General features: G+C 38.3%; 4 protein-coding genes across 6 annotated transcripts in view; 2 read left to right on the forward strand and 2 right to left on the reverse strand.

Moving 5' to 3' along the window:
* Nucleotides 1–20,438: 20,438 nt before the first annotated feature.
* Nucleotides 20,439–39,081, forward strand: slc39a13 (solute carrier family 39 member 13). Of its 2 annotated transcripts, none has more exons than XM_036584199.1 (10): nucleotides 20,439–20,580; nucleotides 21,950–22,337; nucleotides 24,968–25,075; nucleotides 26,189–26,322; nucleotides 31,427–31,555; nucleotides 32,378–32,467; nucleotides 35,141–35,191; nucleotides 35,568–35,700; nucleotides 35,986–36,085; nucleotides 37,076–39,081. In XM_036584199.1, exons 1-10 carry the CDS (start codon nucleotides 20,548–20,550, stop codon nucleotides 37,149–37,151), a joined length of 1,242 nt encoding a protein of 413 aa, XP_036440092.1. In that variant the 5' UTR covers nucleotides 20,439–20,547; the 3' UTR covers nucleotides 37,152–39,081. The 2 variants fall into 2 exon arrangements, with proteins under 2 accessions (XP_036440092.1, XP_036440093.1); XM_036584200.1 differs by having other exon boundaries at nucleotides 21,969–22,337.
* Nucleotides 39,082–50,087: 11,006 nt separating this feature from the next.
* si:ch211-150g13.3 (transmembrane protein 178B) lies at nucleotides 50,088–67,749 on the forward strand. Of its 2 annotated transcripts, none has more exons than XM_036584470.1 (4): nucleotides 50,088–50,501; nucleotides 62,686–62,788; nucleotides 64,135–64,272; nucleotides 66,386–67,749. In XM_036584470.1, exons 1-4 carry the CDS (start codon nucleotides 50,088–50,090, stop codon nucleotides 66,634–66,636), a joined length of 906 nt encoding a protein of 301 aa, XP_036440363.1. In that variant the 3' UTR covers nucleotides 66,637–67,749. The 2 variants fall into 2 exon arrangements, with proteins under 2 accessions (XP_036440363.1, XP_036440362.1); XM_036584469.1 differs by having other exon boundaries at nucleotides 50,088–50,490; nucleotides 62,675–62,788.
* A 5,720-nt stretch (nucleotides 67,750–73,469) lies between these two features.
* Nucleotides 73,470–114,463, reverse strand: gas2b (growth arrest-specific 2b). Its single transcript, XM_036583951.1, has 8 exons — nucleotides 114,287–114,463; nucleotides 103,426–103,597; nucleotides 99,477–99,586; nucleotides 97,581–97,722; nucleotides 89,835–89,898; nucleotides 89,344–89,752; nucleotides 87,872–87,979; nucleotides 73,470–73,811 (listed from the first exon to the last, which is right to left on the reverse strand). Exons 2-8 carry the CDS (start codon nucleotides 103,568–103,570, stop codon nucleotides 73,602–73,604), a joined length of 1,188 nt encoding a protein of 395 aa, XP_036439844.1. The 5' UTR covers nucleotides 103,571–103,597; nucleotides 114,287–114,463; the 3' UTR covers nucleotides 73,470–73,601.
* Nucleotides 114,464–138,162: 23,699 nt separating this feature from the next.
* slc17a6b (solute carrier family 17 member 6b) overlaps nucleotides 138,163–144,179 on the reverse strand; it is a 22,095-nt gene continuing 16,078 nt past the window's right edge. Inside the window, exons 10-12 of the mRNA XM_036584206.1 lie at nucleotides 143,354–143,464; nucleotides 141,080–141,207; nucleotides 138,163–139,730 (exon numbers count right to left, since the gene is read on the reverse strand). Coding sequence (XP_036440099.1) covers nucleotides 139,389–139,730; nucleotides 141,080–141,207; nucleotides 143,354–143,464 — 581 coding nt within the window. The 3' untranslated portion in view covers nucleotides 138,163–139,388. The remainder of the gene's footprint in view (nucleotides 139,731–141,079; nucleotides 141,208–143,353; nucleotides 143,465–144,179) is intronic.

Below are 144,179 nucleotides of genomic sequence, written 5' to 3' on the forward strand. Positions count from 1 at the left end.
ACAGGCAGTGCTCTGCAAAGGTTATCATTTGAAGCTTCAGTTGCATTTAAAAGATATAACTGGGGACATTTAAAAACATATCAGTCCCTTAAAGCATATCATTCTCCACCCACCCAAAGCCAAAAACAAAAGTAAAACAAGTCAGTTTTCTGTGAATTTGGTACTTACAATGCACTTTTACTACAAAAGCTGACACACCCTCCTCCCTACACCCCCTCACCATCAATGGCTCTGTGGTTTTCACTGTCACTTAAGTTCCTGGACAGCACCATATCCAGAGATCCGAAGTGGGTGATGATCACAGTCTTTATCATCAAGAAAACCCAGCAAAGAATGTTCTTGCTGAGACAGCTCAAAAAAACGTAAACTGCCGCAGAGTCTGATGATTCAGTTCTACACAGCGATCATCGAGTCCATCTTAACATCATCCATAACCATCTGGTTTGGTTCCTCCACCTCACAAAAACGAACCAAACTCCAGCATATAATCAGGACAGCAAAGAGGATCATTGGCTGTAGACTGCCAATGCTTCAGGTCATCTCAGCAGAGTGGTGAAGCACGCTGGCAAAATAACAGCTGACCCTTCTTATCCTGGACATCAACATATCCAGCTACTTCTATCTGCTAGAAGATTCAGGGCCATCAAAAATAACAGCTGACCCATCTTATCCTGGACATCAACTCTTCCAGCTACTTCTCTCTGCTAGAAGATTCAGGGCCATCAAAAATAACAGCTGACCCCTCTTATCCTGGACATGTCACTCTGTAATATTCTGTACAAAATAGTTTTCATGGAATATTTTATAGCATATGTCAACCTGACCTGCATTCGTACAGACATTCATATATGCATGTGTACAGATATCCACATATCTTATATGTACATCTCCTGAGCTCCTTTCACATTGGCTGTTTTTAATTATTACTCTTTGTTCTATAATCTGATTATTTTTTTGTTGTAATTTTCCCTTAGCTAAGTACTTGTTAATAGTCTGTGTGCTGTCTGGGCTGTTTACATGTCATACGTATGCACTCACCAAGATAAATTCCTTGTATGTGTAACATAAAGCAATTCTGATTCTTCTGACTCTGATAGGCTTTGTGTAAATGTCAAAGCAAATGTCTCGTGGTACAGATAGGACATAATTGGGCCATAAACATGTTTCATGCCTGCCATGCCAATGTTTTACCTATAATAAATAGGTTTCAGTTTACTGTCTTGTTCTTCCTTGTCTTTGTACATCCCACCTGATTTTAGCTTAGTTTTATCGTCTTCTATGAAGCAGATGTTGTGTGCAGTGTGATACAGCATGATTTGTAGGGAAGGTGCTACAGTGTTGGTTTCTGTTCATGTGAATCCAGCTTTTTGGTTGATTTCTACTCTTGTGTATTACCATGAAAGTGTAGCCTGATGTAGTGACATCATAGTCTGATGTAGTGACATTAACATGAATGTAACTGTCTCAGTGAAGTTCGCCTACCCACTTTTGTGTGAGTGTGGAGTTTGGGGTGGGGGCTGGTGTGCATCATGTAACTCTCGGTCTGAAAACAAGTTCCACTCTGGCCCTGCATCAAATTTAAGAATGTTTTTTCCTTGAACTGTAAAGGTTCCATTTTGGAGATTATATGTTTCCCAGCAAGGCTGACATTTTTCACCCTCAACATTTTACCTTTAAGATTATGGCTTTAGCATGAAAAGTTGTTCAGTCCCTTTTGAAGTGCCTCTTTTCAGTGCCACTTTTGTCTGAGCAATACCACAAACGCTTTTAAAGCATGAGTAGATGGACAAAAGGCTCGTTGATTATGGCCGGAAAGCCCTACACTTTAAATATGCCGTGCACCACCAAAAGAAGCTTGAGGTTTGAGTAGGAAGGCCTACAGTAGCGACACTGTGCTGTTTTGTTTGTGTATGCACTGCCCTGTGGTCTGGGCTCTACCACGAGGTGTCAATGCGCTTTTCACACATCTGCCTGCAACCTGGCAGTATGTACAGCAAGCTGAGAGCATTTGCAGCGCCCCGATGGTGGAGTTAGCACCTCTGACTTCGACATGCTCGGCAGACCCCTTCAAACACTGCTTGTGTCTTGCTTGGTTAAACTAAGTAAGGTATAATTAATTAAGCAAAACACGACTAGAATCGTTTTTAGCAATAGTAGAAAAAAATGACTTTCTACCCATTGTTACCCACCATATTGTTTTTAGATTGACTGCTGCTACATTTCCTTTGACAAGATTAGCTGAATCATGCTTTCTCAGAGCAGAGAGAAAAGAACTAGCATGCTAATTTTATGACTATTATCATTGATAAGTGTTATCCGGTTTAATATCGTTAGCTGTTACTGTTATTTACTGTTAACACAGTTACTGTTTAATAGTTGACTGTTACTTATTACTTGGAAGAGTGAGAATTTCAAAGGCTTTAAAACATTCACTCAGTGCAGTCCACCAGCGGGGTAAAGATCATGACCACACAGTTTAAGTAGAAAACAGGAAACACTGTGGTGCGTTGCAAAAGGAAATATTGCGATCCTCATGCTCAAAGATGAGGTATTCGGAATGAAGTTGCACCAGATTGATGTCCACACGCTTGTGTTGACATCAGTGACTGTCATAACTCTATCTTACCAACCCAAAAACCATTAAACAGCAAAAACAGCATGGCATAGAAACTAATTGTTCAACAATGTTGAGGACTCATAGTTTGATGGTGAATTCTATGTGGAAACTGATATCTGTGATCTCATTTAACCTCATTACTACATTACATAGTTGAAACTAGTTTTTTATTTCTTTATACCACTCAGTATTCCCAGCATGGACATCATGAATTATAGACAATTATCTTTATTGTTGCAATGACTGCAGTATGTTAGAATCACATTTCAAGTAGCAGTACTAAGCACTCCGGTATAAAATCAAATTTACTTAGTTACATTGTGTTAACAATTTTTTCTTAAATTAACAGAATCAAAATTATTTTGATGACACACTGCCTTATAATAGGGAGAATAGTGTCTCTGTCATTTGCCTCTCCAGGCCTGAAATGCCTGCTATAGCGCTATATAACTTTGGAGGAACGGGCACGAAACCTCAGGCAAGAACTGCGTAAAGCTTTACAGCACCATTTTACACACCATCAACTATGGCTCTTCAGATGGACATCATGGCAGGGGCTGCGAAGAGACAGAAGAAGGCGTACTCGGAGGAAGTGAGGAAGAGAAAAAGAGAGAGAGACTAAGCAAGAGACCGAACAAGAGTAAATCTCGGACTGGCTTTAACTTGTTGAGAACTAAAAGAGATAATAGGATGCAAGACATTCTCATAGCTAAGAGGAAAACAACAAAAATCCCACCTGTACATTCCTGCTAGGGTTATTTATGAAAGATTGCAATGTAAGCTGTAACCTTATCTGTGTCATTCCTGTCTCCTAGAGTTCTGTAGCTAGTTTGTCCAGATGCCAAAAGCCATGTAATTTCAATACCATTTCAGGCTAGCATGCAAAGAAATAAATTAATCTCCCGCCAAATAAGCCTTAAAAGTTTGCAACCTCCTGTTATAAAATCCCATAGAATTAATTTTGCAAGTCGACATGGTTCAATGTCTTCTGATGTTCTTTGCAGGTGTTGTGCTGAATTCCGACTCCAGTTCCCTTTCTAGTGCACGTGCATCACACAGGCATATGGACACTTCACAATTTCAGTTTTTTATCCATAGAAACAACCGAAATCATGAATGTAATCCAAAGCATCCATACATCTGTGTGACGCACGTGCACGTGAAAAGGAGTCAGATCCTGTATCCTTCAGCTCGTCAACAAATGCGCGTGTACAGCTGTCCATGAGATGGGCTCAAGGTGAAATTTGTATTTGCGACAGTGGTGTAAAAGTAAAATACACTCCACAATTGTAGAGGGACCCCAAGAGCAAAAAAATAATATTTCTCTCGTGATGCTACTTTAATGAAATGCATCAACCAAAAAAATCATATTTAAACAAATTTCCTTTTATGCCAAATGTAACCAATGAACCAACACATGTTTGTTATGTGACATTAGCTTCCAATTTTGTGCTGGAGCTACGTGGTTAATACAGCTAAAAAGTGATGTCTGTGTCACCCAAAACGTTTTTTCAGTGACATACAATACTGTGCAAAAGTCAAAGACCACCCTCCATCTGTTTATCCCCTTAAAAAGCTTATTACATGCTAAGGCTTATTATTCAGTAACTACAGGGACCTCAGCTGAGCTATTCTTAGGTTATAGAAGTGTGTAATAAAACTTTGGGGTTGCCATGCTCCCCGGCCATGTAAGGGGTTAATTTCCTGTCAAAATGGCTATAAAGTTCAAATTCACATATTTTTTCAGCATCAGGAAAAAAAAAACAGAAACTTTAAAGAAGCCTCAACAACTAAATAAATCATTTTTTTAGCTTTTAGTCTGTTCGTCCTTTGCCTTTATTACAGCTTCCTTTCTTGCTTTCAGTTTTTCAAAGAAATCTGCAAAGGCTTTCTTCCACACCTCCAAAGTTCAGTGTGAGATGTTGGCTGCATTTTCTACTTCTTACAATCCAAGTAATCCCAAACACATTCAATGATTTTTAGGTTTGGACTGTGGAGTGGCCAGTCCATTGTTCTGAGAACACCAGCAGTCTGTTTGCTTTTCTCAGTAATGGCTTCTTGACAGCTACACATCCTTTCAGACCCATAGTGTTGAGGTGTCTTCTCACAGTGGAAGGATGGACAGAAACACCTGTGGATTTTTTCTCATTTTTTTCAAGCAAGAGTGGCGCTTGATTTTCTCCTCTCTATCAAAGATGAAAGCTTTAAGTACTGTTTATCTGATAGTGACAGGTCTGGTGGTCTACTATGTCTTGCGTGGATAGGAGGTCAATTTTCTCTATACCTTTTAATAATTTTTTTAACTCCAGTTTTGGAAACTCTTTTTCACGTATTTTCGCCCTCCTTGTCCTCGTGCAAGTAGATTATCTTTTATCAAATTTCCTCAGAAATGTCTCTTGTAAAATGAATATCTTGCGCAGTACTGTAGATGTCTGTTATATTAGTCTCATAGCTCCAGTGAAAAAGTAAAGAAGCAAAATTCAGACAAAAACACGTCTTAGCTGGTTGACCACATTTTGTGTAAGAGGAAAATTGCGTAAATTAGATTTTTCTGTGAACCATTTTTTTTGTGCAATCTAACGTGTAATCTAGTAATCTACTAAAGTTATGTCTAGTAATTTTTTAAGTAAAGTCTTAGAAAAAGTTGTTTTCAAACAATCAAATGCATATCTAATATCAAACAACTTATATGAGAAGTTTTAATCAGGTTTTTGTTGTAGCCATAGTACTGAGACATCAATGCTTCGTGTTCTGAATGACCTCAGGCCAAGAGCACAAAATCCTGGTCTTACTGGTCTTACTGTGTAGACTTCTCAGGCACAGTTTTAGAATGGTTTAAATCATATTTAGGTAATAGACAGTTCCTGGTTTCACTGAGAAATCATTCATCAAAAAAAAATCCCTCAAGGTTCAGTTTTATGGCCTCCGCTTTTCTCTTTGTACATGGTACCTCTAGGTGATGTCATTAGAAAACATAATATCAATTTTCATAGCCATGCTGCTGTCACACATTTCCATTCTTTCTGATAATCAAGACTCTGTAGATAGGCTTACCAGCTGTGTGTCAGATATTTGTCAGTGGATGTCCCAGAATTGTCTTCAAGTACATCATGAAAAAAACTGAAATACAGATTGTTGGTACTAAAACTCAGAGAAAGCTGCTTTATGAGAAGCCCAGTTCTTTAGCTTCATATACCAAACTTGAAGTATGAAACCTGTGGGTAATCTTAGATTCTGAGCACTGTTTTATCCCACATCTAAACATAGTCACTAAAGTAGCTTTTAATAATTTGAGGAATATTGCTAAGTTGAGCATTTTCTATTTCAGAATGATGCAGAGAAACGTATTCATGCATTTGTTACAAGCAGAGTTGATCACTGTAATGCTCTTCTTACTGGATGTCCTAAGAAAACAACACATCCTCTACAGCTTGTTCAAAATGCAGCAGCATGGATCCCAACAAATGTGAAAAAGAGAGATCACACCAGACCTATTTTGAAAGAACTGCACTGGCTATCTGTATCTTTCAGGATAGATTTTAAAGTTCTGCCACAATTTTTTAAGATTCCAAATGACCTAGCACCCACTTACATCACACAATGTCTGTCTGTTTATGCTCCAACGTGTGATCTTCGATCTGCAGACACTGGCCTTCTGCAGTACCTTCCGTAAAATACAGAAAATGTGCAGAGACTCTTTCAGTTATTATGTTTCTAAACTGTGGAACTCAATTCCACCTTTTATTAGAAAGGCAAGCTGACAGTGCACATTTAAAAACGTGTCTCTTCAACTTAGCTTATAATTAAAACTCTATGTCTTTTGGTATTTGTCTTTATAATTTGATCTGTGTCATTGTCTTATATGATTTTAAATTAGTACTCATATTTTCTTGTAGTGCTGTGTAGCTTTAGCACCTGTCTTGTAAAGCACTTTGAGCTGCCCCCGGCATGAAAAGTGCTATATAAATAAATATGATGATGATGATGATGATTATATTAATCTCTTTAGTGTACATGGATTTGAGAACATGCCTTCCACAGTGTAACTATCATCCTTAAGTCATAATGAATGGCTTTTTTATAGTGGATACATAGTGGGTTTTAAGGACAGTACCATTTCGTAAGTATAAAATGTTTAAACTACGCAAACCACACTACACAGAGTGGGTATGCTCATGGCTTTATATATATTACAGCAAGACCAAATCTGCTTCCTTTAAGGGTCACATCTAAGGTCAGGCTGAACTAGATGAAACTAGATGATTACCCGCAAGATTTAGTCATAGTTTCATGTCACTTCTTTATTAATCTCTTGCTTTTTTAAAATGTCTGCCAGCAGTTGGTGTAAAGATGGGCTTTGAATCATTATAAATCTTTGATAGCTAGGACTAGAACCCAAGCCAGTCAAATTTGTTAATTCCCAAGGAAACAACTTTAACTGCGTTATTGCCCAAAATTGTTTCATTTTTGATTGTACTTATTTTTTCCTGCCTTTCAATTTCCTTAACCGTTAAAATGAAATATCGTTTCTCATTTGCATAGGAAATATTAGGTTAAGTTGGGATTGATGTCATTACACTTACATTACACAAAATAAAGGTGCCAAAATAGGTTCTTTGAAGAGATGCCACAGATAGAAACCACCTTTGGTTCCATACAACATCTTTCAAATAATATTTCTTAAAAGAACCACTTTTGTAAATGAGATATGAAAGTGTGAAGAGCTTTCACATAATGTAAATGTTCTACACCAGTTAAGGTTCTCCTAAAACTGTAGATTCAAAATAGTAACCTATTAGAAAACCTTATTTTAAGATTACGTCCACTCTTTAGATGAAGTTACCTTAAAATTCAACTTATGACTTTAAGTCGCTATATTTTATGTATAACGAGCTTTTAAAGCCTGTGAACACACAATCTCTTCTCAGATTTCTCAAAAATTTGTTCATGCATTTGTTACAAGCAGAGTTGATTACTGTAATATTCTTCTCCTAGAACTGTACATCCAAAACAGTAACCTTTTAGAAAACCTAATTTTTAAGATTGCAGGCCTGCTTTGAACTCAAATACATAAAATGTGAAAAAAAGTAAAACGTCCACTCTTTAGGTGAAATTACTTTAAAATTCAACTTATGACTTCAATTCGCTACATTTTATGTACAAGAAGTTTTTAAAGCCTGTGAACACCCAATTTCTCAGATCCCAAAAAGTGTTCTCGGGAAAAAAAAACAACAGCACCTGTTGGGAATGTGATGGTGTTTTGATTGGAGGGAGTGAGTGGACTGGCCACAGTGGGCTCAGTTTCCTGTCTGCTGGTGTGTGGAGGTTTTAGTGGCCGCCTCCTCTTTCATAATGACATGGAGCTGGCCTCACCAAGAGCGTACGAGGGGACATCCAGCTCTTTTCACTTCTTATTCCCAATTCCTCATTCTCCCCAACTGTGACTGCACTGCGAGAGATCCTTAGCAGCTTAGGGTGGAGACGCTATTTTGGGCAGGTTAAGCCTACTTTCAGTGGGGATATGGATGCAGATACATCCACACCCACCCACACACATACACACACATACGCGCACACACACACGCACACACACACACACACACACACACACACACACACACACACATAAATGACTGCATGTAGTATTGTGCAAAAATGATTAAACGATATAGAGAAAATGGGACTCTTTACAGTACGAGACCTGGTAGACCACCAAAACTGTCACCATCAGATATACAGTACTTAAATCTTTCATCTTTGAGAGAGAGAAAAAAAATCAAGCTCCACTCTTGCTTCAGATCTAAAAAAAAACCACAGTTGTTTCTGTCCATCCTTCCACTGTGAGAAGAAAACTCAACACTATGAGTCTGAAAGGATGTGTAGCAGCACTGCTGTGTCTGATTCACTCGTACCAGCGCCACACACAAACACACACACAAACGTGCCACCACCACATCAGTATCACTGCAGTGCTGAGAATGATCCACCACCCAAATAATACCAGCTCTGTGGTGGTACAGTGGGGGTCCTGACCTTTGAAGAACAGGGTGAAAGGGGGATAACAAATTCTGCAGAGAAACAGATGGACTACGGTCTTTAATTGTAGAACCACAGAGTGCTCCTATATGGTAAGTGGAGCTGATGCTTTTTGGTGTATAGGATGTATAGGATGGTAGTTCTAACTCTTGCACAGTAGTGTAGCATACCAAATTTAAAGGCTTTCTGGATCTAAGAGCATTCCTTTTGCTGACCAGCTATCTGAGTACAGCTCAAAATGAGAATTTCAAGGATGTGTTGTTTCAAGTGAATCAGTGCTTAGAAAAGAGGAACCTGACTGCTATGCAGCCATGATTCCATGATGCTTTTGTGTAATAGTACAGATTATGTTCCATAATAGATGAGGGATTACCCACAGCTAGTCATGGGAATCTCCAGTATATTCCTACAAAAACACAACCCTGAGTCATGTGTTTGTTGTTCTAGTCTAAGTGCATTTTCAATTCCCTTAATGTACCTTTATTTATATATTCTATATGATTTGGATGTCAATAACAACAAAAATTAGCAAATGCACTTGTCAAATAAACATTAATAGACCGTGCATTTCCAAAATGGTAACTTTACAGGAGGCAATATGTCCTTATGCTTCATGTAAGAAGAATTTATTCCAAATAATTTTCTATAGACCTCTATAGACCTCTAAAATTGTTTGTCATTCTGTAGTTGACATCATGTCCGTATTAGGAACTTTAAGTCTAAACTGGTTTTCCCTATAAAAAAAGTGGATGGTGTTTTTAAATCACTGCTATCGTGCTCTGTGATGAACAAAATTGTTCCAAATCTGGTACATTTTGCCATATGTCTGTTTTTTTCTAAATGTCAAATCCTCTCAATTTCAAAGTTATCAGGTAGCTGAAATGCAAATATTGCTAGATACAAGCTAACGGTGCTGCATGCTGAATTGACATCATAAGACTGGCAACCTCACCAAAGGACCTTATGAAAATCTGTAAGCTTCTTCAAATGTGATAGGTAAGTTGCTTTGGCAGTAATAAAGCACAGTTTGAGTAGCTGGTGTTGTTATATAATAGTGATAAGTTTAATAGTAGACTTACTTTCATGCTACGTCATGTCAGTGTGCAGGAGTGTCAGCCTGCTTGTAGTGTATATGTGGCTTCATTTATATTTCGACTGTTAAACAACCTCGTATCTCAGAGGATCCATTAACACTTAAGGGGAAAATGTGAACAAAACAAAACATATCGGGTTCGGGACATATTTGTTTACCATAAGGCTCAATAGCAGTTTTCAAAAACGCCATTCATTTTCTCATAGAGAAAATCGTACCGACTCAGAGTTCCTAATATAGTCATGAAACGGACTACAGAATGACGCATGTCTTCAGAGGTCTATTGCTCCGTCCGTCAACAACTTTTCACGCGATGTAAAGGGCAGCTGCCATTTTCAAATCATGCCCCCCCCCCCACCAAAAAAAGCAGAATAAAAAAACGTGCAAGGTTTTAATACGACAGCGTCTGAATTTTGCTTTATCGTTTGGCTTCTGGTAGATAATATCTAAACGCACGAATCAGAAACTACAGTTTCTGTTAAATGTAAAAACAAAGAGGCATGGCACTTACATGGCCCATGAGAATCTCCAAAAATGCACCAAAACTCTCCATGATACCTGGAAAGGCTGGATGGGATGATAACTCACAGTGCAGATTTGACCTAGCAATCGCTGTGCGCACATGGAGAGTTTTTTAATCTCTTGTGGTGTTCTTTCAGGGCCTTATCTCTGTGGCTTGTTCATGCAGAATCAGCCACATCAAAAGTTTGTCATCGCCCATGCGAGCCTGCATGTGTGTTTGTTTGTGGTGAAAATATCAGTACTTGTTGTGGAGGGGTGGCTGACCTAAGCCTGGCTACATGTTTTTTTTATCTTAACAAAGCACACTTCCTGTTAGGCCCATTACTTCCTGCCAAAGTCCAGCACAAGTGGTCACATCTGCTCCAACAGACACCTCGACCAGCTTGCCAGAAAATGTCTACAAGAAAAGAATGGGAGGGGGGTGTTTGGGGGATCTGAATGCTCTCTCACACTTTCATCTCATTTTAATGGAGTGTTAATTTGACGCCTTTTAGACTGGTCTAAAATTCTGTATGCTGCAGTTACTGACAAATGCATCTGTGGTGCAAGAATCAAGTGAGAATCAGAATGCAAATAGTAGGAAGTAGCAGCAATGTGAGACGGTACACTAAAAAAAAATGATATTTTGGCCAGTGAAATCATCTTCAATCTAAACAATATACCTTATTCCACAGGCAATAATATGACTTATTTCAAGAAATTATGCTTTCTTGCATTATCTGCCAATAGAATCAGCTTTACTATACATCATGTAAACAAGTAAAAATGTCTAAAAATAGGTTGAACAATCTTATAGTACTATTGTAACAATCTTGAAATATTAGATGCGATGACTGGATTTAAGATTATTTCACTTCGCAAAATAGGATTTTTTGCAATATTACCACACTGGTGTTGCCATACGGCAACAATGACTTCCTTTTCATTTTTGCCTGACTGCAATATTAAAGTCAGATTTTTCAATTCTTCTGGGAAACTGAAGACTTTATGTACAAAATGGAATTTTTTCTGATCAAACGCTTTCCTCTTGCAGTCTGCTCCTCTTTTTTGCGGCAATTTAAATTTGTTCTTCATACATAAAACTAGTTTACATGCAGTGGGCTTTACATCAAATGAGCAAATATAATTGTTGCCATATGGCAACAGCATGTGACAATGGAAGTGCACTGCATACTATGAGGGGTAAACTCATACACTGCTATTTTCACAACATTTCACTTTATCAATTTTTTCACACATTTTTTTGTATTCTAACATACATGCAGAAATGGCTGCTATGCATGTGTTGTTTTCAAGTGTGGGTGACAAAAGTGGCCAGTGTTCAATGGCAGTATATTGAATTACTTATGTTGTGTACAGGGCCCACAAGCAGGTTAAAGCACACCTGAGTGAATGTCTGATGTGTGGACAGAGGCACTTTAACCTGCTCATGGGCCTGGGGGCTACAGCTGGTCTTAGTCCATATGGGTCTAGTTAAAATCCATGAAATCAATATAACTCAGCATGACACAACTGAGTTCCCGCTTAACTGATGTGTACAAATTACACCAGATATAGTAAACATGGAAAGAGGTAGTCACTTGGCTAACAATCACCAGAACCAATGCATAACATATGAATCACATGTATAATTATTGGCAAATGTGTGTTGGTGAGTAGAGGGGAAATAATCACATCATGAAAAAAAAGTCCAGGTAGGTTTGTGCATTTAACCGGCTCTGTGTCCAGTGCAACAGAAGCTCAGACCACCTGCAGAAGTCATCTAATGAGTTCTCCACTTCAGGATGTATTCACAATGGAGATGAATCAGAGTACAGGTGCCTGGTGGAGGGACTTTGTCTTCTGCAGGGAAAACCACCTGCAGCTCAACATCAGCAAAACAAAGAAGCTGATTATGGATTTCCAGTATTTTAGGGGGCCTATGAAACCAGTCATCATCCAGGGGAGGGTGTGGAAATGGTTCAGTCCTACAAGTACCTCATGACCATCTGGACTGGACTGACAACAGGGATGCTCTCTACAGGAGAGGCCAGAGCAATCTCTTCTTTCTATGAAAAGCGAGGTCTTTCAGTGTGTGCAGCAGGCTGCTGGGTTAATTCTATCAGTCTGTTATGACCAGCATACTTTCCTCTGCAGCAGGCTCTGCAGCACACATCATGTGCCTCAATTAAATGATCAGATAAGCAAGTGCTTATCTACAGTTGTCGGCTAAAGTTTGGACACTCCTGGCCAGATTACTTGTTTTCTTCATTTGTGAAGTGAAAGAAGATAAACACAACCTCTCCAGCAAACTATGTTAAAAATATTATTTTCTGTACTTGGTAATGCAGTTACTTTGTTGATAAAAAAATACCAAAAAAACACAAAAAATTGTGGTATGTGCAAAACTTATTTAGCTCGTTAGGCCCTAATTGACTTGTTAAGACTAGTTTGGCAGGTCAAGAATTTTCACTGGGATTGGTAAGCAGATGAGCGCAATAAATTCTCTTCAAATCCCTTCAAACCTTGTGCTATTACTCAATAACCATGAGCTTCTCTGAAGAGCTGGCTGAGGACCTGAAAATGAAGCTAACTCATACCTATAAAGCAGGAGAAGGCCACGTCCACTGTCTGCAATGTTATTAAGAAATGACAGATAAGAGGAAATTTGGACGTTAAAGCAAGATCTGGAAGACCAAAGAATCCCTCACACAGAACTGCTCATTTCCTGGTCAGAAAGGCAAAGCAAAACCCCCATATGACAGCAAAAGACCTGCAGGAAGGTTGACACAGGAGCAGTGGTGCACTGTTCTACTGTAAAGTGTTGCTTGCAGAAGAGTCGTCAGAGGGAAACCTTATCTGCAGCCTCATCACCTCATCACAAAAGTCAACATCCGAAGTAGGCAAAACAACATCAAGATAAGCCAGAGACATTTTAGAAACAAATGTTGTTGACTGATGTAGTAAAAAAAAACATTGCCAACTCTTTTGCAAATGCTGAGTTGCCCCCCTCAAATTATTTTTTTTACTTAAATATGGCACTTTTCTGCATATTTTAGTGTGCATATGAGTTTGACACATTGTAAAAAAAAATAAAACATAAAATACACTATATAAATATATAAACAACTGAACAACACACTTATATGAGTTTGTTGGACATTACATCCCAAAACCATGGGTGATTATTAATATAGAGTTGCATCCCCTATGAAAGCCTCTATTCTTCCAAGAAGGCTTTCCACGTGATTTTGGAGTGGGTCTGTGGGAATTTGTGCCCATTCAGTCAAAAGTGAGGTCAAAAATTGTTGTTAGATGAGAAGGCATGGCTTACAATCAATGTTCCAATCCATCACAAAGGTGTTCAGTGGCTCTGTGCAGCCCACTGGAGTTCCACCACAGCAAATTTGTCAAACCATGTCTTTATGAACCTCGCTTTGTGCACAGGGGCACAGTCTCGCTGGAATAGGAAAGGGCCTTCCCCAAACTGTTGCCACAAAGTTGGAAGCACATAATTGCCTAAAATATCTTTGTATGCTGTAGCATTATATGCTTCGCTAGAATTAATGGGCCTATCCCAGGCCCTGAAAAACACCCCTAGGCCATTTTGTCTCCTCCATCAAAATTTACTGTTGGTATGTTACATTCCTATAGGTAGCATTCTCCTGGCATCCTCTGAACCCAGATTTGTCCAGCAGACTGCCAGAGAGTAAAGCGTAATTCATCACTCCAGACAACATGTTTCCGCTGCTCCAGAGTCCAGTGGTGGTGTATTTTACACCACTCCAGTTGTCGCTTGGCATTGTGCATAGTGATCTAAGGCATATGCAGCTGTTCGACAACTGGAAACCCATTTGAGTAAGCTCCTGAGACACAGTTCTTGTGTTAGTGTTGCGTCCAGAGGCATTTTGGAACTCTGTAGTGAATGATGCAGCAAAGTATAGGTGATTTTTACAGGCTATGTGCTTTGGCACTCAGCAGCCCTGCTATGTGAGTTTGCCTGGTCTACCACTTCATCGCTGACATGATGCTCCTGCACGCTTCCATTTCACAATGAAAGCACTAAGAGTTGACCAGGCTGATCTAGAAAATCAAAAATTTCATGAACTGGGTTCCCAAATGATTCTTTGCTTGGATGGATTGCTCTAGGAAAGGCCTTCAGTTGCTAGGGAACCAAAAAGGTTCTATGGATTGCATCCCATTTACTCTTTTATATTCAACTGAAGGCATCTTATGGGAACCAAATATGGTTTTTCTATGGCATCGTTTTAGTGTTCAGTGCATGCTCTAGCTCAATGCACATTCTAACTTTTGTGCTAAATATTATATACACCCTTACATGGTTCTGAGAGTTGACTGTGTGCACATTTTGGTATGCAGGGCGAAGAGGAGTTGATAAAAATCTGTTCAATAATAAAAGCTAAGGTTTAATGTAACTTTAGAACCAGCTGAGATGTGGTGTATCTAATAAACACTTCTGAGAGTGACTAAGTGCCGCATGCTCTGCACTTTGCTCATTTTATATGGTAGAGATATGTAGCAGAGAGCTAGCATGACTGAAAACCGCAGTGCACAAACACACACACACGCGCACAGACACACAATATAATGTGCACGTCCCAAACTCTCTGGCTCTGGTCCTGTGGCCCCACAGCTCCAGAGTTGTTCCTCTTTCTATATGCATTGCTTAAGTCAGGTCAGGATGAGTCACAGAGACTGTGTTTTGTTCATCTGGAGTATGGAGCTTCTTAACCCCCTCTTGGCTGCTAGCCGGACATGGTGCCTTGTCACCAGTGGACAAATGAGGACAAATGTATTGAGTCAGGCTTAGACTCAACACTAAACCAGAGTGAGTTAGTGTGTGAGTCAGCACATAGAACACCAACATTTCCAACAAATTTTCCATATTTTTTACAGAACAGAGATACCCAAAATTTTCATTTCATTAAGATATAAAGTTTATGATGGGCCTTTTTTGTTTTAGATATAGCATATTATTTATTCGACCAAGTTCTTTATATGGCTAGGTCTCTGTGTTTTTTCATGGAAAAAAGTCATAGCCTAGCAACAGAGAGTGGCGATGGGGATTGAGGAGGTTTTGGAGCTACAGCCCTGTCTAAACACGAGAGGGACCATCCTAGAAGTGGCTCGACAGGTACCCCACTCAGCTGGTGCAGCCTGTCCTCCTTGGCCTGGTGACAATCTCAGAGGACACACTGGAAGACATGTTGATAAGTACAAGGTAATAAAACTGAACACATGATCTAACTTTTGCAGTCTCTTGACAAGAATCTTACAAATGATGAGGTTAATTGGGCCTAAGAGCAGGTGTGGCCTTCTCTAGGCTAAAGGGCCACAATGTAACACGGTTTGGCATACACAACCTAGGAGCAGGTTTATTACAGTGTTTGAGGAGGAAAATCTCCAAGTTAGTCTAGATTCTTCAAAAGCATAGATGGCCCAAGGCTTTAGGTCAGGGGTTCTACATTTTTTTCAGGCTGTGACCCTTTTTTAGGGTTAAAAATATTTCAGGAGAAAAAGAAGAATAGACATTGATTCTGATTGTGGATAAAAGTAAGGTCTTATTTCAACTTTAATGTGATAAATAAGTTAATAAATAAATTAACCGTACAATGATTAGATGCACATACAGTGTTGGCTCATCAGAACAACCTAAGAAAATTACTTCATATGGTAACAAGCAGTTGAACTAGTTTTATTCAACTCAAAAAACTACATTCAATGGAAGAATCATTCATTCAAAGTAATTTTTTAGGTTGAATAAAACTAGTTAATTTACTTGGGTTTCCTCCCACGGTCCAAAGACATGCAGTCAGGCTGATTGGACATGCTAAATTGCCCCTAGGTGTGAATGTGTGTGTCTGTCTGTCTGCCCTGCGATGGGCTGGCGACCCGTCCAGGGTGTATCCTGCCTTCCGCCCAATGACAGCTGGGATAGGCTCCAGCAATCCACCGCAACCGAGAAGGATAAGTGGTTTAGATGATGTATGTATGTACGTACAAGTGATTTCCAACATCGTGGAGTGGCTGGATCTGGTCCAACTTCACCTTTCCTGCAGCCTTAATAGGTATTTTGTACATGTAACATTTCACGTACCCAACCTTTGTAGGATGGAAAATCAACTATCCAATCAGATTGCAGGACTGATCATTCAACTAGCTTATCAGAGAACAGAAGGAAAAGGTTTAAAAAGCTAATCGCATTGCAGGATTGAATATTTTGGAAGGGAATTTCAACTAGCCAATCAGAGAACAGGAGGGAAAATTCAGCCAGCCAATCAGAGTACAGGAGAAAAAATTCAATAGCCAATCAGATCATTGAAGGAAAAATCAGCTAGCCAATCAGAGTACAAGAGGGAACTTTTTACTAGAATATTTCTCATCACTTCGTCCTAATTTCTAGCTTTGTTCTGTCATATAGGTAGTGGTAATTTCTTTCGTTCGGACATTCGCTAAGTACAGGATTGAACGGGTTACTTTAAAAATGCATTCTGGTATAGATTACTAATTACCTGTCTAAAAATGTCATTTGTAACCTAATCCAAAGGTTTTTTCATATTAAAAGTAACATAATCTCAGTACTTTCTGATATTTTTAGATTATTTAAGAAACACAATTCCAGTAAAGATGACCTCCTAGCACAAGATACTCAGAAATGCACAGAAATAATACAGGTGATGTATAACATTCTGTGCTTTATGTGTGCTCTGCATATGTACGATTGAAAAGGTCATAAATGTTTTTGTAACCTTAGTTAATCAGGAATTCAGGAAAGCCATGGTTTGGAATATAAAAATGAAATAATGAAATATTGGGTCCTCTTAGCCTAATATTCCTGGGTAACCTAGACATCAAACTGCATTCACCTGAATGACTGTAACTGAATACAGTTACCTTTTTTGTATCCTGATGATGTAACATTTCATGCATCCAGCCTTGGCTAACAAATTACTTCTACCTTCATACAAGCTAACAGTGTTTGATGGATGCAGAACATTTCAAATGTTTGACCAACATTGTGTGATAGGGAAGTAATAAAGTTTGCACTATGATATTATTACTACTATAGCTTCTTGGAAAAAAAAAGAGAACATTAAACATTGTTTACTTTCAAAGGCTGTTAAAATGCATCATTCAGTGATTAAGCATCCGCAAATGAACTTTGGACATTATAAGCTTGACACTTAGGACTGTGTTTGCCCTCTAGCTTTGCCTCCGCTGGCAGCTGAAAGCCTCAGATGTTTTAGTACCTATATTGAGCTTGGCCTGTAAAATAATTCTACGGAATAACTGAGCATGAAAGGCCCGAATGTGAATCCACACTTCCTCACTCTCCGCTACGTAACTTACATATTAGTTTCATAGCAGCTACCAAATAATTCACAGTAGTTACTGAATAACAAGGTTTAAGACTTTATAGTAGGTTAATAAAGATGGGTTAATTGGTTAATAAAGATGTAAAAGAAACTGTTCCTGTGAGGATTCCTTAATAAAAATAACAGCACAGGCCAGAAATCATTTCACAGTCTAAGGTGGTCTATGCTGGTCTAGTGCATGTCTGGTTCTGATTTAGCTGTTCACCCTGGCATGGTCATGCTGGTTGACCAGCATACCAGCATCAAAACACAACATATGCTGGTTTGGTGGTGATCAGCATATCGACTTCCATTGCTGTTGACCAGCAGACCAGCATACAAAACACAACATATGCTGGTTTGGTGGTGATCAGCATATCGACTTCCATTGCTGTTGACCAGCAGACCAGCATACAAAACACAACATATGCTGGATTTGCCAGTGACCAGCTATGCTTGTCCATGCTGTTTTTTCTTGCAGGTTTGTGATACAGGCTGCACTAAACCTGTGAGACAAACTACAGAGCTTCAACAAGTTTACCCTGGATTCAACTAAGGTATTGTTGGGTTGTTTTGTCGAAGCTACTTTGGATCTAACTTAAGACTATGCTCAGCCAAAACAGGTGACTAGCCAGTCTGGGAATTCAGCTTCCCAGCACAGCCACCAAGTGCTTACCACGTGCTCATCTGTCACGTTTCTCAGGCAAGTGAGCCATCTAGTGGCCAAGCATAAGATTATAAAGGCAAAGCAGATTAACCCCTTACAAGATTCAAGATGTTGTGAGGCGTTCACAGAACAGGATTACTGTTCCATAATCTGGTGGCCCTTAATTTCACACTCCTGTATCATCTGCCAGATGGGAAAAGTGTGAAGAGATTGTATTAAGGGTGGGTTTTGTCCTTGATTATCTTGTGGGCCCTCATGAGGACACTGGAGTGGTAAATGTCCTCTAGTTGTCAGATGGCCATTATTAATATTATCTGGGCTGTCCTGACCACCCGCTGCAGACACTTGCAGTCCTGGGTGGAGCAGTTGCAGACTGTGATGGAGCTAGTGAGAATACTTTTAATTATGCACCTATAAAAGTTTCTTAGAATTCTTGCTGACATGCCAGTTTTCTTTAGCCTTTGCACGAAATGCAGTCGTTGCAGATCCATAGGCATCATGTAAAGAGATGTTAAGGTATTTTAGTCTTTATTTCTATCATTAAGGAACATTGAGCTTCATTCACCAACCGTTCTTAAGAAGAAATTTCTTCTTAAAACCCACTTATGCAGTTTTCACAAAGATACACAGATTTTGATATTCACCAGTGTTTTTTATTTGGGATTTGTTGTTAGGTAAGAACATAATCTACACACACAAGAGCACAAAGGTGTGAACAGTTCTGCACTTTAAGAACACGTCATGAATCTGACATAGACTTTTTCTTAGGACGTTTCTTAAGAACAAATTTGGAGAAAAACTAAGGCAGATATTGGTGAATGAGGCCAATGTTTCTTTAAATGTAAGAATTGTTGAATGTTTATATGGTTCCTATATCTCCATATATAAAGTTGTTATTTTCATAATGATAATCATTGTAACAATAATAACATTTATTGGTGTTAGCAAGTAACTTCTGCAAACATTTGTTATGTTACTTATTATACTATAATATATATTTATTGGCAGCGTATTTTCTTTGAATGTCCAGATGCAGAGATGCCCCATGTGGTACACCCCTTTGCAACATCGTGACTACTCCTCCTTTGATTTAATTTGCGATGACCATTTTTGTAATAAACAAGTGTTCATAAAATGTTTTGTGTTTTCCTTTTTTTAGTTTATTTTTTTTTTGGTTTTGGTTTTTATAGTTCCATATTCTACAAATCTTTCACCCTGTTCTTCAATGGTCAGGACCCCCACAGGATCCCCACAGAGCAGGTATTATTTGGGTGGTAGATCATTTTCAGCACTGCACTGCAGTGACACTGATATGGTGGTGGTGTGTCCGTGTGTGTTGCGCTGGTACAAGTAGATCAGACACAGCAGTGCTGTTTTAAAACAGTTTCCACTCACTGCCCACTCTATTAGACACCTTGTTGGCCTACCTTGTGGATGTCAATAGACAATAGCTCACAGTTTGTGTTGGTCATCCTCTAGTCCTTCATCAGTGGTCACAGGACGCTGTTGGATGAATATTTTTGGTTGATGGACTATTCTCAGTCCAGCAGTGACACTGGGGTGTTTAAAAGCAGCACCGATCCACTTGTACCAGCACAACACAAACTTCCACGCCGCCACCATGTCAGTGTCAATGCAGTACTGAGAATGATCCACCACCCAAATAATACCTGCTCTGTGGTGGTCCTAACTACTGAAGAACAGAGTAAAATGAGCTAAGAAAGAATGCAAAAAACAGATGGACTACAGTCTGTAACTGTAGAACAACAAAGTGCACCTATAAAGTAAGCGGAGGTTATAAAATAGACAATGAGGGAACAAGTTGTTTATAAGTTTTGTGGTTGATCTATGTAGATATCTTATACAATACATTTCAAAGAGTTTAGTTTTTTGTATTACTTTCACTTCTGTTCAGCATAGATAAATCGTTTTAATGTTGATTTCCCTTCATTGGTATGAAATGAAATTATAATTATAATGTTATGGTTTTCCTTCGTAATTGTTGTTCTTTAGTCTTTATAATAGTAATAAAAAAATTAAATACATTTTACATCCACAAGCACTGGTTCCCGTTTATCCAATGGGCGCCGGAAACAGATCCAGCAGGCTGCTCCTCCCCCTACTCCGCGTGAAAAGCTCTTCCGCTGGGTGAGACGTGGCGGCTTCGGCAGACTGAGCGCTGCAGAGCGGACAAACCCTCCCTCTCCCCCCGCGGCAGACCGAGTCCAGCTCAGCAGCGCCCATCACGTACAGCTGGATGGCAGGGACAAGCCGGAGCGAACATTTTAAGGTAAGAGAGATAAAAAGCAAACTATAATATTGTATTTCTGTAGCATTTTCAGTGAGCATCCACTTGCTGTGACTATTCCAAAAGTTTGTTTACGTCGTGGTTGGTTTGCTCACCTAACCGTTAGCTTTAAAACGGAGTTAAGTTACCGAGCAGCGTTGCAGCGTCAAGGGACTGAAGGAACTGGCGAATGAACTGTTTCTACCGTACAGAAAGAAATGCGGCTTGTTTAGACGGGCTTTCTTGCTAACTATTTTTATGGCGCTCTGCATGCCAAAGCTACTAACGTGACAAAGTATTTAAAGCCCCTTGAAGTCACGTATTGCGCTAGTTTAGTTCCACACTGGCATTTGTACCCTGCAGCAGGGAGTTTGGCTTCCATCTATACATTCCTGAAACACAGCCTTGCGAGAGGCCTGGACGTTTGACAGTGACTTCGAAATATGTTCTTGAGACCAATATTCACTTATTTTTCTACATTTGAATGTCCAACAGTCGCCTTAAGTCAGCTGTACAGCTGCATAGTACGTGTGATCTCTGCATGTGTAGTCGAGGAACGTTGCATGGAGGGTTGTCTGCTCTAGCTGGTCAGTCGAATCTGTTAGCAGAGCCTTGGAAACACATTAAGTTTTATTAAAATTAATTTATTTTTACCAAGACTGTTGTTACACATTCCAGAAATGTTCCTAATCTCGCGTTTTAAAGTTGAACCTATTGTTTGAAAGGGCTAACAACTTTGCTGTTCTCCAGAGAACAGACATTACTAGCCTAAAACATGGGTAATAGCCAAATAAAATAACTTGATAAAATAAGCCATCTAAAACAAAAATGTGATGATTATGAATAAAATGATAATTCTAATTAGTTACACCTTCAGTGTCTATGTGACTCATAAAAGATGTATTTGTATGACAGGGCAACAGTCTTAGCTTCCATAGCAATTTAGGTGGGGTTTAGCATGACTGTAGTCTGCACTTGCAGACTACTGGATCGTGTTTGCGCTACAGTTACTTAGGAAATGTAAATGTTGTTTTTAGGGGTGAATTTTGAAAATTAGTTTTTGAGTACTGGTTCAGAAATACCAAGAAGTATTCAGAGCCTGTAAAATGTTGTTTTGGTGAGACTTATTTTCCTTCCCATCATTCCTTTAATCGTACAGTTGTTTTTTTTTTTGTTTTTTTTTTTTTTTTTTTTTTTTTTTTTTGAGTTTATTGGTAGAAAGCACTCTAGGTTTATGTACTGTTATGCCAACTAGCTAGGTTCTGCAAGTGGTTTAATCTTTCATCAGGATGGATCTTGTTTAAAGTTGCCCAGTCTTTCACCTGTCAATCTAACTGACCTTTTTTCTTTCATATCATTTTTGTGTGTGAAGACTCCTTTCTGCCTTGCAGCACCCTACATGTTGCTCACGAGTGCTGTGCAGAGGTCTGGCCTTATGAGCACCGGACCTGGGAGGCCCGTATGGGCGTTGGCTGCGCTCCTTGTTGGTGCTGCTTTGCTTGCTCTCACCTCCACCTCGTCTTCCAGCGGTAAGAAGACAGCTCAGACAGCGGTGGCACATGCTACAGCTGCTGCTGCTGGACCAGGAGCCTGGTGCGCCGAAGAGGTCCTGGGCCTCCACACCCTGACCAAGATGTTATCTAGAGAGGATGTAGATGTTTGGTTCTGCTCCCTTTTGGGCTCCATCGCTGTGGGTCTCAGTGGGATCTTCCCCCTCTTAGTGATCCCCATTGAGGCTGGAGCAGCCCTGAAAACTGAGGGTAAGACTCACCTTGCTCTCTACGCCAGTGGTTGTTACTAATTGACTAGTAAATGGTTCTTAAACCCAGTTGTGTGACAGGACTGCACCACAGAGTTTAGTGGTTTGCTTGCTCTTGCTCAAATTAGTTGCATCAGATGTGTTGCACAAAACGTACAGTGTAGACTGTGCCCTATAACTGTAATGAATTGGACTTGTGGACATCTCATTTGGAGTCATTAGTATAAAAATAAGTACTTCACAACATTCAGATCTTCCATTCAGTTTAAGATTTATTCACAGGTTTCTCTGAAGTTCTTCTAATATACTATTTGTTGCAATTCTTAAGGAATCTTCTGCGAGATGTTTGAAGATTCACCAGACTACGGATGGTAATGGACAGTATGATCAGTGATTTTTTATAAAAACAATAAAAAAATGGTTCAGAAGAACCTTTTACATGATTAGGTTGGCATGTGATCTGAAAGAACCCCTTTCCACTGTAGTGAGTAACAGAAGTGATATGACTAACTGACTTGTTCTTTAAATGGCCGATGGAAACCATCTCACTGTAATACAGGATAAGTCTTATGCATGCTCTAGTAAGTGGTCCCGAATCTACTTTTATGCAGAGTCTAGTTCCAGCCACAATCGGTTGTGCCTGCTACATCTTATTAACTGCTGCAGTAGTCCTGCATTGGTTGAATCAGATGCATTAATGTCCGATACGGAATGGGCAACTTGTTAAATGTTGATGGGAGCTAAACTCTGCAGGAAAATAGATCTGCAGGCTCAGAGTTTGTGACTACTGCTGTAATTCAGTTGTAGTCCGACTGTAGCTGACTTCCTAATGCCTCAGAAATTCTTTTCTGTGGTTGTCGAACCTGCTTTGAGCATCTTAAAACTACTTAATAGGTTTTGTAACATCTGTTAGAAGCATCTGAATAATGAATGAGATACTCGTAGGTCAAGAAAGAGAAACTGAAACTTTGACACAGTGTTGTTGCTGTTAACAGAATGGTCAGCTTAGTTCAAGAAAGCAGATGTTGTTGTTGTTGTTGTTGTTGTTGTTGTTGTTGTTGTTGTTGTGTGTGTTTTCTCTCCCCTCCCCTGAAGTAAATTAACTACTGGAGTCTAGTTTAGATGAGGGCATCCTGGGCAAAACATTGCAGTCCTGTGTTGTTTTTGTTTGTCTGTCACTGTATGCAGCCATTTTCATGGTTTGGTGAATCAAAATATATTCTGTGTGCTGTACAGTTTTATGTGAGAACAGCCCTTAGAAAACAGAAATTATTTTTTTTCTCTTAATATTAAAGGTAAACTGTTTAATCCATTTTTTGATCAGAAGCATCACTAATGTTAACACTATGCAAAGCTGTAAGTCATACTAATCATATTGGTCAACACAATCGACACGTTACTTTGTGTTTTGTGTACAGTGTTTGTAGAGTGATCCTGTATTGTTACCTGTTGCAGCCTTGGATATTGAATGATTCAATTTTATACAGCTCAAGTTCACTCCAAGCTTAGGGAACACCCCTGCACATTAAATACCTCATTAGTAGTTATTCATCAGTGCAGTGATTCACATAGCATTTATAAATATATTTTTGAAATTCCCCAAAGATATCCTCTCTAATCAGCAATAAGAAGAAATGAATATAGATGATATGATAAAGTGAATGCATCAGAGTATTTTTGTCATTTGAGTTTGAATCTTGATGTGATGTCCAGTGCCAGGAGCGTGGTAGCTCATGGACAAAAAGCTGAAGTGAGTCGGAAAATACTTGTCCTTGAGCAACTATTTCCACACCTGTCGAGGCTTGCCTAAGTCTCTGATTGTGGTAGATCTTCACAAGAAGAATTTATTAACCACTCACCCTAGCAGCAACAGCTATGCTTTCTGAGACCCATTTTATATTGTTTTAAGTGTTTTAGGTATATTTAGGATGCTGTTAAGTGACATAATGCAGCTACTTTTTATTGAAGGTGTACAGAAATAGTTCTCCAGTCTCGCTCCAGTGAGAAAATGGCCTGAGTCAAGTGGAACATCTAAGTTTAACCTGCAAAAGCTGGAAACAGTGGGTGGAATGGTTAAGGCCCTAGTAATTATGGCACACTGGGTGTGCCCTGTGTTATAGAGCATTAAAGATGCTTAAGCTTTAAGTCATGCAATTACTTATCCTGTTGTGCTAAGAAAGAAGGTGATGTATTTACCAGGGCAGTGGTGTTTATGATGCGTAATGAACAAATATAGGACAAATACGTTCACAATGTCTGTCAGGATGGTAAATTAAGTAAATGTAACAGTAACAGTACTGTATGCATTGTAAAGTGTGAATGCCTGTACTGATACTGATTTCAGCAGAAGTCAAATCAAAGTTTCATCAACTGTGCGCTTAAGGTGTCTTCTTTCACTAAGCTGTTGTTAGAAGGATCTTGTGAGGATCAAATTGTAAGTTCATAATGATACAGTGATACCTAATGCCTGTGTTAGTGGTCTAGTATTATGGTTGTAATTGTGGCTGACTGCTCTAACCAGTTCAAGCCTCTTGTGATCTTGCAAGGTAAGGTTGTATGGAAATGTTAAGCCGAAAGATACCATTAATGGCCAAAGGCTCCTGCTCACTGTGACTCATGCTCTTTCTGCAGCTGGTTGTCAAAAGCTAAAGAAACTTCTGAGCTTTGCGATTGGTGGACTCCTCGGCGATGTCTTCCTCCATCTCCTACCAGAAGCCTGGGCTCATACATGCAGCAGTGGTGAGAAAGCCTCTGCATTTTCTCTCCTGGTTTCCCTCTTTTAACCGGGTAACCTGTCATCTCACTCACCTGTGTCTTTTAATTATTATTATTAATTCCAGACTTTTGTTTTTATCTTCTGTGAATCCCTTTGCTTTAATCTGGCATCCTGCTTTGTCTCCACCCAGACATGTTTTTGAAAAGCATCTGTTTATCCACCTGGTCTTTCATCTTTCATTCTCCTGGATCTCTTTTGACTTCCCCTGTTCTTAGTTCTTTATTCGTAAAGCGTTCATTAATAGAATGCTGTTAAGACAAAGTGAATACATGATGCTTTTGTGTGACCAATAAGTTTGCACAGTATTATTTGTGTTTTTGCAAGACTTGTAAAAGGCTGCTATACAAATGTGCCTTTTAGGCCTTTTGTGTTCTGTGAGCATCCTGAGCAACATCAGATGTTTCACAAGTGTTTTGATGAATAGTGAGTGCTTTATTACATTACATTTACATTCGTAAATCATTTTGGTCAAAATGTTGCAGACCCGTCTTTAGCCTTTTTCCGGCACAGTGTTTTTATTATAACAGTATATAATAGTGTATTTATTTATAAAGTTGTGCTGTAATTGCAGCATGTGTTTATGATTGCAATATGGTGGTTTGTAAATATCATGCAGCCCTGCTGACCACTGTTTAGACGGCAAAATCAAATGTTCCTTGCTTTTTTTAGAATAAACAGTTTGATGTTTCAAGTTTCAAAATATGAAAACTAAGCTGTTTTGCCTGTTTTGACTTCATTGTTTCTGTAATGAAATGAAAAACCAAACCATTTACATAAACATACCTGTTTAGCCTGCAGTGCTTTAGCCCCATTTATTCACATTGAAGTTAGGAGTGTTTCAGATTGGATACAGAGGTCATTCACTTGTATCAGTCTTAAAGAATGAATGATGACAAACATCATAAGTGGACCTCGGTACAAAATAAAATTCAAGGAAAATGTGGGATATGGGCCTTTTTAATGCATTTGAAAATCATTTGAGTGAGCCAAGTTCTTATCACTCATCTTTGTCTGAGCTGTGTGTCATGATCAGACAGATAATGTATTTCACTGAATTTCCTGAATCTGCCGGTTAGATGGGAGCCAGAAGCACTACCGTACCCAGGGGCTGTGGGTGGTTATGGGTTTGCTGTTCTTCCTGCTGCTGGAGAAGATGTTTCCTGATGAAGACAGTGCTTTAGAGAGCAAGGACATGAACCGAGCCAACAATGTGAGTCTTGCATTCACATTTATTTTTTTGGCTTTCTGCAGACATGCTTATCTACTTAAAGAAGTGCTTTGTTGTCTACTTTTCCAAAGCTAGTTCTCAAATCGGACCAGTTTGAGAACCACTGCCTTAAGGTAGGGTAGAGTCTAAAGCCTACAATACTGTCCAGAAGTGTTAGGCCACTTGACCTGATTGGTTAAACCAATTTATCGGACATTAAGGGAGTTTTTGCTTGGAAAAAAAAAAACGCAGTTAAAGTGACAATTTTCTTGTTTAAAAAAAAACAAAGGTTTCAGATCTTATGTGAACTGGTTGAGAGAATATGGGGTTGACTCATGTTCTCGATGCTCCTTTGTGTCTTGGGCTACTTGAGAAAAGAACTGAGAGACAAATGAAATACTTAGCCGAATACAAAGAGGTCAGTGTCTGCAAGGGAGAATGTGCAGTCGAGAAGGACTAGGCAATGCACTCTAGATTTCATTTTACACCTGCACTAACAATTTCTAATCCTGTCCCTTTAATTCACACTTTAGATTAAAATAAAACTACACATGAAACAGCTAATTAGCATTTAGTATTAGACACAAGAGTCCAGCAAATAATATATTAATCCCAGAGCCTGCCTTACCAAGCACATGCTGTTTTGCATGTGCTGTTCTTCACTGTTTAAAAAAAAAAAATTAACAGGAGCCATGTTTTGTGCTTGGTGAGAAATTTACATCTAATTTTCCTATACTACAGTTCATTCTACATGAGGAATTTATTATCTGTATCTTCTCAGTTGTTGTGTGTGTGTGTGTGTGTGTGTTTTTTTTTCTTTTCCCCTTTCAACAGACTGCATTTTTCTGCATCAGTAAAGTTAACAGTAAATTTTAGCTTCTATAAAACAAACCAAAGGAATAACCCCAGGTTATATTAACCCTGTGCTAATTGCTGTTGGTCAAAAAAACTGCTGAAGTACAGAATCACTCACATTCACTTGTTGATTTGAGCTAATTCAATTTAAGTTGATATGTATTGTCCAACCTCATGTGTATGGCTCTGAACATGAAAACATGTAAAATGACAGCGCAAAGTTCGTTGCCTGCTGGTGATATTGGTTGTAAACCAAATTAATGGCTAAATTAAATGTTTCAATACATTTTCTGCTCTTTTTTTGGGGGTGAAGATTGAATAGCACTTTAGTCCTGTTAATGTTGAGTTCATAACAGCACTTCTACGCTATAGATGACCAGTACACGCCACCACAGTGAGCACAGTGTACAAGGTAGTGTATTTGTGCTGAGGAATTTCATTACTGGGCCTCATGGTGGCACTATATCTGTACAGAGCAGCTATCTCTCCTTTCTCTGAAAGCTTCTCAGTATTGTTGTATTCATAGGTTATGTAAAGGACTGTCTTGGTCAGCATCAAGAGCATAAAGTGTCGTACAGAGGAGTACATGCTTTTATGTATAGACCTTTTGAATATTACAGTTTAAGTGTTATGGGATACATAGGGGTGTAAAAGGATTGTTTAGGAAATGGTTCATGGCATCATGAACTCAAATTTTAGCACTATGGGTTGATTTATTTTGATACTATTCAGAATTATAAAAAAATACACAGTAAGCAAATGTGAGAGGAACCATGTTTTTTTTTGTTTTGTTTTAATCTCCACTTCCTCCAAAACTTCATTACAGTAACACTTGTTCCAGACATTGCAAAATCAGTGTGGTTGAATTGCAGATCAATTATGATGCATCGTTGCATTTTTACAGGCATCTACAGGAATAAAGCAATCAGAGAACCACAGCCCTTAGCATTTGTATTTGTATTTACAAAATTTCTGTCCTCTCGTGTCAGCCGTGTTGAAACCTCCAAGTAAGAGAGCAGGCGGGGTGCATTTAATAATTAACGCTACAGGTGTTTTTGTGGAGCTCTTTAACAAGCGCTTCTCATGTGCAAGGTGCATCTACAAACCCAAAAGACTTTTCTCTGTGTTTAAAGGCTACAGAGAACTGCTTTTGCCTCTGCTTTACTTTCAGGGCGTTGCATCAGACCTGGGTCAATACCCACCTTGCTTTACATCTCCTGCAGTGCTCTGAAGAAAATAGGAGCTGAAAGCCTTCAGCGTTTTTAGCTTACAGAAGTCTTATCTTGTTGTCCTACAGAAACATGTTTTTTATCTTTCTGAGTGTCTAGTATGTTTGGCATGGTTTTTTACAGTGAGCTATGTTTGGTCTGCAGGGCTAGACTGGACTGTATCTTTCCTCACCAGACATGGAAGTATCAAAGTATTACCCCCTCCTGCTCTCTCATATTTGTTCACTCCGCTTTGCTCATGCTTTCCCCTGCTCTCTCTCCCTCACATACCTTTTTCTGTGTCTCCAGTGAGATGCCTTTTTCATGTTGGATTTTGGTTGGGTATTAGGGCAGAATAATAAGGATGCAAGGCTGTATTGCCTGCAGCAAGAGAAATGGATTTGGAGAAGATCACTCACTCACACTCTCCTGCAGTCTCATGTAGCCCTGATGCCCCATCTGGTTCATAAGAGCCCTTCTCTTTGGATTTGTAGTGCCTGACTAGGACAAATAGATTTGGATTGTGATTTTTCTGACAAATATTGTGAATGCAATTTAAACTGCAGTTATTTTCTCTTGCTATTATTTTCTATTTTGTATGTATTTATTTATTTATTTTTTGTTTTTCCATGGATTTTTTTTTTTCTGTTTTGTTGTTATTTGACATCCCTCATGTTAAAGCTTAGTTTTGGATTCGGACCTTGCTGATATGGAAAGTTTTGTGGCTAATATTGGTTTTAGTGGGCAAAAAATTCTGTCAGCAGATATAATTTCATACTCATGTTGTTTTTAATTTTATAATCCAGTAGTTTGATTAAACAGTGCTTTACTGACTTATGTGATTGTCAGTTCTCAGTTATCCTTCTTAATTAAAAAGCAGACATTAAACAGAAACTCAGTCTTAATGTATTGTAGCCCTGAGGGTGGAGCTACTCAGAGTGTGTTGCGTTTTTTTTTTCGGATGCTGTTTTTGTTCAGATTCGACAGTTCAGTCTGTGTTGCTGTCCTAGTTAAACAGAAAGTGTTCAGTGACCTAACTGTCTTAAGGTTTTACCTCATCGCCAGGTAACCAGAATCCTGGTGGTACTGCAACAAAAAGCTGCTAGTTATCGTCCCGTATTGATAATGCTACAAGTTACTTATTGGCTAATATTGATATAAATTTGTCGGGTCCTATTTTTGGATACATTTGGATTTTGTTTTTTTCATGTAAGGTCATCATCAGTGTCAAGCTCCCCTAATGTCAGTTCAACGTAAATTTTTCTGTGAATGTTCCAAAAAGATTTAATACATAAATATTTTCTATATATTTTGCTTGACAAATGGCCACAGATGGGAAAAGAACATATCAATTCTGGATGAAAGTAAAACTTAATAGCCTTTGAACATCACACTTATCATTTAATGTGGCAGAACTGTTGAACTGTTGAAAATGTTGAAATCAACATTTTATATTAAATTAACGTGTAGCGTCTGTCTTGTCTGTCTGTCAGTCAGTCATGTATTTATTTATTTTTGTCACTGTCACTGTCCCAAAAAAAACATGCATCTCTGTATTGGTACCTTTTTCCAGGAGAAGGCAAAAATGTAAGTTAATGAAAAGAGTTTTTATTTCAAACCATTTGTAATGGTCCATTATCATTAAATTTTCACACAATGGAAAGAGCAGCTGTCGAGCTCAAATGTCCAAAAATAAAAACTGCAAAAAATAGAAATACTTATATTTAATTGGACAGTGACGATACACCTGCTTCGGCAGCACATTGGCCGTGTGTGCCTGTATGAGACCTGTGAGGGAGATTGACGTTTTGGGCTGGGTGTGATGGAGGCTATAAATAGAGTCTAACAGGAAGCAGCTGCAACCAGCCCTCCACCAGCAGACAGAAAGGCCACTGAACTAAAGTCGGTAGTGCAGTTCAGCAGACACAGCTGAGAGAGCAGAGCCACAGCAGAGAGGAAGCATCTAATTCTGCTCTTCCACAGAGCCAAAGAATTCCACAGCTGCCGAGAGACTCAGAGAGAGCATGTCAGGGTCATCGAGCAAATCTCTGATTACAGAGTGACAACCTATCAGAATCAATATCTTTTATTCACTGAGTACCGATTTAAAAAGAAAAATAGAGATATCAGATATTTACAAAGGTAAAACTGAGTCAAGACCAAGACTAATATTAAAGAAAAAAGTAGTTATTTTACATTATAGGTACTATAATAGTGAAATAAAAACACACCAGAAGTTTGTCCACCTTGATTAACACTGGAGTGCGCTGTATGTGATGGGTACCTGCTTCTGATTTAAAGTGTATTTCACTTTACGTAGTTGTGCTCTCACAGGGGAAAAAAAGATAAAGGCATTGCACTCGACTCAACAAAAAGTTACTAGACCTCTTCACCCAGACACCAAGAAAAGACCATAGAGGCTGAGACCGGACTGATGACCGGACTTTACCAAATATACACTAGATATCACTAGGTAATATATGCAGTGCTTAGTATGTACAGTAATACATGTGCAACAGTTGTTGCATAAACAGAGCTTTTTGTTTCTGCAAAACATAAGCTTTTCATTTTCCAACCTTTATCACTGGCATCTACCAAACAAAGGCATCTTTTCTAAATAACAGTGAAAAATGAAAGCTATGAGATGTTCAGACTTTTAACTGGTATGCAAAAAAGGTGACTAATTGAAAAGGTACTTTCTTAACAGTCTGGTCTTAATTGAGCTGGTAACGTCTTTCATGTTGTATTTTCAGGGCAAAGTCTGCCCTCCGGCAGGACTAAAAGAATTAAGTTAAATTCATGAAGGAATCTGTCACGTTGTCTGACATGGCAGGAGTGTCTCATGTTTCCTTTATCCTGCCCTAGATTTTAGCAGTGTTTGATTTCAAATGCAAGAGGGAAGCAGATGTCTTCTTGGCTTATGATGCCTGGAAATGTCTCTTTCTTGCCTTTTCCTTGTTTTTTTGTGTTGTGGAATTTCCAGTGTCAGTGCAACTTCTTATTTCTTCTTTTTCTGTCACTTATTTCTTCTATCTTTCTCGCAGTCCTCCTCTGTGGATCTCCGAAGTGACGGTTTTATGTCTTCCCAAATAAACGGCATCTTCTCCAACAACAATTCCGACTTCAAGCCAAAAGCTGACATCAGCTCTCTCCCTGGGACGGAGAAGATCAAGGTGAGTTGGAACATGCGGTTAATGGTGACTAATAGGGCCCGACTGCCAAATATTTAATCATTTTTTTGGAGGGAACATTAGACTTTTCACATGATCTTTGTGGGAAGAAAGCAATGTTCTTAATCTAGAGAGGCAAAATGTTCTGATTTCCCACCTCCAGCCCAACAAAAAAAAATTTCAGAAGGTACTGTTTGAAGTGGATGTGTATTTTCCGTCAAAATTAAGCTTATATTCAAATTGCGTAGTGCATCCTACAGTAAAGTCCAAATATGTTGTGGTATAACAGTATAAGATGATCTTTAATTTCACATCAATAAAGTTTAATGAACTCATGCTTTCTCTATGCTAAACAAATTCTTCAGAACCTGGATATGGAATGGGAATATTGGATTGTTTTTGTTCCGTTTTATTATACTGAATGGTTATCTTGAAACAGAAGCCTCTTTCTGTGGAATAGAATTAAGGGTGGGCAATATGACTTCATCATTATCATGATAAATCGTAGTCATAATACACTTTTCTGAGCGTATTGTGCCTGTTGTCAGCGCTGACCAACTGTAGAAAGAACACTGACCAACTGTGAACAGCTTTTCTTTAGAAAGTGAACATAATCAGTCTTGTTTAATAGGATTTGGTACAGTGCAGTATCTGAAACATTGAACAATATTCATTGTGTCTGTAGTTTTTGATATGTATTTTACTGGTTCTTTTTTCGTAATACTGGTATAGAAGAAATCATGTAGAGTGGCGGTTTTAGTCGTTTCGATGTACGTGGTCTTGGATTTTCCAATTAATCTGTAAAATGTGCCCGTTTTCCTCCAGACAAGTGGCTACCTGAACCTCCTCGCCAACTGCATCGATAACTTCACCCACGGCCTGGCAGTGGCAGGGAGCTTCCTAGTCAGCAGGAAGGTAGGAGAACGCAGAGATTAGAAACACACTGAGACACATTTGGACTCATTAGTACTTACTGTGAGCTGGTAGAACAAATTGTATCCACTCTAATGAAACAGCCCCCACCATGTTCCTCCATTATTGGTTCTGAGGCTGACAACAGGGGTTTGGCTTCACAGTCCAGCTGCATCATTCCTTCTCAAAATTGCAGTTGGTTGTAGTTGTTTTACAACAAAGTAAAGTGACAGCTCCATCAACAACTTCACCTATAGGTTACCCAGCCATATCATTAAACCATACACCAGACATGTGAATGTCTGTGAGGCTGTGCTGCATAATTTAGCTCTTGGGTTACTCCACTGTGTGTTGTGATGCTTTCTAGTGAATTATGCAGAGTAGCAGCTAGTTTAGCGTATACACTGGTAGATTTTGTGTCCTTTTGAGGCGTGTAGAGGTTTGGCCTTCCTTAATTGTTGGTCATGTGAGAGAGACTGAGGCCTTGTTCAGACTGCCAGCCCAAATCTGATTTTTGGCATATCCATTTTGTATCCAGATTGATTTGAAACTCTAGACAGCAAAAAAACACACACATTTGTGCAGATCAGATCCAAACCACATTTGGAAATTATCTGAAGTGCCTTAACAATCGTATTTTTACAGATATGTCTCAGTCTGGATGCTGTGGCCACTTAAATTGGATTTGAAAGTGTCTTGCATCAGTGGCAAAGTGACAAACAAAGACAATGTCAATCCAGAGTGATGGGAGTACTGAGATTCAAAAAGAGTGCCGAAGATTAATGCTTATGCCAGTATTTTGAAGAGTTTGAAGGGTGAGATGATGCAGCTCCAGCTCTTCTGCATCTGTGCTTGAAATCCATGTTACCAGTGTAGCTATGTAGTTACTGACACTGACATCGTTACGGTGATGTCTGGACACACACATCCGTTCTGATCACTTGCAAATAAGTGTGGACCGTTGTCTCAAAAGATCCAATTTGAGAAGCAAATCTGATTTTCCTGCAGTCTGAACATAGCCTTAGTGTCTTATTCATTATGAACTGATTTAAGGCTAAATTGAGAAGATAAACTTGGATTTACTTCATAAAACTCAAACAGAAGTAAGGTGAGCTCAATAGTAATGGAAATGTTTCTTATTTTCATTACCTTTACAATGAATTGCAAAGCATTTGATTTTGACTCTTTTGTTGTAGGCCTGTTTTAATCTTTTGTTATTTTCAATTTTTGGCAGTTTTTTTCTTTCAGCCAAAAAAACTGATAGTGCCATTTTTATACCATTTTTGGTGGCTTACATTTCAGTGCGACGACAATGTAGAGACAAACATTTACTTGAACGTGGCTTTAATACTTCTTATTAATTTCTGTATGTTTTGTTGTTGTAAATGCTTGAACTTCCACAATACAGAATGTCATGTTGCTAATTGTGTGCCATAGTGTGTGGTGGTCACGTTTCCTGAGGATGTTGGCAGGTTATGTAGGATGCATTGCATGTTCTGCTATTGGAGGAGTTCTATGTTTATAGGAGATTACATAGAGTAGGAGATTACTGTAAATGGGTGCTGTGTTCTGTGTGTTATGCTGTGTAGTATTAATAGTATGGCAGCATTTTGTCTTACTGAAGTAGGAAAGGTCCAGGTGGAGAAGCATAAGGCTCCCAGCATGTCTGCTGTGGGAGTACACAAGAGGAAATAAACTGGATGCAACACAGAAATATACACACATACTTGTGTTCATCCATTTGTATACTGGACTGCACATACAGAGCATACTGAAAGAGAGAAATACATGTAATAACTGACATTTAAACAACATTAGTCGTTTTTTACAAAAGATGCCGGCAGTTCTGCCGCCCAGTTGCATAGAAACAAGTGCAGATTTGAGCGTCCGGAATAAAGTACAGACTTCCATGTACGATTCATGAAACTGTCATTCAATATCTAATCAGCTTTAGCTGCATGGAAATGAGCACTTGTGCTCTACTCCCTTAATTACAAATGACGTGCCCTAATTTACCCTCATATGCATACAGTTTACACAAAGCATCAGCATATCCAGATTTTTTTTTTTCAGGCTTGAGGCTTGAACGCTGAAGAACGCTGTAGTGTGTCACTGTGACTGTTGTGGTTATGTTGTCATGCGCACATCTCATTGGTGTTTGATTGCTTTAGATTGGATGAAGTCATCACAGTCTACATATTATTAGGTTAAATTTCCCCACCTTAAAATTTAAAATAACTTTATTGATAATATAGGCTGTAATAAAAATAGCAGCCTTGTTCAAATTGTGATTTTGATATAAGAACAAATAATCTTTCAGGCCTGCTCAGGGAACTCATGAACCATTGGTTGTCCTTCATTTGAAAATGTTTATCTGCTCACAGAATGCTGTTTAATGTACAAACACAACATTGAGATTCTCTAGTCCGCCATAATTGAATGCCTGTTTTTATATTCAGACTGAAATACCTACCATTTTTGTACAAGGATTTCCATATGTAATTACTTTTATTTATATAATAATCTATTGATTACATAGTGAATTTCAGATATCACCATATGTTTGGTAAGTAAAGGTCCAATATCCTAAAATGACATATTCCAGGCCTGTATTTCTGTCTCCCACCCTTGCATCCTTTGGTTGTTGTTGAATCCTTTTGTCTCCTGCTCTAACAGGTTGGCTTTCTGACCACCTTTGCAATCCTGCTGCATGAAATTCCCCATGAGGTGAGTCTTTCTATGTATTACGTGCACTTGAAGTGTAGAGTCCAGTACTCAAAGCTCAGTAGTACTAGCACACAGTCACTGTGTGGCAGTGCACTTCATTACACATAATCAATATAAATTGAGTGCCACCAGATTTGAATGATTAGGTACTCCAGCTACATAAATGTCATTGTTTGATGGTGTTCTCTGAACATTTTTTACTTTCCAGACATGTGAAAGATACAACCAAACCCAGGCATTGTTAATGTCTGCTTTGATTTTCCTCATAGATGTTGCTAAGTAGCTTCTAATGCCTTGCTGAGTAGGTTGTTGAAGTTTAGAGACCTCAGTATACTGAAGAAAAAATGAAGATGTGTATGTGTCTTTGTTTGTAAAGGTAGGAGATTTCGCCATTTTGCTGCGCGCAGGGTTCGATCGTTGGAGTGCAGCCCGCATGCAGTTGTCAACAGCATTGGGTGGAGTCCTGGGGGCATGTTTTGCCCTGTCTGCCCAGTCACAGCAAGGAGCAGGTGATGGACCATGTCCACACAACACCCACAAAAACAAAATTTTACATTCCAGTTTAGATTTTTATCATTTCATTTATTTAAAATTGTAGTAGTTATATGATCAGTAATGCACTTAAGCAGACAAAATAGAACTGTAATTATGACAAACTATCGCTGTGTTTTTAATAAGGCAGAATAGCTTCAAAGTTCAGGACCTGGTGTCCCAAATCTGTCTTAGTCACACGCTTATCTCTATGTTTGAAGCCTCACACGTCTCCTTTTTTTTTCCTCTCTTTACTCCTGCAGAGAATGCCACAGCATGGATCCTGCCCTTCAGCTCTGGAGGTTTCCTCTACATCGCCTTGGTCAATGTGGTGCCTGACCTGTTGGATGAGACAAACCCCAGGTATTTATCCCATCTGGAACCTTTCACATCAAAGGGGAATTACACCTTTTTTAATTTAATTTCTGCATAATTCAATTGTTGAGATGCAAGCAGTCATTCAGAGTGGTTTGATATGGAATGCTTAATTTTAGAGAACTCAGATTTCTTTACGGTGGTGGTGATGGGAACCAGGGCTCGCAAGGTCTACAACTCAAATATGGCCATTTTCAAATATGGGGAGTTCTCTTTAGGTACCATTTTGCTGTCCTGAGTGTACCTCTCTGCTGAGAAAGTAATTTAATGAAACAGTATAACATATAAAGCAATACCTCAGGCACCAGACAGTGTATTCATAACAATTTTGTGTAATATCTTTCTGTGAGGGGAACTTTTAGAGGTGTTAAACTCTTCAGACATGTGGTTCCCATCACCACAACTGTGAACAGTTATGATGGTAAGTTTCTCAAGAACATCTTTAGGAGCATTTTACGTCTTAGTAATTTAATTATGCTGAAATTTTGAGAAAAGGATAGAATTTCCCCTTCAGTGGTTTTAATTTAAAATGGTAGTTATGTGAAAAATCAAATTTACAAAATTTTCCTCTTACCCCAAATGTAAGTGGTCAGCCAAGACATTGCTACAAAGTTAATGTAGGAAACAAGTAATGGACCAAAGCATGGCTAAAATTCAAGCTTCAAGATGCTTTCTACTACTGTTTTTAGCTATGCAACTTTCTGTCAGGTTTTTTTTTGTATATAACAGTATGTTATAGGTTGTAAGAAACCACATAAGCAATCTATTTTACATTATTTGGCATAGTTTGAGGCAAGTGTGTGGTGATTTAAAATATTAAAATTGTTGTCTAACATCAGAACTAGTTTCACCTGTTTTTTTTCATTATTAAAATAGATATATCTATTTTATCATGTCTGATGACACTATTACAAGTAGTAGAAGCTGTACAGGCTGTTTAGCTGTCTTATATAACAACTTTCTGTCTGATCTCCTCAGACATTCATTGCTGCAGATCCTGTTACTCTTCTGTGGAGTAGGAGTTATGGCCCTCCTTTCTACAATAGCAGACTAAATGATGGAAACCCTTCCTCTTCTTACTGACTTTCTGAATGGAAGATCACAGTCTAAAGGCCAGGAGGACTGATGGACAATACACTCCACTATTTAAGCTTTAAAAAGAGACTGAATTTGAGACTGACCCAAAGGAATGATCAGGTTTGTGTGTGTGCATATATATGTATGTTTGTATGTATGTATGTTTGTATGTATGTATAGAACTTCTTCCTTGTTTTGGACCTATAATTAGGCACTTTGAAGCAAAATTCTAGGTGATGATCAGCACCAGTTCAAATGGTGTAAAAGGAGGGTGCTCATAAGACAGTTGTGTTCTGGGCTAGACAGTTCATCCAGTTTAACTGTTCTGTGTGGTGCTTTTTTTATACCAGGCATTTATTAATGGCCATTGTTCAGAGACTAAATGATTTGCTTATTAGAATCTGTACACTATTGGACATTGAACAAGGTATAGGATAAAACATGTTAACAGCTGTGAGGAACTAATGTATTTAAATCAGTCAAGTAGCTAGCTAAAAATTGCATGAGTTGTATATCACATCTGTGTGGTAGCAGTACACACAGATAACTTTAATAGACTTGTAGACCTGCATTGGTAATTCACTTAACCAAACTCCACCCACAAATGCATTATGTAGCAGCTGCTGTGAGGTTGAGCACATACTACAGAATGTCTGCAAAACTAATTAGAAACTGTAACAGTGTTTTACTACATAACATTGTTTTCAGTTTATACTGCTACAGTACTGAGCTAGACTATGTTCATGTAGCTTGTAGAAATCACATTTTCCATCATGCTAATATTAAACTTTACAACAGTGTGTGACCCTAACAATGTCATTTGAAATTAATAACAATTTTCATTTTTGACTCTACCATCTCATTAGGTTAATGATAGTTTTGTCAGCATTCTCTAAAGCTTGTCCAACTTTGCAACAGTTGCTATGAAAGAACACATTAGTGGGTGGAGCATGGATAGATCAGTTGAACTGGCAATACTTATCTCTCTAAATGTGCATTTAGCCTGGATGCTTTGGCAGTTTACTAATTACAGTGGTACTAAGGAGGCAGGGTCAGTATGGTCCAAGCTGCTTTCTCATAATCTCACACTAAAGCTTGCTTGGTTTTAATGAGCAGTCTCAAGTATTCATGGTTAAGACCTATGGTCCAGCAGCACATGCACATATTAAACCACAGGCGTACTGTATCAGTAGACTCATTAACCTGACCATGAACTCCTGTTCACGTTCATAACAGGTGCACTTTTTTTCTTTTCCAGTATTATTCCACTACTTTAAATCATGCATCTTTCTTATTCCATTCTGCTTTACTTTTAGGACAGTGTTATTTCTGTAATGTCTTGTCACTTTTTTTTAATGATTATACTGTAATCCACTACACCACTTCACTGTGGTCTGAATAGATCAATGCAGATGCGGCAATACATTTAGTATTAGCAGCTTAATACTTTAGAACCTTGGTTGTCCTTACTGTGCATTGTCACCTTATTCTTTCTTTTGTGGCCTTTATATTCCAGTCTTATCTGATGCAGACAGGACATAGATCACAATGGAAATGCTTCAATGAGATTGACAATCCTCTGTCCCTCTCCACCTAAAAAAAGACATGGCCTTTTATTTAAGCCCAGTGCCATATTGTACAATCTCAGTAAGTAAGAAAAAACAGGAAGAGCCAGCACACTGTAAAATGCAATGTTACTGAAAAGAATGTTCTGAAGATGTCAGTCATCAGGTCAAAGCAAGTTTGCATAAGTGTATATATTTTAAAAAGAGATATTTATTATATAGACAAGGTCATGCGTGAAGAGGAAAGTTTAACTTTTAAATTTTAGGACACTCCCGACATTGTTATTGAAATAAAAGTGTTACATGTTTGTATTTTTTTTGATAATATACTTTGCAAAAATAGCCAACTTTCTGTGTCTTTATTTATTTCTTTTTGCATGTTTTCTGTATCACTAAGCATAGAAAGGTGTGTGTGTATGTGTGTATGTGTGTGTGTGTGTGTGTGTGTGTGTGTGTGTGTGTGTGTGTGTGTGTATAAAATACATTTTTTTGAACTATGATAATCATTCTGATGCTCACACTGTTTGGGGTAAATGGACATTAGACGTACACTAACACACTTCCTGTACATATTATTAGCCAAACTTGCAATATAGACTTTGTCTTTAATGGACTTTAATTTTAAATCAGGTGTCTGTTTTAAATAGCATAAGGCAAGTTTATTTAAATACCACCTTTCATACACTGCGGTCATTCAAAGCACTGCACAAATGAGAAAATACAAAGAATTCAAACTAAAATTAAGAAGATGATGTAGGAGAATAGAGATCAAAAACATGATTTAATTAAAGAAAAGAAACGAAACGTTAAAAATCAAATAAAAAATGAAATTAGCATAAAAAAGGTGAAGTGCAATAGAGCTAACTGTGTTTTAAACTGAGCTGAAAGCTGCTCAAATAGGATGCTGGTCCTACACCATCAAGCTATTACAGATCAGTAATAGTACCTTAAAGTCTATTCTGTAACAGACTGGTAGCCAGTGTAAGGATTTAAGAATAGGGGTGAGGTGTTCCCTTCGTTACTCTTAGTGAGAATTCATTTTGAATCAACTGAAGTTGTGTGTCTTTCTCTGAGTCCATTTAGGAGTCCATTACAGTCATCAATCCTGCTAGAAATAAAGGCATGGATGCGTTTTTTCCAGTTCTGGTTTACTCAGAAAATCATCCATCTGGTTGATGTTCTTAAGGTGATAAAATGCTGTTTTAATAGCAGCTTTGATATGACTGCTAAAACTGAGATCATAGTCAATAAGTATACCAAGATTACACGCTAGTTCTTTAGATTTTAGGGCTCTCAAATCCAGATAGGTACCTAATCTGTGTCTCTCATTGCTCCTCCTAAATAAAATAATCAGTTTTATCTTTATTCAACTGCAGAAAGTTTTGTCCCATCCAGTTAGTTATGTGCTGAAGCCACTTACAAAGTGAGTCAAGGAGACCATAATTGTTTGGGGAGAGGGCCAAGTAAATGTGAGTATCATCTGCATGGCTGTAGTAAGATATCCCACAGTCTTGTAGAATTTGGCCAAGAGGCAGCATGTCTACATTAAATAAGAGCGGCCCAAGAATCCATCCCTGGGGGACACCACAGGCCACTGGCACTCTCTCAGAAACATTATTTTCTATTTTGACAAAGTATTTCCTTGTTTGCAGGTAGGAACTGAAGCATTTTAGGACAGTTCAGGAGTTTAGGAGAGTCCAAATCAGTTCTCAAGTCTATCTATGAGAGTTTTATGGTCAGTGGTATCAAGGCAGCACTGAGATTGAGCAGTAGTAGAACAGATATTTCTGCCAGGTCTGTATTTAAATGAATGTGATTAATAACCTTAATTAGAGCAGTCTCAGTACTATGATTAGGTCGGAATCCTGAGTGAAATTTGTCTAGACAGCTATTTAAGGACAGAAAGCCAGTATGTTTTCTTCAATGAAAGGTGGATTTGAAATAGGTCTTATGTAATAAAGTTGATGTAGATTTTTCTTTTTTTTTGAAGAGGCTTCATAACTGCAGTCTTTAATGTGCTTAGGAAAAACACCCGACAGTGAATGTGAGGTGAGAGTGAGGTGATCGCTATCTGAAGTATGTCTCCTGATATTGCGTAAAACACACTCTTTGCAAATTTAGTTGATAATGTGTCAAGACTACAGGTGGATGATCTGAGATCACTCACTGTATTGATTTAAAATTTCGTTTTTATTTCAAATTTATTAATCACACTAAACTGGGACATTTTTACCACAATATCTTTGTGGTGATGGGCAGGACACAGGCTCATTGGTAGGTATAGATGTACTGATCAAATAGTGGAACATTAAAAAATAAGAGGCATCAGATCTGCCTATACAAAGGTTCCACAAAGGTTGTTTTAAATATATAGAAATGATAAGCAACAACAAAATAAAAAAAAATAAAAAAATGATAATAACAACTGGCATGCTCCCCAATGCTACAGCAGACGTGGGAGAAGCTTGATCTTTGTTAAATAAGAACATAATAAAAGCACAATTCAGTTGTGGTTCAAGTTGGCCATGAAACCTGCGAGTAAACTAATAATCAAGAATGGAATTGCAAATGTCACATGAAGTTTACTGTCTGAAGCCACTTATCCTGAAGCCTTCTTCTCTGAAACCATTTTAGCTGAGGCTGTTTGAAATAGGCATATGCAGTATGACTAACATTAATATTAGGGTTTTGGCAAGAGTTAGTAAACAGAGATCTTTTTTTATTAATTGGTCATTGATCATGTTGGATGAAACGGACGCTGCCTCTTCAGATTTAAGCTAAAGGTACAGCTAACTGGTACTGGGTGCTGATGAGGACTCATCTGACACAAGACATTTTCTACTCAGTGAACGATGTGCCAGCATGTTAGCTTGTAAAAGACAGTTCCACTGTTTCTGGATCTAGGCAACATCAGCTAGAGTAGTTAGCCTAGTTAGTGATAAAGCTGTACTATCTCTGCCTTCTCAGCCATGTTCTTAGCAACACACTCATGTTTAGGCACTTGTGTTTTGCTGGATTTATTTATTTACGATTATTATTATTATTATTATTATTATTATTATTATTATCATTATTTTTTTTTATTATTGTTTCCCCCCCCCCAAGACCTGAAGCTGTTTGCCAGATGTCTGAAACCTGACACTGTGATGTGAGGATGTTCTAACTTGTACACTGTTCCATATAAGCAACGTTTTCCACAGGCATGATATCTGCCTGCCGCACTGAGCAAGTTCAACCAGAGCAGCTCAACAGCTGCATTCCTAGAATAATCTCCTCTATGTTAGGTACAATAAATGCGGTATTAATGTAGGATATGACATCACTCAACACGCTTAAAAGTTCAGTATTGTTCACGTATGGGAATACTTGTGGCTTCCTAATAAATCAATAAATGAAGGGTGAAAGATATAAACTGGTGGTTACTAGGGGGCTGTTGCCATGGTAGCTTTTAACAGTCACCAGACACAGGCCTAATTTTAATTATTTATTCTTTTTTATTATTCTCACGTGTACGCAGAGCTTCTTAGAAGAACTTGCTCAGGGTAAAGAGAGTAAAAGTTAAAAAAGAAAAAAAAAAAAGAAAGTGTTTTTATTTGCCATGTGTTTCACTGACACATGGTTTTCGTACCTAGCATGCATGTACCCAGAACAGCAGTTCAGAGTATTGGGTGTAATTAAGTATTCAGTGTAATACAGTTGAGTGCTGCACTGGTGTAGAGCTATGCCATGGTGCTTATGGCAAGCACTTTCCCTCCCGCACAGTCTGGGTCTGAACTGTCATATGGGAAGCGGGGGGGTGGTATTGATTGTGTGTTCACACTTGTCCAATTGCGACACACTCTGTTTGGCAAGGGACGGTTGCCATAACGACTCCCCCGTGGGTTGCCTTCCTTTGTCCGCTGCCGTGAAGGGGCTTGCTGCGTATGGGGAAACTGTGTGGAACTTTCAAAGATAGGCTGCGATCTTAGAGAGCATGAATAATCGCAGTCATTTAGCAGCAGAGTTAACTGCTCTCACTGGTGCTAAAACAATCGATTTCTTCCCAGATCATTATCTCCCGCGTTGGAGAGCCTACATTTCCTCTGGGGGGGCCAGCTCGTTCCGTGAAAAATCAAATTTGCACAATTTTCCCCAGTCGATCAGGAAGGGCATGTTCGATGTCTAAAATTTACTGCTTTGGTTTAGTGCTGGAGCTAGGAGGCTTATGTTGCTAAGAAGTTAAAAAAAAAAGTTTATATCCCTCCAATTAGCATCAAGCAAACTACATGACTGAATCATCACATGCTTTACCACATTGTTTTGTTGAGTAAATAAACTTGGTTATGGTAACTGTTATGTATAAAAATGGTCAAAAAGTGAGGTCCTTATCCTGTTTGTTTAGATAAATCATACAATGTCCAGTAAGTCTATCTGCGACTTATTGAACAACTAATTTGAGGCAAATCAGTGAGGATTAATGTATAAATACTAGTAATTGGTTCTTCCATCCATAGGCATCTATTTCTTCTTAATTACGTTTGTAGCTCCAGTGCAAAACCAAAGAAGCAAAGTTCAGATATCAAACATGTCTTAGATGACTGACTACATATGCAGTGCAAAAATGTAATGGCAAGTGAAATCAACTTAATTGTAGTCATTATATCTAATATATCTTATTTTGAATTTAATATTATAAGACTGTTTAATTTGGTAAAGTTGTTTTCAGTCATTTATTTGAGAACCAAGCAAAGTTATCTGCCAGTAGAATATTTTATAGAAGTGTTATAGATTCTAAAGTGGAATTTTAGTCAGCACTAATTAGATGCTGAAACGACTAAAACTAAAACACATAAAAAGTTAATAAGTATATTTGCATATCATATTCTAAAGTAAATATCATTTGATGGCTTTTTGGTAACCAAAAATATACAAGCTCAGAATATGTTATTTGGTTTTAACCTATTTTAACAGCCAAATGTGGGTACAGAAGGTACTATAGGTACTGAATATGTGATGCAAACTGACTTACTCAAAACCTGTTTTGCACTTTTTAGCATGTAATTAAAATGGGCAACTAATGCTACCTAGAACCTTTAATAATATGTTGCCCATTATACACTAACAAGATGTAAATTTGGGGTTAATGTATTCATACTCAATAATTTGCATAGCAAGTACTTAAAGTAGCAAGTCCTTAAAGTGTTTATTATGCATTATTACAACTAATACCACAATTGTTAGTGATTTTAGCATAACAGACCTCTGGTTATGTGCTAATACAGCTGATAATGAATAAAACTTAGTGTAAGAAATAATCTATTTAGAGGTGGGTAATTTTAGCTTTGCTGAATAAATAACAGAGTAAGATAAAATAACAGATTAAGACCTTAATAATCCCCCGATATGTGTTTCCTAAAATAAATTGATGCCATTAATTTTGAGTGTCAATTTTTTTTTTAATAAAGTATAACAGCACAAAAATAAGTGTCACTTGTAATCCAGACTAATCTGATTACTTTTCAGGGGGCTGAATACTTTTGCAAGGCACTGTAATTTTTTATTTATTCTGAAAAACCTCCTCCTCCAAGCTGTTTTCAGGTAGCCATGCTCAGCATGTTTATTGTATTCAGCGCAAGGAAGTTCTTCAAGCCTGTCAGAAAATCATCCCAGGAGGCTCCTCATGAAGCTGTTGTGAGAACGGCAAGAGTGTAGCACAGGAGCAGCTATTGTGAAGAATTACAAATAGAAGGTAGTTTTGATTCACTTTTTTCATGCCTGTGTAATTCCATGTCATTTTATAACTGATGTCTTCACTGTTATTTTAAAATGTGTGAAGTTGTTCTGCATTCTTTAAGTGTGTTTCTAAACTTTTGTTTAGTGCCTAACTTTTAATCTTAGAAACCACAGTGATGAACATATTAACTACAAACCTAGGAATACAGCATACAGTTGCATGCCCAAATTTTAGGCATCCCTGGCCAAATTACATACTTTGTTGTTTTTTAATGTGGAAAGAAGTAAACACAACCTCTGTTACCTCACAGTTACTTTTAACTCAGAATAAATAAAATAATAATTGTGACATGGACACCCGGTGATAAAATCTCAAAACTTGTCATTAGGCATTGTAGATAGTGACAATTGCAGAATGTAATCATTTCTCTGACTCTTCAAAGCTTGTGCTGACACTCAACAACCATGGGCTCCATCCACTAAGAGCATGCTGAAGATCTGAAAATGAAGCTAACTGATGTCTACAAAAAAGAGGAAGACTATAAAGAGATATGCTTCCAGCTTGCAATTTCCACTGTTTTAAGTATCATTATGAAATGGTACTTAAGGGGAACTGTGAAGGTCAAGGCAAGATCTGGAAGACCAAATAACTCTCAGATTTGTACACTGGCCAGAAAGGCAAAGCAAAGCACCTGCAGGAAGGTTTAGCTGACACAGGAATGGTGCACTATTTTACTATGCAGCATTGCTTGCACAAACGTTATCTGCACTGAAGAGTCATATAAAGAAAACCTGTGTAGTCATTTGTAAGCAAATGTGACTGTCATTCAATAAATTAAAGCTAAAAAAAATCCAAAACATCCCACTACCATAAGAAACGCAAGCTGAAGCTTTCAAAATGGTCCTAACCATCCTTGGATATGAACATCATAGAAAATCTGTGGGTAGATCTTGAATATTGTGCATGCAAGGCGGCCCAAAAAATCACAGAACTAAAAGCTTTCTGCAAGGAAGAGAGGGTGAAAATTTCTAAAATGACAAAAAACTGATTTTTTTCACTCAGTGGTTTGAGGTAAAATGGTTGGAGATATTTACACGTACCACTACACCATGATTGCTTGTATATAAAAAGGCAGTACAGAAATGCGATCAAAATGTGCAACACCATCAAGCATGAAACAGTGTATGTAACCATTTTGTGTAACAGCTTTCTGCAAAGAAGCAGAATTTTCTAGGTTTTGTAGCTGCACATGCTGCATTACCACAAAATAAGCACTGATGCAATTAGGATTGCTTGAATTTAGGTTGTGGAGCCACTGGAGAGCAGCGAGTTGTTAGAATGCTAGGTGAAGCATGAAGCAGAGTGATGGAGAAGTCTTGGAGTAAGACATGACAAGAAAGAGGGTGGATCATTAGAATCAGGAATAATGTACACCAAAATAGAGGTATCAACAAAACAAAGTCATTGCAAAAGGAAAAGCTGTGACTTGTTCCGCATATTCCTGAACATTTCACAAATGATGCTCACCATCAGAGTCCCTGTTCCCTGTCAGCGTGGTGGCAGTGCCTGCTAAATATGATATTTCAGCAGATGTAAATTTTTCATTCTACAACAACAATACAAGCGCTCCCTCACACTACATGAGTTTGATAGATGCTGTTTTATTTATTGCTTTTGGGAACATTTCAAAGGACAAAGCATGCCGTAGGTAAGTGGGCCCTCAGCAGCGTCGTCTGTGGGCGGTGGATTGAGCGTTTCCCTTGAGCTGCTGAACATGTTATGTTCTCCTACTTATGGTGGCAATGCCATTTCCAGTCTCTCCAACAACAGAGAGTAAATTTAGAACAGTGATAACCACCCTGAGTCTTATGTTGATTCTGATTCAAACTTTCTATTCAGTTTTGTTCCATTTAATTCTACCCTCCCCATTATATTCAAATATATTGCATTCAACTTTACACAGAAATAAAGGTTCTGTGCAGGTACGTTTTTTGTTCATCAAGGCACAAACAATGTAAATGTATCCTCAAAGGTACAACGCTGGTTTTAAGATGTAATTTTGTACTTTAAATAAGGTTTTCCCATTGGAAATGTACAATAAAATAAAGAGCCCAGAGAGGAGATTGTGTGTGCAGTCAATAACTATAATTTCAATGGTCTTTAAATGATTCTATTCTGTTACACTGTATTCCAGTGTGCTGCACCATTTCTCATTTCATTCTACTTTGTTCTATTCTGTTCTATTCCATTCTATACTGTTCTGTCTGACCATTAATGAACAGGGTGAAAAGGGGCTAACAATGTATGCAGAGAAACAGATGGACTGCCGTCTGTAATTGTAGAACTACAGTGTGCACCTATATTATAAATGGACCTGATAAAATGGACAAAGAGTGCAGAAAAAGGTAGGTGTACTTAATGAAGTGGCCAGTTGGTGTATATAATGAGCCATATACATTATCAGAAGAGCACGTTATGAGCACAGCGCAATCAAGCTTAAAGGACCCCACATCCAGTGTTTATTTGACGCCACTGTCAATACCATCCCATAATGAGCGTCAGTATGGTAATGAAAAAGGCCTATAGCAGTGCCTCTGTCCTTTTTTTTCTGGAGGCACTAAAGCCCTACAGGAGAGAAAGACTGTTTCATGACTTTCTGTTTTACTCTATTCTGTACTATTCCATTCCATTACACTCTTATTTACTCTTTTCTCTTCTGTTCCACTCCATGTCATTCTGTGCCTCTCTATTATGTCCCTTTTTAGTTTATTCTGGTTTGCTCTGCTCTAATCTATTCTATTCCATTACATTCTACTCTATTGTAGTCTCTATTCTATTCTGTTCTGCTCAGTTCCAGTCCATTCTACACTAGTATTCTCTGCTGTGATACTGATCTAATTTATTCCATGTCATTCCTTTCCATTCTGTTGAACTTTATTGTATTGTTCCATTCTTTTCTGTTATTCCTCTACATTCACCTCTACTGTTTCATTCTGCTCTACTACTCTAAATTCTATTGTGTTCTATTCCACGCCACTTTACACTTTGCTTTGCTCTACTCTATTCTAGTCCTTTCTATTCCATTCTACCCTGTGCTATTTCGTTCTACTCTAGCCTATTTTCCTTTGCTCTACTCTGTTCATCTATATCATTCCATTTCTTCTATTACATTGCATTCTGCTCAATTTTATTTTATACTTTACTATTTAATACATTCTATTTTAATCTATTTAATTCAATTCCATTCTACACTAATCTGCTGTTCCATTTCATTCCTTTCCATTCTATTCTACGTTTGTATTAGTTCAGTTCAAGTTTGCTTTATTGACATGACAAATTTACATTTGTATTGTCAAAGCACTACAAAAATAATCTATATATTGAAAGTTAATTTAAAAAAAAATACAAAATCAAGATTAATATAAGACAAGGCAACAATTAAAGGGAGAAAGTGTTATCAATTAATAATATAAAAATATATGCAATAACAAAACAAAACCTATTTAATATGTGTATGCAGCATATAACAGAAAAAAGAAGAAAAAGGTTAATTATCAAATATATTTATGTGATTAAGAAGGACAAAAAGAAAAGAAAAGGAAAAAAGGGACATCTATATCACATATATACATATAACAGTAAGTAAAAGAAAAGGCTGTGGTTTGGTGGTCACTCACTGTCCCAGAGTGAATGACATTCCTACCTCCTATATCTTGCTGCAGTGGACACTGATGGACCCTTTCCTAATATAATTACTAATTTATCTTTATCTTTATTTAACGTCCTTAAAGTTATTTATCCATTTTTCTAATTGATTAAAATATTTATTACTAATGGACTCATATTTTGAGCAGTTTAGTAGGAAGTGCACCTTTGTCTCTACCTCACCTGTCCTGCAGTGACCACACACTCTCTCCTCTCTTCCTAGCCAGGACTTTTTAAACCTGCCTCTCTCGATGGCCAGGCTGTGGTCACTGAGTCTGTATTTGGTGAGGATCTGTCTCTGCTTCATATCTTGGACAATACCAAGATATTCAGCCAATCTGTATTCCTGATTTAGGGCCAGAAATCAGTTCATTCTGTTTTGTGATTGAATTTGGTGTTTCCAGTGTTACAAGTAGGCATTTGTGCTTTGTTTAATAATTTGGTTCACTCTGATTATTAATCTGTATTATTTCATTCATTTCCACTACTTTACTCCAGATCATTCTGCACTGCTCTTTTCTGTCTATGCAGTCTATTCTACTCTAGCTATTCCATTTCATTCCTTTCCACTTCAGCGCATTCCATAGTACCCTATTCTGTTCCACTCTGTTTGATTCAGTTTTGCTCTGCTCTACTACATTCTATTTCCATAGAATGGAGCTGAAATTTACTACTACACTGACCAACAACTTCATCAAGTACATCTCCTTGTTTCTACACTTTGTCCATTTTACCAGCTCCACTTAGCATATAGATGCGCTTCAGTTCTACAGTTTCAGACTGTAATCTGTTTTCCTGCATGCTTTGTTAGCCCATTTTTACTCTGCTCTTCAATGGTCAGGACCCCCACAGGACCACCATAGAGCAGGTATCATTTGGGTGGTGGATCATTCTCTGCACTGCAGTGACACTGACATGGTGGCATGTTTGCATGTATTGGACCGGTACGAGTGGATCAGACAGCGGTGCTGCTGGAGTTTTTAAACATCTCAGTGTCACTGCTGGACTGAGAATAGTCCACCAACCAAAATATCCAGCCAACAGCGTCCTGTGACCACTGATAAAGGACTAGAGAATGACCAATACAAACTGAGCAACAACAGATGAGCTACTGTCTCTGACTTTACATCTACAATGTGGACCAACAAGGTATGTCTAATAGAGTGGACAGTGCGTGGACTCAGTGTTTAAAATCTCCAGCAGCACTGCTGTGTCTGATCCACTCGTACCAGCGCAACACACCCTAACACACCATTATGTCAGTGTCACTGCAGTGCTGAGAATGATCCACCACACAAATAATACCTGCTCTGTGGTGGTCCTGACCATTGAAGAACATGGTAAAGGGGGGCTAGTAAAGTATACAGAGAAACAGATGGACTACAGTCTGTATTTGTAGAACTACGAGGTGCATCTATACGGTAAATGGAGCTGGAAAAATGGACAATGTGTACTTAATGAAGTGGCTGGTCAGAGTATATAATGAGCCCAGCGCGATCAAGATTATAGGACACCACGGCCAGTGTTTATTCGACCCCAGTGTCAATACAATCTCATAATAAGCGTCAGTAATGTAATGAAAAAGGCCAATAGCAGTGCATTAGTGCTGGCACTGTAGCCCAACAGGAGAGAAAGAGCATTACACCCTCCAACGGCTCCTCAGCACTGCTCTCCCATCTCTCTCTCTCTCTCTCCTCCGTCTCCACTGTTTGTTTCTCAAACCCACAACGGATGGTGGTCGAGCAGCGCGTGCGGTGGGGCGCTCCACGACATCAGCACGGCATCGAGCTCGCTCTGCGCTCGGACTCCGCCATGTCCGCGTGCGAGACGCGCGAGAGCTTCTGAGCGTCACTCTCGCGCCCCTTTTTCCCCTCCTGCTGCAGCCTGCGAAGAGCCCCGTCCGGGGTTATACCCCCCAACCGACGAGAAGATGGCCGCCATGAAGATGCTCACAGGCGCGGGGCTCTTCCTGGCGTTCTGCGCGCTCTGCTTGCTGGCCATGGCCATCTGCACCGACTACTGGTACGAGACGGACGCCCGGCGCCACCGGGAGCGCTGCAAGAACTACGCGAGCAAGCGCAACGACCCGGGCTTCATCTACATCTCCAGTCACAACCTGCCTCTCCGGATGCCTCCGGACGGCGTCGGGACGCAGGACGCAGGGCCAGGCGCCCGAGCGCTGCTGCTGCCTCGAGAAAAGCGGCACCTCACGGCCGCAGCGTCGTCCATGGAATCTCACTGCAGCCGCCAGTTCAATTCAACCGTCTCCGGACTGTGGAGGAAGTGCCACCGCGAGGGCTTCGACCTGGAGACGGATGATCTCATATACAAAGGTGAGGTGTTTGTGTTTGGGCCGTTTTGGTCCACTGGCTACAGCTACACTCTTCAAAACTGAGGGTTCTTCAGAACCAGGCCATAGCAGAACCACTTTAAGGGGGTGGGTCAGGTTGAGGAACCTTTGAATGACGTGCTTTTAGTAGAGGAACATCCTTTAAAAGGTTTTTTAAGGATTCAAAAGTGATTCATCTATGGCATTGCTCTGAAGAACCCTTTTTGGCACCAGGAGTGTACAGCAGCCTGCTTCCTGTGGCCAGCCACAAACATTTTTTGTATTAAAGGTTCCATGTCCTTTTTCAATTTTTTCCCCACTATGTAAGTATGGTCTATGGTCTATGTACCAAAACAGTCCCAACTACTGTAATTTTTACATTGCTACCAGCCTTTAGAATTAAACCGGCTGTTTTGGTTACTGTGCCTTTAAGACTGGTTCCATATCCTACATTTTTATTGTATTTTTTCTGTTTGTTTGTTTTCTTAAGATCCACTTTTGACATGTAAGAGGGTCTATGTACCAAAACAGTCCCAATTAATGTTATTTTTTACATGACTACTTACCAGCCTCTAGAACTAAACAGGCTGTTTTTGTTACTGTGCCTTTATGACTGATGTATGTAAATGTATGTATGTAAAAGCATTCTTGTTGTAAAATGAGTGTGCTGAACTGCTGTAGACAGATTGCTGTAAATGTATTGGTTTTTGTGACATCAAATAATAATTCATTCACATGCACTGTATGTTCTGGGGAGTGAATGGTTCGTTTTGAAACTTTCACAATGTTTACAAACAACATTGAATTCTTTTATTAAAAAAATGGAGACAATTTTAATTTTCCTTGATATGGGCCCTTGAAAGCTAAACAGCAGGACCTATGTTTTGGACATGTCCTGCACTTCTGCTTCTACAGCCTGTGAGCATGTTCGAGCAGGCGTAGGCGTCTCACTCATCTCGCTAATTCATAGCCTAGTTTACCCCACATCTCAGTTAGCATATAGTCCAACCCACAAGCTCTATTAAGGTCATGTTTTATTCATTTGATATAAATACATAAATGTCTGGCCAACAGAGTCAGTGGCACATTGCAGTAGACTTGCCATTCCGCCGTCCTTGATTTTGAACCATCATGGGCAACTCCGCTTGCAATATCGCTTCTTCGATCGTGTCAAGTGCTTGGCATCTGTTAGGAATCCATGAGATAATGAATTATAATGGGGTAATGGCTCACACGTCTCAAGAGGGGGAAGAGAAAGAAGAACTAAGAATGAATATTTTATAAGCACACCAGGACACAGGGAGGCCACACAGGAAAATCACAGTGCACCGACCTGGAGATGCTGAGGAAAGATGTTAGAATCATGCCTTAAAGCACCCACATCATGGAAATCTGAATTCCCCTTGTTTATTTATTCATTTAAATTTTTTATTTAAATAAGAGTTGACAGTGGTCTGTAAAGTTTGAAAACGTACCGTTCACTCAGTCCGTACAGTCTATATATAGAAACTAAGCTGCAAAAACAGTCCATATTGAATTAATTGTTTTTGTCGCAAAAGCTAACACAGTTGCATGTATCGTCTATTCTGTCTACAGCACTTCAGCTCCACCCGTTAATGCTGAAGTTAAAAGGAGTGTTTCTGTGCTTTTAAATGAGCCACAATACAGGGCAGCCAGTCAGAACAGAGCTCATTTAGATATACCAGCCTTAAAGGCACAGTAACAAAAAGGCTGTTTAATTCTAGGGAATAAAGAAAGGCACGCAATCCCACGCACATACGTGGACCTCAGGTGAATAAATTACAAGAAAAATATAGGATATGGGCTCTTTAACAAGACAATAGATGGGAAGATGCATGATTCTATTTGAGTACCAACAAAACATTGGCTATGATTTAAAACAAAGCTGAGTGAGGGGCACTGAGGGACGCAATCATTCATTTAAGTTAGCAACTTATGTCTACAGATAGAAGACAGCAAATGTTACAAACACCAAAGATAAATGTTATGCAAGGAGAATTTTTTGTTGAGTTCTTTGCTCTAAAGAATGTAGTCTTGAAGAGCCTATTTCAGATGATTCTAAGATGATCTTAACACAAAGATACGTTTGCAAAGCTAGGCCCTGGTCAGTCCTCAGTCCATGGGGTTAATATATGGAAACGACACTGCACAATCAGCCCATTTTATTGTTTTTGTGATGTCATTGACATATATCCGCCTGTTCAACTTACAGCCCACCCATTCATGTTGAAGTTATAAGGAGTGTTTCAGCCTGAATGAGGCACAATACAGGACATCCTATCAGACCAGAGCTCATGTACATGCAATCATAGCCAGACATATTTCCACCCTTGCAGTTTTTCCAAAAAGTTGGGACACTGTGCAGAATGTAAATAAAAACAGATCATGTGCAAATCATTTAAACCCTATATTTAATTGAAAACAGTACAAGACAACATATCAAATGTTGAAACAAAGATTTTTTTTTTTTTGAAAATATATGCCCATTTTGAATTTGATGCCAGCAGCACATTTCAAGAAAGTTGGGACAGGAGCATGTTTACCACTGTGTGACACGTCTGAACTGCAGGCAGGCCAGTTTAGCACTCGGACCCTTTTACTACAGAGCCATGCTGTTGTAATATGTGCAGAATGTGGTTTGCATCATCTCGTTGAAATAAGCAAGGCCTTCTCTGAAAAAGATGTCATCTGGGTGGTAGCATTTGTTGCTCCTACTTGTATATATCATTCAGCATTAATGGTGCATTAAAGTCACCCTTGCCATATAACGCACCCCCCCATACCATCAAGGATGTTGGATTTTGATATGTGTGATAACAAGTCGAATGGTCCTTCTCAGAAGTGTTACTGAGCCCATGCAGTAATGTCCACAACAGAATCATGTTTTTAATTGTTTTAAATGTTTTAAGTTGCAGTGCTGCCTGAGGGCCCAAAGATCACGGCTATCCAGTATTAGTTTTCAGCCTTGTCTCTTGCATACAGAGATTTCTCTAGATTTTCTGATTTCTCTAGATTTTCTTTTAATGATATCATGTACCATAGATGACAAAATATCTAAGTTCTCTGCTATTTTATGTTGAGAAACGTTATTCTTGAATTGTTGCACTATTTGCATGCTTAGTCCTTCACAGAGTGGTGAACCCCTCCCCATCTTTACTTCTGAAAGACTCAGCTTCTCTGGGAGGCTCTTTTTATATCCAATCATGTGACTGACCTGTTGCCAGTTATCCTTATTAGTTATCCAGGTGGTTTTTAGCATTAAACAACTTTACCAGCCTTTTGTTGCCCCCGTCCCAACTTTTTTTAAAATGTGTTGCTGGCATCAAATTCAAAATGGCCATATATTTTTCAAAAACAACACAATTTCTCACTTTCAACATTTGACATGTTGTCTTTGTACTATTTCAATATAGAGTTTAAATTATTTGCCTATCGTTGCATTATGTTTTTATTTACATTTTGCACAGCATCCCACCAACGGTTTGTATTGTTAGTGAAATAAAGAATTGTGGAAAGCTACTTTTGACATTGTCAACAAGCAGTTGGTGAGTTATTTGGAAGAAAATCTGTAAGGGTGCCAGTATTTCCAGCCATGACTGTATATCAGTCTTAAAGACACATTAACAAAAAGCAGTTGGTTTAATTCTAAGGGATAAAGAAAGAATGGAAAATTGTCATGTAAAAATGAATTATAACATAGATAAAACCACTCAAACATCATAAGTGGAGCTCAGAGAAAAAATAAAATATAAGAAAACTGTTGGATATGGGACCCTTAAGTGGGAAATGGCAGCGAACACAGCAAATATTTATGCTCTTTGCCATTTCATCTACTCTTACATCCGTGCATCCTTTCCTATGTCCATTCTTTAGTCCATGATATTTTAGACTAGACCTCTGCAGCAGATCCATCCCATGCTGGCTTTCAGGCTGCATGTTGCACACTTGACAGTATCTTCATCAATAATTTGTTCATTGGGTTTCCCTGGTGCCCTTAAGTGGCTGTATAGATGCCATAAATGATGAAGTTGTGACAAAGCGCGCTACCCAGTCAGTCTGAGGAACAGCCAGAGGTCAGGATTATATTTCTTTCTGATTTATGGTTCAACATACGTCTGTCTCTCTTACTTAAGCCATGGCTTCCTGTTTTTGTTGCTCCTGGTGGCTAATCCTAGAGGCTTATTTTGAACAGATTAAACGATAACCATTGTTATCTGATTAGGGCTTTTAAATATGTAGGATAAGGCTTACACTGATGCTGCTGATCTTCATGTTTATGGGTAAAGCACATGGAGGTCTTTTGGGTTGAGGACAAAGTTTCTGTAGAATTTTTTATTTTTTTTTATTGTTAAAATAAAAAGCATGCAGAGTTGAGAACATGTGATGAAGATGAGGCTTCACTCATACTGTGCATAGCGCACAATTTTCTTCAGTGAGTTTTGCTTTGTGAGTAAGCTTTCCACTCTTAGTGAAGTAATATATGAAACGAGTTTGAACACGACAACAATATAATCAACAAAATAAAGCAGTATTTGCCAGTGCTTCCATTGATTTGCAAATTTTAAAAAATTAAAAAAGTAATTCCACTGATTTTTTTTACACTTCTGCATAGTTAATCATTAAGGTGTAAACAAAGTCATTCAAAGAGGTTGGATGGGAAATGTGCTAAAATTTACAGTCAGAATTGTTTACAGTGGTGGTCATAGGAACCAGACAGGCATCCATGCCTCTAAAAGGGTACTCAGTGAAAATTTCAGTTTTCCATTATGTTTATATGGCTGTCGGAAATGATAATATATCATTAATATATCATATACACACACACACACACACATCATGCGCTGTAAAGCATCACTCCGAACAACCACACACTGCCCTGCACGAGAGAGAGAGAGAGAGAGACAGGGCAGTGTGTGGTTGTTTGGAGTGATGCTTTACAGTACATGATTCTTCAAAGAATCATATTTATAAATGAGATTTAAGTTTAAAGAACCTCCACATAATTAATAGGTGTTCTATCAGTGAAGTTTTTTTTTCTTATAACTATACATCCAAGCAAAAAAAAATTGGGAACCTTTATTTTTAAGAGTGGACTTGTTTGCTTGTTTGTTTGTTTGTTTATGAGTATTATCCATGGCATATGGTCAGGTGACATTAAGTCTTAGTAGGCGTACCATGTTTGGGATGCTCTAGAAATGACTCATTATCTGTTATTTTCTTTGAAGCCAAAGAACAGACTACAGCCTACTAAATGTGTTTTGAAAAGAACAGAAAGAAGGTTATTGATTATATGTGCCATTTATCACTGCTCTTATCCAGTGATGCAGATCAATACTGGGATTATTTTCACATGAGGTGAATCACAGCTCAATCACTGCAAGGGCCACTGTTTGTGATGTTCTGAATTTGTTTGTTTATTCATATAAATTCTTTATAAATGTAAAACTTTGGTTCTATATTCTCTGCATATTAGCCTCTAGGTTATAGCATGGTATATATTAGCCATATTGTAAACGAACATGCTAGTGCATTTGGTAACATTTATATTGCATTGTCTATTTTTATAGATCACTCGTGAGGGAATTATGCATATTATTAATCTCACTTCTAAATCTTGTTGTATAGTAGTGTCTGGCACCTTTATAGTAGAACCTGCAGCGGCCATAAGGTTTTCTGCCATCGCCTGTCCTGATTTCGTTTTGCTTCTTCTCATTTTTTCTTGTTTGGTGATGAGGATTCACCCTCTCTCATAATAAATATGATCCTCTACTTCAAAATTTGGGTTCTCAAACTTCTGACACACAACATTGATAACCAGCAGCCACAGATTTTTCTTCTTTCTGCATCTTCCAACCGGTGCTAGAGTGCCTCCAAATTCAAACTGCCGCTTCAGTGTAAAAACTTGAATGGCACTCTCTAGAGCCAGTGTTTGGTTTTTTCATTTTGGGCTACTGTAGAAACATGATGGTGCAACATGGCAGCCTCTGTAGGAAGAGGGCTCATTCTAAACAAACGAAAACACAACAATTTGATTTACAGGTGATTATACACGAATGAAAACATGGTTTTATATATTATATTCCATTTCTGCTTATAGATCTCCCTAAATCTTATACACTGCACCTTTAATGAAATAGGTTCAGAATGACTTGCAGTGAAATGTCATTGCGTTACTGAACACTAAGGTGCCATATCTTATATGTTTTTTTGAATTTTATTTTTCACACACAATTTGTGTGGTTTTACATATCAAAAATAGTCATATTTCATTATTCAATTAACATTTTTCACCCTCTCTTTATCCCTTAGAATTAAACAGGCTGTTTTAACACTGGGCCTTTAAGACTGACATATGTAAATGACCTATATTCTGATTGGCTGCTTTGCATTATTCCTCATGTAAAAAGCAGTCTGCTAGTGGAAGAAACACTTCCTATAACTTCAATGTGAATGGGCGGGGCTAAACTGCTGTAGGCTTATATATGTAATTTTGTCACATCACAAAAACAGCAATTTCAAAACGCTTTTTTTACAACAACTTTATATTGTGAAGTTAAATTTATTATTACTGGAGCTACAAGGTTTTGTTACAGCAGTGATGATGTATACAGTGATAATTGTTTACTTCCTGCTTCTTGTAACCTAATCCTTGTACCTGTTTTTCTAGCGAACTACACCCCCAACCAATCCTTGACCCTGACCTGTTCCTAATGCAAAAGAATCTGGAGGCCAGCAACCTCCTTTTGCTCAAACTTGATCTGCATATGTGCTGCGTTTGCCCTTTGTACGTCTGCTGATGATGCATTTCCACACACAATAAAACAAGCAGCTACAGCCAAACAAAACAACTCAGCACGATTGGAGCGGGCTATTATCTTCCACAGCAGGTTCTGGCCATACGCTCCCACTGATAGGAAAGCGAACTTCTGCTTTGGAGCTGATAGTCTTGGCCTTGCGTGACTGAGAATAAACCTGATGTCTGTTCAGAGCCTGTGTTCATAAGGCATTTCAGGGTAGAAGTGCTGATCTCCAATCTGGTTTTGTGACTAAAATGATTTTAAATGTGTGAATAAGCTGATCCTGAATCAGCGCTCATATCTAGAAACTTGCATAAGAACTTTCATTCCCGTTATAGCTGCGAGAGATAGTGTGAATGTTTTTTTTTTCTCTTTTCTTTGAATCTTCAGCATTGTTCACCTTCCTCTAAGTGGCTATGCATAATTCAGAGTTCGCTTCTTTGCTGGGTGTTGTCGGCAGTAATGCATAAGTAACTTAAAAAGCATGGAATTCGATGACTGTATGAAGAGAAAACTGTAGGCAGGGCCTGTTTTTTTTTTAAAGTTTCATTAATTTTATAAATTCTAAATTATTACACATCTCTACCACAAATGAAAATGTAAACTTTGTTTTCAGTTCCTACTGTTTGTAAACAGTTCAGCCGAAAGTGGTATTGTGCATTTGTTGCTTACTGCATTAGCAGGGTTAACTCTAACAGACTAGCCTCTGTAACAGTCTAGGAAATAGACCCTTTTCATAAGAAACGAAAATACGTAAATGACAGTTAGAACCAATTCCACTATTGCCTGTCACTACATCTTTGTCATAGTTGCCAAGATTGAAATTAAAGGATGCGTCCAGAATTCTTGGAGAACACCAAAAACACAACAATGCAGGATTCCGGAATGAACAAAGGATATAAATTCTTTAGGGAAGAATTCCTTCATGACTATTGGAGTATGATAACGTCAGCTAATGTCGACAGAGTGATAAAACAATGGATATGTGTAAAAAAACTATAAACAAAAACTAGATTAGCCATGTTATCTGGACATGTTGAAACAACTTGCTAATGTAAAACTAGCTGACAAATAAACATGCACAAATCCTGGCAGGGAGGCAAGTCTTGTAGTCACAATCTGTAGGGAAAAGAACGAACCCTGCCAACATGGTGTAACAATAACATAGTGCAACGTAACATCCTTTCATAAGCCCTGTTGATATAAGCACAGTTCTTGCAGTACAGTTCTGTGTTTGAACCGGATAAGCTTGAATGCAACCTGAATGCATAACAATAAATGCACAAAATAAATAGGGCTAGTGTCAAACAGTGGTCATTTTTTTTAGTGGAACAGGCAATATCTGCACAATAATTTGAACAATATTTAATCTACATTTTTAATAAATCTTTAAATAAGCAGTTTGCTAACCCCCAGGGTGGAGGGGCCTGGCTAGCTCTCACTTTGAGCTGGTTACATGCTTCAAAATAGTGTTCTATTACTGGTGTCAAGATTACAATAATTCAGTTCACAGAGCTTAGTAAATGGAAAAAAGCTGGTGGGAAAAAGGTTATTTTCATGGTTCAGACCCTCATGATGAATTTCTTCATGAATGTGATTGCTGTAAAAATTCATGGATGACTTTGCTAATATAATATGAGAAGATGACCAAAAGCATGTTTTTCTCAAACCATTTCAGCCACATTGAAAATCAGTGTTACATCAACATTGGATTGTTCTCCACTCTCCGTTGTACTTATATTCATTTGCCATTTAATCAGATGTACCTACCATAAAGGTGTATTTTGTAGGTTTACAATTATTGCATGTATACTCTTAAAAATAAAAGTACCAAAAAGGGTTCTTTGGTGCATGCTGTAGAAGAACCATTTGCTTTTGGTTTCCTAAAGAACCTCTCAGTAGATTGCTTTTTACTAAGGAGATGTGCAAGAACCTCCACATAATGTAATGGTTCTACACCAATTAAGGGTTTTTCTTACCACGAATCATGTAGGAAGCTTTGTGTTTAAGATTGTGGCCCATCTGTTTGCCAGGACCCCTGTGCCCCATCCATCAGTGTAGAAAAGGCTACCACTGGGCCACCGCTGACTTCTTATTAAATGGTTCATGGACCGTTTTCAGCACAGCACTAACATTGACAATGGCATGGTAATTATACTGGTATTAGTGTATCAGGCACAACAGTGTTGCTGGAGTTTGAAAACATTGTATACACATACTGGCTGTTTTATTAAACACACCTTCCTTGTTGGTCCACCTTGTAGGTGGACAGTTAGAGACTATATAGCTCATCTTTTTCCATTCACAGTATGAGTCAGTCATCCTCTAGCTCAGGGGAATCCAACTCCAGTGCAGGATCGAGTGTGTTGATGCCATTGCTGGGCTGAGAATGGTGGTCCCTCTCCATTGGTGGGTGGGGTAGAGGGTGGTTACTTGCTTACTGGTTGAGTCCTGCACTGTGATTGACTATTGAAACCCTGCAGGCTATTTAAATCCAGCTCATTGACTTTCTGAATCCTGTACTCTGATTGGCTGGTTGAGTTATGCAATCTAATTGGCTCAGATTGGCTATAAGAATCTGATGCTCTGAACTGGACTGTTCTCAACCCAGTAGTGACACTGAGGTGTGTATAAATCCAAGTAACACTTCTTCTGTTGATGCACACTTAGCGCCATAGTACATACTGATGTGCTGCTACCATGTAGGTGTCACTATTGTGCACTATTAAATCCCTAAAAAGTAAGGCTGTAACGTTTTACAGAATTCATAATTTGGTTCGATATGATACAGAGGTGTCTGGATTTGTTACAGAAAAAATAAGGAGTGCCTGAAAATCTGCCTTATGTTAATGTGTTAATGTTTCCATTTTCAGTTTATTGGAACATTCAGCGTTATAAAAGTGTAATAATTTATAAAAATATGCAAGCCACGAGCTAATATATTAGCCCCAAAGCTAATGCACTGTAAGTGTGCTTTTCCTCCTTGCTCTCAATTTTAAGGTAATACTTTCTGAGAGTTTGCCCTCATTGTGGGTTTAATTGTACAATTTTTATTATACTTTATGATTTCTGCAATATAAACAGTATTAGATTAAGTACTAGCTCTAGTTTGTTGAATGTATTGTTCGAGACTTAAGCCTATTGAATTAAGAGACTCTTATTGGATGATATAATACATTGTAGTAACACAAAGTGCTTACATGTAGACATACCTTATAAAATGGCGAGTAATTGTAGCTACAGGGTAGGTATATCTAATAAACTGTTGACTCAGTGTATGTGTAGATATATCAGCAGTGCAGTGCAGTGATTCTCATGACAGCTGATTTGCTCCAATGTCTGCAGTTGCTGTTAATGAACTAAATGTTTCAGAAGTTTAATAATTAAACGGATAGTCTGTATAGGATATGTATTCTACTGATTGATTTTCTGTCATGCAGAGTTGACTCGTGGCTGAGATGTGCTTCCTGTAATATTTGATGGTGGCTAATTGGTGTGATTTTCTCACCTGCTTGCTTTAGCTTAATTAGAGGCTGATCAGGAAGAATGACACTCGGTTCTGATGCTCTGTGTCACAGCTGGCTGTCTGACTCTCTCTCTCTCTCTCTCTCTCTCTCTTTCTGTCTGTCTGTCTACCTCAACGCACACGCTCCCGTTTACCAGACAAACAGCCTTGCGCGTGTCATTCAGGATATTCAAGATGACTCATAGACTCCTCAGAAGCGGATTTCGTGTAACTTTGTTAGTGGTGGCTGTGTGTTCTGCTCTCCAGGAACTTTCCCTCATCTGCTTGGTAACAGAGGTGAAGCGAGAGGCCAAGCAAACAAAGCATTTGCTTTAGGCTCAAAGCCAAAGCTGTGAATATTATACAGAGTAGTGGATGAGATTAGAAGCAATTTGACTATTCTGTAAAATATCTGACAAGTCTGACTTTCTGAATAGCACTTAATGTATTCATGAAATTGCTGGAACCATTAATTGCAGTTTTAAGAATAGCTATGCTGGTTCTTCTTAGTCTTCTCTGCTTGTCTAATACAATCCTGCGGTCTGTTTGGTTACTTGAATCTAGCCTTTTGATTGGCTTGTTAATTCTTGCGCTCGGATTGGCTATTGGAATCGTATAATCTGATTGGCTAGTTGAATCCTGCAATCTGAATGACTGGTTGAGCCCTGTACTGGGCTGTACTGTTTTTTTTGGAATCCTACACTCTGATAAGCCCTGTGAATCATATATTCTGATTGGCTTGTTAAATTCTGCAATCTAATTGGATCTTATCAGATCTAACTGGATCTTATCCAATGCTCTATACTGGCTACTTGGAAAGCACGTTTTGATACTGCTGGCATCCACCCAGGGGGGTGGAGTTGGATTCAAATCATCACACTTCCATTGGTCCAGAAGAGAGATTGAATCTCATTCAGCCCCTCCATCATCGGAAATTACTTGCGTTTTAAAGCTGTCACTATCCATAGACTTAATATTGACGAAAGCTGCTTTTATTGGCTACTTGTTTCTGGTCTAAATGAGTGGAGAATTATTTAGTGATAATATGTGAGAGTCATCTTCAGTCAGAATCACAGTCAGCAGAATATTCTTGTGCCTCTTACACTGCTGCAAAGTGCTGGTTTGACTTCTGCCCAACAAACATAAATGCCATAAAGTAAGTCATGTTGCTCACACTGACCAAATTTTGAAGGTGCCATAGAATGCATTTATTCAGTATTTAAAGTTGTTCTCTGATGTCTACATAGATGTATGTAAATTTTGGGGGCACAGATATTAATGAGTCAAGACTGTAATGTAACAGTTTAGGATTCTGTAACTGGCCCGTTTACCGACCTCTTTTGCGAATGCGAGCTTTGCATTTAAAAGAGAAAAAACAGTGTTTGAAGTTGACAGTATGTCAGTTCTGTGTACCGAACTCTGCTTATTCAGCTATGCCAGTGTAAATACAGTTTACCATTCTGTGGCTTTAAGAACTTGATTTAGTCAGTTCACCCACTTAACTACGGCTTTTGACGTCACAGAATTTGATAATGCTAGAAGTCACTAGCTGGTATGATTTCTGGCACTCAAGACGTTTTTGACATGGCTGAGGAGTCAGTGGAATGAGGAGGCTTGTGCAATCAGACTTTTACAGATTTTTACAGATTGTGTACATTAATTACACAGTTTCATTCTAGATTGTATCACATACTGCGTCTTTGTTTAACAGTATTATAGAGTGCCTAACAATGCTTTTATCATACTTTTTATTTTAAATTAATTAATATTGACATTGTTTCGTGCTTCAGTGTAGTAGTTGACTCTCCGTAGAACAGCTGTTTTCAAAGCTCATATGAACTATTATTCTGTGTTGGTTACATTAGGTGTGATTCAGAGATGTACTCCAGTGAAGTACCACTACACTTCATCCATCCTGCCCCGAAACCTGCCTGTCAACATCACTAAGACCATCCGGCAGGACGAGTGGCATGCCCTTCGTAAGTCTTAAACCCCACTGTGATCTCTAATGCTCCTGTCTAAACTGTCTACATGGTCTGAGCTTCAAATCAGATTATGACACATGGAGAGGTTTTATATAATGTATAAATGAGTTCATAGCACATGACCATTTTAAGTATGCTTTTTAAAGGCAGCTTTTACTGTTGTTCATCATATATTCTTCTTTTGCTGTTCACATGAGAACAGCAGATGTAGCTTATATGGTTTACTTTTGTATAGCACTTCCCTGGGGAAAAAGTAAAACATTAAATTTACTCAATTCAAATAAATGTATACATGGTTTCCTCATGAATAAAATAAAGACAAAATTGTTAAAAGTAAGTGAACTGAAGGGCAAAACTGTCTATTCTATATCCATATATCTGTGTTATATCTATGTTTTTTTTTACTTTATGTTTGAGTTTTCTTTCTGTATATATACCTGTTCTGTATAAGTTAAGCCTTTGAAAATGAATGTTTAAGTAGCCATTATGGTTGTACTCAACGCCTTACCCATCATGGCCTAGAGGCTCTACAGGTTAATCAGGACCACATCTTGTTATCCCCTTCTGTACTACATTTCTTTCTTTTGATCCCAAAGACTTCTGAGCTCTGTGTAAAATTAGTGTGGTTAAAGAGTAGAAAATGAATATAGGTACATGGTTCACAGTAACAGTTAGGCTAAAGAAGAATAAGTGGTGGCACAAGCAGCTGCTTAAACAGCTGTTACACTTGTTCTGTGAAGCTAGTGAAGTTCAGATGCTTGAAACTTTTACAGCTGAGTTTCAAATGAGTTGCAGGATGCTTTACAGTGTGTAACTCAGGTGCAGTTTATTTTCATGTAGGTTTTAAGCAGCCAAAGTTGCATGAGGGTTTCACAACGTAAAGCCAACCGTATAGTCTTAAAAAGATGGTTCTTTAAGTAAAGACAATGACTCTGTATAGAACCATGAACGCTTGCACCCATTTGCATGATGGTTCCTTGCATGGTCAAGTGGTTCTTCAGACTGATGGAGAATGTGTTGTATATGTATATGTATATGGCTCTATATAGAACCTTTTTGAAAATGGTTCTATATAGCATGAAAAAGGTTCTTTTATTTTTACTTTGTCAAGCTTGTAACAGTAGAAGAACCTTTTCTGGTACTCTCTATATAGAACCTTTGTCTTTGTTAAAGAACCCTTGGAGAACCATCTTTTTAATAATGTAGAGTTCTATAAATTTATAATATCATACATCAAAATGATTCATAACCTACAACGATTCACTGAGTCATCGTACATGTGATGCCTTAGCTGGCCAAGGTTTAGCAGTGATTAAAGAGAGTTCTGCTGGTGTGTGTAGATCTGCGGAGGATGACCGCAGGCTTTGTTGGCATGGCCGTCTCCATCATCCTCTTCGGATGGATCATCGGGGTACTGGGCTGCTGCCAACAACATGATCTCATGCAGTATGTAGCTGGACTGCTCTTCCTTATGGGAGGTAAGTGTGAGTTCATGTGAGTGTGTGAGAGAGAAAGAGGACACAGAATTCTGTATGATTGTTTGTTTGATTAGAGGAGATGATGCTAAATGTTGAGTTTATGTATTTGCAGCAGTATTGGATTAAGGGAATGCTGCTGAAAACATTACATTAATCTTACACTGCGATAATACATAATTAAATTAGATACCACTGTGCTCTCATCAAAAATCCAGTCTGTGCTTGTGTCACCATCTAGTGGTGACTTTATATCACATGGTGTAGTTTGGACACTGACCATCTTGTCATCTCTGTAAGTGTTTTGTTTGTGAATGTAATTTATTTTTCTGAATAATCTTAACTTTACCATGACCTCATGTTATTTATTAATGTTCTACAGAAAGAAATGGCAGTGAGGAGGAGTGAGAAGAAATGAGTATTCAGAAACCTTTGTTTTTGTTATTCAGTATACCTTAAATATTACATACATTTCAAATTTACACACCAAATTACTTTTGACTTTAAATAATGTATTTAAAAAGTATATATTCATAAGCATGAACAATGAAAAAGTATTCAGACACTATAATAAATATACATACATATCACATATCATCACTGTCAGGACAAAATGTTATATCTCCAGAAAGGTAACTTTACAGGAGGAGAAACATGTTCTTAACTTTTTTTTAGAAGTTAATGGAGAAATTGTTTATTCAGAGTAATTTTGGAATTTCTATTAATCCATTGATTATGAAATTTTGACACAGCGTATAATTCTGCTGAATCGGTTTAATGTCAGAGTTGAAAACACATCTTAGACTTTTAACTTGACTTGGACTAAAACTAAAATAATTCTGCTTAGAATGACCCAATACCTTAATTATGTTTATTTTATTAAAATGAATGATCGACCATTCCATTTCTGCTCACCATGTGGTCATGAGGGACATGTATGCAGCCTCACTTCCTGCTCTAAAATGCAGGGGTGTGGCTAAAATAAGGCTCCGCCTAGGGACCACAACTCTGTGTTTTGGTAGAGACATGAAAACATAGAGCAACATTTTTATTTATTTATTTATTTAAATAATGAAACTCGTGATAAATCTAAATCCTTTAGCTTTAAAGGAAATCAAAGGGATCTTTTTAAAAGCAATAATAATAATTAAAAAAAACAAGTTAAAATTTAGTTGTTAGGGTTTGGGACAGCCACCTCCCAATAAAAAGAGCCCTATAAATGTTGATTTTGTGTCTGTTTAGCTTATTACCATCTCACTTAGGTTTAAATAGATCATAACATAATGCTTGTAAATATCTATGGTCTGAATACTTAGTTGGTTTTTCATTTTTTATTTTATTTATTTATTTTTTTGGGACCACAGTTTGAACTAATTCAGCATACAAAACTTTGAACACATCTGGTCAAATTACATGTTTTGTTGATTTCTAACTGAAACTTGTGCATCAAAGTGTGCAGAATTGTGCTCTCTATAGAAATAAACAAACATCTTGTGCAAATTGCACCTGGCATTATTATAAAATATGTTGCCATTGGTTGGGAAGAGTTCTTGCACCAAGTGGCAATCATGGTGAAGGTGAAGGAGTTTCTTTAGGTTCTCAGGAGCAACATTATTAAACAACACTTGAATAGAAAAACCTGCAGAGCCATAGCAAAGAACTTAGACATCCCTGTTAATACATTTGGTTGTGTAGTTTAGATTCACGTTGCTTTACTGACGTATATGATTGTCAGTTTTCAACTATGAATTGTGAAATATGACTATCTGCTCTCAGGTTACGCTCCTAAAGTCAAGTAAACAGCAGAAACTCACAGCTGTAAATAATATAAATATTGTAGCATTGTGTCCAGTATTGTTTGTGGTTTTGGGTTCTGTTAATTGCCACAACTTTTGTCAGTTGCATTCTGATTGGACCTTCACACATTCACATGTATTTACTTCCATTCACTCATTTTTCTGTGTTTTGTATGCTTTTTCCAGTACCTTTTAGTGATAATTAAACACTTTCAGTATATTTTCTATACCAAGGTAATATTGTGCTAACTGTGCTAATTTTCTATCTACCATAGTATCTATCTACCATGACTATACTTTGGTCCTTCTTCCTCTTTTAGGAACCTGCTGTATAATCTCTCTGTGTACGTGCGTGGCGGGCATAAACTTTGAGCTGTCACGGTACCCTCGCTACCTTTACGGCCTGCCTGAAGACATCAGCCACGGCTACGGCTGGTCAATGTTCTGCGCCTGGGGTGGCCTGGGCCTCACCCTGTTGGCCGGCTTCCTGTGCACATTAGCGCCCTCTCTAAGCAGCACCTCAGCCCGCACTACTGTCCACAAGCCGCGGCACGAGAATGGGACCGTGTGAATGAGAGGTGACTGCCGGACCCACCTTCCTCCAACATCTTCACAATGTCTGTGGAACCGTCCACAGCTGGACTTTTGATATCACCATTCTGTTCTGCATTCACACCACTCGTCATTGTTGAGATAAGAGGTGTGTTTTTAAGGCCCTTTGTTGCAGTTGGCCAGATAAAACAATATTCAGCTCCATTTGAATGATGGTCAGGACAACCAAGCGCCATTCCTCCACTCCACTGAAGAAGACCAAACATGTAGCCAGCCCAGTTTCAGCATAGAAAATGTAGACACATTTAGACACAGACACATACACCATGCAGACTAAACATTGTCTACCATCTCGTTCGTCACACTTTGGGGCTGCACTGAGCTCTTCACAGCAGTGTTTTTGCTCTTGTCTTGCTCACTCACTCAAGAACTGGCCTGGAGGCGACTGTTTCTTTCTCTTTCATCTTAAAATGGTGCTCTCTTTTCACAATATCACATCTGCACACAGACACAATCTCTCTTTGAAATCTGACACTGAGGAACAAACAAGCAGGGGCAAACTCCCAGCCAGAAGCCATGTATTCTTTCCTCTCAGTGGTTTGTACTGCCTTTTTTGCATCTGGTAGACATTTAGGGCCCTGACACACCAAGACAACTGTCGGCCATCAGTAAGTGTCATGGTGAAGTGTCGCCCATAGTTTGTGTGATGTGTCCCACAGTGTTGGTTCTAGTCAGCTCTTGTCAGCACTGTTTTGGCCGATTGAGCATGTTAGTGATCGGCTGTGAGTGAGCAGCACGCAAGGAGAGAAATGAAACAAAACAAAACAAGCAAACGGCGTCTCAAGACAGCACACATAGAGAACAGCCTAAATTTTGAACATCCATGCAATAGTGTATCACTGTTTTTGCTATTTGAATATCCGAAATTGTAAACAAATAGTATTTGAATGTCGTATTCCTGACAAGAAAAAAGTAATATTGTTAAGATTAAACCATAACACATGAAAGCTAAAAACAAAAGCTCTGATCACATGCTTAGATAAAATAAAACATAGAATCACTCATTTCATGAACTTTTTAATTTTTTCATCATAGAATCACACACATGTACAAGCAGTACCTTTTAGGCAACCTTTGTCATTACCTTTATACTAGTATGGCAGAATTAAGTGCTGATAATGCAGCATACATATAGTGCAGAATACACTGAAGATATGAATATACAGAAAGTTCCTCACCTCCCGTGTGGTGAGTTAGTCCAGTTTGTTGTCGAAGAAGCAGACATCAGATTGTAATGAGATAATTAGTTAAAGGGGGGAAAGAGAGTGAAAGGAAAAACTGGCCTTTTGGTGTTTGCCTTTAGCCTTTAGCCTAGCTTGGAGACTAGCTGGCTTTCTGTGCACACCGCCAACAGCGCTGCTCACTCTGCCAGCTGCTTCAGGCGATGAAGCGGCCTCGAGCTGGAAGCTGAGAGGCTCCACAGCTCCTCAGCTAAAACTGATAGCATGGGCTTATAATAGTTATGCTCGTAAGTGACAGCCTGAGTGTAAGAGACACATTTAAAAGACAAATGAGAGAAATTCAGAATTAAAACAATATATAGCACTATTTTTGCCAGGCTCAGAGAATGCACTTTCCTTTATCATGGTGGGGTTAGAAAGCAATATTTACATCTGTCTTTTGTATTTTTCACTTCTTTTGTTTTTACTGTTTTGCCCAATAAACTATTTTGGGTTTTCTTCAGTTGTAACATATAGTTCATGTTCAAAGTGAAGGGACATCCCAGAATAATATGCCATTGTTAATCTAAAAAATAGGTTCACTTTAGCATCCAAAATGGTTTTATTTGGAAAAAATATATACATAAATACTTTACCATAGTATACACCAAAACCATCAGACTTTTTATAAAATTATACTTTTAATTCTAATTCTAATTTTTATTGCTACATTCTGGGTTTGGCTTAAACACAGACATTTAAAGGTTGTGAGACATTTAATTATCAGATTTTTTACTTTGTGTACTGCACTTTTACAGTTTTACAGACTCCTGCTACAGAGAGCTGTTCCTTTTCACTTTCATTAAGTATGTACATGTCGGCAGTCTGCTGTAGTCTTTGTGGTGTGCAGTTTTTCACAGATGAGAAGCGATGGGGAGCTGATGAATGCAATCGTCAGTCGACCTTAGTTGGCGCTAGTTCCTCATGGTCAGCTTGGTGTGTCTGGGCCCTTAAAAGCCCAATCAGGACTTGTTTAAACACCTCTCAGGCCTCAGTCTTCATTACCTTGTAGCACTGTTTTTGTTTTTAACAATGGCCTCTATTGCGCCAGTACAAAAACCCGCCTGCCACAGCAAATCCTGATTGGAGCTTTGTCAGCAAAAACACAACAGTGGTTATCACCGAGCCGAAGGATGTGGACGAGGAACTGAAAAGAGGGCTACTTAAGCTTGAGAACTTTGACAAAGATGAGCACACCCTCCATCAGAGCAGAGCAGAACAAGGGATAAGCAGAATGGAGAGATAAAAGAAACATCAACCCTACAGCTTTGAGGAGCAAACTTTCTGGGGCCTCTGTGAGTCTGTATGTATAAATCCATTTTTTGTGTGTAGATTTCAGGACTCTGTTTATACGAAATGGTGCTGGATTAAGAATGAAGCCTCTTTTTGTTCTCCCTGTTAAGACGGTGACAGTGGGCGACCATAGTCTCAAGTGTTTTGAGGAATTAGTCATAATTCAGTCCATGTTGGCGCACGGTATGAATAATTGAGCTGACTTACTTTTACAGCGATGTTTGTAAAAAGCCTTTCTGAGCATCATTTGTTGTAGAGATGAATTCCTGTTGTGAGCTCATGACAGAAATCCTATTATTTATGACAGTTGAAAAGAGAAAACACATTTTAAACTTTAGATTTGCATTGCATAGAGGGCTTTGAAGTCTTCAGTACTGAAGCACAGCGGGGAATCCAACTTTTGCACAATGTCAATTTGAATCGCACATGATCACAAATGATCACGTAGAATGACACTTAGTTATTGGATGGTGTATAGAAGCGTGTGTTCTGTTTGGTATAGTGAGGGTACATATTGTATATTGGCATGTAATGTACTGTAATGTTTACATTACCCAGACTTCCCTTCAGCCACAGCCGTTCCTGTGTGCTGTAAAACCTCTGTAATGAGTGGATACAGGCTCGGGGAGCTTGTCTGTCTTCTCAAGTCAGTACATCCCAATCAGATACGAAGGCTTAGTAATGTTTTATCTAAACTGAAAGCGCCAACTCACTCTTACTGTCAGTGCAAATATGAAACGTACTGACTGTAGTCTGAGTTCTGTAGTGAATATGGATATAATGTGTGAAAAAGCACAGTTGTTTTAAATCAACTAATGATGCCTCAAAAGTGCTTACCAAATGAGCAAAGATCACAGAGACTTTCAAATCCTGATCCAGGATCAGAGCACATTAGTATTATTTATTCAGAACCGAGGATGACCGTAAGGTCACAGCTGCTGTAAGTGGGGTAAAAAGTTATAAGTATAAATGGTGTTATGTGTGGATTGCTCTGTTTTCCGGAGATAAAGGAATGAAGTTGTTCCTCTTTAAGTTCATACATGTTATTATCACAAGATAACAATGTTGTTTTCCTGAGATAATGATTGAGATTTCAAGATAACTTTTTATTTTCCCCAGACATAGTAAAGTTGAAATCTCGCGCAAACAAAGCAGTGTTTTAATTTTTGTTGTAATAACGGGATCCTTTTCTTGAGATCTCAAGATGAAACACTGTTTTCCAAGACCTATTATTAAGATCACACCAACATCCCATAAGCCTACTGATAGAAGGATGCTCTTAGCGAACTTAGCGTAAGCCTTTCTGAAGCATGCTTTAATGCTGGCTCTGTCCTAAATTTGTCAAGTGAACTGTTACACATTGTGTGACTGTCTCTTGTTACCTTGAGAGAACATTCTTTTGTTTTTCAAGGTATCAAATTAAAGATGCCTTTATCTTGAGAAAACAGTTTTGTTATTTCTGGATCTCAAGAAACTAGGCAGCCCTAGTTCTGCTGGACAACCAGTGGCTACAGTATTTGTTACAGAAGTGTCTGCAGTATAGAATATTAAAACAAACTCATGTATTATGTGCAGTGTGGTCCACCTTAGTCAAATTACTTCACATTTGAACATCAGAATTAGGGGATTAGTGATTTATCCTTTGTGCTGTCAGCATTTCTTGTTTATAACAAGGCCGAATAATCTGCCTTCTTGTGGATTCCTGTAATAATGTGTTTTTTAACTGTAACATGCTGTGTCTACTGCTATTTCATGAAAATATCCATGAAGACAGATCTTGATAGCGCTGTAGCGAGCTTAAAATTCACACAAACGCAGATTTTAGGACTGTTGGCATTAGCATTTAGGACTTTAGTATTAGCATACTAAAACACTCATTCAGACTCTACACTAACACACCCTCTCTCAAATGTCTACAGTTACCTATACCATAAAGAATTTTTTACATTTTCTCATGAGAGGGTAAAAATATGAGCAACAAAAACATTTGTTCTCTGGCTGCTAGCATATATGCTAATATCGCTAATGTTAGCTTTTGAGCTAGATGATGTTACATATCACTTTGCAAAGTGATAATTCTACAAATAGTGATTAACATATTAATCATATTAAAATATGATTCCAGTTTACATTTGGGGGCACTTATTGGGTTTGTGCTAGTAATGCTGACTTTATCCTCATCTGAAAGAGTAACAAATTTTTAAATAACACTAATACTAAAGGCATTTCCAACTATTGTCACACACAGCTTGAACCCAAGCACAAAGTACTCAAAACTATGTTGCTGAATTCATTATTTGGAACAGGCTTCATTGTTTTTGTAAGATCCATGATGTCTTTAAATGAATGTGGTTTCTGCTTTCTCCCATTATTGATGTTAGCCTACATTGGAGGATAAATTTGTTTCTTTAATTTAGGTGTGTAGCGCTGGCATTCGTCTCGGGCGACGCGTGCATGCACACGTTTCAGCAGTTAGTGTAAGGGACACTTGATCGATCAGTAAGCCACTTAGTCAGTCAGTGACTCAGTGAGAGACAGCAACTCATGTAGGCTGGACCACTGGGCAATCTGGCAAATATCCCATTATCTCAGGAAAACAACATTTATATTGTGATAAAGACATAATTAACTCGAAAATTAGATGATTGTCATAGGGAAACGGAGCAGATCAGCAGAGTAAATACGGTAATATGACCTTTTAGGATTCCATAGGGAACGGTAGGTAGAATGTTTTAATAATTTTTGCTCTGTTTTAAAGGAAATGTGTGGTATATAATATGTTGAAGCGGCATATTTTAGCATGACATATAACACAAAACCAAAAGCACAGGAAAATTAGGTAAACAAGGTAAACAGCCATCAATTATAGATGCAATGACTGCGTCATTAATACAATAAATATAGCCAAAGGGTCATAACTTTAAAGACACATGATAAACATGAAAAGAGAGAGAAAGTGAAAAAAGCACATATGTAATTGCAGAAAGAGCAAGCAGCTCCTAGGGGAATTGGAGACATTTGTACAATAGCCATCCTTTATTTTGGCAGTCAAAGTAGCACCATTTTAAATTTGTATGAGCCATTTTTATCGGTTAATTCAATAAAGCAGGTCAAGAACACAACAATCATTGTCGCGCATGACATTATGACAGTGAATTTATTTCAATGTATTAAGAGACTTGTGTCCTTTTTTTAATTATTTTTATTTTAAAGAAATAAATTGTAATTAACATTTACATTGTCGTTTGTGTACGTTCATTTATAGCAATAGAAAAAGGTTTTGGCTTTGATGCTCACAAAATTCATGTTTAAAAAGTAGGACATTGCTTATGAAAATATGGACTCACCATAATCATATATGCTGTATTTAATACAGGCAAAAAAGGAAAAAAAATAAAAGGAAGAACAATAAAGTTTTAAAGGGCCCATATCACCAAAAAATACAAAACATACCATTCACTCATCAGTCCATACAGTCCATATAAGGAATCTAAGCCTCAAACCAACTTACTTACATATATTTGCCTATTTAGCCTATAGCAGTTTAGCTCCGCCCATTCACGCTGAAGTTATAAGGTGCGATTCACTGCATGGAATGCTTTTTGAGTGAGGTATAAAATAGGGCAGCCAGTCAGAACTGGGCTAATTTACATATGTCTTAAAGGCACAGTAACAAAAACAACCTGTTTAATTCAAGGGGATAAAGAAAGCTTGGAAGATGGTGATATAAAAATGAATTATGACTAGTTTTGGTACATAAACCTATACATCATCACACCAGTGAAGCTCAGGGAAAAATTAAATGCAAGAAAAATGTAATGTATGGGCTTGTTAAATCCCTAAAGCTGCAAATATGTGTGGTCAGAACCCACTGCATAGCTTATCACCAGGCGCCACCTCGTGGATGATAATGGACATTTTACTCATGCACCAAATATGACAGTTTAAAATAGATGTTTTTCCCAAACATTAAAATCACATATTTCATAAAAATGATGAATTAGAATCACATCACATATTATCAGTCAGCACAAGTAAACAAACACAGCATCAGAAATGTAAATGATCATTCTCTAGAGAGCCTGCCCTTATGTTTTTCACTGCTAGTTTAGATTTAAAGGAAAATAAATGTTAAAAATATAATAATAATAAAAGAAAGCTGTCTAAAAATAAAAAGTCCTTATACCTTATACCATTATCCCTTGTTGGAATGTATTTTTTTATTTTTTTTTTTACAGTTTCTTTATTAAAAAACATAAAGCTGTAACCAGAAGCCATTTAATATTCAAAGTTTTTAGCTGTCCATTCTTTTCTTGACTCAACACAGTGATACACAAGAGATATCAGTACAAGGCATGGCTGGTCATTGATCACAACGTTGGTCAACTCTTGCACAAATTAAGGCAGGGAGTTATTTTCTGAGGCGGGAGTGCGTGCCTACAACCAGGTAGCTGTCCCGTGAAGACTCTTTGGTGTTGGGGGACCTGCCGGTGGGCTTGCAGGGTTTGAGTCCCGGCCAAGTGAGCTGAGCTGTCCTGCATGGGTCATGCTTTAGCAGGTACGTTCCAAATGTTTCCCATCCACCGCCGACACGCACCATAACGTGTTTATCATTCAGCATCTGCAGTAGAGAGAGATGAATGTATATAAATGGTATGTGCGTAGGAAGATGCAAGGAGATTAAAAGGAATATTTAAAGTGAAAAATCAAGGTTACACAATTTTCTTCTGACTTTAAATGTGGCAAGTGATAATGTATAATGTCAGAAGTTTTCTTCTTCAGTTTTGCTCTGGTCTGGAGCTGCAGGGCTAATGTTAGTAATAGAGTAGTAAAGTAAAGTAATAGAAGCTTATAAGCCTCAATTACCATCATGCACTTCATACCTACATACCTGCCTCAAACTATGTTGATTAATCTCGAAGAGACTTGCTCTGATGCTAAATGACAAACTGTTATCTAAGAAAATAGACAAAATCAGAAGGCTAAAAACAGTAGTAGTAGCTATCTTCTAGCCTGTACTGTAGATAACAATGTCAGAAACCACATAAGCATGTCTGTTTGTCCTTGCTTAACAACTACACACTGTTTGAAGTAAGTATAGTCATGTGCAAAAGTTAGGGCACACCTGTTCAATTTACATGTTGATTTTCTAAGTAAAAAATAAGTACACATCCTCTACAGAGAACACATATTTTGGAAAAAAACAGTGTAGACTGTACAAAAGTTATGGCACATTTTTTTATCTATTTAATTTTTTTCCAATGTGTTAAACTAAGCAAATAAATTGTGCACTAAAATTTGCAGGAAAAGCCGTATTTAAGTTAATTCTCTGTAGAGAATGTGTGAACTGTTTTTACTTAATCAACTAAACATGTAATTTGACCAGAGGTGTTCCTTATGACTATATGGCGAATTAGACATGCAGATTGCATAATGTTAATTTGTAGCTATATGGGTCCATTATTTTTAGCCAGGGGTGTTTCTGAACATTTGGGGCAGCCCCCCACAACCCATCTGCCCCAATCATATTCTTTTGTACATAAGATTTAATACATACCTAATTTTTGTATAGACTGAATGTAAGAAAATCTCTGGACTCACTGCATTTTTGAAAATAAATAAATACTTGGGGGCTCTTTAGTGACCTGGGGGCCCTAAGCCACTGCTTATACTGCTTATAGCTAGAAACAGCCTTTTTTAGCTACATTAGTCTCTTCAAGTCTGAAGCAAACACCAGACACCAAACTAATCGACTATATTTTGGGTGAAGGGAAAATTGTGTAAACCAGAATTTTGGTTGGTTTGATGTGAGATGGCTCGTTGTACTCAGACTTAATTGCAGTAGTGATGATATGAGCCAGGGCTTGAGATGTCTACAATGTTAAAATAGCCATTTTATTTACTGTAAAAATGACCAAAAAATTAGTTTTTATATCTAATGCTGATAATGGTAAAATAATAATGAGGTAGCATTTTATAGGCATTAAACCCTTCGGATGTTGGGTTCCCATCACCACCTTGAACAATTCTGACTTTGTAAGTTTCTCTAGAACAAAACATTTGACATCAAACCACCCTGAATGACTTTGTTTACATCTTAACGATCAAATTCTGCAGAGATTGTGAAAAATTAGTGGAATTCTTTTTAAAGAAACATTAGATTTAAGAGATTTCCTGGCTCAGAAGCATGGGTTACAAGGATAAACTTACTTAACCCAGGATACAGCTTCATTTAAAACCACTGCACATTTCCATTTCCATTTATACTTTATATTTGCAGTACCCTGAGCAAATGTTGTGTCTGCTTTGTCTTCAAAACCTCGTGCTTTACAAAATGATCCATTTGGTGTTTAGTGAAGAATGATCCCCCCTCTGGCAAAGCCCCTTTCTGCCCCCCCCCACTTCCCTGATTAAATATTGAAAGCCTTCTTCTCATTGTGCTGCCATGAAAGGCGAATGAGAATGATCTTAGAAAGAGAGAGAGGGTGCGTGTGTGTGTGTGTGGGGGGGGTGCACTGTCAAAATCTCATTAAGTCTAATGAAACACTGCCTCATGGCACCAGCTGAGCACCAGCTTAAGACTAATCCACCACACGCACACAGAAGAAAGCATAGAACAGATATAGCAGTGAGAACAGGGCACAGCATACTGCAGGGTAAAATGTAACATTAGTATTTTGTGTAGTTAAACAGGTTCAAGTATAACATGCTAGTGGTCATCTTCTCGGATTCCCATAGCAACGTTATCTGTGAATTTTGACAGCAACTGAACAGATATTTCTCAAGATTCACCCTGAAGACTTAGAAGAAGAGAAAGTAACTTTTTCAACATCTTTTCGAGTGTTTTAGAGGTTGGTATAGTGTGGTGGGTAACACCTCTGCCTGCTACTCTTTAGACTGGGGTTTAATCCCTGCCTGGGAAAGCACTCTACACTATACCAGTAAAAGTCCTTGGGCAAGACTCCTAATACCTTTGCCTTCTTGTGTAAAAATTATCAAATTGTAAGTCGCTCTGGATAAGAGCGTCTGCCAAATGCCGGAAATGTTTTTCGATTACAGAATTAACACCTACATTGCTTTATTCACTTTCCGAGTGGCTGTAATACAGCACCGATCTAAAGCATGTAAATAACTCGCAGTGAGAGCTAGCTAGTGAACGAGGCTACAATACAATGCTAAGTTTACTATGTTCTAACTTTGCAATGTAAAGACTGGGAAAGTTCCACGGCTTTCACAGCCTCTGTATTGCTTTTTGTTCAAATGGCTAAAGCTTACTGGGTTATGTTAGCCTATAGGCTACTGTTATCGTACATTTATCTACATTTCATGCATGGAAGGCTGCAGCACAATCACGCTGCCTTGCAAATGTTCTGAAGTCGGAGCATATCAGGAGCCTGTCTCATGAAGTATGTTTAACATAGTTCTTGACAAACTTCCAGCTTCATTAAACCTAACATATGGAACTGTGGTCAACTTATTTCGTTAACAACTTTCTCTGTTAAGTGTTACGACCCGGTCTAGGGTCAGGCCGTAACAGAGAGTGAGAATGGGCTCTCTCCCCAGACCTGCTGCCAGACCAGACACCGGACACCATTTAAACCAGAAAATGACAGGTTTATTTTCTTCAAAGCTCAGACAAGTTGAAGTGATGGCTTCAGGGACGAGCACTCGCCAAAATAACAAACAAAACAACTAATGATTTCACATTTAACTCAACTGAAATCAAAAGAAACAAAAGACATATAGGCTACCCTCCCTAACTCAAACAGGAGGAAAGGTAACCAAAACAACATGGCACCCATCCCCTACTTTCCCCAAGCTCTTAAAGCATTATCAAACAGTCACAAAGCAAAGCAGACAGAGTGCCAGGCTGGTCTGGACAGATGTTCTTCCAGGTCGGGTCAAAGGGGAAAGAGCCCTGAACGTCTCTAGATGGTGGCTCGGTGACCTCTTATACCTTTGTGCGCCCCCATCTGGCCAATCATGTACCTGCACATAAGGGGACACAACAGGGAAAACACAAAATGCCAGCAGAAGGCACATAAAAGGTATATTACGACCAGGGGTCGTAACATAAGCAAGGTTTAGATACTCAAGCTATGCTTAATTCTTGCAAGCCTGCGCAGAAAAGCACATGGAACCCAATCATGTGGAACAAAAGATATTTTCAATAAAAGAAAAAGATGAAAAATATGTAGAGAGTAAAGCATTGATAGCTGTAAACAATGCTGTCTCCACTGCCTCCACATTTGTGCTAACTGGAGTGATAACTGCTTGATATTCTTTATATTCTTATATTCTTAACTTCTTTCTGCATGCCACCTAGTGGCCATTCCACTGGTGTAATGAAAATCGACTCAGACGTTTTTCATTATTATATTACATATTGTCATCACCCAAAGAAAAACATGTATTTCATTTTACTTTTCTTCATCATTCGAAAACAGCAGATGCAATTTTCAGATTGGATGAAAATTTCATCATAAATAGACCAATAGAAATGCTCCAAAATTGCTTGGAATAAAATTTCTTTATATTAACTTACACTGAAAGTAAATAAAGTATTTGCCCTCTCCTGTCAAGTTACTAATTTGGAGATACCTGTTTTTCTTTGGACAGCAACAACATATTGTTAATATTATCACATGAATTAAATAATCCCCTCCTTAACTCTGTTATAAGGTTAACTAGGACACTGTTGGCTCTCTGTGTGTGAAGCATTGTGACTCTGTGTCGAGCTGCTTGTGAGCAATGAGGGACAAAAGGGGAGGGGTGAGAACCCCCTGCTGTGAATACAGTTCACACCTCTCCACAAAACAGTCCATGCTGGGATAAAACCAATGACACAACTGCAACTTCCTTCATATGAAACAATTATATACAAGTGCCACAAAAAAAAGAAAATACCGTAACTCTACAAAGGCACCTCCAAAATAAGAGGATATTGCCTTTGATGGCTACTTTGATAAAGTGATAATATTTATGTAGTATGATTTGGTTCCTCTGCTAAAAATAAGGGTATTCTTCAAGTGATTGATACAACAAACATCACAAAGAAAAAAAAGTGACCAGAGTCGCCATCTTTGTCAGTCCCTGATTGGTCAGAAGCTCGGCCCGGATTAGTCCAGGAGCTGTTTATGATCCAAAATGCTGAACTTAACCTGCCCTGAGTTAGATCAGGTGACCCTGTTCAGGGTTAAATCAAACTAAGCTTAAAGAGAGGTGGCTAAACAAGATATCCTGCTTTGCAAGACAGACATCTGGACTGATATTTGACTACACATTAAAAAAAAACACAGATTATGAGACACATGCTTTCCTTTAGTGTGTCTTAAAACCGCACACAGAGTGTTTTCTGACATTTAAATCATCCAACTTAATAGAAATCATGGTAAATGCAAACTGTGATTCCTGATGCTATTGTCAACCGGCTCAAGTCTAGATGAGAAAAAAATTAACCTTGTGATAAACGTGTTTCTGTGGCTAGACACACCAATACATGTGCACACACTCTCACTGAAAACAGGCATACAAGCCACACAGTACACTAATACAAACTGAGCCTGAAGTGATAAATGTGGTCGTGTTCCTCCACACACGTGCACACATACACACACGCTCAGGCTCCTTTTATCAAATTTACACCTAGGATGCACAAGCCTTCAACACCCTCTAGCATAGTGTGAGTCCAGTACTGCCATGGCAACAGCAACAGCAGCTGAACAAAAAGGAGGGAGACAGATTAAAAAAACGGAAGGGAAAAAAAGATTGAAAGAGAGAAGCACAAGAGGTTATGTCTCTAGAGATACCGGTCTCCCCCCAGAGGCATTCGAGCCCACTGCTATCGGCCATAACCCCCTCATTAGAGAGCTGTTCCACTGCTGGTATTACAAGCAGATTTATAGGGGAGTGCCCCCTCCCTCTTCAAGCTCCAGTGACCTGCCACGCATCCTAATAGACGCATTCACACCCACCCTCACGCCCACCGCACGTGCCACGTCTGGTATTTCCAATCAGTCGGTGTGTCTCAGCTGTTTCCAACCTGATTAAAATGTCGGGTCCTGTCAGGCTGCTCGAGTTTGGCATGGAATAAATAGACAAAATAAATGAGAGACAAGCAGGGGTGCTCTTTGGATGCCCATAATTTGTATATATATATACATAATTTAATTGTTGAGATGTAAACAAAGGTTTTAGATTGTTTTGATGTGAAATGATGCGTTGTAGTTAAACCTTTTCAGATTCCTTTACAGTAGCAGTGATAGGAACCAGGAAACACAATGATCTGAAATGTAGGCATTTTATTTACTGTTCAAAATGACCAGTAAACCTACATGTCTTCTTAGATTTTGTTTGTAATGTTGGTTAAATAGTGGTAGATCTGAAAAAGGCTGTATTTGGGTACTCTGTTTCCTTAACATGTACCTCTATGCTGTGCATGTCTTTTAAAAAATATGTTTCAGACCAGTGACTCAGGCATCAGGCCAGGTATTCATAACCATATTGTGTGAAAACTTTCTGAAAGGTAGCTTTCAGACGCATTAAATGCTTCGTACACCTGGTTCCTATCACTGCTGTTCAGACTCTGCAGAACAGAGCGTTCCATAACAAACTGCTCTGAATGACGTTGCTTACATCTTACGATTGAAATATGCAGAAATTTTGAATTATCTGTGAAATCCCCCTTTATGAAAACAGCCTTTTCTGGTTCTTGAGATGAGATATTTCTCATTTTATACAGTGATTCGACTGCCTAGATAGCACTAAGCAGACTTTTAATTACAATGGAACTGCAATGAATCCCATTCTGAAGTCAACTATGGATATAAACAACTTTAACAAACTTAGAGTTTATGGCATACACTCAAGGCAACTTGATGTTCAAATCTAAATTACAAGAAAAATAGATAGTAAGCATTGTGGATTACAACAACACTAATCCAAAGAGAAAAAAACTTAGTTTCGTTTTTTTGACCAAGTGATTGGCACCGCTTCATATCCCCCCCTTAAATCGAGGCCCAGCATATGTTGTGTATGCAGGTATGCTGTTCAAACAGCATGACCATGCCGGGTGACCAGGTAAACCAGCACCAGGTTAGCACTATACCAGCATAAACCATCTTAGACCAGCATGGAATGCATGTTGGTCTGTGCTTTTTTTTTTCAGCAGGGTATATATTTAAATTATAATAACGCCTCTAAATAATTATTTATCTTTCAGCATTTTCTACTCTGTGCAGTAATCTGATTGTGTCTGCTGTCTCCCCAAGCAGACAGTCGCCTTAATAATTTACATTTTGTTTGAATAATGGAACAGTTTCTGTTTATTTTCCTTCCAGTCTTCTCCCCAAGAGGACAATAGAGCAGAGGGTGCTGGCAGCAGGCCTGGCTATGTACTTTCACAAAAGCCTTTTTACTGCCTTCACAAGTTTTTCACAACACTTCTCTGCTCACAGGATGTTTCTCCACTCCTCCTTTTCCACACTCACTCTCCACCAGTCTTATTCTCCATCTCCACTGGGAACTGATTCCACTTTATTTTCTTCCATTCCACTTGGTGCCAACACAGATTAAATACTGTAGTTCTAATCTCATCCACTAGATGTCACTATGCAGTCACTTCTCTCATAGATGTACAACATTTGGTTGAAAAGAAGTCCCTTGGGATCCAGTACTGCATTCAGTCTGGTAGAGATGTTCTAATACAGCAGACAGGCTGTTCCCTCTCCATTCCTATTTTTGTGTTACACATCATTTGCAGGTCTGGTGTGAGCAGAGCTAGAGAGGTGTGAGTGTGGAAAGTGCCTGTAACTAAAGAGCTGGTGGCCAGAGAAGAGGTACAAAGAGTGTTTAGCCAGAAAGGTAGAAAATACAAATTTGAAGAATAGATCTGGACCAAAACACCAATCACAATGCACCAGTTTGTCTAACTAGGGCAGTGTTCATAAGGCTTCATGACACCTACATATGCAATTCATGACATTTGATGTAGACTTCCAAATATTTATAAACATTAAGGTTGCATTTGCCAACCTTGATGTCAAGATGACATAAGAGCTATATCAAAAAACACTGATGCATGTCTGACATTGGGTTGTGGAGTGAACTGACATAGACCTTTCATGACAGAGCTTTGCACGTCAGGCTGGTTGAACAAAAGTGAGTTTCATATTGCCATTTATAAGGTGACATCAGCATTATGTCAGCATCAGCTATGAAATCATTTGTTATCATTGATGTATCATTTCACCCAAAAAGCAAAATTTATGACAGAACATGCCTGTTCGAATAAGCCTTTGGGTGTTTATGTGTATGCAGGTTCGTCAGTTGTCATGAATGGCTTATGTAGGAGTCATGTGGTCTTATGAACACTGCCCTACAGTACAGTGTTAACTCTTTCTCATGCTGAGGCTGCTCATTTATTTTTTATTTCAATCAAGTGCAATTAAAAAAATAAACGTTCTTAAATGATAGGAAAAACTTTTAATTGGTTTATAACAGGGGTGCCCAAACTTTTTGTCTCTGGGGTCAAAAGTAGACTTTGTGGGGAAATGAAGGCTAAAGAGACGAAACAATACAGAAATGAAGAGGGCAGGCTTGATCTTTAGTATTTAAAAACATATTTTATAACATTACATGCATAACATTATGACCACCTCCTTGTTTCTCTGCTCATTGTCCATTTTATCAGCTCCACTTACTATATAGGTGCATTTTGTGGTTCTACAATTACAGACTGTAGTTCATCTGTTTCTCTGCATACTTTCTTAGCCCCCTTTTACCCTGTTCTTCAGTGGTCCGGGCCCCCATGGACCCTCACAGAGCAGGTACTATTTGGGTAGTGGATCATTCTCAGCACTGCAGTAACACAGTTTTAAACACCTCAGCTTCACTGCAGGACTGAGAATAGTCCACCAACCAAAAATATCCAGCCAACAGCATCCTGTGGGCAGCATCCTGTGACCACTAATGAAGGACTAGAGGATGACCAACACAAACTGTGCAGCAGCAGATGAGCTATCGTCTCTGACTTTACACCTACAAGGTGGACTGACAAGGTAGGAGTGTCTGATCCACTCGTACCAGCACAACACACACTAACCACCACCACGTCAGTGTTACTGCAGTGCTGAGAATGATCCACCACCCAAATAGTACCTGCTCTGTGAGGGTCCATGGGGGCCCGGACCACTGAAGAACAGGGTAAAAGGGGGCTAAGAAAGTATGCAGAGAAACAGATGAACTACAGTCTGTAATTGTAGAACTACAAAATGCACCTATATAGTAAGTGGAGCTGATAAAATGGACAATGAGTGAAACAAGGAGGTGGTCATAATGTTGTGCTTGATCGGTGTATGTGCTCTCTCAGTGGGTGAGGATTTTTGGTGGTCAATTCAAGCATCCTTATTGGCCAACATTTGGCCTGTGGACCAAACTTTGGGCAGCCCTGGTTTAGAATCTTTACATTATGCAGAGTTTCTTTAAACTTTATTCATTTTTAATGTATCTTGTTAACAAAAACTGGTTAGTACAAACTGTAGTATGGAATCACTCCAAATGACCCTTTTAGCACCTTTTTTGTAAGAGTGACAGATTGTTAATCATTTTTGAGATTGTGGCCTTCACAATACTGATATCGCAGAAATCTGCAAAATGCAAATGAGCCTCTAACCAAGGACTAAAAGTTTTATTGTGTGTTGGTAGGATCTTGACCAATCACAGATGTTCTTTGGCATGTGTGGATGCATCACAGCCTTATTCACTTGGGTCATTTTGGTCAAAGTAATGCCAGCCAACGTATATAACCGCAGAATTGTATTCTCTATCTGGCAGCCCTGTGGTCCAATGTGGACAAAGTGTTGTAGTGAATGCAGTCTCAGTGAATAAAGAGATGCACAGATAACCTGAAAAGAATCTTGGAGATAATATCTCCTGGGTAGGGACCTCTTAACCACTCTCGTCTTCATGTGGGACATTCGACAAGAGCTAAAGAAATCTGTTCACAGAGAGAGATGTTCAGTTCACACATCAGATGCTTGAGATAGCTTTCAGGGATCAGTCATCTGTGATCTTGATTATCTGATCCACATGAATGAGATGGATCTATCAAACCTGAGTGATTTTGTCATCACCTTACACTGGCTACAGATTCAGTAATGAGACATTTCCTCAATGGCAATCAACTGATTTAACCACGGCTTTCTCTCTTTCTCCATGGAACACAGCCGTTGTAGTGATCTGATGTATGTTTTCCTTTTCAAATCAGGACTTTATTCAGTCCATAAAAGCAAATCAAATCCATATCCCACACACTGCTATTCAGCCAAGTACAGGATGAGAGGCCTTAAAAGCTCTGTGTTAAAACCTAGCATATTAGTGCAAAGGTAAGCCTCTCTCTCTCTCTCTCTCTCTCTCTCTCTCTCTCTCTCTCTCTCTCTCTCTCTCTCTCTCTTTTTCTCTCTCTTTCTCTCTGTCTCTCTCTCTCTCCCCTTCTCTCTCTTTCTTTGTCGCTTGCTCCTGCTTACTCTCCCTTTTTCCCTCTCTCTCTCTCTCTCTCTCTCTCTCTCTCTCTCTCTCTCCCTCCCTCTCTCTTTCTCTCTCTCTCACTGTGCAGCTCTTGCTAATTGGTTTCATGATAGAAAGATGTTGCTTTTTTCTTTTCTTCCACAGCAGACCATGCAGAAGCCCTGGAGGAGTCATGTGATTAAAAAATCACAGCAAGAGAAAGGAAGGGAGCGGGGCCTCTGGTAGCACTGCCGTCGCTCTTTAACAAGCTTTCCAGAGTAATCACTCTGCTAATGACTTTCACCACTGAAATCAATAAATTCAGACCCCCCCCCCTCCCTTTTTTTTACAGCCTGGCACTAACCTATAAAGGTTCTCCCAAATCATGCATAGGACAGGATGCTCCCAGTAGACTAGAAAGTCATTAGCAGTTTAGGGTATTTAAGCTTTACAGAGCTATTTTTTTACACTGATAAGTCATGGCTTCCAAATGCACTTGTAGCAGAGAGAGTATTTTTTAATGGAGGTATGAAGATCTATGCAGAAACATCCAGGTAAAAGTCTATCAGTCAAAACCTCATATCTCCAGTATGGTTACTTTTCAGGACAATGAGAAAACTCTTAACTTCTTAGTATAACTGAATGTACAGAGATTTTAGAGTGATTCTGGAACATTTCTCTTGGCCCATTCATCTTGAATCATTCACACTATGTAAGGAGCAGCTGGCATTTTCAAATGATGCCAAAAAAGTTGAGAACAAAGGAAAAAGTTGGTCAAACTTAAAGGTTTGATATGACAATCCTGATGTGTAATGTAGGTCTATGTTTTGTTTATCAACCCCTGAAACCGAAAGCTTATTGTTCAATTCATATGATGTCTTGAGATTTATTATTCAATAATTACAATAAATGATTCAGTAAATACTATGAAACTAATATGTAAAAGTGTGGGGCCCAGGATTAATGTAATGTAATGAAATGTGTTCATTGCCAGGAGCTTATAAAGGGTAAACAAAGAAAAGGAGTCAGTAAAGCCCAAAAGGCCTTTCCATGATACAATGGTGGACATAATAAAGCTAATTACCCAGCGTTTCTTGCAGGGAGTGGATAGGACTGCAGTGTCAGGTTTAACAAAATTAAAAATGAAATGCTCCACCCACTACACAGGAATTGCTTTGCAAATCAAACAAATAACTGATATTTTGACAAGCACTGACAAAGAATCCTTCAAATCCTTCATACAGTACTGTGCAAAAATCAGATATCACTGTTTATGTATTTGTTTTCCAGTCAAAATGGCTGTTAAGTACAAGTTATTTATTTTTCAGGAGGGTTCATAAATGGAATTCCTAACAACTGTGCAATTCCTGGTAGACCACCAAAACTGTGAGCATCAGATAAACATCACTTAAAGCTTTCATTTTAGAGAAAGAGGAGAAAATCAAGCTCCACTCTTGCTTCAGATCAGAAAAATCCACAGGTGTTTCTGTCCATCCTTCCACTATGAGAAGACAACTTAACATTGAGTCTGAAAGGATGTGTAGCTGTCAAAAAGCCTTTACTGAGAAAAGGAAACAGACAAAAAATAAGCTGCTGATGGTCTCAGAACAATTGTCATCCCAGAGCCTGTCTGGGATTACTTGGACTGTGAGTAGCAGAAAATGCAACCAACTTCTATGACTGAAGGAAAAGTATCCCTGCAGATGTCTTTGAATAACTGAAAGAAAAAAATGGAAAGAATGGAAGCTCTAATAAAGGCAATGGGTGGACACACTAAATCCAAAAAACAGTGATATTCTGGTCAGTTGTTTAAGCTTCTGGTTAATTTTCTGTGAAATATTTTCTGATTTTTTCAAGAAAAAAAAATCAGAAAATATTTCACAGAAAAAGGAGTCAGTAAAGCCCTAAAAGCCTTTCCATGATACACTGGTTGAGATAATAAAGCTAATTACCCAGCGTTTCTCCTAGGTGCCTTGCAGGGAGTGGATAGGACTGTGGTGTCAGGTTTAACAAAATGACAATAAAACGATCCACCCAGTTCACAGGAATTAAACACACACACACACACACACACACACACACACACACACACACTTTCTATGCTGCTTATCCTTCTGGGTCGCGGGGGGAGCTGGAGCCTATCCCAGCGGTCATTGGGCGGAAGGCAGGATACACCCTGGACAGGTTGCCAGTTCATCGCAGGCAAATTAAACAAATAACTGATATTTTGACAAGCATTGACAAAGAGTCCTTCAAATCATTTATACAGTACTGTGCAAAAGTCAGATACCACTGTTTATTTGATTTCTAGTCAAAATGGGCATTAAGTACCGATTTCATTTAATGGCTGTTTTGACTGGAAATTGAATAAGCAAAGGGCGGTCTCTGACTTTTACACAGTACTGTATAAAGGCATATTTAATTGAACATGCATTAGCATCCACACTCACAAATGCATTCAGAATAGAAAGAACGATTGTTTGCTTCAAATGAACTTGGAATGCCAGTGATGCGGGGTTGCTGAGCAGCAGGCCTTCTGGATTTAGGTATTCCACAGGAATCTCTCAGCTATCCCCAGTACAGCAGGGCCAAAAGAACTGGTGGTCTAATTTGAATATGCTCTAAATTCTCCTCCTACATGCCAGATGGTTGAAAAACACACTACTTAGTTTTCATACCTTTCCTCTTTAGCAGCTGTCAAGACATGTTTTTCATGTTTTTAGATGGTTAAGAAATGTAATAGCTGACTTGAGAGCCAGGTGTGCTTTACGTCCAAGACAGAAAGGAGTCACTGATGTTAATCTGTCTGTGGAGCTGGACAGCTTAATTAGTTGATTGATTACTGTTATCGTGCCAGAGATAGCGAAAGTTAAACAAGTGGCTTCCGATAAGTGTAACTGAGCATGTAATGGTTTCAAGCAGGTCACCAATTAGCCAAAGTGACAATACTTTGAAGTGCTTTTCCATCCCCATTACTGCTTTGAACTGGCTTTAGCTTTAATGAGGGAGGAGAAAGAAAGCACGTTTTGATGTTTGGATTACTTAATTTTCATTGACACTAAGTTCTGCTTGTTCTAAATTGCATCCTGATGCAGTAGAAATATTCCAAGCATTCTCTTTGTTTGCCACCTTAGCACAAATATTGTTTTTCCAGTTATATCTTCATGTAAATTTGTTCAGCGTTTGCCCACAGTGAACAAGCTTGTTAAAGGACTCATCGTCTGATCTTATCCATTTGCCGGTCAGAATCTTTTTTTCTTTCCCTCTTCCATTCAGAAGGTGCGAACCTTTTCTTCGTGTTGCCAAGCAACCCAGGCTCCCATGAGTCTTTGCCTTTGAATGAGTTCCACACGCTTGCAGAGTCCAAACTAACAATGCAAAGGAGCCCAAGCAGGGCTCAGTAACATGTCAATGGCAGGAATGCTCACCATATAATCATCAATGGAGAGCAAATCCTGTAGATGAGAATCAGTTCTAATGAGGAAAAAGATTAAGCCTAATTATTTACTAAAACTAAGTTTTAATCGGGAATCTCCATCAGCTTTAGATCTGGTGTGATATGCACAATAATAGTAATTAACACAGCTGGTTAATGTCATATTTTCCCTGACAAGCCGCATCCATTTACTTGTCTACAGCATCTTGTTACCCTAGATCTGACCTCTTGTTATTCTACTTACCTGTGTTTACTTTGTAACCCCATTTAGTAATTATTAATCCAATAATCCTGTGTTTAGATTTGTGTCGGCATATGTACATAACATGTCATGGGAGATGCCATTATGCTGTCATGAGTTGTCATGACAGATTATAGTGTCATATTGCCATTACCATTATGACATATGTGATAACATGTGAGTTCATTACAGCTTACAACAGTCCACAGCAAGAATTAGCATGTGACATGACATTAAGCATTATGGCATCCTTACAATTACAGTAATGGTAACATGACACTTTTATATTACCAAAAAGAATCTGACAACTTATGACAGCATATAACATCTGCCATGACATATTAATGGCATGGTTATGTCAATGTTATGTAGCAGGGTTCAAGTAAAGTGTCACTGAACCTCACAAAAACATCCAGCCTTCTCGCTGGCCCTGCTGTTATAGTTGAGTTTACATTTCAATATTGAAACACAAAGAGGAGAAAGAGAGTAAAGCACTTACCCTGACATACAGTACTTTATCCCCCACACGGTAGCGGCCTTTAGGCTGCTTCTCAATGCAGAACTTCACTGGACATCTGCACGGTGGGTCTTCTGAAATCTGTTTAACCTAAAGCGATGGGTACAAAGTGTTTAGCTGTGCACTAATCTTTCATCAAATTCTCAAATGTAGAACAAAAAAGACATCATTTATGTAGCATGATTCCTACGAAGTTCTTCTTTGCAATTTTTCTAAATGTGCATAGCTGCATAATGAATTACTGGACTTATACATTAAATACCAAAACGTGGCAAAAATATACTTTTTCTTTCCACAAGACAGAAAATAATATACACACAGTTAACTTTTCATCAATTTCAAATCATAATAAAGTATACTGTCTTCTGTTTATAAACAAAAATGTGGCATTGATAGAAAGTGTCCACTTGCAGCTTCACCTCACCGCATCCTATTCATTTCAATGGAAGCTTGGCCACATCAAGTGATGCATGATGGTTTGCGGTGTGGAGAAATCTGCTTTGCTGCTTAGCAAAAAAGTTCAACAGACTTTAACTTTATGTGAATGAATGCGGTTGCTGCATTGCATTTAGCCAATCAGGTCACTTTAGACTGGTCTTTGTCAGAAATGGGAAACATAACTTTCTCTGAGAGTAGAGAGGGACAACAGCGACTGTCTTTCTCTTCTTTGAATCCATGACAGTTTTGCATAATAATGAAAATATGAAGTTTTCTGCAGAACTGTTGACATGATTTGAGTGGGAAGGCAAAATGTAAATCATATAGAGCTTGTTACTTGCTAAGGTAGCTAGTTTGCTAGTAAGACTGAGCAAGCTAATTTCTAGCTTGTGGGGATGACAGCATAGAAGTGTCCACCAGGGGCAAGGAGAGAGATCTGGTGCAGTGGAATGAGGTGAGAAAAAAAGCAAGTGGACATGTACTGTAACAGTGAGAAAGAATTAATAGAGAAGTGTGACATACTTTTGTTCATGGCAGCAATAACTGTGACTTCTAAGGGTTAAGAATTTAGAGTGAAGGCTGGGTTTGCACATATAGATGAATATAGACTGGCATATTGATGCTGTCCAAGAAAAATAGTTTCTCCATTTTTGTTGATTTTTATTTTTCTGTGTGAACATTTCATGATGAATGGACCTACAGAAATGCTCACAAAATCACTTGGAATAAAACATTTTTTGCCTTAACTTAAAAAAAAGAGACAGCTTTCGCATGAGTTATGGTGCTTTATTCTCCAGCTGTTGTACATAAGCAGAGTTTTTCTCTTTACTAACAGTTCATATGCTACTCAGCTCAGATCTCACTCTCTTAGCTCTCTGCTCACACATATATACTAGGCGGCTACTCCACCCCCACTCTCCACAATAAGAGTCCTTAGCAAAATAACCCAGTAAATAAAAACTAGAAAACAAATAACACAAAACTAACATGCAACAACATTTCTGCTTTTCACTCACAGCGTCATCCAGCAGGCAGTCTGCACTCCTTTTCCCACTGGACTTGCTGAGGCGGCGTGTGGTGGGTGTGAGTGCTTTAACAGGTGAGGGGGGAGTGGGTGAGGTAGGCTCAGGTTTAGGCTCCTGCTGGGTGACAGGTTCAGGGATTTGGGTTGGAGGAGGGGAGGGGCTCTGGGCTGGAGAAGGAGATGGGGCTGGAGAAGCAGGTGGAGTGGAGGGAGAGATGGAGGCAGGGATAGGAGAAGGTGAAGAAGGTGGAGGTGGTGATGGAGCAGTAGGGAAGAAAAGAGGAGGAGAGGAGGGAGATGGTAACGGTGAGGCAAAGAACATGGATGGAGAGAGAGATCCATTTTCTTCCTTCTCAAGCTCTCTCTCCAGTTTGACGAGTTCGGGGGCATCGATTCCGTACCTGTGAGAGATGTTCATTCAGTGTGTGGAACATCACTATTAAATAATATTAAAAAAAGTCTCTTTAAAGGCTGAGCTCTTACTTTGAGGCAATTCTCCCAAGCTGCATGAGACACAAGCATACATTGCGTGGATGCCTGTGAAGAACTGACAAACATGCAAACGGTAATCAGTGAGCAGCAATTTGACTTAAAAGTGCACGCTGTGATTTTGGAACAAAGAAGAGCCACTCGATATTATTAACCTGATTTTTTTCTTTTGCTGATCAGTGAAATTCCAGCACATTTTAATTAGCACTTTTAGTCAAACACCCAGCCAAATACATAATAATGTAAAATGAAACTATCCACAGATAATGCAGTCTTTGGGCAAGATCTGGTACCACCTATCGGTTATAACACCACACACTACCTCATTGTACACCACGACCAAAAAAAAAAAAACAATTTTCCATTACACTGTGTGAACATCTAATGATGTTTTTATATTCTTCAGTATATTTAAGTGAAGAGACTTCAGCTAGAGACTTTCACTCAACACCTTTAGTGGCATACTTTCACCTTTAATTGAGTAATATTTTGACACAGTACCCGTATTTTTACTTTTACTTAAAAAGCTATATATATATATATATATATATGTTTATGTATATATTTATTTATTTGTAATTTCTACAATAATATACTGTGTTCAAGCCAGTATGATACTCTGTATTGAATTTTCTAGATTCTGAATTCTATAGTACAAGCAGATCATGTACTGCTATGTAATATTATTGTAATAACAATGTTATAACACATCGAAACACAGAATAATCAGCTTTACTGTAAAATTAGGCACCAAAAGAATTTTTCTGGAGTAATAAAGGACCATTGTCTCCACTGCAATTTGATTTATCACAAAAAACAACATATCATAAAAATAAAAGATAATTCTTGAAAGTTGTCTGTAATGCGTTTTGCTATGAAGCTCTAATTCATATATTGTTAACAGTTTGAACAGCACTACAACATGACTGACACTCTATATAGTGCACTATAATGGCTACCACAGCTGCTTAAATGCCTAAATTAAATCTCAGGACACAGAAGTCTACAAAAAGCACATCGCATGCTAAAAATGATGGACCAAGACACATCGCATAACACACTGACAATGAGCAGGATGAAGAGGTGACAATCAGTCGCAGCCCGAGATGCCCAAGGTAATAAGACATGAAATATCCAAATTATAAAGGAAAGCAGCTACTCTCTTTCAAGACCTGCCCATTTCCCTGAGGCGCTGGGCACGTATCTTTAGAAAAACATGGGCAAGCTGAGGACTGCCGACTATTTTGCGTCTCTAATCATCCACAGTCTTCCAAATGCTTGTGCTGATTAAAAGATACGTCCGCTTTTTCTCCACCTCATTTCTGAGGCTTTGCAACCCACACACAAAACAAACATGGACATGTTTATTTGGATAAGGCTGTTGTGCAAGTGAAAGATGATTCCCATAGAAAAGTTAGCCCATGTTTGTTCTGAACTGTGTTGAAACTTGTCTTAAATGCATCACTTAGAATATTAAAACCAAAGTGTTTTGTTTTTGGTTTTTATTCCATTGACATGTGATTTCTGGTGAAATGAGGTTGTAACACAGGTAGGACTTCTTAAGGAACTAAACCAAGTGTGCTATGTTATGATTAATGATGGCCCTTAAATAAGTAGGTAGTCATTTGCAAACAAGGTCTTCAAAGTAAACAAATATGAGGGCGTAACATTAACTGAAAGCACTGGCTGACAAAAAATATTCACTTAATTTATGACCTTGACCCAAAAAGACCAGACTGCACACAAACATCTAAATCAGGACAACATCTGCACGTGTGTGGATCAGTGGAAAGATCTACACTCTTAAAGATAAAGGTGCTGAAAAGGTTTCTTGGAAGAGGTGCTGAAAAAGAACCATGTTTGATCCTCGCACATCCAATGGATGTTTTTTAAAACATTTTTCTAAATGAGATGTGAGAAAGTTTTTTAAAGCTTAAAGAATGGACATGAAATGGAAATGAAGGAAATGGAACTGAAATAAATCCTTCATTTTTTTAAGTGTTATGTTATCAATTTGTGCCCACTTATGATGTTTGCATTGTTTTATGTACCACTTTTATGTTTTTATGTTGTTTTATGTCCACTGCTGCGCTCACTTCACTGGCTTCCTGTAGCTGCATGCATCAGATTTAAAACCCTGATGCTTGCCTACAAAGCCAAAAATGGACAAGTCCCTCCCTACCTAATGGCAATGGTCAAAACTTGAACTGTACCTTGAGCCCTTCGAGCTTCAAGTACAGCTCGGCTTGATCTGCCTTCCTTTAAGATGCATGGAAGACAAGCATCAAGACATTCTCTGTACTGGCACGAACTCCCACTGGCTGTCTGAACAGCAGTCTCTCGCGGTCTTCAAACGCAGACTGAAGACACATGTCTTCTTACAGCACTTAAGTGAGCACTGAGTTAAGTATTTATTGTAATGTATTGTACTGCACTTACTTATTGAAATGTATTGCACTGTGCTGTGTTTAACTCTGTTCCTTTTTCTCTAGGTATCAACATGGGCTTTTGTTTCTAGCAGTATCTGAGCTCAGGACCAGCTTTCTCTCTAACCTATTTGTAACTAGCAAAGATACTTTCTCTAGGTAGACAAAGCACTTTTTTGTAAGTCACTCTGGATAAGAGCGTCTGCTAAATGCTGTAAATTAAAATGTGATGTACCAAAATCAGCCATAATAATTTTTACATCACTATTTTCCAACCTCTCCTTGTCCCTTTTCATGTTATTGCACCTTTAAAACTAATGTATTGTGCCTCATTTAAAAAAGTAGTCTATGCTGAAACATTACTTATAACTTCAGTGTGAATGGCTAGAGCTAAACTGCTGTAGGCTGAACAGGTGGATATAAATTAGTTGATCTAGATAGATAGAGGCTTTTTTAGTGCTATTTTCTGTACATGGACTATAAGAACTGGGAAGTAAATGGTACATTTTGAGATTTTTTTATTTTCTTTAAAATTTTCCAAGATTTGGGCCCATTAAAGGATTTACCTAGAACCATATGTCTAAGCCAAGAACCCGAGTGTGGGTGCAATAAGAACATGCATTTTTGACTTTTAGTGTTTAGAAGTTTTAGAATGTATCTCAAGCTTTCATTAAGCTTTCATTGTTGTTAATTTATCAAAAAATATGTTCCATTAACATCCATTCAAAATGAAATCATCAAAAGTTAGCATTTCAGAGGTTTTGTCATAACAGGGACGGTATACAGTATGTGTACATATTACATATGTAAAAGTTTGGGCCTCCAATTTAACATATTAGGAGAAAATAAGACATAAAGTGTGGCCTATGCAAAATGTTAGATTTTATGTTTTATTTTTCCAAAATGTTAAACATATTTGAGTTATTTTTACTCAGAAAATCAACAAAACAAAGAACCAATGTTTTATATATGACTGTAAATGCTAAAATAAGACCTATGAGTCTAATTATAGCCAATTACAGAAAAGAGGACTTTGGTCCATTCAAATAAAAAACTAAAAAACTGCTCTAGTTTGCTTTTGGATTGCCATCTCTTTGTGTCCATCTTTCTTTGGTAACACATGAATTGAGGGACTTCAATATCAAATCTTTGCTTCTCCTCCTCAAGTGTCTACTCTTTTCCTTTGTCTGATCAAAAGCATTCCCTTTTCCTGTTGACCTAGCAGCACTGTCCTCCTTTTCCTTTGTTTTCTGTCTTTCTCTCTATTTTTCATCACACAAATGCAGTGACAGCAGGGGCCGAGGGGGTCAGGCCGAGTGTTACAGATACTGCACTGCCATTCAGCTCTGCTCCCTGTGGAGTTCAGAGAGAGAGAGAGAGAGCGAGAGAGAGAGAGAGAGAGAGAGAGAGAGAGAGAGAGAGAGAGAGAGAGAGAGAGAAAGAAGTGTCTCCCTGGAGTTTATACCAATAAAACAAGTGAAACTATTGAGGTTAATATAATATTAAAATGATGTTTAATTAAAAAGAAGGACAGAGACAGAGAAAGAGAGAGAGAGAAAAAGGAATATGAGTTCATGCTGATGAGTGTTAGTGGAAAATTTAAGCATTGTTCACCCTCACCACAAAAGATGAGCCAAGTTATGCTTGGTATCTGAAATTTGTTTCTTTAGTTTTGCACTGGAGCTACAAGGCTAATGTAGCTAAATGTAGGCAATGAAAGCTTATAATCCACCAATTAGCATTGCACAAACTACATGACTACTTGCTTCAAACTTGTTTTTGTGGTTTCTGACATGCTACACACACGCATTATGTAAGCCACTGATCCTTTTGGGTCGCGGGGGGTGCTGGAGCCTATTCCAGCAGTCACTGGGTGTAAGGCAGGAAATGACATTCTAACATATCTATAAAAATATACAGTACTGTACAAAAGTCAGATATCACCTTTCATCTGAGGCACAAAAGCCTCAACAAGTAAAAATTACACCACATTTTTTGATATGTAGTATGTTTGTCCTTTGGCTTTATTTCAGCTTCCATTCATTTTAGGAGCCTTGCTTTCAGCATTTCAAAGGAATTTGCAGGAATATTTTTCCACACCTCCAAAGTTCAGTTTTGGAATTTGGTTGCACTTTCTGCTTCTCACAACCCCAAGTAATCCCAAACACGTTCAGTGATGTTGAGGTCTGGACTCTGGGGTGGTCAGTCCATTGTTCTAAAAACACCAGCAGCTTCTTTGTTTGATCCACTGTTGTTCTTTTTTTGTGGACAGAATGGACAGGATGGACAGAAACGTCTGTGAATTTTTTCAGATCTGAAGCAAGAGTAGAGCTTTTCTGTGTATTGTTTATCTGATGGTGTTAGTTTTGGTGGTCTACCAGGGTCTTGCACGGTTGTGGGAAACCCAGTTTTCTCTGTTTCTTTTAATCATTTTTTGGTAGTTTCTGTTTTTTGACTTATTTTCCGTTGACTTTCTCCTTTCCTTATGCAAGCAGATTATCGTATGTATAATATTATCAATAATGTCTCCTGAAAATTAATAACTTGTATTTAATAGCCATCACGAGGGTGGTCTTTGATTTTTTCACAGTACTGTAGTTTTACAGACAGCAATATGAAGCAGCGTCTGAAATCACACATGTAAGTTTGATTTACTGAACTGTTCCTTTAAGAGGGATTTTGGCAGAGGCAGATGTCTCAGTAGTGTAAATGAGTCTGCAGTCACACTTCTGACTCACTTTGACACACGCTCAGGCTATCTGTGCAGGGCTGCACACCGAGACTCTCACATGCTGAGAGTGTGATACAGTCAGTGTACCATACATGGACATATCCTCTAACACACTGAGGCTTTGATGCACTCTACGCTGTCACACAGAAACACATTGAATACATAAATACATAAGGAGATGTGGAAATGCTTGGGCTGAGATGATGGTAGCAAGCAAAATGAAAACATCAACCACAGATGAACTGGCTGTGACTTGGGCAATAAACACTTTATTTACCTATAGGTGCTCATTTTCCTCTTCAAAGGAACAAACTACACACTGGTAGGAAAAAAAGGCTGATGTTAGTATTTAAAGGGGAATTCTGGCCTAAAACTTGTTTTTAGTATGTGATTTATTATGTTATATAATATTCTGTAGCACAGCACTGCATCCCTCAGCTACACCATTTAGACAGAATTAACAATTTCATATCCTTTTGTCTTTTCATTTGTCTTTTCTGTTCTCTCACTACAATATGTAACATGCATTATGCAAATACTTTGAACAAACATTGCTAAACAGCAATAAAGAAATCCTGACTGCTAGCATAGCCACTGCTGTAGAGGCTAATAAATGCAGACATTTGGGATGGAACTTTTTTCTCTCCTGCTACTGATTCCGATACCTGAACTTAGAATATTGGGTGATACAGAGTACCATTATTTTTTCTTTTTCCAATTAGAAGTTGTATATCTCACATAATTTGCTGTTAAATATGAAAAGATTACATGATGTACCTTTTTAAACAGTTTTTGTAATTGAGAATTTTTACAATGAGGCACACTGGACAAGCATTTCATATTAAACCATAGTTTTATAATTTATTACCACTGTAGACATTTTAAATATCACCTTTTTATCTCAAAATCGGTCAGGATGGTTATTTTTAGTTTACATTAAACTGATAAACATGTAAAGGTCTGAAATAGTTGTTTGATGATAATGTTGGTGCACTTAAAAGCATAACTGCACTAACTTTTTTCGATAACTTTTACTTACTAATGCAAACCTAATAACACTACTTCTCATTAAATATCTTACTTATTTAGGTGAATCTTGTTAAGATTAGTTAATTTGGATAAGGTCTACAGACTGAAGTGTCTTTTGCCCAAAAAGCTTCCCAGCATTCTTAGCAATTTGGTTGGTTTGTGTTAATAACTCTCATTTTTCTATTGATCAGCGTTCCCATGCTGAAGTGTTAAGTATGGATATATTTTACATGTTTTTGTTATTCTCAGCATGATGGTGTTTTGTGTTCAGGTTCACCAGTTCAGCCTGTAGCCACGAATGCTATCAGTTGCTGGGTACCAGCCCTAATTTCTGAACAGACTGCCAAAGAAGCTTGAAGCCATTTGAGTCTTCAGAAATGGAGAATCTAGCTCATCCAGTTTTTAATTAATATGTGTAGTGAATAAGACAAAATGTAGTAATTAGATCTGCAGCTCTTTGTTCATTACTGTATGAAACAATCCTTTTAAAATAACAGAGTTGTTTCAGATACCAATGCATTGCACACGGATGAATGTTTGCAGCAAAGCACAGGGAGAGATGACACATTATGACAAGAGAGGCTTATATTTTGACAAACTGCGGCACTTTCTAGAAACACATTTGTGGTGCATTTCATGTTTGGGTAGAAATATTAAACTTATCTAAAAATAAGTAAATAAATAAAAAAAAAAAACTTTTCCCTTAACGTGATCATTCACAAGTATTAGCTGTATGTAAAGCATTCAGATTCATGAATGAAACCACAATTTTAATGCATTTTGGAATGACACTTTTATTTCAGAGCAACTATCTAAGTATCTAAGAAACAATATCAATAGTGGATTGGTCACATCTGGCCAATGCTTAATCCATTTAACAAGGTCAGCATCAGTGCCGATACCACTCCAGTGTATATGACCGGTGCATCACCAACAGCTGTAATATTTGGCTTCCTTGTAGTAAAGTTTGCTACCTGGCTTACTTCTGCATTTACTATATAATGGGGGAAATGAAATATCTATCTCAAAGCAGTTGTCATTTTTCATAAAATTCAACCCTCCTTCATGGTACATCACCAGAAGGAGTTTTTTCAAGCCTTAAAGCCGAACCGTCTCGCTCTAGATACTATTGTGGTACGACTGTAGGAGGCGAGATGGCATGTTTAAAAAAGATAATGCAATGGTTAACTTTTTTATTTTGACCATAGTGTTCCTTTAAACCTGCTGCTAACTTATGTATTGGTCTGATATATGTTCTTCTCAATATTAAAGTCAGTAGAGCCTGGACAGATATAACTTCCCCCAACACTCCACGATAATTTGATAAAATTTCTCACTTGTGATTGTTTTTAATATTTTTTTACTTAGTTGGCAGGTATTCAAGTCCAGTTTTAAAAGTGCAAACTTTCAAAGAGAATAAATGTTAATGCCTGTTAAAATGTGTCTCTATGTATGAATTCATGGTCAACAACTGGCCACAAATTGGTTAGTGAAAATTAATGTCCTTCTTTGTGTGCGTTCTACTTGCAGAAGGATGAATCTGTAGTTACTCACCCAAATCTTCTGACTCAAAGAGATGGGATTCGCCCACCCCGATTTTACGGCACCAGTACAGGAAGTTGGCTGTGTTGTCCCGGGCAAAAAAGGAACCGGGGGCAGCACCAGCTGTCCAGCGAATCACACGCCGGATGAAAGTCTGCAGGACACACAGTAACCAATAATGAAAGAATGTATAACCTGTACATTTAAAATCATATTTATAACAAGAGATAACATTGAAATATGATTATGTCACTGAAAATCTCTCAACACAGTAGTCTCCAACTCTGGTCCTGGAGAGCTACCTTCCTCCAGAGCATTATCTGCATTATGCATGACCACGTTATCCTTTGTTCTAAATACTTAAAATGTTTCAGCTATATCACTTATCAGATATTTTTGTAACTCTTCAATTGAAAGCTACTTGAATATAGACTTCATGAAACATACTTAAGCATTTAATAAAATATTTAAAAAACAATATTTAAGTATATTTGGACAGCTTATGTCATTATTCACTGCTTTTTAATTATCTCATTGCTTTTTAATACTAATTTGCTTTTTACATGTTGTTTAATGCTTGTGCATGTATTGTAAAGTTCCTGTCCAGGTAGCCTTCTAATAAAGACTTATTTTTCTTAGTAGAGTCAAAAAAGAAAAATAAGGCAATGATGGAGAGGCACACAGTGACTGGCACACAGATGGCTCATAAGATGGAGGATAAATCCTGCCAGGGACTTTTTATTCTCTCTATTCTTTAGTGCACCATGTTTCAGCCATGGCCTGCTTCCAGAACCATTAAATAACACACCTCGAGGAACTCCTCGATGTGGGGGTGAGAGAAAGGCCAGTTCTATATGCTTCAAAACTCTGTTTATATATTCTCACATCTCAGACTGTGCCAATAAGACTAAACCACCCATGTGGTATATGGGGCTGCAGATTCATAGCAAATACTACCTGTGGAGGAATTTAGATTCAGGCTTCTAGGTTTATTTCACATTCTGCAAACCAGTTCTGTTGCTCACAGGATGCTGATATGGGCTTCTATAGTTTTAATGTGTTTGCAGAAGTAGCTTAGATAGTGAACAGAGTTCTATATTCAATGAATTGTATCAAGTTTCTGTCCATTTTACTGTTTTGCTGCCGGTCACCTGATCCAATCAGACTGAACTTCTCTTTATTCATCCATCTCTTCATCCATCAATACATTCATATAACTATCATTCCATCCATCCATCCATGCATGTAGAGTTTGACTTGAGCTGTCTATACATCTGTATGTCCGTCCATCTTCCTCACCCACCTACACAACCAACCAATCAACCAACCTATCAACCAATCAACCAACCACCAACCAACCAACCAATCACCTTGGTCAATCATCTAACTGACCTTCTCCTCATTCATCCTCTCTTCACTTATCCACCCATCTGTCCATTCATGTACCTATTCATCTATTCATGTGACTATGCAGCCATCCCATCCATCCATCCATCCATCCTCCATTCATGTACCAGTTCACCCATTCATGTACCTAGCCATCTATCCATCCACCTAACAAAAGAATTCAGACTTTGTCTGATGGATGGATTAGGAGAAGGGCTTTATGCTGCACCCTTCAGTGACATACATTCCTATAAACAAAGGTTTGGAAATGGTTATTGGCTTGGTTGCATGGTTATAGAAAAAAAAAGATTGGTATAGAACTTTAAACTTTTAAGTTCTTTAAACTTCAAAATGGTTTCTCACATTTGTACATCTCATTTGTGAACACAGTTCTTAAAAAGCACTATCCATTGAAGGGTCTTTAGAGAACCAAAGTAGTTCCTCTCTAGCATTGTTCAAAAAAAACTTTATTATTAAGAGTGGAAGCTTCAGTTAAGAATATATAATAAGGGTTTTAAGCACCTTGCCATTGCTTGCCAGAATCATCCTCTCCTGTAGCTCCTCAGCCAACTGGCAGAGCACCACTCCAGTCTCCAGCATGTTCATGAAGTTCTCCGCTGTTATATTCATGCCTGAGGGGCAGAAGGACAATGAGGAGGTCAGAGATGGGTCATTAAGAGCACTTTGGCCTAGAGCTGAGTAAATAAATATATAGTCCATGGGAATACAGGTATTTGGAAATACTGATATTGGCGTCACAAAACATACATACACACACACATCATCTAAACCGCTTATCCTTCTGGGTCGCAGGGCTGGGGTTCGGGAAGTGGTGCTGGAGTGCATCACAAAACAATATAGTTTTTTTACAGATATTGACAGACAACAAAAACTTAAAAACTCAAAAGTTAAATGCAATAAAGAATCGTAGAATCATGACGCATTTAGCTTTATGTGGTGTGGATGGGACAGTGCAATTGCACTGGGTTTGGCCAATGCTGAAAACAAACAAATAGTAGTTTGAATAGCAAACTAGGTATTCTTAATGTAGGCCTACAGTCTTAAAAATAAAGGAGTGATGCCATTGAAGAACAACTTTTGGTTCCACAGGCTTTCAGTGGATGGTTCTTTAAAGCACTGTTTTCGCAGTAGAGATGTACAAAGTTTAAGGACCTTCCACATGATTTAAAAGTTCTATACCAAAAAAAAGATTTTCCCAGAGCCGTATGTCCAAGCAAAGACCTTTTATAAAGAGTGCATACACTTCTAGATAAGGGTAAAAGCTGTTTGCTCAGTGTGCAGTACGTTGATTGTTTTTCTTCACTATAAATCCTTCCCTCTTCTACTCCTCCTCTCCCACTTCTTTCTTTACCAAGCACAGCATTCTTCCTGTGCCTCGGGCAACTCGCAGGTGCTCAGAAACATCCTCTAAATACAGCATCACCCCCCCGCCTCCAAGTTCACATGGGCCTGCAGATGCATTCCAGTGCCTGGGTGTTAAATGCACACACATTGTAACTAGGTGGCAGGAACGAGAGGGGAGAGTGAGGAGGAGGAGGAGGCATTCAGAAGGTGCAGGAGGAGGGAAACCACAACAAAACCAAGCCCAAACAGAGACGCCAATGTACAGGGTGATGGCGGATAGTCATTAGCCGCCTCCCCTCGGAGATGAAGCTAATGAAGCTAAGTGCTCTCCTGCGGTCTACTCTCTCCACATGGCCATACCGGCACCATGAGATCATCCAGGAAAAGGAAGAGCATATTGGGAAGGGAGATATAGAGGTGCGTGAGAGAGATTAATGCTGGTTGTTTGTTTGTGTCCTAGCAGCTGCATAGTAACCTGGGGAGTTTGAACAATCCATTATGGAAATACAAATATGGAGTTGCCATTTTAACAGGTCCAGCTACCATATAGGTGCACTCTGTAGGTAAACAGTTACTGAGTGTGGCCCATCTCATGCTGCATAATTTTTCAGGAGCCCTCTGTCCTGTCCATCAATGAACCATAGGACCACTGATAACCAGATATCATCTGGGTGGTGGTCCACTCTCAGCACAGCACTGACACCAACATACACTAGTAGTGGCATGGGAGTAGTGTGTGGTCTGCTGGTTCAATTGTACCAGCTCAGCAGTGTTCAAATTTGGGCAGAATATACTGAAAATGTACTTATGACTTAATACTGAATTCACTGACCTAAATGTTACATGGACATTTTATGTAGCAATACAGGTTCAAAACAGGTATTCTCATAACAACGTCATCTGTGACTGGTCAGACAGATATTTAGGACAGATATTTGCTCAGATCCACCCTGCAGATGGAAGACTGTTTATTTTACTCACCCTCATGAAGGATGTAATGTAGCACCATTTCGAAGCATAATTCAAAGTGAGAGTGCAGACATCACATGGCAGTTAATTGGTTAACTGGTCAATGGTTAATTGCTTGGAAGTTTTTATGCTCATGTTCATCAAAAACTATAGCATATAAATAAAATATATTTGAATTTTGTCATACTGATATTTGCTCTTCTACTTTGTGTTCAAAAAATTAAATTTGTTTGAATTTGAATTTTGTTTGAATTCATTCGCAAACACTCCACTGCTGAAGAGACAGTTCTATCATCACTCAAAACAGAAATGCTGAGATAAATAATAGATTCATCACTCTGATTTATCAGTCCACTCAGGCTTTAGTGTTCAGTGTTTGTAAAGAAGCTTTTTGTTGAGTTCCTGTTTAGAATCTAATGAACATGTTCTCTGTTTGCTAATTTTACAATAGTAATTGTATAGAAGTAGAAGTAATTGTATTCTGAACAATTTTCAAAATGTAATATCGACTGAATACGCATTTCTGGATTCTGGCAGTGTTGCCGGGGGTTTTTTACACACCTCAGTTTCACTGTTGGGTTCAGAACAGTCTGCCAACCAAAAATATTCAGCCAACAGTGATCCTTTAAACTGACCACCATTGAAGGGCTGGAGCACATGTGTCAGGCTCCAATCCTTGTGGGCCAAAACACTGCAGGCTTCAGCGCACTGGAGCATTAAACACACCTGATTCAGCTCATCAGCTGATTAGCAAGGCCTTTATCAACTGAATTCAGAGGGCTGGATGAAGGTAAACACTAATAGCCCAGAAGGTCCCCAGTTTGACATGCCTGGGCTAGAGGAAGACTAACACAGCTTGTGAATAGAAAAAAAAAAAAACAAGCTATGGTTTCTATATGTAGATCTATAACGTGTACCAGCAAAGTACGTATGTTTGATACAGTGGCCAGTAAGTGTAAGTCTGGTAGCTCATGTAAGTTTTCCACAGATTTCTCCACAGCTCTGTTACTTTTATGATTTTGCTATCTTCTCTTGAATAATGTTTCTGTCACCTTCTGGCTTCCTCAACCTCTAAGGTGGCCTCATGTCAAAGCATCCAGACCAATACAGGCTCTGACATGTTCTGGTTTATTTTTGAAAGCCAATCTGCTCTTTAGAATACCAGCAGATGTCTTTCCATTGATCCTACGCTTAGTGGAATTTAGGGAATTCAGATTATCAGGTCTGTCTGAAAACACCTTTATTCCCCATCATCTGATACAGGTCATGGAATAGTCCATTTCATGACATGCGTGCATTTGAAAATGTCTTTTTATCTATAGATAGCCCTTTAAAGCCTCAGAGCCAGCGTGTACGCCCACACATACAGTTCCTTTTGAATTACATAACTTATATTTTCATTTAACAACAGTTGCTATTTATTTCATACTAGTTACTAAAGTCCTAACAAGGTTCAGGGATTTAAGGCATGTATTGACAAAACTATTAATAGTACCACAGAGCTGGAGTTTTAATTTATGGTTTGTGTCCACTTCAGAGTTAGGATACATCTAAATATTACAGAAAGAAAAGTGTTGCTGTTATTATTATTATTATTATTATTATTATTAGTAGTAGTAGTAGTAGTAGTAGTGCTAGTAGTAGTAGTAGTAGTAGTAATAGTAATAGTAGTAGTAGCATATCTGTAAGTACATCTGGTGATGCTTCCAGACATATCTCAGTAATAATAATAATAATAAATAAATAAATAATAATAATAATAGTCACACCTCATTTGGTTATTTTCCATGCATTTATCCAATTTAGAGGATTCTTACTAGCCCAGGCCTCAGTCATGTAGAGCTCAAATAACTCTAAAATGTCCGTCATCACTGTGAACATCTGGTCTATATACACACGTTCATGTTTTTGTGTATATTTCAACATTGTGCCTCACTGAACGTGACCTTCAGAGGCCCTTTCACTTCAAATGTATGATTTTTGCAACACATTTGCAAGCAAAAGCAAGTTTGCAAGTCCTAAACTAAGCTAATCTAGAACCAGCTACTCTTTTCTAAATCCAACTTGCAACCATTACAAGGAAAATGCATGGCTGACCTCAGAAGCAACTTTCACACACTCTTTCTCACATTCTTACCCAGAATTGTGTTGAGCCAGAGGGCGAGGTCCTCCTTCATGGGCAGCAGGCTGGCTTCATGCCTGCAGGCCAGCCACTCGCTGTAGTGCTGCAGGCAGGAGAGGTCAGGCACGGGCTCCCGCCGTGGACTCAAAGGCCCGTTCATTCCGGCCCAGTGTGCGGGCTGCTGGAACTGACCACACAGAAATTAGATTTTAATAAATACATCTGGACATATTAATATTGAACACAGTGACATGAACAATGACTGAACCATGACTGTATTTTAATATTTTATACAAATAGTAAAACCTTATTGTCTTTTCATATTGCTCTTGTGTTATTGTTGTGCTATCCAGTGTGAACTCCCCTTTTAAGTGTTGGTTCTTCTCAAGGTTTCTTCCTCTTGCTCTTAGGGAGTTTTTCCTTGCCACTGTAGCCGTATTATTTGGCAAAAAAGACTAAACTTTACAGAATCATTTGGTGAAAAATCTAATTTACAGAATGTAATTGGTCAGTCGAGGATGGAAGCCCATTCCCACCTCCTTCTCTGTTTTTTGGCAGTAGTGTGTTAAAATATTGACTTATTATCTCAAAAAAGTTACAAATTTACTCCTTTTCTTTAAATATTGATTATTAAAAATGAATGACTAAAGATTTTGAGATGTTATGTTGAAATGAGTTATTGAAAACAACAAAGTAATATCATTATTATAAGGAAATATTAAATCATTAAATCAAAGTAATATCATTCATTATAATGAAATATTAAATCTTTATTTTGATGTAGGTCATTATTTCAACATAATAATTCAATATTATGACAATGTAAGTGATTATTTTGAGATGCAAAGTTGAGAATTTTAGAAAAGAAGTCATTATTTTGAGATACTAAGTCAATATTTCTAGAACAGTAATCATTTGTTTCAGATACTAAATCAGTCCTCTTTTTGAAGAAAGGTTTTGGCCAGATAGCTGTCAGATAGCTGCTACTGTTTTTAGTCATGTAAAGTACTTGTCTATTTTAATAAATAATAGTATGTCATACAGTGTCAGGAACCACACAAACAAGTCTTTAGTCTCGTAGCAACTCAATACAGTTTGAGTCAAGTGTGCCATGATTTAAGTATGTAGTAGGCTTGTTGCTAGTTGGGCTTCTGTTCTTTGTTAGCAGTGCTGGGGGTGATGTGGCACAAAGTAATGTGTACCAGTAATGTAAAAGTAATGGAATGTTACTTTTCCCTGTAACAAGTTATGTAACTTTTTACTGTTACATCAATATTAACTCCACACATTGGATTTAAAACACAAACTCTATATGTATTATCTGCGCCTGTTTGTGTATAATTTATTTGTGTGTTCCCTGCGTCACTGATGGAGCAACTTCCATTATGACTGGCAAAGAGCAAGAACTTAACATTGTTGTCAACATGATGAGTGATCTATGGAAGCTTCTAAACAAGCTAATGTGAAACTGATGGATACAGATCCCAATGGCTGGCTAGTTTCTTGGTTTTAGAAGCTGTTAATAATTTTATTCAAGCATACATGGCTGTATTGCTCAGAGTAAAGGCAGAGACAGTGATATGCATTTTTAATTATGTTTGTATACATGATATTTCTTTCTAAGTGAAATACTGAAAAGGGGTATTCATTTTTCTACTTTCCAATTGGCACAGATTTGCATAAGTAACGTAGAACGTATTAACATCTTGCAATTGACTACTTTTTTATTACCTACCCCAACACTGTTTGTTTAGCATGAGTTTTGTAGCATCCGGGCAAAACTAATGAAGCATGTTTTAGATGCTAAACTTGTCTTGACTCATTGCATTTTGGGTGAATAGAAAACTATGTAATTTAGATGTTTTGCCAAACTATTCCTTTAACCATATATTAAATATATTCTGACTGAAAAATAACAACAAAATATCCTGGGCAAAGGCTGCTTTGGTACGTGCAAAGATTGCTTTGAAGGCCTTTTGTCCACTGTTTGTTATGCCACACTCTGACAGGTTCATCATAAAACCAGAGTATATTTATTTAAAGGACTAAACTTGGACCATGCACAATGTAGGTATTCTGTGTGTACAGTGCAAATCCACCTAAGAAAAAAAAGTGTAGATGTAAAGTGCTGACACACAGAGACTCTGCAACGGTGGAAGGACTGAACAGAACTCGTTCTTGGCTGGGTTATAGAGGTATGCCGCTCATATGTCTGTCTTTTTCTATGGGCTACTGTCAAATCCAGCCATAGTTGGGTTTATACCAGCTCAAATGACGCAGCTACTCCAGTGACTGTGCTTACAAAACTATGGGCTGACAGAGTAAAAACTTTGGGAGATGTAGGAACTCAACAAGGCTGACTGCGAGATGTGTACTACATTTATTATTTTCAAAGAATGTATCATTTTTGAAGCAGGGGCTTAGTATTTAACTGACCTTAGACCTGACCTTAAGACCTCAGAGTGTCAGAGTTAGATGAAAGATAATTAGCTGAATGCGGAAAAACTCTGAGGAGCAATGACAGAACATGTACAGTATATACATAAGACTATGCAAAAACAAATGCTCACACACAGTTTTCCCTCCTACAAAAATATACACAAACTTCACTACACTGAAAGCAGCCAAAAGCAGAAAAAACATGGAATGAGCCAAGAGTTGGTCCAAAAGGTCTATATTATGAAATAAAAAGAATTCTCCTTCTTTTTTTGAAGTGCATACAGTCCAGACACATAAACTAAGCTGGAAAAACAGCACATTTTACTATAAATTGTTTTTACACATTACACAGTAATTTTCAACACCATAGCATGGAACAACCTTAAATATGACACATTCTGCAAGCTTAACGAACAATTATTAATTGCATCACAATATTATTATCAGCTGAATTTAACATTCTGAAAAAAAAATATTAATAAGTTTAGGCACCTTTCAATCAGTACTTGCAAAGATCACCGGTTAACAGTCTTTCTCTTGATTTTGTTCTTTTCACATCATATTTGAGATCTAATCACAGATTTCCAATAATATTCACAGACACACACACACACACACCCACACACACACACATTATGTAAGCTTCTTATCCTTCTGGGTCGTGGAGGGTCATTTAAAAACCCTCATCTTTCATTTCTTTAAGTACTTCAGAGTTGATTTTGATGTGTGTTTTGGATCACTGTCTTGCTGTAATATTCAGTCTCTGTACAGTTTCACTTTCTTCACTGACCTGACAATGGGACATTAACTTCCCGAATGTGTTGATATTTAGTACATTCCTTGGGGATTGTTGCTAAAGAGTTACATTTTTTGTTTCATCAGACCACATAATTCTAAAATGCCTCTGGCTTATCTAGATGTTATTTTGGACACTTCCAACATTGAGTTTTGTGATGAGATCACAGTCTAAAGTCTTATCTTGCTTTGTAATAGTCAGCTGCCTGGATGAGCTAATCTAATAGTTGAGCATAAGTACAGCACCCTGAGAGGTTTGAAAGATCACATCATTTATTTCGCTCTGAAATTGTCTACACCTGACTCAGATTAAGGCAAATGAGTCAAATAAGCTCTGAGACATTAAAAAAATAACTTAACATAACTGAAGTTGTGGCCAAACTTTCATACATGTAACATATTATTTTAGTTTTTTCCCCCCATGTATTAAAATCAGCAAAGAAATGGTAATCATGTGTTTAAATTTGTTTCATGCAGCTGTTGTATTAATTTCTTTTCATTTAGGAAATCAACAAAACATTTACAAAGCATTTGGTGAGGGGTGCCCAAACTTTCGCATACTTATATTTGTCTATGCAGCCTACAACAGTTTAGCTCTGCCCGTTCACTATGAAGTAATCAGAAATGTTTTGGCCCAGACTTCTTTTTTGAATGAGACACAACACAGGGCAGCCAATCAGAACAGAGCTCATTTCAATATGCCCATCTTAAAGGCACTGTTTGTTTACAATGGCCTACATGACCCAATGCATAGTACAATGAAAAACAGGTTGCAAACTAATAAACACGCTATACAAATTCAGAAAACACTTTTACCAACATGACAACACCTGAATTATGTTTCACAGACGCACTGCAAATACAGGAAATACATGCGACTTCAGAAACACTACCCAGCCAGTCACAACACAATGGAAATGAGATACAACATAATAAAAATGTTTCTGGGAGACTCTCAAAGGGATATCCATGATGGAAAATCACTGACAGAAGTTGATAAGACCACAGAAATCATGGTTAACCTGTCCAGCCAGGTAGCTGTGTGACATGCCATAGCTATACTATGATAGTTATCATTCATATCTACTATTGCTATTTAAAAATTCACAGTTACACTCTGCATGTAATTTTAAGAGATTAAGAGAGGTTATAAAATGGTCATGTAAAAATCAATTATGAATGTTTTTGCTACATAAAATCATACAAACATCACAAGTGGAAAAATGCAGGATATGGGCCCTTGAATAAACACATACACAAATATTACTGCTAGGCCTAGGACACTTTTGCAAAGTCAGCAATGACCAAACCACTAAAAAGAGCCATTTTTGAACAACAATTATTATTTCTGTGGACGAACTCGAGAAAATTTTGCATATATAGACTTCCACTGTTAAAAATTTATTCAAAGATATTTGAAATTTGTGCAAGTCATCAGAAATGTGGGCATTCCCCCTTCTACCCAAACATACACACAACTTCACTACACTGAGAGCAGCCCAAAGCAGAAAAAAATCAAAAACACCCACAGACATATACCTGCTTAGACGGCCTATTTTGTTAAGGGAGGATTTAATGGCTAGGGCTTATGCCAATTCTTAGCAACCGACGCCAGTTGCACCCCATACTTTCCCCTATACTCAGACAGCTATTCATCAGAGGGGTCTTAAGGCATGTAACAACATGCTTCCCACTTCTCGTAACTGTGGTAACTCTCCTCGGTTAAGAGGAAGGAAAGCAGACACCTGCGGGGCAGATGTGCGCCATCCAAACAGGCCCAGAGAAGAACGGCGGCAAAATAGCAAGCCCTCATTTATTTTCTTAAAGGCCAAGGACCAGGAGCTGTGGTGAGAGCAGACAGATGGAGGGATTTGGTGGGAAAGGTGGGGGCAGTGGTGTACAATGGGCCACATGATGACAATTTTTTATGGACAATAACAAGAACAGGTGATGTAGCCTTAGAAGTGGTTCTACAAAGGGGAGAACTACAGCTTTCTGATATGCCAACGGCTGAACAAAGTCGACCCAGGTTATTGTTTTTCCCCTGAAGCAGGAACATAGGGGTGACTTTGCCGCAACACGGCTGAGTAAACAAAAGTGGCCTAAAAGCAGAAAAGAGCATGAGAATTACACAGAAAAAAAACAGAGATTCTTAAAGCAGTGGCTGGGCTTTCCACCGCAAATCCACACTGTGGTGCATCATCATGCACCACTGCTAAATCGAAAGCTTCAAGAAATCTGCATCAGCTTTTATCTCCACGGATCAAAGTTCATTGACCTAATTCTCAAATAGAGTGCAGTAGGAACAAGGAAACTTGAGCACTTCAGCTTTAATGATCTGAGAAAAGTGTCATAGATTTTATCTGAGACCACAGAGTTTAGTATCTGCTGAGTGGTCAGTTTGGTTGTAACAAAATAACTTAAATTACTGCCAGTTTACAGTACAGTTTACAGAAAATTGTTGTTAGAGTACACTGTTAGAAATAAAGGTACTGTGCAGGTACATTTTTCATTCATCAACCTACAAACTATGTAAATGTGCCCTCAAAGGTACAACATTGATTTTAAAGTTCAATTGTGTACCTTCAATAAGTTTTTCCCTGTGTAAATTATGTATTTATACCTTTTCATGACCTAATATTTTAAAGCAGAACAATAAAATAAAAAAGCCTGGAGACGAGACGGGGAGTGTGGAATCAATACGACTCAGAAAATATAATTTCAATGGATTATGGTACAATCATGTCCTCTGACCAAAGGTATTGAGATGTGCCCTTGAGGGTACCACCCCAATGACAAGAGAGGTACTGCCCCAGTGACAGTTTTGTACCTTTATTTCTGAGAGTGTATGTAACTCTTAAGACTATTTTTGAAGGAGTTTTCTTTTACATCTCAGTTTGTGATTATTCCAATTGTCTCTTGTAAAAAATAATTCATTATATAGCTGCTTAAAAGCTCAAAAACTGAGCTTCAGTGTTTTGAGAAAACTTATGAAAGTACATTGTGGGGTAATAAGGTGGTGAAAACAAAGAAACATTAATTTTTTAGTGTAAAACAGAAAAGTAAATAAAAAAAACATACCAAAATTACCGGGTAGTTAAATGAGGTGTAAAAGCAGTACAGTCACTCAAAGACATGAGTCTTATATAGTATGTACATGTATATTACATAGAACCAGCTGAACCTGAGCTGTAAAAGAAAGCAAGCATTCTCGCCATACAATTCATTTAGAGATTTACTTTCCTGCTTAATATAGACCATATTCTGTAAATTATACTATATATTTACTTATTAATCTCCCTTCTACAGCCCTGAATGTATAGCTGCACAGATCTAATGTTTTCTCTCCTGATATTGATTCTGATTTCTAAACTCAAGGTATGACAGCAAATATCACAATGTGATCCAATATGAGGGCTCATATACAGAACATCATATACAGAACTATAGACACTACAATTTCTCTTGTTGCTACACTCTGTAGGTGAGTAATGTTTGATTCTCTCAGTGATTTAGTATGTATTCAAATTAGTAGCACAGAATATTTTTTAATTGCAAATGTGCACAAAGTTGTCTCACTTTCAGGGCTGATGTGTGAGATGAATCTTGGATGTGTTGAGGTTGATCCTGGCTGGTCGATAGGGCATGGGAAGCCCACACAGCAGCGAGACAGCACACAGGTGTTACATTCACACCATCACTGACACCTGACCCTGCGCACACAGGAGCACAGGCAGAGGCCTAACCAGCACTCATAAAGAACCACTGTGTTCACCCACACTCACGCAAAACACCACACCACATATACTAACAAGTGCGCAAATGCATTCATACATGCTGAAAGTAGCAGAAACACACATACTAATGTACAAGCTTCGAACTCACAATGCCTGTATATACAGTGCTGTGCAAAAGTCAGAGACCAGCCTTCCTTTATTTAATTTCCAGTTACGTTATTGATTTTTCAGGAGATATTTCTGAGAAGATTAGATATGAGATAATCCATTTGCATTAGGAAGGGATCAATCAAAGTAAAATAAGGGAAAAAACAGGATTTTCAAAAACTCCAGAATTCAAATTGTTCACAGTACCCAATGTTTTTGTCTTTTTGAGAGAGAGGAGAAAATCATGTGCCACTCTTGCTACAAATCTGGGCAAACCTGTCCCAACATGTAACATTCAGAGCTCTTAACAAAATGGATTTATGTTGGTCAAAAGGGGAATCATTTTATCTTACATTCTTGTTTTCCTCCTACTGACCTAGAAATGATCAAACTAACACTGTGCCAACCAACCCTATTCTCACCTTCCTTATGGGAAGTTCATCCATGATATATTTACATTGAAAATTTTAGATATTGACTGCAGAAAATACTGGGCTGCAATGAAGAGATGTTTGAAAATGTTCACCGAACACACTGACATACACAAAATCACTACTTATTGTTCTAATGTTATTGTATTTCTTCTAATATTAGTGCTTTTCCAAGCAATAAATGCTTAATGCACAGATTAGCATCTTTTTAAATCTAATTTTCTCACTTGCCTAAAATGTTTGCACAGTACTGTGAATATAAATGGGTTTATTTGATTTCTACTGAGACTAAAGGAACATCTTTATGTAGAAGTACGTTTTATGTTCTATCTGTGTGAAAATGAACATACAGAAGAACATTAAGAGGGCCACACCCCATTAAGGTATTTTTTATGTAAAGTCTTCATGAAAAAGGAAAAGGCTGTAATTTTGCTACCTAATCATCTCCTGAACATGGTGAATAGGGAACTGCTACTAACACTTAATTAACTTTCCTTCTAATACTACACCAAGCAGTAAATGGGTCAAAGGCTCCTAGGCATTTCCAAGAAAATAAATCAAAAGTTGTGATTGTTTTTCAACTCTGACAGCCAAATGACTGTTCTGTATTGCCAACAAAAAAATCCTGACACTAGTTAAAGCTCAGGCACCAAAAGTCTTAGCATATGTCTTGAGGCTGTCACCTGCTGGCCCGGCCTGCCCATGAAGTCATAGGAAACTCAAAAACTCAGGGTTTTCACTCTAAGATGTTTGAAAGGAAATAAAAAAATAGTGCTTTTATATTATGATCTGGTTGAAAATGAGTATATAATCCAAAAGATAATACAGAAACCCCTAAGGCAAAGTATTAATAACAGGCCACAGTTTCTGGAGCATGGTGCTGTGTGTACGCTACAAAAAGATAAAGATCCTGTTCAGGTGGCAGGAAAACACAGCCAGAAAAAAACACTCAGCCAGTATCAGATGGGCTATCTTAATCCCTATCATATTACATCAGATCAAAAAGAGTTTTTTTTCCCACAAAGCATTCTGCATTGTTCACAGTTTCACTGAAACTTGAGGATATAACACAGAAGATAACATGGCAAACAGTGAAATGCACTCAAAACAAATAAAAACAGCAAAGTGAAACTGCACCATAGTGGGCTCACAGTAGCAAAAATTAGCCTGGAGAAAGAAAATTAATCTAATTGAGCTTTATACATGAGTTCTTACCCAACTAGAGCCCTAGACTGTACTGTTAACACAACAATGTCTGTAACATATTGACACTGTTGGAAAAAAAATCATATCTCCAAAATGGAAACTTTACAGGAGAAGAAAAAAACATACTTAACCTCAATGTAAGTGAATGTAAAAAGGTTTTACTCCTTTTATTTCCTTTTTTATTTGATTATTTCTATTGGTCAATTCATTATAAATTTTTCACACAATTGACAGGACAACTGGTATCAAATTATTAAAAAAAAAAACACACCAAAAACAGGTCCCAACAGTGATGATGTGCTACAATGAAATAAATCTAATGAAGACTTTAATTATACTTCTTCATTGATATACCCTTTCCTCTGAAATGGTGCCAAAAAGGGTTCTTTGGAGTGAATCCAGAGAAGAACCTCTGGTTCCCAGAAGCACCTTTAAATTGATGACTATTTTAAAAACATTACTCTAAATGAGATGTGTGTGCATTAAACTTTAGCCCCTTAAGCTTAACCCCTTAAATACCCTGACTTATCATATCCAAAGGCTAAATATTCAGTAATTACAAGGAAATCAGTGAAAACTGACTGTGTTCTTAAGTCATGAGAGTGAGGAATGGTAGACTAGACCCACTGTCGGCTCCTGGACATGGTTAACAGGTTAAAGAAACTCCTATATCAAATAAAGTTTTAAGAAGAATCAGTTAGAAGCCTTAATTTTTAACTGCTCAAACTAATCAGGGATCTCAATTGCTCACTCGTTTTCATAGTATTTACCAAATCAGTTAAAGCACTTACCAAAATTACTAACTAAATAATAAGCATACAGTTTAAGGGGTTGGGCACATTAGACACAACCCCCTAATGAGGTCACTAAAATGGGGGGAAAACCTGTTTAAACCTCTTAAATTCGAGATTTACTCTATTATTATTATTAGTGTGATTTCTTGCCCTGAATGTCTAGAAATGTCTAGAATGTGAAGAATACATATATATATATATATATATATATATATATATATATATATATGATATATGTATGTGTGTGTGTGTGTGTGTGTGTGTGTGTGTGTGTATTCTTCACATCCAGAAAGTAATAGGACTTTAAATATAACACCTGTCCTGTTATTTCATAGTCTTGAGGTTATTGTTTGACCTAATTTTATTTCTTCTACCCAGATCATTATTATGTACAGCACATCTCTTCTTCTGACCTATTTGCATATCCGCCTCCACCTGTGAAAGTAATACAATCTGATACCTTCCTAGATGTATTACTAGTAGAGGTCAATGATGTATTTTTAGCCTAAATCCTTAAAATAGCCTGTCCAGGTAAACTATTTCTTTTCTTTATGAAACTGCACATGAACATGCAGCATAATTAATACATTATTATCAATTGGCTTTCATACTCTCACTAAAAGATGCTATACACAAATATGTACATATTTATGTGAATATGTTGGAAAAAAACATTATATCTCCAAAATGGGAACTTTACAGGAGAAGGAAAAACAAGCATCTCCTAAATAGTACGTTTACAGGAGAGACAAACAACACTCATGTAAAGAGATTTTATTCCAAATGATTTTGGAGCATTTCTATTGGTCCATTCATCATGAAATTTTCACACAGTGTAAAGGACAGCTGGTGTGTTGAAATGATGTAGAAAACTAAAAATCGACAAAAATGGAAATGCATGGTTTTCTTTGGAAAGCAACAATATTCAAATTATGTCAAAAAATTAAAAACATATACACTGATATACAAAAAAATCTAATTTTTTAAGATTTTATTTTACATCATTTTAAATATAGTGTTTAATTGCTTACAAATTCATGAAAAATGGGCCAACAAAAATGGTTCAAAATTACTTAAATTTAGAATGTAAAATGTAAAAATGTAGTTACATTAACTTTCGTTACAAGTTAAGAATGTTTTTCCTTCTCCTATAAAGTTACTTTTTTGGAGATATGAGTTTTTTTTCCAACACTATTCATTGATGACTATCTTTGCCCATTCACGATATTTGAATGATTTCATAGATTACTATTCATTCATTCTGTTAGTCATGCATTGTGCAGTCCCATGAATGTAAGAAAAGCAAACAGCATAGAAGAAGACTTACCTTGAAGTTCTCCTCAGGTTCCTCAGCTGTGTGAAAGTACACCAGCAGCTCTGCTGGCAGGCTTTAACTGTCTAAAGCTCTGACACGCCGTCCGTGTGCACTCACATTTCACAGAGCTGTGCCGAGTCGCTCTGTCAGTGCGCAGCAGCTTGAGTGTTCGTTCACTGCTGCTTCCACTTCCACTCTCTCTGAACAAGTGCTCTAAAATGCAGGACACTCTGGGGAGCGCAGATATGTTTGACTTCACAGACTCAGTATTTGCATGGAATTTAAATAAGAGCACCCCTAAAGCAGCAGGCTCTAGTAGGTAAACAGCAGTTAACATAAACTGCACAGGTTTCCTATACAAGATGATTTTATAAAGATTTGAAATAGAAGGTTAGGATAAAAGACAGGTGATTCATTGGTGATTTATGCGTTCAGAAACAACTACACCATGTGGCAAACATCTGGAATAAACCTTACAAAACTTTGCTTCCAGTACGTCATGTGTTATAAATATAATAGAGCTGAAACAGCTGAACTAATGCCATCTGAAGGGACATGATTTAAATGTTGGTTATGATAGTTCAGTCTGATAAGAGTGTGGTATGAGTTTCCTCTCATGTGTTTGTTTAAGGTTTGCATGGCATGCTGTGTTAAATTAAAGAGCTCATTTGAATACTGTGTCAGATAGTCCAACTCCAGTCAGTTTTACCTGCAAATCAGGGTTATTTATATCTTTGACAATACCCACTATACATTCCGCATTATCAAAGCGTGTCAGAGAAACACATGCAACTCTCTGTGGGAACCAAATGACTGGAGGCTGATGGAAAGCAAGAATATTTTGACATTGTGAGGATATTAAAATGAGTGAGTGAGTGAGTGAGTGAGTGAGTGAATGAGTGAGCGAGCGAGCGAGTGAGTGAGTGAGTGAGTGAGTGAATAAATGGGATATGAGAGGAGACAGGCCACGACCAGCTTTGACCAGCAGAGGGCAGTGTTCATCACAGTTATCAGCCCTCAACCCAACCCTAAAGGGTACATATCATGAAAAACTACGTTTGCTTCCCTTTGTTTGAATAAAAGAGTCTGAAGTAATATGTAAACATATTAAAGTTTCAAGACGTACTGGTCACTCCCCTGTTCATACAGTCCATATATGGAAACCATGCTGCGAATATGGCGTGTTTTGAATTCATTACTTCTGTAAAGTCATGAGAATCAACTTTACACATATCCCTCTATTCAGCCTACAGCAGTTTAGCTCCGTCCACTCACACTGAAGTTCTAAGCAGTGTTTCACCTCTGAGTGCTTTCTGAATGAGACGCAAAAGAGGGCAGCCAATCAGAACGGAGCTCATTTATCTTCTCTAAGTCTTAAAGGCATAGTAACAAAAACAGACTGTTTAGTTCTAAGGAATAAAGAGATGGTTATGTAAAATTAATTATGACCTTTTATTTACAAAAAAAACTTCACAAATGACATAAATGGACCCCAAACGAAAAAATAAAGTGCAAGAAAATGTAGAATAGAATCTTGGGATCTTAATTTAACACACACCACTGTGCCCTGCCTGCCACTCATTGTTTTATATTTGTCCGCATGAATAAAATCTAATTTGCCTGACCTTGCTGGACCTCATAGTCCTATTTTTTAGATAAACGTAGCGCGCTTGTGCGCTTGCGCGGTCCAATAAAGCCATCCGTATATCAGCTCTTAGTCTTCATTTGGCCGGGTTATCTTTATGTCTCGCGCTACACAGCAGGGCGACAGGGATCAGCGCGCGCGGACAGATGGCGGCGTCGCACGTTTCCTGGACAACCAGAAATCCCGCGATCACCAGGCGCGTGCCGCGCGGGGCTCAGATCGGTCCCCAGAGTCAGAAAGACCCGGCGAGATCAGATGGGTCCCACACTAATTGGAGCTCGAACGTGCAGATTTTACAGTTTTATTTCAGCATAAAACTCTGACTATAAGTAAATAAACAACCCCGTTAATGTTAACAGCACATTTTAAAACGCGTATCTCTCACGTTTGTCACAGTGTGTCCAGAAATGTAAGCCAAGTGAGTGAACTGTTCGTGTGCGTTTGTTTAATCAACCCTCTTCACTTTACGAATGGAGTTCATTTACATCCAATATGCGCCCATTCCGTTTGTTAATTTACCCGAGACGGAGCAGAATTGAATTATAGCCGGGTCCTTTTTCTTTTTCCCACAGAGGAGAAGGAGGAGGGGGCGGCGCGGGGGGGGGAGGGGGTCTCCGGTCATAACTGTCAGCTCATTCACCTTCTGGCTCTGACTGGAAAATAATTACAGCGACTGGGAGCGCTGGATCAAATCGGCCGTGGAAGAAAGATCTCGGCGGGATACAAACAGCACATACAGTAAATACAGCACATACAGTAAATACAGCACATACAGTAGATACAGCACATTCAGCGGGCATTAGGTAGAAATGTAGGGTGTAAAAGATTGTTTTCATGTAGTTTAGGCAGCCATTTCTATCAGAACTGTTCATATCTGCCAAAACGCAGCTTTAAGGATACATTTACGTAATACGTGATGTAATACTTTTCAGTCGAAAGCCTCACTATATGCTCTCGTCTTACATGTGCACCGCCGTTGGAGGGCGCTGTAGCAGCCCTAATTTGTAAAACGAACCCATGTAAACTAGTGTCAGTGGGTATTTTCAAGGCAAAGTGAGGAACATCGAGATCATGGTATGCTCGTAACCCCTTAGATTCCCAGCCTTGTGATATCCTAAGGCGTTTTATTCAACTATATGGACAGTGAGTTATTCTTGAGGAATAGAGGCCAGGTTACCCGTTAAGGTGTAGTGCACCTATTGCTGATCAAACGTGTACTGGTGGCATTGCTCCTTTGGTTTCTAAATAGTCTAAATGTATGTCAGAAATAAAAACCTCTATGATAATATATGGAACTATATCTGCATCTGTGGATCTATATATGTGTTTCCGAGAACTATGAACAGTGGTTGAATCCAAGTTGCTCCACTTTTTGCGGTGCTCTCATTGAGGAAGATCATTCTCTCTCTCTCTCTCTCTCTCTCTCTCTCTCTCTCTCTCTCTCTCTCTCTCTCTCTCTCTCTCTCTCTGATAATCAGATTGAAGCGGTCAGAGAATGGGGTGCCACTGTGATGTCATTAGGATATGACGGAGCACCGCTATTTGCACATTATCAGCTCAGAGTCACTTAACCCCTGTCAGCACGTCTACTGCAACATCCACTCGAAGATGAATAGCTCTCTTTCTTCTACCTAAAGCATTTGGGTTCATTTGGTCTTATGATTACCGTGATGAATTAAGGAATGGCTGGATGAAGTGGGCCAGTCAGTTTTATTTGGGGAAACATGCTGGTAAACGCTTTTTCATGGTGTGTCTCTGGGTTTTCCACACGTACGGCTTGTATTCGCAGCCAGTGAACACAGAGACTCACTGATCCATTCATTTCCTCTAGTTTTCAAAATACTCCACAACAGACTTTTTTGCATGTCCTTCCATACACATCTCTGTCTCTATGGCAACCCTGTCTCCTCTATAAAGATACGAGGAGAAGTGAGAGGACAAAAGACAGAGTGGGGAGAGAGAGACAGAGAGAGAGAGAGAGAGAAAGGCCACACAGGCATTCTAGTTTGAATGGGCACAGAGCCACTCAGGCAGTACGTGAAATATGAGTGCGCGCACACACACGAACACTGATATGGGTCTCATTCACTTTCCATGAATCCATTTTTGTGCTTCAGTTTGGACTGTGGGCTTGGCCAGTTTATCTTTCATCATCAGTCTAAGGCTTGAAGTATCAACAGTGTATTTATGTATCAAATGCACTGCACTGTATTATTATTATTATAATGATGATGATGATTATTATTATTATTTTATTATTTTTTTTTATTATGCTGATACAAAACAATAAATTACGTTAAACGCATTTTGGAATGAAACTCTTCACATATATAAGTTACATATGTACTCCAGGTTCTCAGTAGATCCACGCATCTCGAAATCATTTTTTCATTTTCTTAACAATTTTGACGTATCATCTCGAATTAACTGCTCATTTTCTCGCAATTTTGATTTACTATATAAAATGACTTGATATCTCACAATACTGACTTAGTATCTCAAAATAATTACTTATTGTCTAAATATTTTGATTAGGCACCTCGAAATAATTCATTATTTTCTTAAAACGTCGATTTACTATTTCTAAATGCAAAATGAGTTATTAAATTTCAATTAAATGACGTCATTATTTAGACATTTGAAGTCATTATTTCGAGGCAACAACAAACAACTATCTTCAAATACTAAGTCAATATTTTGAGAAAGTAAATCATTATTTTGAGATTCTACGACGTTTTGAGAAAATGTCATTATTTCGAGGAACTATGTCAATATTTCGAAAATCTAAATAATGATTTCGAGATACAAGGTCCAGATTTTGACACACTGCTGCCAGAAACAGAGAAAGAGAAAAAGAAGAGCAGATTTTCTCCTCTGCTTGTCAGGAATTGACTCCCATACTGTGCACGGCACTGTTCTGCACTGTTCTCCTGTCTCCATGGTGGTGCTCTCTGAGACTGGAGAGGGTGTGGCCCAGTGGGAGTTTCTCCTGTAGTGAGCTCCGAGCTGAACCTGATTGGCTCAGGTGGGGTTGGTGGGCGGGATTGCAAGTTCTGCGTCAGCGCGTGCGTCAGTTTGTCACGTTTAGGAATAGTAACATGGGGAGCAGCGTGAAGGGGGTGGGGGTGGGGAGGTGTGGAAAGATGAATGAGGAGATGTGCATCTGGGGCATTAACTCAACATCATACTGAGTTAAGTTACACGGGAAACAGCAGCATGCACAAACTGTGCTTTGGCTGTAAGCTCTGATGAACAACAGTGTGTCTTTCAGTGTGTGTGTGTGTTTGTGTGTGTGTGTGTGTGTGTGTGTGTGTGTGTGTGTGTGTGTGTGTGTGTTTGTGTGTGTGTCAGAGAGCGAGACAGACAGAAAGAGGAAGAGAAAGAGCTCTGACCTTGACTAGTTGATTGAACCAGGCAGAGCCCATGTCTCTGGGGAACAGGTGTGAGTGTCTCCAGGTGCAGGATGACTCATCGAGCACACACACATTCCTGTATTTCTGTCTTTACGGAGATTTCCATTGACCAGTACTGTGCAAAAATCAGACAGCACTCTTCATTTATTTAATTTACAATCAATATCACCATTAAGTACAAGTTACTCATTGTTCAAGGTCACAAAAACATACATTTAAAGGCGCAGTGTGTAAGATTTAGGGGGATCTATTAGCAGAAATGGAATATAGTACACAAAACCATGTTTTCATTAGTGTATAATCACCTGTAACTGCAAATGATTGTGTTTTCATTAGTTTAGAATGAGCCCTTCACATCTACATAGGGAGCGGGTCCTCTTCCTACAGAGGCCATCATGTTGTGCCGCCATGTTTCTACAGTAGCCCACAATGGACAAACCAAACACTGGCTCTAGAGAGTGCCTTTGCATTTTTAAGATGAAGCAGCAGCTTGAATTTGATGACGCTGTGGCACAGGTTGGAAGACATAGAAAAAAGAAGAATCAGTGATTGCTGCAGTACTTACTTACTTATTATTTAGCAGAAGTAAAAACAAAGTAAGACGAATCTTCATTTTAAAAAAGCAAAAACATGAAGAAGCAAAGTGAAATCGGGACATTCCCGATGTTGCTTGTTTTCTGTTGGACAGGTAACTTAGGGAACCAATCTACCTGAAAGGGAGAGGTGAGGAAGAGCTATTCAGTCAGTTGCAATCTGCAACCTCACCGCTAGATGGCTAAATCTTACACACTGTGCCTTTAACAGAAAATTACATAGAAGCTTCAGTTAGTAAATATAATATCAGATTTTTCAGTATTTTAGTATTTATGCTCTTTGCCTTTGTATCAGCTCCCTATCTTTTTGAGAGACTTTTCAAAGAAATCTTCAGGGATATTTTTCCAGATCTCCAAAGTTCACTCTTAGAAGCTGGTTGCATTTTCTGCTTCTTATGATCCCAGTAATCTCAAACACATTCAGTAATATTGAGGCTTGGACTCTGGGGTGGTCAGTCCGTTGTTCTGAGAACACCAGCAGTGTCTTGCACATTTTCTTCTTTTTTGTCCATTTTCTTTTCTCAGTAACAGCTTCTTGACAGCTACACATCCACATTCAGATTCATAGTGTTGAGTTCTCTTCTCACAGTGGAAGGATGGACAGAAACATCTGTGGATTTTTTCAGATGAAAGCTTTAAGTACTGTTTATCTGATGGTGACAGTTTTGATGGTCAACCGAGTCTTGTCAGGAATCATATTTTCTCTCTCTCTCTCTCTCTCTCTCTCTCTCTCTATATATATATATATATATATATATATATATATATATATATATATATATATATATATATTTTAAATGAACTACAGTTTCAGAAATTCCTTTTTTTTTCTCTGTTTTTTTTCTGGCTGGAAATTTCATAAATGAAAGGTGGACTTTTGCACAGTAATGTGTCAAAGATAAATATTGAAATGACAACTCAACACTAATCTTAACTTCAGTATCAGAAAGTAACAAGTAATTATTTATAAAATAATAATGTTATTTTTTTTAATTACATTTTATTAACAGTTAAATTGGTACACACACACACACACACACACACACACACACACAAACACACACACTATTCTATCTATAGTACAACATTTATTAATGCATCTGGGTCATCTGCACTTTGGTCCATTCTTGTTTGTTTCCTGGACAACCAAAATCATGAAAACGCTGGGATCTCCCAGTACACACTACTAGACGGCCAAATTGGTCCCCTGGGTCAAAAAGACCCCTGCACAGTCAAACAGGTCTAGCCCTAATTGGAGCACAAAGATGTAGTTTATGGTTGCAAAGCCTGAGCTTTATTGTCGGCTGATTGAGATAGAATACTGACCAAACATTATAATCACAAGCTCTCATTAAACTTGATTATTCAATAGAAAATAGAGAACATAATGTGGTTGTAGTGGTATGTGGACATCAAATAGTCCAATTTTAGGCACTAATTATTGAACTCTGGCCTATATCCACTACCACTTATAATACTTCACTGTATTTATTATCTAACTGCACCTTACTGCTTGAAGTCTGTAGTGACCTTGATTCATCTGTGTGTCATTCGTCCTCTCTGTGTGTGTCCTGACTCTGTCTCTGTCTCTGTGTGTGTGTGCGGCTTTCCCCAGATGGCTGGTGGTCTGGCTGTTTTCCAAAACGGCTGCCACACCCCTAGTCCAGTTTGGAAAAAGTCAGGAAAGGGAAGCTGTTCAGCTTATCTGGCCTCAATTACACTGCCTAATCAAGCTTTTCCAAAACAGACCAAACCAATGTAGCTCTACACAAGCATGGTTGCATATCCTAACCAGTGAATTACCAAACTGACAGAGAGCACCTGCTTTAGCATGCAGTGACAGACAAGCACAGCACAGTTCAGTGAGCAAATGGGCCTCTGGGTGGGGCAGGAATTGATTGTGCAGGCGTGAAAAGCAATCAATTTATTAATGCCATTTACAAGAGTTGTAGCGCGTGAGCCCCATCTCTAAGAAGGATTTGCCTCTCATTAAACCATGAATTAAATTAAATATTGTTTGTATTGATATTTCTGCTGTTCTGTGTTTTATTTTGTATATACATATAAAAGTCTAAACTAATCTAATGTAATCTAATCTAATCTAATCTAATCTAGTCTAATCTCTGATATAGATTTTGTGCTTGATTCTTTCTTTATTGAAAAATTTCTTTTAATGAATTTCCATTCAAAATAAAGTAAGGTTAATATACAGACCTTGTTATATGAAATGCAGTTAAAATTAATGTCACCATATGGTACTGTGCAAAAGTCTCAGACCACCTTCTCTTATTGAATTTATAGTCAAAAAAACATTAAGTACAAGTCATTCATTTCTCTGCATTTGAAAAAAAAAGCAGAAAACATATTTAACAGAAAATTAGGCCGAGACAGTTTCCTTAACAACTAAATATATATGTTTTAGCAGTTATTGTCCACCTTTTGCTTTCATTACATCTTCCGTCCCTTTAGAAAAGCGCAGGAATATTTTCCACATCTCCAAAGTTCAGTCTTAGACGTTTCATTTTCTGCTTTTCGCAGTTCAAGTAATCCCAAACACATTCAATGATGCTGAAGCTCTCGGGTGGAAATCAGCACAAAAAGGCAACTTCTACCAACCTTAAATGATCACTTATCTTATAAATAAACATCCGGAAGTGCTGCATGGATGTATGTTTGGTCAGTTAAGCTCTCGCAGCACTGTGTGAAAAGAAAAAATGCTATTATACAGGGCTGCTTCATGCATAAGCAGTTGGCCAGGCCAAATATGATGCAGCAGAGAAAAACATGACAGCAGCTTTGATTATTGCTCTATTGCTCTCAGTCTCTCTCTCTGTCTTTCTCTCCCTCACATTGTTGGTAAGGGTTCTGGCCAGTGGTCACTGAGTGACAGGTTTCTGATGGGTAAACAGAGGCCTGGTTTATCCGGCCTGTTGGATACTGAGATAATTGGTCAGAAACTACTGCTTGCTTTCAGACTCCTCTACTCTCTGTCAGAGAATGAATAGGCAGGTAACAAAAAGGCAGTGGTAAGCGTACAGAACAATGTGTGTGTGAACGATGTGTGTGAACGTGAATGTACTTGTTTGCGCACCTTTTAGGACAAAAGTGTTCTGATGTTATGATCTATCTATAGGTGATCCACCATTATTACCACACATAGGTACCTGCTTATGTATGTATGCATGTATTTCTACTACCTGTGTGCACTGTGTGAAAATCTACAAAATAGGCCTAAATGACTCAGGCCTTATGTAATATTAATATTGCATATAGGTATTTACACATGGAGCATATTATGATTTTTATGGTACTTACATATATTATGGTTTTTAAGGTACTTACATATATTAATAAGATATAGAACAAATTAATAATGCATATAGGTGTTTTCATACGCATAGGAATTATTATTATTACTTATAGGTACTTGGTATAGGTATAGGTATAACATCTCTTGACATTATATAAAAATAAGTGTGTGTGTGTGTGGCTGTGTGTGTGTGTGTGTGTGTGTGCGCGTGTATGTATGTGTGCGTGTGTATGTGTATGTGCATGTGTGTGTGTGTGTGTGTGTGTGCGTGTGTGTGCATGTCTTGAGTTTTTCTTGTCAAGCAGTGCAGCAGAGAAAAGGACAAAAGAGGTATGATGCAGTCGAGTGAAAGCCGGCAAGGAAGAATGTGTAAAGTCACGAACTACGTGTATGTGTGTGAGACAGAGAGTGACTCACCAGCTGCATCAGTTCGATCAGGCTATTCTGCAGTGTGTGAGTCACTCTGTGCAAACAGCATGATGAGGAGAACTGGAAGAAGATGAGGATGAAGACATAATGTAGAGATGATGGTCAAAGGAGTAAAACCATGTCCCTTTGACCAAATAAGGTCACAGGAAACTCACTACAGATTGCTTGCCTCTTTTTGCTTGACATGTACAATGAACACACTTGTTGGTACATCTTGCAGATGTTCAATCTACAGCCCATCTTTTGAGGCATTGTTTGTTTCAGTCTCTCTCTGACCCACCATCAGTTACCGCATGACCACTGTTGGCTGGATGTTTTTGGTTGGACCATTTCCATGATAGTGGTGGCACTGAGGTGTTTTACAACTGCATGTGCCTACAACACTTGTATAAGGTCAACAGCTACTTCCATGCAACCACCAAGTTGGTGTCACTGCTGTGCTGGGAATAGTCCCAGATAATATCTGGTGGTCCATTTCCATTAATGGAACTTTCCATTGATGGAGGGGTTATGATAAATTATCGACCAGTCTATACAGTGGTACATTCAAAAGTTTGAACACCCCATCAAATTACATGTTTTGTTGATTTTAGTGAAAATATAACATTTAAATATTTTATTTTCCCACAAATTTTACTTCAAAAGTAAGCTTGCTAAGCTTAGCATTTTGGATAAAAAAGAAAACATAAATTATTAAATGTGCCTTTACTGTTAGATAAATATGTAGAGAAAAAAGACTTTGTAAGGTTGGTTTATGGACTCCTCTACAGTGGATCTGCAGGTAGTGATAAAATGAATGAGTCTCCAGTGCCTTGTTCTCATCCTATCAGAGGTGAGAAATCACTCACTCTCATTTCTATAGGCTGTGTTGTTTCACACCATCACAACAGAGCACAGAAAGTTTAGGGTTCCACTAAGTATTAGAAGTAAGTCATGGTAATAAAGTGCTTGTCAGATTTCAGTAATTAGCTCATATGGAGAGCAGAAGATGCATGAGATTACTACAGTAATAAAAAGACTATAGAAGAGATTAATCAGCTATAGAACAAGTGAATAAATAATTTACTGCATAACAAATACAGGCCCTGTTGCAGAGGCAGCTAATTATAGTGATATCAGTTATATCACCCGTACCAAATAGAGTTGCCAGGTAATGTAAGACACTCATTGGCCATTTTATCAGAAACGTCTTTTTTGCATACAATTATTGATTGATCCGTTGCTGCACAGACTCTAAACTATAAATAGACTTATCATATTGATATCTAATGCTTTACAAGTCAAGCCGGAAATAACAACAGAAATAATAATGACAAACATATTCAGAACAGACATTCAGTTTTATTGCCTACTACAATAGCATTGTTTTCTTTCCATTATATCACAGTTCTTAGTCTATTCTACACACCGCTATGAATATTTTAGCTAAATACCTCAATAATTATGAATGTGATGATTTCCCCCAAATTTGCATCAGTGGCTTTATATTTTGTCAGCCACTCCCAGCCACTAAAATACCCATTTCAACTCAGGAAGTGCTTGTTAATTACTTAGGTGGATCAGGTGTATTGGGAGTACTCCAGGACCAGGGTTGGGACAGAGGATGGCTAACATGAGCTCTACACAAAAGAGCTATAGGCACTCACTGTATACTTACAATATGTATTATCGAGATAGATGCTTCTGATGTGGCCAGTAAGTGTATAATGGGCTTTAGTAATTGGCTTTTTGTGAGAATGTCCCCAGAATGTAACACCAGGAACTCCTGACATGGCTTGTCATCTTTGATTTCTTTGCAATTTCTACAAACCATCGATTGGGACACACAATACTGTGAGAAAATGCAAGGAAACGCTGCAGTTTGGTTGTTCTGCAACATGAGATAATGATGACAAGCACAAACACACATAAACACCTCCACATACAAATATTCTCATTTATCCTCAGTTTACTACTATCATGTGGGTGTTATAAAGCAGCACGTCTACTATGTCTCAAAATAATCAGCTGAGGAACTGTGAGTGTGTGCGTGAGCAGCTGAGTGTGTATAGCATTATCATAGCTTCTTTCAGCGTCTCCGGGGGAGGCGTGTAATTTTCCAATGACTGAAATTACAGGTTTGTGCAACTCACCATGTGCCTGCTGTAAGGAAATGTCACTGCAGGTCAAGTGTTAAAGATCCCTCTTCTCTGCTTCCATCCAGCAAGACCACGTGGGTCAATGGTTTGGCCCACTTTATAAAATGGTCTAATAAACCAGACAAAAAAAAGAAATTCTGAAAGAAAAAAGAGAGATGACTCTGAAGTCTAATTAATTTCTACTTTATTTAATTTCTCATTTCCTCACCAAAATGACACCAAATGTTGGAGTTTTCTAAAGTATCATTAATAAAGATTATAGCATTAAAATCAAAAGCAAATCTCTGAATGAGTGTTAAACTCTCTCTCTCTCTCTCTCTCTCTCTCTCTCTCTCTCTTTCTCTCTCTCTCTCTCTCTCTCTGTCTCTCTCTTTCTCTCTCTCTCTCTGTCACCTCAGGGTGACTAATCAAATCTGTAGAGGAGGTGTGTGGACAACAAGAAAAAAATCAATAAGCGAGTGGTGTGTGCGTGTGTGTGTGTGTGTGTGTGTGTGCGTTTTTGACACCGATAAACAGAATGATTTTACCAGCATCAGCTTAGGGTGGTTAAAAGAGCGGAAAGCGTCGTCACACTAAAAGGAACAGAAAATGTCATTTCAGAAACTGATCATGTCACATAACTACACTTTCCAAAGTGTGAGCAATTATACAAATCATGCAAATAAAAAGGAGAGAAAGTCTGCCCTCATCACTGAGCTCAATTAGTTGCTGTTTCTTTTTGTTTTGTTATGGGAAATAAGCTCTGAGGGCAATAATCTATTCATGTTGATGCACTAAAATTGATTCAATGCTTGACATAGTGAGCCCTTGGAGTCCTACTAGATGCTATTTTTATCACCAAATAATTATTAAATAATAAATAAGCTTTAAATAATTTTAGTGCTGCCAAAGTTAACACATTACTAATACGTTAACATGATGTGATTAATGCCACAGTTTTTTTTAATTCCATTAACACATTTTCCTAGTTTCCACATGCACGTTTTCCCAGGCTTCAAACCATCCATAGTTTCAGGCTAAGGGCCCAGCTGCTTGTGTGCTGTGTGTGCCAACTTCACTAACTTTTTAAGTGATTGTAATCCTCTCATTAAAATACAGCTTTTTAAATTTCAATAATGGCTCTCTTCATAAAACCAAACAGCCATAAAACCATTTATTCATAATTTATATTATTATTATAACTGCATATTGGAACATGCAGCTACTGTTGCTCTCACTGGAGGTTAGTAATGAATTTTGTAAGTGGAGCCTGTGGAAATCACATGATGTTCAGGTCCATGTGAACACTGCGTTCATGCGATGAAAATAATATACGTTTTGATTACATTTAATTTGTCCACACATATAGCTACAACAAAGTGTACTGAATTTCAAATAGAAAAAAGTCTTTCTTTAGTGACAAATTTAAGCAATTGAGACAAATGCAATTAATCACAAATAATTACACAAAAGGATGTCACTGACTGCTATTAATTATTTTGATCATTTGATAGCCCTTATTAAATTATTTCTTATTTAATTTTTGTTATTTGTCATATTTACTTAGCTTTCATATTTAGCTCTTGTGTGTTTATTCTTGTTCTGAGAGATTGAGGCTGACCTCCCTGCTCAGTTGTTTGAAGTCTACATAGACGTCTTAATGGGATCTCAAGCCCTCTTCACTCCACTCACACTTTTAATGAGATTTTGCAGCCAGCATGCGCACACACACACACACACACACGCACACACACACACATGCACATACACATACACATACATACACACATACACACACACACATGCACATACACATACACACACACACACACACACACACCACATGCACATACACATACACACACACACACACACACACACACACACCACACACACATACATCCCACAGCACTGCTACTGAGGGCCGCCAGTGAACAAAGAAGCCCCCATATGTGGAGATACATATAAGGAGAATCTTCCCTCTCCCCCCCCCTCTCTCTCTCTCTCTCTCTCTCTTTATATTTCTCTCCCTTCATTTTCTTTCTCTATGCATTTCTGTCTGTATTTCTTTTTTATATTTCTCTCCCTCTTTCTCTTTCTCTCTCTCTCTCACTCTCTCGCTCTCTCTCTCTTTCTCAATCCCCCATCTTTCTTTATATTGGTCTCCTGACATTCTCCCTATTTCTGTCTCTTCTGTCTTTTTCTCTCCCCTGTCTCTCTCTCTCCTTCCCTCTCCCTCTCTTCTTCCCTCTCTCTCTCTCTCTCTCTCTCTCTCTCTCTCTCTCTCTCTCTCTCTTTCTCCCCCCCCTCTCTCTCCTGGTTCCCATCTGGTGGAGTAGTGAGAGGGACCAGAACGAATAAAGCCTGCACTGGTTGGCAGCGCATAAGAGCTGTGCACACACACACACACACACACACACACACACACACACACACATACATACAAACAAGCAGTTGATTTTCCTCCATCTTGCGCTGCAAGTATTTTCTGCCTTTTACAGTTTTTGTGAAGTCTGTAATAAAGACAAAATCCATAAAAGATAAAAAGATCAAGTCTGTATAGCTGTCAAACCCTCACAACTCTGTTCCAGCACAGAAGCTTCCAGCCAAGCTAGAAGCAGCACAAGATGACAAATAACTGATGTGCTGTATTTATTCAACACTATTCTTATTTCCCTCCTGTAAGTACATATGAGCAGGGCAGTGTGTTGTGTGTTTTTGGGACCCGTGTGATGGGGCGTGTGGATTGGCAGGCAGACTGCTGTAAGTCAGCTCTTCTGAAAGGTCAGGTCACTTCCCGGGAGGCCCCCTCTCCCTAATCCCTGCCCACCCTTAGACCCTCACTGTCAATCATGGGGGCCAGAACTGATACATATCATCCATGCAAAATACATGCTTACATACTTGCTAATATGTAGACATTAAAGTCTGAAGTCACAGTCAGACTATAAATACTGTTATAATCTATTTTTCCATTTCATTCATGACAACTTGTGTACTGTGTGTGTAGTAAACTACAGTAAATGTCTCAAGTGACCATTAGAAAAATGTCCACAAAACCATTATAAAATTTGTTGAAGAATCCCGTAGAAATTCCTGTAATATTATCATAGACTTTTTTTTAAAAAGGGATATCAGTGATGCAGTCATATGCAAAAGTTTGAACATTCCCAGTCAAAGTTTCAAGTGAAGAAAAGTTAACATAACAAACAATCAGTGAACTTCTATCTTTGGTGTTCTTTACTAACTAGAGCTGCAGCACTTGTCTGCCTCGGTGTGGCACTGTAGCAGACTGGTTCACTCAGTTGGTCCTTCATAGCCTAGCAACTATAACTATGCCCGGGATACTTACAAAAAACTTTACAATATGCCGTAACATATTTGTAAATCTGAAAACATGCTTGGTTTTCCAAAATATTGGTGGAAAGAATGAACTGGTACTCATTTCCCAAACTGAAAACAAAAGAGGAAATGTGTAAAATCTCAGTTAGTGTTTGGAAGAGCACATTAGCAAACTAGAAAAGAACATTTCCAGAAGAAAAATCGGCACCACTATGGTAAGTGGGTTAGCAGTGTCTCCAACACTCAAGAAGCCAGCCAACATGGGACCCCCCCTCACTGCTAAGATACATTATATTACACTTTGCTATTTAGAGTTATAATATGTGTTCAATGCAAATTGATTAATATCTATTTGCTTAACATGTAAATAAATCAATAAATAATCAGACATGAAAACAGACTCTTGGATGAAAATGAAAATGACTACGCTTGAATCTTTTCAAATGATCAAATCCCAAACACACACAAGCAGTTCTTGCTGAATAAAATCAACACGCCCATGGCAACATCAAAACCTCACAAAGAATCAATACTCGGGTCATTCTGGTCAGGGCTTGAAAGTCACAGTAAGGGATTTCTGCCTTGTTTGTTCATATCAAATCTATGGCATATTTCCACTGCCTTTAGATGTCTACTTTTCAGTTCAATCTATATGTTGTCACAGCACTTACTTCCATATAACTGTATACCACAGAGTGTTTGTTGACAGTTTCTTCATAAAGCTGAGGACAGCAATGTGGCACAAACCCATTCTTTAACCATTTTTTGAACATTCATCTCTAAGGATTCTACTGGTACTAAAATTAATGATTTAAATTTTGTGCCTGAAATTACTGAATGTCTGCTGTAAAAGACTACTGGACATACTAATGTGCATATACATTACTGGAGTACAGTCAAGGCAGAATAAAGACACATTAAATAGTAAAAATTGTTATATTTTGTTTAGCTTTGAAGATTTCTTTGTCATTTTCCATCAAAAATGTTTTTTGCATTTTACTGACTCAATCACTGTTTTGGCTGGAAGTGGAATAAATGAAGGATGGTCTATGTCTTGTACAGTACTGTATGTATGTGTGTGTGATAGTAAACTGAAGGGGGAAGGTTCAGACAATGCCCACGAGGTTACCTAATTGAGCACACACTCACACGCACACAGAGACACGCATGCGTGAGCTCCCCTCTCTATTCCAGCATGATGTGAATCCCAATTGAGTGAGGGCGGGACGGCAGCGCTGATGAAAATCTCTATCCAAGGCCAACACTCATTCACACACACAAGAGCAGAACACACAGATTCCTGTGGTGAAGTGGTCTCAATGGGTGGGATCCTGTCTGTTAGTGCACTCTAAAACAATAAAACTGATTCCATTTAAGGGCCATGCATACACACACACCTCGCCTTCTCTCTGCTTCATAAAAGAGCTGTGTGATTGAAAACACCTGTAACAGGCTTTCAACTGGAGTTTTTATACCCCTGAAATGGTGTACTCTTCAATTTGATCTATCCAGGCTCTACCTCTAAATGTGTACTTTCTTAGCAACTGTTGCTATGTTGGACAAGCTTTATAGAATGTAAGTAAAATCTTATTCAGCATACAGAGAAAAGGTAGCACAATATTCTTGTGTAAATACAAACATTTAGATTGCACTATAAATTTCAGCTAATATTTACAGTCGTATGCAAAAGTATAGACACCACTGGTTAAATTACATGTTTAGTTGATTTTCTAAGAAAATATTTTAACACATCTTCTTCTTTAACCCCTTTACCAGGCCCAAAGTGTTATTACACATTTTCATGTCCTAAGAATAGGTCCATTAGTTTGCATTGAAGTATCTGTAGTTACTGAGTAATAAGTCTTTGCATGTAGTAAGCCTGGGATGTTAGGGCGTTAATGCACAGTTACTTTTTTGTTGAATTTAACTTACTGAGAAAATAACAAAAAATAAAATGTGGCCTGTGTGAAAGTTATAGCACATTTTATATTTTATGTTTTTTTCAGTCTGTTAAACTTAAGTGTGTTCTCTGTATAGGATATGTAAACTTATTTTCACTTAGAAAATCAACAAAATGTAAATTGACCAGGGGTATTTAAAGTTGGCATATGACAGTATTTTCTATGCATGTCAGATCACACTCATAGGACAGATTTATTGCTGTCATTTCCAGCTGCCTAGTTTTGATTAACGACAACAAGCTAGCTCAACACAGATGGTTACAATTTCTCATTAGACTGAATAGCAGTGTTGTCAACATTCTGTAAAGCTTGTCCAACCTTGCAACAGTTACTTCGAAGTAACAAATTTGTAGGTAGACAATGGTTGGAAAATTCCATGCTCTCATAACTACATAACTCTAATATTTTGAAGGAGTTTCTAAATAATCCATAGTAGCTACAGAATAATAAATCTTAAGATCAATAACCAGAGGATTTAAGGATTTAAGAGGTGAATCTCCAAACCAAACGGCAGATGGGACATAAAATACACATGTAAAACAATTCACTTACATAAGAGTAACATCAAAAGAAAACCCCCATATTTAAAGCTTTCACCTTTGAGAGATGAAATTCAAGCTCCACTCTTGGTCTTACTTGAAAGGATGTGTAGATGTCAAGAAGCTGTTACTGAGAAAATCCTTTGTTGATTTACAAATGTTCTTCTTTTTTGTCTGTTTCCTTTTCTGCTGGAGCTCTCAGAACAATGGACTGACCACCCCAGAATGCAGATGTCAGCATCACTAAAGGTGTCTGAGGTTAACTGGATTGTGAGCAGCAGAAAATGTAACTTCTAAGACTGAACTTTGGAGGTGTGGAAAAATATCTCTGTAGATTTCTTAGAAAGAAGTGAAAGCAAGTCTGCTGAAAAGAATAGAAGCTATAATAAAATCAAACTAAATGCTGAACATGTTTATACTATATTTAGTTGTTGAGTATCATTTTCTGGAAAGCATGTTTTCTGCCTTTTTGCCTGATCCTGAAAAAATAAATACTAATATTAATGAGAATTAAATAAATCAAGGGTGGTCTCTGACTTTTGCACAGTACTATAGAAACATCCTTTGTTTAATACTTTAACAATGATGCTGCTAAAAAGAAATCAATTTCTTTGTCCTAAATCAGATTCTCTGGCTGTTTATTGGGGTGAGTGTAATGAAAGTGTGTAATAATTGATGAGGGTGTTGAACGCTGGAGTAATGGGGGAAGGGCACGTGGCATTATTGAGTTTTAATGCCCACAGCCCATTCATTTTGGAGCTTTTCCATCTTGCACGTGAGAGAGAGCAGGAGGAGATGGATTACATGGCTTCCTCGTAGACCCCTGCCCCGCAGTCCCAGCTGAGCCAGCCACTCCTCGTATCTATCTTGTTTACTCCCCTCCCACCTCCTCTCCTCCCTTTTAATCCCCTGCTCTCCTCTTTTCTCCTCTCTTTTCCTGCCTTCCTTTCCCTTCTCCTTTTTGTGAGGGGATCAGGGGGGATATTTATGAGCTGAGGGGGCTTTTCCCTGCTTCCTATGCTGCCCCTGTCATCAAAGAGTGATTTCATCCCCCTCTGCACCTCCCCTGCCTGCCCCCAGGGATGACCAATGCAACACCTGCCCCCCCACCAGTGAACACACGGCCATGCATGAGACGCTGAGCATATGCACAAGCACGTACACGGTCATTAAGTTCTCATTAAAGATAAACCCATAAATCCCTCATTAACCAAACATCCCATTTAAGCCTAATGGAAAAAATATCCACACAAGTTGTAATTCTGCACCCTTGTATTGTATTTTATTGATGGTCTTCTGCACAGTTTTTGGGCAGAATTTGGATGCAGTGGTCAGGCATGGCTGAGCCCAGTAGTGGCTGACAGGGTGGGAGGAAGTGGGCGGGTGGCAGTGTTTGCCGTGGGGAAGGAGGGACCTGTGACCGTTCTGGATGAGCGAGCGAGGACCAACATGCTTTACAGGCCGAGTGACACTCTCATTGTGCCTGTCAAATTAACAGAAAGTAATGGAGCTGAGCTGCAATCTCGCCACGGCTGTCTTTCTTCCTCTCCGAACGGAACATTAGTACTTCCGAAGTGCCATCCAGCTGACTGTTTTTCAACTAGAGCAGGATGTGGTCTTTATAGATGAGCAAGCTCACATATGGCACGTAAAAACAGACTAACTTCCATTCCTCATTCTCATAGTTACATGACTTTCAATGTTTATGAGAGAACAGTCAACATTCATTCTGACATTTTTCAACCTCTCTTTACTTCTTAGAATTAAACAGGCTGTTTTGTCAATGTGCCTTTAAGACTGATACATGTAAATGATCAGTCCAGACTGAAACACTCCTTACAACTTCCATGAGAATGGGCGGGGCTAAAACATCTGTATGAGAGGATGTATATGGAGCATTTTACCAAATTAGTTCAAACTGTAGTCCTACAATAAAAAAAAACACAAAGAATTCAGATAATAAAGAACTGTCATTACCAAAACAGTTATTTTCTGCAATTAAGTAAACTTTTTTGTATTTAAATGAAAAATAGAATGTGTTTTTTGTGTGTACAGCTGTTCAAAGCTGTGTTTGCCAGTCATGCACTGGCTAGCATTCTTGAGTCATGCCCAAATTGCTTAGATTGTCACTACCGAAACAATCACTACTAAAACATTTGATAAAGTTTCAGTAGTGTTATGAATTTTTTTGATTGTGACAAAATGGAAAGTTCAGTCATTGAGTTTAATAAATTAAACATAATTAAGGTACAGGGTCTCTCAAAGCAAAATGGTTTTAGTCTAAAGTCTAAGTCAATTAAACGTCTAAAATGGTTTATGAACTCTGACTTTAAACCTGATTGAAAGAATGATCCATTAAAATGTAGTGGTTTTCATGATATCATAAAAAACCAATGAACTAAAAAAGAGTAGGTTTTGGCAGCTTAGTTTCCATATGATACTGTACAAAAGTCAGACAATTCTTCATTAATTGAATTTCCTGTCAAAACAACCTTTATGTACAAGTTATTCTTTCTCAAGAGATATTTCTGAGGAGATTAGATATAAGATAATGTGTAAAGCATAAGGAAGGTGAAAGTCTAATGAAAATAAATTTAAATATTTAGAAACTATAAAACATATAGAGAAATTGGGACTCTCGATAACTGTGCAAGACCTGGTAGACCACCAAAACTGTCAGATAATCAGTACATTCACAGGTGTTTCTGTCCATCCTTCCACTGTGAGAACTCAACGCTATGAGTCTGAAAGGATGTGTAGCTGTCAAGAAGCCCTTACTTTAAAAAAACTATAGGGACACACTACATCTTTAAAAAATGGCATTTTATTTAGTTAATTGATTCTGTTAAATACGTGTTTTCCTGATCATGAAAAATAAATAACTTGTACTTAATGGTTGTTTCGACAAGAAATCAAATAAATGAAACTACCATACACAGTACTATATATGGACTATGGAAGTTAATGCTATGTTTTGAAGCTTTGACAATATTTAACAGCTTTTAATGTCTGAAAAAAGGCTAGTTTAAGGAACGATATAAAGCATATAAAGCAATAAATTACAGACAGTCAGACTAAGTATGAGTGGGTTGCACACGCTTTCAAGAATCACCACCAACACGCTTATTCGCAGACAAAGCTTCGGTTCATTATGTCATCACACTCAATGGACGAGTTGTCAATTAAGCTCAATCAGGCACGAATGTCTTTCTGCAGCCGCTGTTGTAAATCAATCAGCACTGGGAAGGTTATCCAATTAGCAACTCACTCACACAATGTAATAAAGTGAAAGGGTATAATTGGACATTGTCCAGGCTGTGGATATATCACCTTTGGCATCAGAGCAGTTTGACATTGGTGGCCTCAGTGAAGGTCTGGATCCATTTGGCTGAGATGCAGTTGGTGGAGGCAGCTTGTGAAATCAGAGCGGGAGGAGACTCCCACTTCCTCTCATGTGTCCTGCACTTTGTAGAATGTGTAATATGACACAAGACCCCCTCCTCTGAACCATTCCCATCAGCTTCTTCTTATTAAACCTCTTCTTTATTTCAGTTCTGTGCTTCTCATCTATGTTGTACAGTTTTGAGAGAAGTGGAGAGAGGAAAAAATAATGGGGTGAAAGAGAGGAAAAGAGAGTGGTCCATCTTTTCCACTTTTCTGTTTCAGTCAATATTGTTCCCTCCATATTTTTCACAGAGTCCTGATGAAAGGAAGGTCTGAACACATCCTCCAAATAGCTTTCAAAGTGCTGCCCCTCCTTACTGTCTCCATTAAGAGGTTAGCGGGGTCAGTAGGGCCGAAGAGCTCTAGGGACCAGCCCATTGATTTCACTGTAGATGAGGCTGGGGCAAGAGGTTTGCTATTTAGACAGCATGGATAACCAATAAAACATATTAATGCAAGAGCATACAAACAAATGTTCTTACTTGAAGCATTTATGTGAGGTAAATGTGCAATAATATGAACATATTAGAAAATTAGGGCAAGATGAGGATAGATAAATATGTACACTATTAAATCTCAAGAGTGATAGATAGAAGGATAGATAAGAACACCAGCAGCTTCTTTGTATGTATGAATTCCAGTTTTGGAAAACTTTTTTTTTCACTTATTTTCCTTTGATTTTCCTCTTCTTTATGTAAGTGGATTATCTTATATCTAATTGTCTCTGACACAGCTCCTGAAACATAACAATAATGGCTGTTTTGACTGGAAATTTAATAAATGAAGGTTGGTTTCTGACTATTCCACAGTACAGTAGTGTGGACAGACAGACAGACAGACAGACAGACAGATAGATAGATAGATAGATAGATAGATAGATAGATAGATAGATAGATAGATAGATAGATAGAGATGAAAATTAGAAGCAGACACTGGTATAAAATTTTGTCAATGTTTTATATAAAAAGGATATATAGAGCATTTCATTTTGACATCAACAAACCTCTCCATTTACAGGTAACACAGCAAAAGAATCACACTTTTTAACTTTACTTCGAGGCACAAAACAGGAATATGGTACCTTAACGTCATGGCTAATAACTGTCATTTTTGTGCATGTTTGAATACCTTTACAAATGACCCTTTCCGCCACTGAATATTGCAACAGTAGTGGGAGTGCAAGAACAGACTATAGGGGGGGGAGGGAGAGGAAAGGGCAGGTTTCAAGCCACTGACAGAACACAGACCAGAAACATGAGGGAAGTCAAAAAAGGGGGCTTTTTGAAGGGGAGGGGGCATAAAATATATCTCACAACAACATACTCTCAAAAAAAGCAACCACTGGCAACCATACAGGACAACTACAGAGGTGCGGCCACCCGCAGAAGCAAGAACCGTGGTGAGAGCTTCACACAGGAACTGGGTGCAGGTGGCACTTAAGAATCATTCTCTTCTGGTGAGTGGGCCCAGTACAAACGCTCTTTACATCAAAGAGATTTGCACTGGACTCTTGCTAAATCTATTTATATATATTTTTATACATATTTTTAACAAGAAGTCTATATTTGATCTTCTTCTTCTGTTTTTTTTTTTAATTGTCATCACAAAAACACAACGTGAACCAAAAGTTACTACAGTTAAATGTGCTTATGTGTTACATACATATATATATTTTTTGTTTGTATTGGTTGAACTGACGGCCGTTACCATGGATTTATTGCTTTGTACATTGAATATGGTCAGCGCCTGCTGTGGCTGTAGGAGCCCTTAAAGCAGGTAGCTCAGTGTTTTCCTCACAGGATCCCCCCTATCCCGACGCCGGACCCTGCTAAGACCCAACTCTACACATTACCTTTGGTTAACTGTGCAAAGAAACTGATACAACAGTAACTAAAGGGGAATATTGAAACAATCCTATCTCAAAACAAAAGCTCTGATCCATGCATAACTAACATTCATGGACGTCAAGATGGCGTGGTGTTAACTTCTGAAAACAGAAGGAACAGAAGAATTGGGTCTTTCTGACACCCTGTGCTTTTTTAATTTATTTCATTTTTTGGTTTACTCATTCTCTTCCAATGCTAGTCATTGCCAATTCCCATCCACTGTCTCGAGGTGTTTTTTCAATATGATTATTGTGTTATTCTTTATATCATCTTCCACCACACAAGCTCATTTCCAGTTCATGAGAAAGCTCTTAAGAGTGTTCTTGATCTGACCAGAAAGGCTATGTTCACATTACTTGATGTGGCACAAATCAGAGCTGTGTGGACAGACAAATCTGATCTTTTCAAATCAGATTTCAGTTCATTTATGTGTTTTTAATCCACCGCGCCTGCACCATTATTCAGTGTTCATGTGGCAGTGGTAGCTAACTTGAAGTGAGTGCCAGTAAACATGATCATGATAGATACAGGTCACTTATCCACATGAATGCAAACCATCAAGTTCCATCAAGAAAGATCAGATCTGACTTCAGGTTAGCCACTGCTGTCATATTAACATTGAATGATGGTGGAATAAAAACACATGAATTCCAAACTGACCATTCTCATTAAGGTCAAATGGCCACGTGATCTAGGACCACATATGAAGGTGGCTCAGATCTGATTTGAAAATATCATCTTTGTGTGTCCAGCTCCTGCGATGGACCGGCAACCTGTCCAGGGTGTATCCTGCCTTCCGCCCAATGACAGCTGGGATAGGCTCCAGCACCCCACCGTGACCCAGAAGGATAAGCGGTTTAGATGATGTGTGTGTGTGTGTGTGTGTGTGTGTGTGTGTGTGTGTGTGTGTGTGTGTGTGTGTGTGTCCAGCTCTGAAAACGTCAGAAATGTGTCAGTTTAAGGTGGAATATGGTCAAATTGCTGGGAATCAAACCAGACATCAGACACAATGTTATTAGCCAAACGTTCCACTTAGGCTACATTCATGTTATCAAGTCAAATTAGCACAGATCCATATTTTCAGAGCTGGACACAAAGAGATCTTTTCATATCAGATCTGAGCCACTTTCATATGTGGTCTTAGATCACATGTTCATTTGACCTTAAGGAGAACGGTGACATTGGAATCCATGTGTTTTTATTCCACCATCATTCAATGTTAAGGATGCAGCAGTGGCTAACCTAAAGTCATTGTCAGTAACCACTACAAAAGCAATGCATCTGACCCTTTTTCGCCCTCATTTTGCTCTAATAAGAGCTGTTCAGAGCAAAATGTCTTTACAATGAAAGCTTGTTGTGCTGGTTAGGTTGTTTGTTGTTCATTATGAATGTGGTTTATTCATGTGACAGTATTGATTGGTATGTGTTCATTCAAGTCATTTCAGGACACAGTTTAATTCACAATGACAGATCTGAGTCACTTACACGAATATGAGTTAGAAAGCAAATCTGAGCAAAAATTTCAACAATAAAGCTTGTATGTGAACATAGCCTTAGAATATTTTTTGTCTTTTTTCTGACTAGTAATCTCATCTTTTCTTGATACACCTCAATTTTATGCTGAAAATTTGAGCTTATGAGTTAGCTTGGCTGTAGATCTTCCACTCTTAGCCTTAAAACCTTACAATTCCACAGCCATTAGCTACAAAGCTAAAGGTCTATGGTAAACACAACATTACTATTGTTTATTTTCTATAGAAATATCATTGTGCTCCTAAAAGTGGCATCAAAGACCCAAATCCCCTTTAGTCTCACAGAAACATTACATCTACGATGAATGAGTAACACATCATGGAATAGAAACAGACATAGTTTTGTGCATTTACACAGAGATCTCGCAGTGCGATGCGAAAAGAAATGGAGAAAAATGGTGTCCTTGTTCAGGTTTACAGGGTTCTCTATGGCTGGTGTTGGCTCTATATGGATTTGTTATTTGAGCCTTCATGAGGCCATGGTAGTTCTGCACACCAGCAGCTAAACTTTTTAATAGAATGATGAGGTGAAAATATCAGCTTCACAATATTACACATGATTGCACTTGAAATAAGTTCACTCTTGTTCTTTTTTAACATAGACAATTTACAAATACAATCTGCCAATTTGATATGTATTACATCTCTCTGTAGTATTAGGTATTCTCTCTCTCTATATATATATTGTTTAATATTTATCTATTAGAATTTCAATATAGCTTGAATTATTTTTAATTATTTTCCTTTGTGCAAACATATGACAATGTGTATTTTTTTCTTTGTACAACTTTATAAGCAGTTTTGCACTCTTTTTATTAGAACTCACAACCACTACAAAATAAGTCTACAGTGTTGATGTGTGCATGTGTTTGCAATCATGTATGTTGTATGTGTGTGTGTGGTCTACGAGTAATCCCCACCCTGCCTGTATCCATACCCTCCCTCCTCTGCTCCCTCTTGTACATATTCTTCTCGTTTCTCCCATCCATCAGGCCACCCTCCATTCATCTGTGTGGTGGCCCCATATGTCTTGGCCGGACCGCCCAGGGCCCCGTAGCTCTGGGTGATGTCCCCGGTCTCCTCAGCCAGCTCATCTTCATCGATGAAGCCACACTTCTCTTCACTGGTTAGCTCTGGGTCGGCCCACGGCTGTTTCTCTCCCGAAGCGAAGATGCCGTAGAAGATCACGCCACCGTAATGCACCAGAGAGGCGATGAGGAACACGTACTGCCATTCTTCTCTGGTCTGGAGAGAAGAGGATCATTGACAATGAACGAAGAAGAAGAGATTTTAGTAGCTCATCAACAGGCTCAAATTTGACAAATTGTTCTTTGGACTGATGGCACAGAAGAACCACTTTTGGTTCTTATGAAAAATCTTTCAATGGGTGGTTCTGCAAGTATGTGTGAGTGTAAAGTATTTTTTTGAACATAAAAAAAGCTGAAGTTTCTACACCATTTATAGGTTTTTCTAGAACTGTATGTCCCAGCCAAAAAACATTTAGGAACCTTTATTTTTAAGATTAAGTCCAAAGCAAGGCCAAATCAACATACTAGTTCATATGATAATAAAGATTTACAGATTTATCAGCATCAGTAGAAATTATGCAGATAAAGCACCAATAGACAACTGAAGTCATGCATCATTTTGTAGTTGGTGACATGTCTAAATATGAAACTATGGGTCTGAGCTGGTTTTCACTAAAAAATATATGCCATTTTTCAAAATCGATGCTGTTGCACTCTGTGGGAAACAAAATTGTTCCAAAGCTGATGTTTTTTGTCTGCCAAATATCACTTGATTCATTAAATGATGTGGTTGCTTAATAGTCAAAATACAAATATTGCTTCATGCAAGCTAACTCTACAGCACATTGAAAAGACTTTGCATGAAAATACACCTACTAAGCTTCAAGATTATCATCTTACAATACCAGCTACTCAAACTGTAGGCTACCATTCTGCCAAAGCAACTTATGTGTCATATTTGACGAAGCTTGCTGTTTTGTGTGGGGTATTTTGGTGAGGTTGCCAGTTTTAGCCACATATCCCATCAAGAGAGCAATTATTTCCATATATTCTGTTGAGACAAGTGGGATAATGCTACACTTTTCACACAATCAACACAAAAGTTTGTTTAATTTTTCACCACATACAATTAGATTGGATGATATTATTGGTTATCAGAGTCCTTATCTTTAACATTGATATTGGTGTCAGTAATCAAACACTCATAGATCGATGTATATGCTCAAAATATATACAATTCTGTTTCCATCTTGAACAAATCACAAGCAGATTAAAATGTACTGCAAGGTCTTCTACAGCCGAAAGTTGTGCTTGCCATTCGACTCCGACATCACAAATTTTAATGAGGATGTAACGTCAAAATGACAAGACATTCAAAGACACAACAGCACCATCAGTGTCACAACAAAGAAAAATCATGATCATGAATCTGCCACAATGACATTCAGGACGTAGAACAAGTAAGTTTTGATAGGTTTTTAAAAGGCAGTGTACAGCATGTAAGTCAAAACAGTTCAAACAAATCATCGCAGACGTTGGACTGAAAATCAAAAGCTACATTCCTACCTTGTTTTTGGTCATAGCACCCACAATCAGAGGACACACCATGCCTGATAGGGTTCCTACTCCATTTGAGATGCCCATGAGAATACTGGCATAACGTGGAGCGATGTCCAAGTGATTGACATTGAAACCTAGAGAGAGGATAGCCCAGGCATTTTCATTCAGCTCAGTCAATTGTAACATTCAAAACTGGAGCCATCATAAATGTTTTACTGATGGCCAAATTCAGTTTTTAAAAAAAGGGTTGTAAATGTTCTTGGCTTGGATGTATAGCTCTATGAAAAACCTTCAGTTGGTATGCAGCTTTATATAATGTGGGGGTTCTTTAAAGGGAAAATGTTACCATTCATACCATCTGTTGTGAACATATTTACACGCCTCCTACAGCAGTGTCATAGTATTCTCTAGAGTTACAAGTTCTGGTTTAAAGACTCGGAAAACACCCTTTTGATAATATGTCTTAATGGTGGGAGGAACGAAGAAATGTAGATAACAAATGTTACTGTGGGGAATCTTTTGCAGCCATATAACTGTAGTAATGGTCTTCAAATCATTATGACAATGGACAGCAATGGAATTCGTAACATAAATTTAGTGAATGACTGAAATGACTCATCATATGAAGAAGACAACAAGCTAAAAACTAAAGTTAGCAAGGTAGCTGGCTGTCTAGATAGGTTCTTTTCTTTGGCTGAAAGGTTAAAAACTTGTCTTTGGTGTCCATTTTGTGCTGAATAAAGAAAGAATCACTCTTTTCTTTATGATTTTGTTCAACAACTGAGTCCAGAGTTACATTAATGCTAACTTGGTCGTATTTACTAGAGAACAGTGGCAAGGCTAACAGTCAGGAATGGTTGAGTACAGCAGGGATTCCCAGTGGTTGTGTGATGTATTTACATAATGCATGCTGGGTACTGTAGTGAGAGAACACTGAGAAAGAAAAAAATGAAAACTGAGGTTGAGGGTTTTATTTATAATGCTGTACTACAGAACATTGCATAATATAACAAATAATATATTAAACAAAGGTTTTAGGCCAGAACACCACTTTAAACTCTAATAAAGGTCTTCATACTTTCTCATCTATTCAAAGGCTCTTTGGAGAACCAATAGGAGCTCATCTATGGTATCCTCCAAAGATCCATAAGTGGCACTTCTTAAATTTAAGAACATGAAGAAAGAAGACAGTAAAAGCCCCTTGCTAAAAGAAAATGACTGGCTTATAATTTGGAAACAAATTCCTCTTTCCCCACATGGTAACAGAAATAACCTACAAGTTATTAATGCAGTTTATTTGATAAATCAATATCATAAATGTCAATTTATGTAATTTCTCCAACTGACCGCAAAGAAACCGGACGGATACAGCATAGACAGTCGCAGGTTTTTTGCAGCACATTTCTGTGCATATTGCATTTTTGCCCATTTACTCCAGGGTGTGGATTTTTCAGTATCTCTGACATTCTGCTGGAGAATAAGACTAAAAATAGACCCGATGGCAGCCATCTTGTGGAGCTGAGGAGCTCCCCCACCTCCCGTTCTGTGGGTTGTGTCTGCCTGTGCAGGCAGTAAGGCAGCTCTCGGGGGAGAGGGAGGATGAATTATTTAACTAGAGCAGCAGAAACGCGCTCGTCTCCAGCTGCAGAGAGAGTGCTTTAGAACGCTGGGAGAAAACTGCAAAGAAACCAAGCCTTGTCAAGACGAGCTGTAGCGTTTCAGTCTTTTTGCAGAAATCTGAGCCTTATGCTTTTGCGTAATAGTGTCGGCCAACATCACCAAGATGCTGTAAGATACTGCATATCCATTCCTAAACAAACAAAGAAGCCAAAAAGGTCTGTTTGGGGTGATGCTATGGAAGGACCACTTTTGGTTCCCTAAAGAACAATTCATTGGATAGTTCTATACAGTGAGGAGTATGCAAATGTAAAAGAACTGTTTAAAGAACACTACATCCAAGCAAAGAATGATTTATGAACCTTTGATTTTTGGTTATTCCACATGATAAATGTTGAAATGATGCACCAGCATTATTACCTCCTAAGACTTATTACTCTGTAATAACATGGATTACAGTTCTTATTGCTCTGTAACTACCTACACTACAATGCAAACTATGAACGCAATAGTATTTTTTCTATCAATTATCAAAGTTTGTACCCATCTAGCAGGTCATGGCCACTAGCCACTTCTGCATCAGCTTCAGCATCATATGTGGAAAATCATACTTTCACTATATAGTACATATCATGAAAATAGTGGACCTAAAAGTTGACTTACCTGATATTGCAAAGCCACTGAAGCCCACGGCTAGCACTAAGAATGAGATGGCCATTCCTTTACTGTGAGAGTATCCCACTATTAGCAGCAAAGTAGCCTCCATTCCAAAGCCTGCAATCAAGAGAAATATTCGGTTTTGTTAACAATTTTTTAATCACACACACACACACACACACACACATTATCTAAGCCGCTTATCCATCTGGGTCGTGGAGGGTGCTGCAACATATTCCAGCGGTCATTGGGTAGAAGGCAGGAAACACCCTGGGCAGGTCGCCAGTCCATCAGAGGGAATTTTTTTATCATATTTGATAAAACATAATTATGACATTCGACTTTTATAGCAGTTTCATGACATCAGTAGAACTACTTTCAAAGATAAATCTTTAATTTTCAGCAATTTACACAATGTTAAAACCTGTTTACACAATTGTATGCAAATGACATGCTTTCTTGTTTTTTTAAGTGAAAATAAGTCAACACATCCTCTTCAGGGAACAAAGTTAATTATGGCAATTTTCTGCAAATTTCAGTGCACGATTTCTATCTATTTGCTGCATTTAACACATTGGGGAAAAAAAATAAATAAATAAAACATGACATGTTACAAAATATGTAATTTAACAAGGGGCACCCAAACTTTTGCATACATCTTACTTTAAGCAAGATCATTTTCCATTTTTACTTTATGTACTTTAAGGGAGATATATATGCTGAAAACATGCTATGTGGCATGCATATGTTTGAGCCTGCATGCTCATCCTGTTTCCTATTTGAACAGTCACTGGTGACAAAATACAGCTATATTTATCATATTTTGATGAAG

This window comes from Colossoma macropomum, unplaced genomic scaffold, assembly GCF_904425465.1.
Source record: "Colossoma macropomum unplaced genomic scaffold, Colossoma_macropomum, whole genome shotgun sequence".
Classification (NCBI taxonomy): Eukaryota; Metazoa; Chordata; class Actinopteri; order Characiformes; family Serrasalmidae; genus Colossoma; species Colossoma macropomum.

Bases quoted from the DNA above. Each gene is read 5' to 3' on its own strand.
- si:ch211-150g13.3 (XM_036584470.1), top strand. From the start codon at position 50,088: ATGGCCGCCATGAAGATGCTCACAGGCGCGGGGCTCTTCCTGGCGTTC. The intron at 50,502-62,685 runs GTGTTTGGGCCG...GGTGTGATTCAG, and splicing joins TATACAAAGGTGAGGTGTTT to AGATGTACTCCAGTGAAGTA. The intron at 64,273-66,385 runs GTAAGTGTGAGT...TTCCTCTTTTAG, and splicing joins ACTGCTCTTCCTTATGGGAG to GAACCTGCTGTATAATCTCT.
- slc39a13 (XM_036584199.1), top strand. From the start codon at position 20,548: ATGGCAGGGACAAGCCGGAGCGAACATTTTAAG. The intron at 25,076-26,188 runs GTGAGAAAGCCT...TCTGCCGGTTAG, and splicing joins GGCTCATACATGCAGCAGTG to ATGGGAGCCAGAAGCACTAC. The intron at 26,323-31,426 runs GTGAGTCTTGCA...TCTTTCTCGCAG, and splicing joins ACATGAACCGAGCCAACAAT to TCCTCCTCTGTGGATCTCCG.
- gas2b (XM_036583951.1), bottom strand. From the start codon at position 103,570: ATGAACGGGCCTTTGAGTCCACGGCGGGAGCCCGTGCCTGACCTCTCC. The intron at 97,723-99,476 runs GTGCTTAAAACC...TGTGTCCTGCAG, and splicing joins TTCTGGCAAGCAATGGCAAG to ACTTTCATCCGGCGTGTGAT. The intron at 89,753-89,834 runs GTAAGAGCTCAG...CATCTCTCACAG, and splicing joins CTTGGGAGAATTGCCTCAAA to GTACGGAATCGATGCCCCCG.